General features: G+C 30.0%; 6 protein-coding genes across 9 annotated transcripts; 1 reads left to right on the top strand and 5 right to left on the bottom strand.

The window, feature by feature from the left end:
• Positions 1 to 19,719: 19,719 nt before the first annotated feature.
• Positions 19,720 to 24,719, bottom strand: LOC135958385 (uncharacterized). Its single transcript, XM_065509289.1, has 5 exons — positions 23,883 to 24,719; positions 23,769 to 23,809; positions 23,297 to 23,445; positions 20,855 to 22,772; positions 19,720 to 19,939 (listed from the first exon to the last, which is right to left on the bottom strand). The coding sequence occupies exons 1-5, from the start codon at positions 24,717 to 24,719 to the stop codon at positions 19,720 to 19,722; spliced, it is 3,165 nt and encodes a 1,054-aa protein (XP_065365361.1).
• Positions 24,720 to 40,832: 16,113 nt separating this feature from the next.
• Positions 40,833 to 45,777, top strand: LOC135958916 (chronophin). The gene is made up of 5 exons (XM_065509858.1): positions 40,833 to 40,946; positions 44,346 to 44,436; positions 44,714 to 44,874; positions 44,941 to 45,075; positions 45,138 to 45,777. The coding sequence occupies exons 1-5, from the start codon at positions 40,908 to 40,910 to the stop codon at positions 45,675 to 45,677; spliced, it is 966 nt and encodes a 321-aa protein (XP_065365930.1). The 5' UTR covers positions 40,833 to 40,907; the 3' UTR covers positions 45,678 to 45,777.
• On the bottom strand, positions 45,635 to 50,582 carry LOC135958917 (uncharacterized). The gene is made up of 4 exons (XM_065509859.1): positions 50,459 to 50,582; positions 50,237 to 50,400; positions 46,359 to 46,493; positions 45,635 to 46,274 (listed from the first exon to the last, which is right to left on the bottom strand). Exons 1-4 carry the CDS (start codon positions 50,559 to 50,561, stop codon positions 45,759 to 45,761), a joined length of 918 nt encoding a protein of 305 aa, XP_065365931.1. The 5' UTR covers positions 50,562 to 50,582; the 3' UTR covers positions 45,635 to 45,758.
• A 3,108-nt stretch (positions 50,583 to 53,690) lies between these two features.
• On the bottom strand, positions 53,691 to 63,416 carry LOC135957525 (uncharacterized). Its single transcript, XM_065508293.1, has 4 exons — positions 63,168 to 63,416; positions 54,563 to 54,726; positions 54,365 to 54,499; positions 53,691 to 54,297 (listed from the first exon to the last, which is right to left on the bottom strand). Exons 1-4 carry the CDS (start codon positions 63,268 to 63,270, stop codon positions 53,776 to 53,778), a joined length of 924 nt encoding a protein of 307 aa, XP_065364365.1. The 5' UTR covers positions 63,271 to 63,416; the 3' UTR covers positions 53,691 to 53,775.
• Positions 63,417 to 72,576: 9,160 nt separating this feature from the next.
• LOC135958384 (anoctamin-3-like) lies at positions 72,577 to 80,207 on the bottom strand. The gene is made up of 11 exons (XM_065509288.1): positions 80,160 to 80,207; positions 79,787 to 80,026; positions 79,354 to 79,559; positions 79,099 to 79,267; positions 78,981 to 79,036; positions 78,766 to 78,924; positions 78,555 to 78,715; positions 76,643 to 76,881; positions 73,390 to 73,990; positions 72,843 to 73,336; positions 72,577 to 72,784 (listed from the first exon to the last, which is right to left on the bottom strand). Exons 1-11 carry the CDS (start codon positions 80,205 to 80,207, stop codon positions 72,617 to 72,619), a joined length of 2,541 nt encoding a protein of 846 aa, XP_065365360.1. The 3' UTR covers positions 72,577 to 72,616.
• A 9,399-nt stretch (positions 80,208 to 89,606) lies between these two features.
• LOC135959249 (anoctamin-2) lies at positions 89,607 to 133,542 on the bottom strand. 4 transcript variants are annotated; one of them, XM_065510361.1, is made up of 12 exons: positions 133,395 to 133,542; positions 108,870 to 109,444; positions 100,309 to 100,548; positions 100,070 to 100,230; positions 94,687 to 94,855; positions 94,494 to 94,549; positions 94,269 to 94,427; positions 94,034 to 94,194; positions 91,554 to 91,798; positions 90,869 to 91,490; positions 90,320 to 90,807; positions 89,607 to 90,263 (listed from the first exon to the last, which is right to left on the bottom strand). In XM_065510361.1, the coding sequence occupies exons 2-12, from the start codon at positions 109,407 to 109,409 to the stop codon at positions 89,919 to 89,921; spliced, it is 3,186 nt and encodes a 1,061-aa protein (XP_065366433.1). In that variant the 5' UTR covers positions 109,410 to 109,444; positions 133,395 to 133,542; the 3' UTR covers positions 89,607 to 89,918. The 4 variants fall into 4 exon arrangements, with proteins under 4 accessions (XP_065366433.1, XP_065366432.1, XP_065366434.1 ...); XM_065510360.1 differs by lacking the exon at positions 133,395 to 133,542 and adding an exon at positions 118,380 to 118,579; XM_065510362.1 differs by lacking the exon at positions 133,395 to 133,542 and adding an exon at positions 118,380 to 118,573 and having other exon boundaries at positions 109,041 to 109,444.
• Positions 133,543 to 144,179: the final 10,637 nt, after the last annotated feature.

Below are 144,179 nucleotides of genomic sequence, written 5' to 3'. Positions count from 1 at the left end.
AAACCTCGCCAATCTAGCGTGTTATTCTAAAAAGGTGATAACTGTTAAATTTGTGAAGGCGATGAAGACGAAAGTCTCTAAAGCAATATTATTTTAAAGGCCTTGAAAATAAGACCTAATTCCTTGCTTAATAAAAATAAAGTAATAATAATCCTTCTCCTAAAGGACTTTTCATGCTTTTCCTCATTACAATAACTCTATATGTAGCATGTAGATATGTATGTGTTGCATATATGTTCAGATATTAGTAATATAAGCAATTTATACTTTAGTCTACTTAAAGTGTAGCAACAATATTTAGAAAGACTTGTATTGTTTTATGACTGCATGGTTATGTGAACGAGTGAATGAATGAACGAATGAATGAATGTATTGTGTGGGTGCAATGACTTTATTGTTTTGTATCCAATATTTTTCTTCTTCTATTTCCTCTATAATATTTGACTTGAATTGTATTTAAATATGGTTGTGTATTGTTGGTTTCCATGCGGGGGAAATTGATAGGTCTTCACATTTTAGGCCTTCTAAAAGACCTGTTTACACATTCTAAAATATTCCACATATGTACATTGCTCTGCCTTCTAGAAGCACTTTACTTTTCCTTCTAAAAACTTGCATACACATTCAAAATTACATTGCAAAATATGGTCTATGAAAACTTTACTTAAAATTTTAACATGATAATAGCAAACTATTATTCCTATATGCTGTCTATCTATAGATATAAAACTACTATGCTGAATTCATAAATTATAGTTTCCCGAAAGGCTGAAAGGCTAAATTCAATGCTGCATCAATGAAATTCAAACACATTTATATGTGCTACTACGCTAAAAATTCTTTATTAATAGAGGGGTTTTATAATAAACATTTTTATATCATATTAATGTATAAAAAGTACCAAAAACAGGGATCACTTTAACCCCTTATACGTTAACATTTCTAAAAAGTGACAAAATATATTTGAATTTTTTATAAAGATTACAATTCCATTTGAAATGAATTTCTTCGATATGGGATACAAAAAACTACTAAAACTTGGGTTTCTCCCATTTTATACCCTTAAAAGTACAAAAATCAAAGAGTACCACACACCTGTCCACTTTATTTTGGCATAAATTTAGATTAAGTTCGACTTTTATTGCTCGCTTTATTAGTTCCGGCGATATGACGGTTTTAAACATTTTTAGCCCTTTAAAATTCGGCTTCAGGAATGGTCCGAATGTACCTAATGTAGTATTTTGTCCAAAACCATATTCAGAATGTTTCCTTTCCAATGAAACCCGGTTTGGAGCTAATCGGTTGGATGGTTTCAGAGTCTACAAGGGACATAGGTAGAAATATTATTTGTGTTAAATATATATAGATGATCGTGGAAAATTTCGTGAAAAATTTTCTTCAGCAGACCTTCAATTAGGCTTTCAAAGGAAGACCTATGTATATGTATTCCTTATTAAGTAGGCCGTAGAATTTAGTGTAGAATTTAAACAATTTTTCAATGCGGCTGGTTTTCTGCAAATTAAAGCCTTTAGGAAGGCCTCTTTATTGCATCGTTTTTCCTGCTGGCTTGTGAATTGTTACGAATGTGTGTGCGTTTGTGTGTATGTGGTATAAAATTTACATATGTCATTATATGTATAATATTTATCACATAAACACAATTCATATACACTTATTATCATATACTTAGTAAAAACACACATAACAATACATACTTCTCACATACTTACATTCTTCAACATTTATACATTGACAATCTATTTTAATCCTATTTCACCCACTTACATTTTATGCATAAAATTACATTTTCCTATTTTGACATTCATTTGCCACAACTACACAAACACACATTTACTGTCTGTGTTTTTGTATCTCTTTATGTATGAGTGTAAATGTGTATCTATGTGTGTTTGTTTTTGAAGTTGTATTTAACAATTGAATGGCAGTCTTATTGCCAACATAAGGATTTTCTTTATTTCTAATCCCAGTCGACATTTTAAAACTCATGATACTTATGCTAATACCAATAATAATGCCAATATTAACGCCAACTTTTTTTTAACGTCTGCTTTTTATTTTAAATTACTTAGATGCAAGTTACAAAAATGTTCATTTAATGTTTTGCCTTCTAGAATACAGTAAATAAGTATTAAAGCGTTTTATTCTGTGCAATATGAAATTTTGTTAAAATTGTGCCAAAAATGTGGGCATTAGTTTTTGGTAGACTATAATGTTGGGGGAAGAAAATATGTATGTTCTGTTAATTTTGCATTTAGAGAACAGTGTTTTTTCTAACAAATAATATGGAAGTTTCGAAATTTTTATTGATTAGTGTTTCGCTATATAATTATTTCAACTAGCTACACGAGTAATGGAGGAACGATATCAAGGAAGATGGGACCACCAATATGATGGCAGCTTACTGCTGGAATCTTTGTCGGATTCTTAAGTAGGCTCTTTATTCATGACAATTCAATAAGAAAACATTTTGTACGTATTCACATTGAATCTGTTAAATAAAATTTGTAAAATTTTCTAAATATTTCAGTATCCTTGTAATAGATTTAACATTTTTTTACTAAAAATAGTCCTTCTGAATATCTAGTTTGAGCATACATTGAAAAATGTGTAAAAAAATTGGATTTTTCAAAGTTTTAAGGACTAACCTAAAAAAAACATAATTTTGAAAATCCTTGCAATACAAGTTAGATATCCTGACATACACACCAATATGACTATACTCAAATGAAACACATTTTTGTGATGATTAATAAACCAGAAAATATTTAAAGGTTTGGATTTTCATTCGTGAACTATTAAGCGAATAATACAAAAAGTTGTGTAAATATTAAATGTCACAGAGTTTAATTAAACCAAAAACAATGGAAAGAAGTCTGCAAAATTTTGGTGTGTTGACCTATGTAAGAAATTGAGATATTTACACAGGAAAATGCGTATACTAGGGTATTCATTCGACTAATAATCGTTCGATTAATCGAATAATTTCTTACGAATAATTATTCGAATAACTTAAAAATGGCCATTTGCGAATAACGAATAATTCGAACAATTTTATGTAGAATAATCGAATAAAACGATTAAATGTTCATATATATTTAAATTTATTAAATTGCTTAAAATTTTTCATAATTTCAAATTTAAATAAATAATAATGACTCACAAAAATTGTATTGTTTCTGAAATTCGACAAATAACTAAAGATAAAGGGACTTTCGATCACTTTAGATGAGTGTTCCGATAGTTCCTTCTATAAATATAAAAATATTACTGCAAGAAGTTACAATTCTAAAAACAAATCTTTAAAAATGTTTAACTTAGGACTTGAACCAATGAAAATAAATGAAAAGAAATCGCACTTAATAATCAAAATATTAAATGAGTCAATCATGCACTGCCTGACTTCAACTTAGCCACGTTCACTGACAATGATATCAAACTTTGGACAGATTCCCTTTATTGTATAATTCCCCAAGACCACTTTATCAACCAAAGATTCGGCAACGTTGATAGAGCTTGATGTATAATACAATTTGTTATAAATAATTTAGAAATAGTGAATAATTAATTTACTAAAAAATTAGTTACTCAATTTAAAACTGAATTAATGAACGACATAAAAACATTCTTAATATGTTTATATTGTATTTGAATTCAAGATTATGTCCAACTAGCTCAAATAGCATAGCTCCAAAACGGAAACATCGGGAGTTAATCTGATCAGAATATTTCTGTTGAAAATATAATGATGGACTTTGTTTTCGAATTTTTTTTAACATTATCAATACTTGAATTGTTAACTTTAACGTTATTTTTTGTTTTTCTTTAACAATAAAATATTAAAAAACCGACATCAAAACTTCATTCTTTACTTTTTTAAAAAAATTAAATTATTCGAATAATTCGATTAATTTTAAATGTGTGATCGAATTATTCGAACAAGTTAAAATGTCTTATTCGAATTATTCGTTTTATTCGAACAAGAGAAAAATCGAATAATTCGATTACCCTAGCGTATACGTAATGATAATTTTTACACCGGTCAAGGTCTGGACTATAGGCGGGTGAGACAAAATTTCTCAACCACTTCATTCTAAATAGTTTTTAGCAGGTATTGCAATATGTGGCCGAGTGTTGTCATGTTGAAATATTACGGTTTCTCGTGTGGCCGCATATTCTGGGCGTTTTTCGGTAAATGCCCGTTTCCACACGCAGAGAAAAAATATAATTGGGCATGGTTACTGTAACCATTTAAATAGTGTTACAAGATTTTTAACAATATTATAGTCACAGTAACCATTTACATGGTTGTGGTAACCATAATATGGTTAATTTACGATTCACATGATGGCATCAACCATATATATGGTTACAGTAAACAAGTATATGTTTGTGACAACCATAGTTATGATGATTAATTTTATCATAATATTTTCTTCTCAGATTATGATAAGCCTTAAGCCGAGAGCAACATAATATGATAAGTCCTTCATCATATGAATGGTTGTCACAAACATATTTGTTTACTGTAACCATATATATGGTTGATACAATCATGTGAATCGTAAATTAACCATATTATGGTTACCACAATCATGTAAATGGTTACTGTAACTATAATATAGTTAGAAAACTTGTAACAATATTGAAATGGTTACAGTAACCATGCCCAACTATATTTTTTCTCTGCGTGCATGTGATGGTCTTACCTTAGCGCCATGGATATTTGACTTTTTCGATTCGGCTGGTTGGCGGGGCACATACGATCTCTTAAGCTTCGGGATATCGTAATGGATCTTCACCGCTAGTAATGATTCGGTGTAAAAATGAACTTTATTTGCCAATGCGTTGCATTATTATCTCTCTCACTTTAAATACTTTGAATCTTATTTATTTGAGAATCCACTAAAGGTAGTTAAATTCATAAAATTTACAAAACTACGAAGGTGGGTCAATAAGTATGTAACTTTTTGAATTAAACAGGTTTTTGGATTAAAAAATAATTTATTTTTCAACACAGTCTGCAGCATACACTTTATCCAACATTTCTGCAATTTGTTTATCCCTTCCAAGGATTAAGATTTGTCGAATTCATCAAAATATGTATTTTTTTGAGAGATGATTTCATCGTTGGAGCCAAATATTTTTCCGTCTAGCCATTTCTTCAGGTTTAGAAATAAGAAAGTCGAGGCTAAATCCGAATAGTGTGGATGAGGGAGAAATTCGAAGCCTAATCTCATACCTTAGTAATCATTCAAAATTGAAACCACTGAGTCATGTGAGATACCTTTGGCTTCAATAATCTCTATCTATCTCCGATCTGCCAACACCATTTCGTGATTTTTTTAATTTCTGAAGAAAACTAGGTTTCTCCGATTTTGCTGATATTTTCAGCATTTGAATTTTATATGACGAAGAATAATTTTAGAACATGGGAGCATCGAAAATCGCAAAAGCATTAAATAAGATCAATCCTAATGCCCTGACAAGTGCTACCATAACCTAGATCTTCTATATATATGGGAAGTTTTATTAAAATCCGTAAATCCTTTCAAATACTACAGACTCCCCCATTGTGCGCCATATATGGGTTTCCTGGGGTTTTCATTCTATGGCTGCTTCCGTAGTGTCACCGTCGGTTTGCTTTCTGTATTTTCCCCTTAGAATCTCGATTTTAATTGATGTTTAGTTCGCTTGTACCCTTTCTCTCTATAGCCTTTAATTCGAGATCGTTTCTGACCGAAATATTCTTAAAATTCCTGGCAGAGAAAGAGTGTCATTGACTTGGAGTACGATTTTTTCCTAGTTGCAGCCACATCCGTACAAAAGTATCGATTTTACACATGAGATGATTTCAGTTTTGGTGCTCAATAATATGATTGTAGATCATCATATAGTTAAGGCCTCGAAAGATTGATTGGCAGCACCTATTATATTATTTACATCTTCATTTGAGCCACCAGATGATGTTTAAAAACTGTTAACAAAGTGAGGACACCTTTTCCATGCTCTGGTTGATAATGTAGAGGTCAGATGTATTTGTGGTGCTAGTTCGAATAACATTTGTTTTCTAAATATTGAATTTAAGGCTTAACTTGGCTGCCGCTTGACTGCACCGCGTTTAGTTTCTCTTGCATGTCCTCATATGATAGATGTCGTCTGTATAGTAAAAATCTTTCAGATACTTGTTTTGGTATACTTTTATGACTCTTATGATTGTAGTACTACATCCTTATTTTGCTCATTGATTGAATGACTGACGTGATCAAAACAAAAATTTGCATTCATACAGAGGTTTCTTACAACATCGATAAGTTTCTTAGATGTTCCGTTACAGACTAGTGCGTGCCATATTGTAGTGTGTGCTATGGTATTTTTCGAAACCGACGCTATCCGTGGACAGTTTATGTGGTCTATACTGGATCTCTGTGAGCGGAAACATTTTTTGTTATATTTATCAATGTAATACCCATCCAGATTTCTTCTTTCATCAGTGACACTACGGTGGCAAACTTTGGTAGTCCAAATCTTAAACACTACACTGTAATTTTTCACTGCTACCCACACCCAATATTTTCTGAGTTTTTTTTTCCTTTCTTTGGCTTTAAAGCATAAAAATCTAATAAAAATATGCCAGCCAAAAAAAAGTTATTTAGAATTTGGTTATTAACATATTTTAACAATGTATTTCTAAATAATTTCAAATAAAAAAATTATTTATTACTAACTAAACTAGAACATCATTATAATAAATAAGAAAAACATATTTTCTTATTTGGCATAGTTCAACTAATTTTTGGTTTCATATAAAATTATAATAACAAACTAACTAAATATTACTATTGGCAAATTTAACAACTTTATTACATAAGACTATGAGCATAATAATTAGAATTGTAATTTTAAACTTTTAAACCTGCAAAAGATCAACTGCAATCATGTTGCTGTTGTGTTTCAGTTCATACCTGACACTAGCGATGTCAGAAAAGAGATACAAGGTAAAATTTACTAGCTTGCGGTAACTTGCTAGAAATCCTATACTTGATTTGCTTTAGTGTTGACCCTTAAAGTCATGTTTTATATATTTTGTTGCAGAACAATGTACATATATTGTGTTAGATGATTGTACAGGTGCCAAAAGGTTATAATCATGTTGCATTAAATAGTAAAGCAAAAATGATACTGCACAGTTTCTAGAGATGCTTAGTTATTTTACGGAGTTTGTATTAGGACTTGTGTAAATGTGTGAAAATATAAAAGAACAAATTCAATTGCGTTAATCCTTGAAAATGGATCTTCACAAGAAAACCTATAATTTAAAATGGTAGCCTAAGACTTAGTCAACAATGTAGAAATAAGCCTAGGTTATTATAAAGCTCTAAATAATAACATTTTTAATTTAAACCAACTTTTACGTGCAATGAGTAAAATGAGAAACGCGAACAGTTTAAGAATCGGCGGCGGCATGCAATAAGTCCCCAAAAAAATATACAGAAAGCAACAACAATGTTTTTTGGGGATTTATTTAATGTTTTTGGGGACTTATTTCATTTTTGTTTTTGGGGACTTTCTATTTCATTTCTGTTTGAGACGTTATATCATTTCCTTGGAAATTTGTTTCAATTTCGAAATTGGGGATTTATTTCATACGAAATAAGAATATACATGGGCGATTTCATGTCAAGAGAACCAACTTTTGAAATCGATGTCTGCCGGTAATAAGTTACATTGATGAGAAAAAACAAATGTTTGGCCAAAATGTTTAATTTTGACCCCCTCTATCTCAGAGAGTTCTTGACCGATTTTATTGAAATATTGTCTCCAAATTACTATCTAATGAATATTCCCAGAATATTAGTACTGCCGATGGTGTTTCCACTCCACTTAGAAGTACCGCATTTGTGGTTCAGAATACCTATGATTGCCGAAAACAACCTGTCACTGTTTGGTACGGAGTTTGAGCCAAAGGCATCATTGGACACAATAAGGCTGGTCAAAATGTTGATTATCATGGCGTGATTTAATAACATTGGATTTCTTTGTGCAGGGTTGCTTGAAGTTCACGGTGTATGCCAACAAGCCCACAACTACCCATGCATTGAAGAAGGAAATTCAACGAAAATATGTCATATTTATACAAAATGGTCATATCGACAACAGAGTACGTCCAATGTTGTGGAGGACAAAAATCCTTCACACGTACCTAGTATAACACATTTTGTATACCTTTTTAGCATACCCTGATATATTTGAGATCTATTGTCCCTTTCTTTCCAAAGACTTTGTTCTCCTGTTCCATGAGATTAGATTCAAAAATAACACACTTTTAAATAACTCCAATTATTGGGTGTATTACTTAAAAGTGCGATTTTTTCAAAAAATGTTTAGCTTTTATTTTGCGACATTTGTACAATATAAATTTATACAAAGTATTGGCCATTGTTAGGGATGACCTTTTCCCATCTTTCTGGCAACATATGGATTCCGAGCCAAATGAACTGCTCATCTTTTGAGGCCAAGAACGAATCAAGCCAATTTCGGATACTCTACTCCAAAATGAATCGAGAGGGCGTTTCGCTTCGATCGAAACAAGTAGTTGTCGGACGGAGCACGGTCTGAACTACAAGGCGGGTGAGGCAAAAATTACCAACATCTTCATGCTCACTTCAAATGAATCCGTTGCATTCGGTACAGGTTCTCTGTAATGGTCTGGTCAGATTTCAGCAGCTCATAATAGAATAATTCGTTGTAAAAATTAGTTTCTTTCTCTCGCACGTTGAAACTGATGAAACAATTCACCATAAGCTTTGATGAGCAAAACTTCGAGCATATGCACTGTGGTTCCAAATAAAAATCTATGTGGACAAAATTATTTGGCGCTCTTTTTATATAAATTGGTATAAATGTTTAAATGATCAATATAAACATTTTTTCAAGTTGATAGATATGCATGTAAACTCATTAATAAAAAAATAAAAAAATACGTTTTCATGTGCTTCTGAAACTAAATTTTTAAAATGATTTACTATATTTCAAGTTACAGTAGGGTCTAGATATATAAAATTCAATAATATATAAAGAAATATTTCTAAAACTTCCATTCCGTAAAAATTAAAAAAAAGTATTTCGGCGGGTGCTGGCGGCAAAAATTTTTCTACAAAGACATTCCCCAGAAATTTCTATAAATGATGTATATAGTTCGACGGGCTTCGACGGTCTTTTTTTTTTGGCAAGCTTTATAACATTCTTAGAAAAAAATAGCAGTATATTTGAGACCCAAGTTTAAAGGACTATAACAGGAAAATGGAGAGGCCCATAAATATATGATATACACTTAATAAAAGCCTATATCAATGTTTATCTATGCTTTGAAGTATGAATTTCTACATGGTAAACCAATTGAGATATATATAATTTAGTAAAGCAGTAAAATATTAAAAAAAAATAACGAAAATATAATTAAACATTTTTGAACGTCTGGCGCTTCTGTCGAGAAAACGAAATGTCCAATTGAAAAACCCATTTGTATTGGAGGAGAGCAGATTGTCAGCTTCCAAAAAAACTTAGTTTTTCCAAATTCTGGAGATACCGATTTTTATAATTTTGTCCACCTAGATTTTGATTTGGAATCACAGTGATATGACGCTTTGTTGCTACAAAATTCGACATTTTCGAAGCAAAAATATCTTTGTTGTTTACACTACAATGTTGAATAAGTGAGAATAAATGACAGATGTGTACCTTTCAAAATTACATATAAGTTATTAAAAACAAAAACCCGCATTTTTAAGATACAATATTTGATCCCAAATTAGGTATCAAATAAAATCAGAATTTTAAAAAACGGTAGTATTTATTTTCCCCTGATTCGAAAATATGGAAGAAAACATTTGTGTTACAATTTGTATGAAAAACACTGAAATGATTTTCTTAAAAATTTTAAATATTTTTTCGTCTTTATTTTTGAATCAAGAATTTATTTGATACCCAAATCTTTGGAGAATTATTTATCTTTTGAAATTTTAAAGTTCATCTAAAAGTACTTGCAACACGATTAAGAAAAACTGAGATAACAGAGTTACTATTACTACGTTTATACGCACGGCTTATTCTATGTTACGTGAAAAAATATAGAATTTTTTAGTATTTTTAGGTGTTTTTCATAAAAAAATTTAAAAATATTTTTTTTCCTTAGTCTGCTTTTACACACAGCAAGTTTACTTGAAGCAAGTCTTTTCGATTCCCTTTTAAACATGCTCGCCTGTTTACACACAGCATGTCTGTGTTAAATTTTATATATCAGAATCTAATAGACGCCATATTGAAAATGAGAAAACGAAACAGAATTGGACAGACTTGCCAGTACATGGAAGTGTTTATAAACTCAGAATTGCGGCTAGAAAACTGGCTCTGTGTAAAAGCAGACTTAGCGTCTTTTGATAACCATGTTGTTATCAGTTATTTGCTTCGATTGATTTCGACCACTAAATAGTGTAATCTATATATATAAAAGAGTAACGTTACTGACTGACTGACTGATTCATCATCACACAGCCCAAACGGCTGAAGCTAGAATCACGAAATTTTAACTGTAGGTTGTTCCCTCCCCAAAACGATCCGATAAGAAGGGATTATTGGAAATTCGAACGTTTAGGGGGTAAAAAAGGGTAAAAACGGGTAAATTCGGTAACCTTATATCTTCAGAAGTAATAAAGATACAAAAAACTTAAAATTGCATGATACTCCATTCAAAACATAAGTTGACAGGTATTTCGAACTTTTTCGAAACTTTTAGTAAAAACTGTATTTTGGTACTTTTTTGGCACCCTATGTATCTTTTAAACCAATAAACATAGAATCAAATTTTAAATCGTATTCTTTACTTATCAAAAAATAAAAAATATAAGTTTGGTACTTTTTGGAAATTCGGACCTTTAAGGGATAAAAATTGTGTTTATTTTTGGTACTTTTTCATAAAATTTGTTTTTATATAATTTGACATAGACATACAAATATTTTATTATGAGCTCCCACAACGTTACAGAAATTTATTTGAATAAAATTTTACCACCTCAATGGGGATAAAAAAGGTACCAAAAAGGGGATAAAATCGGGAAAATACATTATATTTGAAATTATTAAGCCAATTTTGATAATTTGTTTAACGTTGGTTCCTGGATTCATACAAAAATTAACTAACAGGGTGTTATTTGGAACTCGAGTACCAAGGTGTATATTGGGCCAAATCCGGGTAAACAGTTTGGTACTTTTTTTAAAACATATTTATTCTTGGGCATATTAACACAGATTTTACTATTTTGAGACATGACTGTAGCATAAACCATTTTGGCAAAATGGAATATTTTTAAATTTCAAACTTGAGGGGTGTTCAAGGAAGAAAAGGGAAATTGGTACTTTTCTCCTAATGGTACTTTTTTAACATTTTAAATTATTTCAGTTGTCGACATTAAAGTTAGCTGATATGTATCTGAGTGAAGTTAGTGTTAGGAATAGGGTATAATATTTAGGTACCAAAATGTGAGAACTGAACTATAGATACTCTTTTATTCATCTAATGGTACTTTTTCAATTTTATATGACAATGGACTTAGAAACATGAAATTAAGCATGTATGGTTCTAAGTGAGTGAGAATTCTAAGGGGAGACTTTTTGTTACTTTTTCTTTATTCGAATGGTACTTTTTTGAAATTTCTTCACCAATGAACCTAAAAACATGAAATAAAGCTTACATGGGCCCGAGTGAGTGAGAAACCATAAGTGGGGGATTTTTGGTACTTTTTATATATTCTAATGGTACTTTTTTGAATTTCCTATAATAATGGACCTAGAGTTTCCAAAAAATCGAAGAATTTCAAAACCGCGGTTTCGGTTTTAAAAAATTAAAAACCGATCGGTTTCGGTTTTGTGATAATTTATTAAATATTAAATATTATGGAAACAAAATTAGTTGATAATATAGTAAATGATATACAAATCTAAAATTCAAACTTGACGGGTTATGGTTTAGTGAATGCGAATTTAAAAGTGATAATCAATGCTACTATTTCCTTATTGCAATGATACTTTTTGAATATTTTATAATAATAATAAACTTAAAAATTTAAAATTAGGAACACATTTTGAATTTTCTATAATAATGAGCTCAGAAATATGAAATTAGATATTTACAATTAGATTCACAAAGTGAGACTTGATAGTACTATTTCTGTCTTCTAATTGGGGTGGCGAACCTCACCGGGTCAGCTAGTAAAATAATAAAAGTGTTTGATATAGAGGAATTAAATAGATTTCGTTCCAGATCGAAGAACAGGCTAGGAACACAGCTTTTCCCTCACGTTTGAGATTGTGGATGAAATTACATTATTAAGCTAAATTTAATTTGATATTTAATAGTAATGATTAATCTATTCTATAATAAATTGACACTTTGCATTTAAATTATATTTCTAACTTCAATATTGCCTCCATGTGTAAATGACAATATTTTGATTTATTAAAAACATTTGCTATATTTGAATTATTTAAAATTGGTATTAATATTTAATACAAAAATAAATGTACAAAAAAAATCAAATCAAATCAAATAATAATTTTCAGAGGGGTGCGTATTCATTGCATTACATTTTTATTGCAAAATAAACACTTTATTTACTTTTGTTTGTTTTTAATTAAAAATTAAATTGAGTTTTTCCCTGGTGTTTTATTACACGAACGGTAAAGAGCAGAAATATAGCAGTGTCTAGATTTTAATACACATTATATTCTATAATAATTTGTTAATAACTAAATCCCATCAAGAACATCATAAAAATGTAAATTTTTCCATAACATTTTTAAAAATTGAAAATTCTTATACCGAAAATTATGTAATACTAAAAAAAATCATCCAAAATCTGATCACCGCTGCTCAATATTTATTCAAACACTTTTATTGTTTTAAGCTGCTAAAAAAACATAAAAATTAAAACCAAATCCTTTAAAAAAAAATCAGCAAAACATATGCAGTGTAACAGGAAAAAAATTTAAGAAAAATCACCAAATGTCAATTATTATTTTTAATCGAAAATTATTTATTATCAAATCAAATGTAAAATTGTTATAAATATTTGTTCGCATCATATTGTGGGCGATTTTTAAAATATGTTTGGTAGAGAGATTACAGGAAAAAAGCACGTCTGTTAAATATTTGCTGTATTATTTATTTGTTAATATTTACTTTGTTTAATATTTAATATTTTTTTTTGTTTTCAACTTAAACCTTCTGGCATTAATGACATTTGCTGAGTGACTCTGTTGCTGGGAATGGACTCTGACTGATGATTGATTGTTTTGCAATTGTGTGGGCGTTTGTTGTTTTATATTTGTATTTGTTTTTGTTTTTTTTTTTTGTATGATGGCGGTAGAGAGATTATGGAGATCTATTGCTGGCGGTGATTGTTATTAAAGTAGAGATTTCCGGTATTACGGTAATAAATTAAGCGGAAGTTGTCCTATTGGCAAATAAGGGGAAACAAATATGTTATACAATCATTTTAGCAGATTACAAACAAAAAAAAAAGAAAAAAACTTAACGTTAATACAAATTAAAAACATGATTGTTTTGTAATTTGTTAACAATGTATATAGAGATGTTATATAGAGATATTAAGTCAAACCGACCAATGGAGGCTGTATCTTGACGTTGAAATATATTTATATAAAAGTTATACAACAACTAACGCATTACTCAAATTGCAGGTTTTTTTTCTTCAGAATGTTATTTTTTTTACTGCACATAAGGCTTACATACGTATTATTTTGTCTAAATTTTCCATTTGGCATACTTACAGCAGAATTAGTTTATGCAGCATTGAATCTGCTCCTCTAATGAGTGGTTGGTAAACCTATTGACATAGACCTTTGACATCAAATAAACACATAAAAGGAAATCCAATGGTGTAAAATAACACGATCTGGGGGACCCATTGTAATCACAGTAACTAGTTTTCTATTTATTTAAATTGCTTCTCGCACGCAGATATAAAATATAATTGTGAATGTTTACTGTAACCATTTCAACATCTTGAAAAATTTTTAACGCAACTGATCTGGTTGATACAGGCAAACATTTTTTATTGTAAATTTTTTTAAACACCCTAAATTTTAAGCTATTTTTTGATAAAATAATATTTTTACTGCAATTTTTTTTGTATTACTCTTTTAAATACATTGCATTTAATATTGTTTTTATGTTTTCGAAATAAAAAGTGAAGAGATTATTTTGCGACTAGTCTCGATTGAAAATGATTGCGACTAACGGAGGGTTAACAATATTATAGTCACAGTAACTATTTATATAATTGTGGTAACCATAATATGGTTAATTTACGATTCACATAATTGTGTCAATCATATATATGGTTACAGTAAACAAGTTTATATTTGTGACAACCATTTTTATGATGAATGACTTACCATATTATGTTGCTCTCGGCCTTTGGATATCATGATCTGAGAACAACATATTATGATATAATGATTCATCACAAATATGGTTGTCACAAACATATACATACTATATTAAGATAACGATATTTCAAATACATGGTTCTACTTTAAAATGTCTTCTTTTAAGGCGAATGATTAATATTTACAATAATTGAATATTAAGTATACGCACCTGTTTACAGAATCTTGAATGTTAGCTGGTACGTATGATTATTATTTAATTATTTTTATTGGTATCAATCATACTAGCTTGCTATATACAAATTTATTTGAGATTTGTATTAAATAGAAAACATAGTGACCTTTTTATTATATTGTTATATTTTTATTGATAGGATAGATTTATTTATTAAATATGATATTACGTAAATGTTCTTCTCCATCAATGCACGGTTGACTTTAAAGATTTGGGGAGTTAAAATTATACCATATTCAAGGGCGTATTTCTAATATTTTTAATTATTTTTTTAGAATTGTTATACCTTGTTGCAAAGGCTATCTTGTCCAGATTATATCTTTGTAATGAGTTTTGTATATGTTGTTAGCAGATTTCAAATTTATTCATTTAAAATTTATAATGTTTTTTGGCTTACCTACGCAACTTTTACTAGGATTTTAACTATTGGCTCCGTTTGCCGCCGTTCCAGTTTTAACATAGAATTAAAGCTCAACCTATTGCCTAAAATATATGTCAAAAATTAGCTGCCTTTTGGTGCCTATAAACAAATGGCATGCAAAAATGTTGATCAACTCAGAAATTTAAGAAAAAAATTATCAACTTTTTTGATTTTAGTTGCTTTTATAGCTAATTTTGCTATGATAGGTTATAAAAATTTATAACTATATATAAAGTAAATTTAACAAAAAAGTTTTTAACTTTTTTAATCGGATAAAAATTGTAAAAGTTATTCAACTTTACATTAACACCTTTTATAGTTTTTCTCCCTCAGCGCATATGAATAAAAAAAAAACAAAACATTTTACATATATAGAAAAAATTTTTTATACAATTTTTAATTTCCGAGGTAAATATTTTAGAAAAAGTTTCATAAGTTTTGCAAATATAAAACGATTTAAAAAAGTAATGTCTAATTTTTGTCTATAAAATTATATTTAAAACACTGTAGGTTTTCATAGAAATAAATTAAAATAACTAATGTTGAATTTAGAAAATGACGAAAAAAATAAAAAAATGCAAAACTTTTTATTAAAACTTAATTTCATGAAATAATTTATGAAAGACTAATTCGATGTCTTTCCATAATTATATAAAATTTTGAAATCGGTCTAAAAATATATGAGTTGGAGGTACTATAACTATTACTTTTATACAAAAACTAAAAAAAAATTAAAAACAGTATTTTTAAACGTTCATAACTTTTTTTATAAAGATACTCCAATCCAATCAAAAGATTTTTTATCCGAAAATGACCAAAATTTTCCACTGTGTGCTGGTCCGATGGAAAATTATTATACAAACGAATTGTAAAAATTTTAATTTTAAAGTTTTTTCTCTTTTAAGATTTGAAAACTCATACAAAATGTCTGTTTATTATATATTATATATTCTAATAATTTTAGAAATTCAAAAAGATTGTTTTTAATGAAAAAATAATTTTATAAATTCAATTTTAGCGTAATATTTATGCAATTGAATATAATGTTACTGAAAATGTGACTGTTAGTATTGAGTGTATGACTTAAAAATTTCATCGGACCAAAATGGTCCAATCTATTATGAGCTGCTGAAACCATACCATCACGGGGAAACTGAACCGAATACCGAAAAATTCATTTGAAGTGATCCTTAGTCGAAAATGGGGCCAGATATTATACTGTAATATTCCGTCATGACAACGCTCGGCCACATGTTGGGATATCTGTCAAAAAGTATTTATAATGAAGTGATTGAGAAGATTTGACCTTCCTCAAGTTATTCGTGGTTCCAATGTCTTAATGTATGCAGACGACGTTAAAATATTTTTAAGCTATCGTCAAGTTCTTGATCAGCAACTTCTTCAAGATGATTTAAATTCGTTTTATTCATGGTGTAAAGAAAATCATATGGAATTAAACCTAAAAAAGTGCAAATATATGCGATTTGTTAGAAAGAATCCAATACCGGCACACTATGTTTTTGAACTACATCAGCTTGAAATGGTCGATAAATTTTTAGATCTGGGAATTTTACTGGATTTGTAATATACAGGGGTTTACGCGTATAAAATTGTAAAAGAACTAAGTCTCAAAAGTAAACAAGATAATATATTTAATGTGTATTTTCTAAAAAATAAAACTGTTTTGTTGGGAGATACGAGGAAGGACTAATGGGAGCCATTTAAGCCACTAGCAAGCAGTCGTTGGGGGGGTTCGTGTCCACCTGTCTTCCCTAAATCCACACCAAAATACCCTGAAACACAAATATTATTATAGACTCCCCTAGTTTTGTATTTAGTGTTGCTAATGGTCAACATTGCCGATAATTCTCCTTTATGTCTTCAAGATGTTACGAAGACAAACGTCTCATGACCCACCCTACCTTTGGTTTTAGCGACGTCAATGTTTACTAAAACCCCAAAACGGATAAAACTCCCTACTGCACTTATACCATCACACAAGAAAATGTATTTACTAGTTTAGAGATTCATTTTAAATTAGTATTTATTACTTCAAAAAATATCAAAATTCATAAAGAATAGAAAGTACAACTATCGAAAACTATAAACTATGTTGTATGACCAAAACATCAATTGAAATTCAAATATTCATTATAAATTTAAAATAAAATGGAATGTGCTTATATTAAGTAATATTATGAATCGATCAATTTATTCTTTATCTTTACATGCTATCAATTTAGTTAAGAATAGGAGCAATTAGTTACGGTATACATTTTTGTAGGACACTTTTAACATTGACTGTACATTAATGTAGGTCAGTGATAATTTGTTTTGTTTTACAATTTACTTTGATTCAAAAAAAAACAATTTGGTTTGCTCATATTCTTAAAAAAAACATGTAAAGTAAAGACAATAAGAAAATATGCAAATAAACAAATAATGATCAACAATGAAAAAAAACAATAATATAAAAAAATTAAACAGATTCTCTCACTCACCACTTACATTCTGCAGCAGCACGATGAGGCCTCTCGAACTTACTCCAGATGAAATGTGTAGGTAGCTAAATATAGGGTTTTTGTTTAATATTTGTTGTTTGCATAATATTGGGAATTAATGGGTATTATTGAATCGATCGCATAACACAGTATAAATATTTATAGGTAATTTGTAAATGTTTGTAATTGTAATTGGTAAATTTAATTAATCATCTTAGTTTCTAACCAATATGTTATATTAGCTCAATTAGGTATATTAAGATAATTTAAAAAGTATAAGTTTTAAGTTAAGGTTTTGTAGTTATAAATTTCATGTGCAATAAAATTTATATGAAAATATTACTTTTTAATTATTTTTATATAAATTTAATATTTTAACAATTTTAAAAGAATTTTAGGATAAATGTTGAATATTTAATTAAATTTAGTTTAGTGATTTTTTTATTGTTGGTTTAACGAATTTTGTTTGACTTTAGAAAATTTAGCAATCTTAATGATAATTGTCTGATATCTAAATCGGAGGCAAATGTAGCCTTTATACAATATAAAGTGTATGAATGTTGGAAAATATGTAATTTTTGGAGATTTTATGATTGATCATCAAATGTGTGTGAAACCCTAGATTAGTTTTACGAAACTGTGTATTTGAGGAGACAATAATTCCCAAATATAATACTACTTATACTGGCATCAGATATTCGAACGCCAGTAAATATTGCCGTAGTTGCCTCTGGATAGAAATTGTACAAAATATGGAATCCGGTAGCATATACTGGAGCATTAGCAGAGCTTACAGGGCGTATTGTTGTACTTCAAAGTCTCGTGTCCGGAAAGATCGGATCCGTAGGATGATTTACGGCCACTGACAGACCACTCTGCTTTAAATCGTCTGGGAAATGTGGTTTTCCTATTGATTTTTTTGTTGAAATTAGTAAATTACCTATGAGATAAATTTTGGAGAAATCTTACTTGAATTTGTCTGTATAAGGTAAAATTCGAATTTGGGAATAAATTTCCTGATGAATTCCAGGGAACCTCAGATAATTTTTAGTTTGGTGTCTCTAGGTTTTTAATATTGAAATTAACTTTACTGACAATGTGTTTAAGATTTAAGTTATGTAACAATTCAACCACAATTGATTTTAGGTTACTGTTTCACGAGGTTTTTTTGCTGTACTTTACGCTTTGATGATCACAAAAAGAAAGAAAGAATTTTGCTCTGAGTACTTTGAGTGTAAAAGATGGTAAAACTTTTACAAAACTTGAACAGTAATCACGATCTGTTATCGAATGTTCGATGGGTGGTGTTCATGACAACATCAGATCAAATACAGAGAAGCTATATTTCTCTAAGTGTTTATATATATCTACTACTCATTTAATTAATCAATTTTATTGTATTATTGCATAAAAATGACAATCAAAACGAAATGAAAAAAAATGATGTTAACTCAAATGTAAAATTAGCTAAGCTAAAGTTTTGCCCATACATTAAAATATTATCTGTATAACAGATATCAATGATGTTAATAAGCGCAGACATAAACCAATTTATTTTCAATGGGAAATTTATTTTTACTTGAAGTACCATACAAACACACACAACATCAATAAATATTTCTATGATTTATACTAAATATGTATATTGATAAAATATTTAAAGATTTTTTATGGCTTAAATTAAAGAAAAAAAATATATCAGAAATTTAAGTACTCATATGTTTGCAAAGCTAAATTTTAAAATTTGAACCTTACAAACCGGATAATTCTTAACCCTTGGTGTATAGAATTAGATGGAAATAAAGAATTAGATGTATCAAATGTATGTATCAAATTATTCAATGAAAGTAAAAATATTAATTAGTTGCAACATTTTGTAATGAATATTTATAAAAATTCCTTGATGAGTTCTAAACAAAACTTTCCGTAGACAAATTTATATAGGTAATTTCAAACAATTATTTTTTTACAAAATTTGGTGTAATGTACTTCTTATATGTAACTTTTAAAATCATTGTAATCAATTATTGTACATATGAAATCGAAATTTAAAAATGAAAGCTTAAACAACTGCATTACGGGCGAATATCTTTCGCATGAAAGGTACCTACAACTTTGCCATTCGTATCTTCAAGAACATAGTAATGATTGCCTACTTTTTCACGGATCTTTGCTTTAAGGAACACTGGAGCCAATTTGGCATTATATCGTTTTTCGAAGTTGCTTTGGGAGAAATTTCTTCGATAAACCTCTTGTCCCACACTGAAAGCAATTGGTCTGGTTCGTAAATCATATCTATGTTTGTTAGAATCATAAGCCTCTTTAATATTCTTTCTTATTTCTTTTCGTAAAATTGTCAGGTGGTCATCTCGGTTCAAAGGGTTAATAGGTTCGTTTAAAAGTCCAATTTTTGATAACAATTTGTATGAGGACCCGTGGGTAATCATATCCATTGCAAATATGGCGTGGTAAGGGGAACATTTTATAGTCTGATGGTATGAGTTCCTTAGAGCACAACTAATGGAGCTTATATTCTCATCCCACAACCTCTGATCACTTTTCAAAAAGGATCGAATTCCTGCAATTATTGATCTATTGACGCGTTCTGACGCGTTTGACTGAGGTGAATATAGGGCAGTAAAAATGTGAGAAATACCCAGTTTTGTCAAGAAAGCGTTGAAGTCATTAGAGCGAAATTGTGAGCCATTGTCGCTTACTATGGTCTCGGGAACACCATATATGTGAAATATCTGTGTTAGTAAAAAATTTTGAATTGAGGAGGATGTAAATTTTTTTAGGGGGCACAACCAATGGAATTTACTAAGGTGATCCAAGACTATTAGCAAACCTATATGTCCGTTTTTACTCCTTGGGTATGGACCCAAGATGTCAATATACAGACGCTGAAAAGGTCTACTTGAGATTGCCTGTTGTCCCATTTCTGGTGTTAGTGTAACGTTAGGGTATTTGGTTTGTTTACAGGTTTCACATTGCCTTACAAAGTTCCGGACGTCGGTCACCATTCCAGGCCAATAAAAGTTTCGACGAATTAGTTCAAGTGTTTTCTGCATTCCGCCATGAACGGTAACTGCTGAACTATGTGCTCGTTTTATTAACGTCTCTTTTAACTGGTTTGGTATCCACAATTTCCACGAATTTGTTTCCTGTTGAAGGTCTCCTGTAGTGTGTTCTGTTCTGATGTACACGTACTTTTCCACAATTTTTATATCTGGATATTGTGCTTCATTTTGTAAGATTTTGGTTTTCAAATCCTGATAATCTTTGTCTTCAAAATGTGGGGAATCCAGATCGATTTCTTCTTCAGCTAGTTCTATGGAAGCTACTTCATCAGTGTACATTCTACTTAGTGCATCTGGGACTATGTGGTCTTTTCCTTTTCGATGACTAATTGAGAATTTATAAGATTGGAGTTTAAAAACCCAGCGGGCCAATCTTCCACTTAAATTGGGTTGCTTCATAAGCCAGACTAAAGAAGAATGGTCCGTGATTACTTCGAATTCTTGTAATTCCAAGTAACAGCGGAACTTTTGTATCGCTTCAACCGCGGCTAAACATTCGCGTTCAGTGACGCTATAGTTCCTTTGTGCTGTGTTGAGTTTCTTAGACATGTACGCGATTGGTTTTTCACATCCTTCTTTATCTAGTTGAACCAAAACAGCACCAATGCCATAGTCGCTGGCATCACAGTGTAGGTAAAATTTCTGAGAGAAATCTGGATTGGACAAAACGGGAGCTGTTGTTAACATAGTCTTAATGGTGTCAAAGGCAGTCTGAGCACTTTCAGTCCATTGATATTTACGTTTCGTTGACAGTACTTCTGTGATTGGAAATACCACGGTGGAGAAGTTCTCAATGAATCGACGGTACCAGCCTGCGAGACCGAGGAAACCGCGAACCTGTTTGATATTCTTAGGGACAGGCCATTTAAGAATTGATTCAATTTTCTCCGGATCCGTTTTAATACCTCCACAACCGATAACATAACCTAAATACTTTACCTGAGTAACACAGAAAGAACTTTTCGTGACATTTAAAGTCAAATTAGCTTTACGAAACTGCTCAGCTATTCTTACTAAAGTGGACAAATGTGACGAGAAATCTTCTGATACTATTATCAGGTCATCAAGATAACCGAAAACGCAATATTTCAAATCAGGGGGAATTATTTGATCCATTAATCGACACATTGTCTGCGGAGCCGTGCAAAGACCAAATGGCATAACCCTGAACTGATACAGGGGACGTCCCGGTACAGTAAAGGCAGTTATAGGTTTTGCTTCATCGGCTAAGCCAATCTGCCAATAAGCGTCTTTAAGATCTAACTTTGATATCAGGTTTGCTTTTGGTAATCGTGAAAATATTCCATCAATATTGGGTAGCGGATAAGCATCTTTTTTAGTTAAGAAATTTACTTTTCTGGCATCCAAGCACAGTCTAACTTTATTGGGTTTCAAAACTAACCGCATTGGGGAACTCCACGGTGAAGAAGATTCTTCTATCACGCCTAAGGCCAACATCCTATCAATTTCTTTGAATATAAGTCTTTCCACAGCGGGTGAGACGGGGTAAAACTTTTGTTTGATGGGCTTAGCACATCCAACATCAATTTCGTGCTTTATTAAGCTAGTTTTCCCTAAACCATTCTTTTCAAAATTTGGAAATAAATTAATTATTGCAGTTAATTGCTGTTGTTGACTTGGAGTTAGTGGGTATTGATAATTGTCTATTATTTGAGACTTTTGATTATTTTCGGACAAATCGGACTTATTTTCAGACAAATCGGACATTTTTATAATCTCGGACAAAACAGACGAATTTTCGGACGTATCTGACACTATTGCAGATTCAAACATATCTGCCGCAAGTTTGAACGACTTCCAGAAATCTAAACCTAATATCAATCGTTGGGAAAGAGAGGGTACAATTAAAATCTTTAATTTATTAACTTGATCTTTAAAACGAATGTCGACATCTAAAGTGCCAAGAGTCCTTTGCACTGTACCATCGGCGGTTCTTACTATAGTCTTAATTGGTGAAAAATCGGAAAATTTTGAAAAATCATAGTTGGCAAGATCTGAACCAATGCACGAAACATTGGCCCCGGTGTCTAAGAGACCATATTCAATAAAATTAAGAAAACTAACTTTAGCGTAATATCTTTTATCTATGGGACTATGAACAATAGAAGAAATAATAAATTTCGAGGATTTTTTCCTATTTTTATAATAATTTCGGAGACGCAAAGTGGACCTTTTTGGTTGTTTAAGTTGACGTGTAGTCAGGCTACATATATTAAATATTTCATCACGCTTTCTCATATATTCATTCCATCTTTCATGAAACGGACGTATAGGGTATAAAACTTTATCAGAGGAAAAATTATTAGAACGTATTAGAATTTTTGGATGATATTTTACTTCATTTCGGTCTTTACTAGTAGATTTAGTTAGGGATTTTGTCAAGTCAGAATCAGTTTCGTTTAATTTAAGTTTTTTGAGCTAACAACTTTTCTCGTAGAGCAACGTAAACATTGCGGCTTATAAGTATTTTTTGCTCCGCATCCGTAGCAAAATACTTTTCTCTCCTTTAGGCAGTCTTCCCAATGGTGACCAATTTCTCCGCAATTCCAACAGTTTGTTGTGACGGGGACTGTTCTAATGGCATCTACAGTAGGCTCTACAGAGTTAGTGGTCTCAGTGGAATATTCCTCTGGAACTTCTAATTCGGCAATATTACGCCGTGGATAATATTGTTGTGGTTGTTTTTGTGGAAAGTTTTTTCTGAAATATTCATCTCCAAGCAAATTTTCCCTCATTTGAACAAGCTTTCTGAGGTGGGCTATGGAATATATCGGCACGTATAAGAGCTCGTGTCGAATATCCGAACGCAAATTTCTTGTCAAAATCTCAACTAGTTCTGTTTCCGGCATTGGAGTTTCTAAACGATCTAACATTATACAAACTGATTCATAAAACGTTTCAAACTTTTCTCCTGGCTTCATTTTCCTATTACGGATTTCTTCCTTAAAATCAAAATTTGAACGAAAGTCCTTATATTGATATCTTAAGGCTACACAAAATTCTTTCCAGTCGATGTTCTCTACCTGTTTATGGTACCTCCAGTACCAGTCGAGTGCTTTTCCAACTAGAAGAACATGTAAATTTTTACATATAATATTGAAATCGCCGTTAAAATTTTGGTTTGCCAATGTCCTCACTCTGTACAGAAATTCTTCTACATTCAAACCATTGGTAGAACCGTCAAATTTTAAATTCCAATTTTGGATTATGGACGTAACTTTTTCTGCTCTCATGGCAAAAGGTTCTTCTCTAGTTGGCTGATTTGTAGCAGAGTTTGGACGCAAATTATTTCCGTAAAAATTTTGGTAATGTTGCTGGGGAATTGGTTGAAAATTATTTTGAGAAAACGTTTGGTTATTATTGGGAATTATATTCAAATTGCCTAGAAGTCTAGTAATTGAGTTTTCTATCATCTGATTCAATTGTGACAAATCGACAGATGGTTGTATAGTCGGTCTATTTGGTAAAGTCTGAAAATTTTGTTGTATTGGTGTTTGGCTTTGTGGTACATACTGATTATTTCGAAAAGGACTATTTACTTCATAATTTCCTGTGTTCAAATGTAAATTTGATGGACCAGAGTTAGCTATAGGAGTTTGAGCAAATTCCTGATTTAAATTTTTACTAGCACCACGAGTGTTATATTTCTTTGCCATAGCACCTCTAGCCTTTGCACGAGTTTGAGCAACTTGTTTCGGTCTAGGGCTATTCCTTGGCAAATGAGTTTCAAATCTTTTTATAGTAAGATCTGCTAAGTCACAGCTTTTTCGACAACAAGGACATTCAGCAGATTGAGATAAGGATGTTTCGATACAAATTCGATGGAATTCATGATTGCATGTAGCAATAACTAAAATATCTTGAGTATCTGTCATGTCATCATTACAAATCAAACATTTAGTAACAGTTACAATTGGGGCAGCTTGAGCCAATTCTTGTGTTTGTGGTGGAGGTGGAGTATGTGCTAACGACATTTTGTTAGTTTACAATGAACTCAACAAGTTAAGAAAAAAGATAATCAATCTCGAATTTGTATATAAGAACGAAAAAAAATTCTAATATTTTTGAAAGTGTGAAATCAATGTTTAATTTAGCTTCAAGTGCTAAAAGTTTCGCTTTAAAAGATTACTATAAACTATAAAGTTATGGTAAAACCAAAGTAAATTAATAATCAAAAGAGGTTTTTGACTAATAAATTTAATATTGAAAGACACGTTTTGCACTTTATCAAAAATCAAAAATTTTCATAAAAATATAAAAGTTTATGTATTTAGATTATAATTGACAATTTTCTTGAATTTTGATTGGTATAAGGAGAAGGAGTTAAAATTTAATCGACAAAAAAAATATATCATCTATAGAGATTTGATGGATATTTTAAAATTTAAATTTTACTGAAAACCAACATACATTATTTAGCTACTGAAACTGATAAAGCCGGACATAGAAATGCTTACTGCAAAATCTATGTAAATCCTGGTATCATCAGGATGTTGATAACTCATCGGTAGAAAGTAAATGTTAAAATATATGTACATTAAAATCTAAAGAAAGTAAATTTATATACTATTATATTTTCATCCAATCAAAAGGAGTATAAGTTAAACTTTTGGTTAACAAGTTGGTCATAAGCCAAGATGTTAAAAATCCTAAAAGGACTTAAACTTATTTGACTGCGAAAAAAAACAAAAACTACAAAATTTAGCTTTCCATTTATAGAGATGTTTTTTAAAAAAAATTTTAGAGCCGAATGTTCAGTATCACCCATACTATCTAAATAGATGTATACAGTCAAATGTGAATATTTATAGTTTAAATCAGAACACTTCGTGCCCCACGTTGGGCGCCAATTTATGTAATATACTGGGGTTTACGCGTATAAAATTGTAAAAGAACTAAGTCTCAAAAGTAAACAAGATAATATATTTAATGTGTATTTTCTAAAAAATAAAACTGTTTTGTTGGGAGATACGAGGAAGGACTAATGGGAGCCATTTAAGCCACTAGCAAGCAGTCGTTGGGGGGGTTCGTGTCCACCTGTCTTCCCTAAATCCACACCAAAATACCCTGAAACACAAATATTATTATAGACTCCCCTAGTTTTGTATTTAGTGTTGCTAATGGTCAACATTGCCGATAATTCTCCTTTATGTCTTCAAGATGTTACGAAGACAAACGTCTCATGACCCACCCTACCTTTGGTTTTAGCGACGTCAATGTTTACTAAAACCCCAAAACGGATAAAACTCCCTACTGCACTTATACCATCACACAAGAAAATGTATTTACTAGTTTAGAGATTCATTTTAAATTAGTATTTATTACTTCAAAAAATATCAAAATTCATAAAGAATAGAAAGTACAACTATCGAAAACTATAAACTATGTTGTATGACCAAAACATCAATTGAAATTCAAATATTCATTATAAATTTAAAATAAAATGGAATGTGCTTATATTAAGTAATATTATGAATCGATCAATTTATTCTTTATCTTTACATGCTATCAATTTAGTTAAGAATAGGAGCAATTAGTTACGGTATACATTTTTGTAGGACACTTTTAACATTGACTGTACATTAATGTAGGTCAGTGATAATTTGTTTTGTTTTACAATTTACTTTGATTCAAAAAAAAACAATTTGGTTTGCTCATATTCTTAAAAAAAACATGTAAAGTAAAGACAATAAGAAAATATGCAAATAAACAAATAATGATCAACAATGAAAAAAAACAATAATATAAAAAAATTAAACAGATTCTCTCACTCACCACTTACATTCTGCAGCAGCACGATGAGGCCTCTCGAACTTACTCCAGATGAAATGTGTAGGTAGCTAAATATAGGGTTTTTGTTTAATATTTGTTGTTTGCATAATATTGGGAATTAATGGGTATTATTGAATCGATCGCATAACACAGTATAAATATTTATAGGTAATTTGTAAATGTTTGTAATTGTAATTGGTAAATTTAATTAATCATCTTAGTTTCTAACCAATATGTTATATTAGCTCAATTAGGTATATTAAGATAATTTAAAAAGTATAAGTTTTAAGTTAAGGTTTTGTAGTTATAAATTTCATGTGCAATAAAATTTATATGAAAATATTACTTTTTAATTATTTTTATATAAATTTAATATTTTAACAATTTTAAAAGAATTTTAGGATAAATGTTGAATATTTAATTAAATTTAGTTTAGTGATTTTTTTATTGTTGGTTTAACGAATTTTGTTTGACTTTAGAAAATTTAGCAATCTTAATGATAATTGTCTGATATCTAAATCGGAGGCAAATGTAGCCTTTATACAATATAAAGTGTATGAATGTTGGAAAATATGTAATTTTTGGAGATTTTATGATTGATCATCAAATGTGTGTGAAACCCTAGATTAGTTTTACGAAACTGTGTATTTGAGGAGACAATAATTCCCAAATATAATACTACTTATACTGGCATCAGATATTCGAACGCCAGTAAATATTGCCGTAGTTGCCTCTGGATAGAAATTGTACAAAATATGGAATCCGGTAGCATATACTGGAGCATTAGCAGAGCTTACAGGGCGTATTGTTGTACTTCAAAGTCTCGTGTCCGGAAAGATCGGATCCGTAGGATGATTTACGGCCACTGACAGACCACTCTGCTTTAAATCGTCTGGGAAATGTGGTTTTCCTATTGATTTTTTTGTTGAAATTAGTAAATTACCTATGAGATAAATTTTGGAGAAATCTTACTTGAATTTGTCTGTATAAGGTAAAATTCGAATTTGGGAATAAATTTCCTGATGAATTCCAGGGAACCTCAGATAATTTTTAGTTTGGTGTCTCTAGGTTTTTAATATTGAAATTAACTTTACTGACAATGTGTTTAAGATTTAAGTTATGTAACAATTCAACCACAATTGATTTTAGGTTACTGTTTCACGAGGTTTTTTTGCTGTACTTTACGCTTTGATGATCACAAAAAGAAAGAAAGAATTTTGCTCTGAGTACTTTGAGTGTAAAAGATGGTAAAACTTTTACAAAACTTGAACAGTAATCACGATCTGTTATCGAATGTTCGATGGGTGGTGTTCATGACAACATCAGATCAAATACAGAGAAGCTATATTTCTCTAAGTGTTTATATATATCTACTACTCATTTAATTAATCAATTTTATTGTATTATTGCATAAAAATGACAATCAAAACGAAATGAAAAAAAATGATGTTAACTCAAATGTAAAATTAGCTAAGCTAAAGTTTTGCCCATACATTAAAATATTATCTGTATAACAGATATCAATGATGTTAATAAGCGCAGACATAAACCAATTTATTTTCAATGGGAAATTTATTTTTACTTGAAGTACCATACAAACACACACAACATCAATAAATATTTCTATGATTTATACTAAATATGTATATTGATAAAATATTTAAAGATTTTTTATGGCTTAAATTAAAGAAAAAAAATATATCAGAAATTTAAGTACTCATATGTTTGCAAAGCTAAATTTTAAAATTTGAACCTTACAGATTCCAAGCTAAATTTTATTTCACATATAACAATGACAGCAAATAAAGCCAGAGGTGTACTAGGATTTATGAAACGTTGGGCTAGGGAGTTCAATGACCCTTATGCCACTAAATCTCTATACACATCCCTGGTAAGACCTATCCTGGAATACGGATCCGTAATATGGGACCCTATATATAAAAAGCATTCTGACGCTATTGAATCTGTACAAAAACAGTTCCTACTCTTTTGTCTTCGTGGATTAAATTTCAACCCAATAAATCTACCTTCATATTCTGCAAGATTGGCTTTAATTAAACTTCCAACCCTGAAGAGCCGAAGATCAATGTTAAACATTTCATTTATTTGCAACATAATCAATGGTAGTGTAAGTTCCGGTTTTTTAATCCAAAATATCTCATTTAATGTGCCTCAACGACCATCACGTCATTTTGTTCCATTATCAGTGAAATTTGTTAGAGCGAACTTTGCCAATGCTGATCCAATAAGGAGAATGTGTATGGAATTTAATAAATTTTACATGTTAATTGATTTTTCATTAAGTAACAATATAATTAAAAACAACATTATTGCTTATTTGAATTCATAATTTTTATAATAAGTTTTTTTAATTACATTTATACAAATAATTGTTAATTGCCTGTAAGGATAATTTTCCATAGGCTAATAAATAATAATAAATAAATAAATAATAAATAAAAATGAACTAACAATAAGTGGTTCAAATCTTATATCTAATACTATTATTTAATTAGTCCAGACAGTGCCGGACGAAAAAATTTTGTATTCATGGTTGTTTTGGTTAAATTGGCATTCTTCCTTCTAGATTAGGTCTGCTGTGTCCCTCCTTCTTAATCGAGTGTGGCCACGGTTATCTAATATGTTGCGGGCCAGCGGGTTTGGGTGAACTTCAAGTTTTTTTAAATATTTTTGTACATTTTTCGAGATTTCAATTTTTACAATGGGCACGTTTAGATCTTTGTGTATATTCGCGTTTTTGATATACCAGGGGGCAACTGTGATCATTCTTAGAAACTTGTTTTGGCGTCTTTGGATCTTTTTTACATTTGACGCTGAAGCCGTGCCCCATAACTGTATGCCATAACACCATATCGGTTTTATGATCATGTTATACAGTAGAAGTTTACAATCTAAACTAAGCGTGGAGTTTCTGCCAATAAGCCAATTAATTTGAATTGATTTCAATTTCATTTGAATCAACTTTGCATCTATATGACTTTTCCATGTAAGGCGACGATCGGGATGTATTCCGAGGTATTTCACTTCCGATTGTTGAATTATTGTTTGGTTATTGATATGAATAGGGGGGCATGATTCTCTACGCAATGTAAATGTTATGTGTGTACATTTTTGCTCGTTAATTTTAATTTTCCATTGTTTTAACCATTTTTCTAATTCAAATATGTGGTTTTGTAAGTAACGAGACGCTTCTTGAGGGTTTTCATGAATGCTTAGAATAGCAGTATCATCAGCAAATGTTGATGTATGAGTGCGATTGTTAGTTGGCATATCAGACGAATACATCAAATATAAAAAAGGTCCCAGGATACTGCCTTGGGGGACTCCAGCTTCAATGGGTTGTGCAGTACTTAAAAAGTTTCCCACTTTAACCTTAAATGTTCGACCAGTTAAATAGTTTTCCAACAGCTTATGTGTGTTTGCCGGTAAATTTTGACTCAATTTGTATATTAATCCAGCATGTCATACCTTATCAAACGCTTGAGAGATGTCGATGAGAGTGCAGAACAGTATTTCTTTTCTTCAAACGCTTTTCTCACCATATTTACAAGTCTATGGGTTTGTTCGATAGTACTGTGTTTTCTTCTAAATCCAAATTGATGATTCGGAATACAATTGTTTTCAGTTAACATCGGGTACAACTTGTTCATAAGTATCTTCTCAAATAGCTTTGATATATTAGACAAAAGGCTGATTCTTTATTTGTATGATTCTACTTTTTTGTGATCTTTTCCGGGCTTGGGTATCATGGTAACCAGTGAAACCTTGCATTCTGGAGGATAATATTCAAGTCGTAATATAGCATTAAAAATAAAAAGAATTATTTTTATTGCTATCCGGGGTAGCTCCATAAGCATCTTGTTGCTGATCTTGTCCATAGCAGGCGCTTTCTTGGGATTTAAATCAGCAATAGCATTTTCGATCTCTCGAATCTCAAAACGTAGGGGTACGGCTGCTCCAAAATAGGGTGCAACAGGTGGCAACTCAATTGCTTCGTTTGATGTGTTCGATGTAAATACTTTTTTTAAATGATTAACGAACAGATTCCCTTTTTCAGTATCATTTCTTGCCCAACCACCACTTGAATTTCGCAAGGAGGACTTACATATAACGGGTCTTTTAAGACTTTTTGTTGCTCGCCATAAATATTTATTCAATGATTCCATTTTTCGAAATTCCAAGAGCTTTTTAAGTCTTTTTATACAATCTTTAAGCTTCGATTTTAGTTGGGGGGATCTGTGCAATTGCCACTCTCTGCGAAATCTTCTTTTTTCATTTAAGAGCCGTTCGACATCTGCATAATTAATTCTATTGTATCTGATTTGTCGGGGGGTTTGGGTAGCATGTTGAGCAGCAAGTTTGAGATTTTTATCGAAATTGATAAGAGAGTGATCGATGTTTTCTGGTGTTCTTAGCAGTACGTTTGTCCTCAAAATATGAGCTGTTCTTTCGGCTCAGAACCCATAAGTCGCCAGAAATATGGGAAAATTTGATACTGAAAAATGGCCAATACTTTGAATAAATTCTGTGGTTATAAGCAATAACCACCTAAGTCGACTTAAGAAAGATTTGAGTTATATATGCTACATTATTCTGTTAATAGAACTCTATGTATACCTTCCTAAATTTCTTATATAAAAAGTTATTAATTAGAAACATTGGCTTCAGTCCTAAGAAAGACTATTGCATTTACAATAAGCGCCAAAATATACTTAAGAAAACATTCAATTATATTTTCTTTTGTTTTTCACGAAATAAATTTTCATAGGAGCCAAACTGAAGATAAGCGATTATTGCATATTGGCTTAATTACTTGACATGTCAATTTTTAAATATGTAATAACACTTTAACGCAACATACGCTAATCAGCTATCAAAACACTTATTTTCAACAAACGCCTAATCAGACATCAGCATTTTCAATTTAGTATTTCTCAGTTGCATTAAGCGATGATATTTGTTCTTATTAAATATTTCTCTAATAAATAAAGCTTTTGTTATAATTTTTCATTTTAGCATTGTGGGAGTAAGAATCTTTGATTCTGCATTATACTTTTTCTAATGCACTCTTTTATTTTTTCAGAAACGCTTTTATAAATAAAAATAGCTTTTTCTCAAAAACATTTTTTTTGAATTAGGCGGTTATTGCTTGTGACCACAGAATTTATATTGTACAAATGTTTCAAAATAAAAGCAAAAATTTTAAAAAATACCATTTTTAAATCCTACAAGCAGTATATTCAACATATTTATTGGAATTTGTATGCCATTTATTTCTTACCCGTCAGCTTAAAAACATATTTTTTTTTTTTAAATAGTAAAATTTTATTCGAAAATTATTAAGATACCTTAGACGGGTATTTTTTATGATCTTTCAAATCCAAAAAATATATGCATCCAATAGCGTACAAGCCACAAGCACAGGTGGTCAACTTTTTCACCCAGTATCTTACATTATGTTCCAGCAGGGTGGTAACAAATTTAGACACCAATTGGCTTGGTTTAAAAATTTGGAATTGGACTATCAGTTCAGAAGACACAGATATTTTTATTTCTTTATAAACTTTAAATCTAAAATTTTAGAAATTTTCCAACTATTATCTAAATAATCAGATTTACCATTTTTCAAAATTTCGTTGCAAATGTTTTAACAAAATAATATCACTTACCATTTAACGCATAGACAGTAACTATAATAAAAAAGTATTAATATCAACTGGTTGTTATGCAAACATTAAAATACATTGTACATTCCTACTTTTTTTTTTGGAATAAATGAGTTGCATGTAACTTTGTACCTCTATGCGTATGAGTATGTTGCTGCATGTTGACAATTTATATATTAATTATACGCTTAGTTATTGCATTTAACTATTGTATATATTTGTTGTATTTATTTGTTTTAATTATTATTTACCAACGGTCTGGTTTTCAATGCAAATAAATAAATAAATTTATATACATACATTTATTTGTTAATCCCCAGAGGACAAGTTTTTTTAAATTTTCAATTTTTTTTTTATTTTTTGTATAGAGATATACAAGTTTTATAGAGAGACGAAAAAATATTATACGTGCAAATCCTTTAAAGCTATTAAATACAAAATTAATGTTATATATATACATTAGGATGGCCCTTAATAAACGAAAGTTGGATTTTGGCCATTCTCACCCTCCAGTTTGGTGAACATTAGCAAAAAAATCATCATGAAAAAATTTTAGGTAAATCGGTTGGGGTTAAGACGTGCCGCAAGCCCTCTGAAGTTTTGAGATGCATTTACAAGGGGAAAAAATTCATTTTTTTCAGTTTTTGTAAAAATTTTGCCATTAAAAAATTACTTTTGTAATTCAGTTTAAAAGAATCGAAATGTGTACGTAATTGTCGTTCTAATGAGACATAAAAAACAGAAATCGGTTAAAAAATTTTAAAGTTATTAAAAATTCGCCAGGCCATTAACGTGTCTCAGGCCACTAGAACATGAAATGTAGGAACAAAATTAACATATTTTGAGAAATATTAAAATAAAAGCTCATTTTTACTTAAAATATGTCCATATTTACTTGTATATGAGTTTTTGTCTTCGTAGGATACCGTTAACCTATTCTTAGGTATGAACAAAAAAAATTAATTTTTTTAACGGCAGTTTCAAAACTCCATTTTCAAATTTTTAAAAATTTTGTTAAACAAATTTCAGAATTTTTTGATCATCTCATTGGGATTTATTAAGAGTATAATAAGGAATAAAAATGTGAAAAAATTATGAAAATATCTCTTATAGTTTTTCCGTACCTGCGATTTAAATTTTGAAATTTTCGAGAAAAACCAATTATTTGGCAATTTTTAGGCCAATGAGCTCTATTTCCTTACTCTTATGAATTTTAAGTAAAACCTATTCAGAATATTATAGTCCAGATAATTCAAAATATACTCTGAAACTTCTACTAAAATCGGAAGACGTTAACCCTTAAATCGTGAAGGTCAAAGGTAAAATTTTTCAATATTTGGAATTTCTCTTGGAAAGATTTCGAAATGATCGAAATGTTGTATATTTTTGGGCCGATTTTGATGAAATTTAACAAAAATATAACATAAACTCTAGGGTTTATAATAACAGCACAAGAATGGAAATTAACGCTTAATGGCACTTGGGGTTAAAATGACACCAAACTTTTAAAATCATAATTTTTTATGGTTTTAGAAGTTTGGGGTCATTTTAACACCAAGTGCTATATAGGGTTAATTTTAATTTTTCTGCTGCTTTTGTAAATACTAGGCTTTGTGTTATATTTTTGTTAAATTTCATCAAAATCGGCCCAAAAATGTACAACATTTCGAACATTTCAAAATCTTTCCAAGAGAAATTCCAAATATTGAAAAATTTGACCTTTGACCTTCACGATTTAAGGGTTAACGTTTTTTGATTTTAGTAAAAGTTTCAGAGTATATTTAGAATTATCTGGACTATAATATTCTAATTAAGTTTTGCTTAAAATTCATAAGAGTAAGAAAATAGAGCTCATTGGCCTAAAAATTGCCAAATAATTGTTTTTTCTCGAAAATTTCAAAATTTAAATCGCAGGTACGGAAAAACTATAAGAGATATTTTCATAATTTTTTCACGATTTAATTCCCTATTATACTCTTAATAAATCCCAATGAGATGATCAAAAAATTCTGAAATTTGTTTAACAAAATTTTTAAAAATTTGAAAATGGAGTTTTGAAACTGCCGTTAAAAAATTTAAATTTTTTTGTTCATACCTAAGAATAGGTTAACGGTATCCTACGAAGACAAAAACTCATATACAAGTAAATATGGACATATTTTAAGTAAAAATGAGCTTTTATTTTAATATTTCTCAAAATATGTTAATTTTGTTCCAACATTTCTTGTTCTAGTGGCCTGAGACACGTTAATGGCCTGGCGAATTTTTAATAACTTTAAAATTTTTTAACCGATTTCTGTTTTTTATGTCTCATTAGAACGAAAATTACGTACACATTTCGATTCTTTTAAATTGAATTACAAAAGTAATTTTTTAATGGCAAAATTTTTACAAAAACTGAAAAAAATGAATTTTTTCCCCTTGTAAATGCATCTCAAAACTTCAGAGGGCTTGCGGCACGTCTTAACCCCAACCGATTTACCTAAAATTTTTTCAGGATGATTTTTTTACTAATGTTCACCAAACTGGGGGGTGAGAATGGCCAAAATCCAACTTTCGTTTATTAAGGGCCACCCTAATATACATGTGTTGCAATTCTATTTGAATTTGAACTTAAGTTAAATTAGCAAACAAATTTAATAAAATTTAAATGTTTAAATAACAACTATCAGCAATTGCAATAAATACTAGAATATATAAAAGTGATACAACTAGATATAAAATGACAGCTGCTGATTATTTATGTGGCAATATTCAATCTGTAAGTACTTTATATTACAAACTGACCATTCAAATCTGGAGTTATAACCAACATTTATTTTTGTAATGATTTCCAATTCATAATTTTTGACTTATATACAACCTTTAATAAAGAGTCCTTTAAATTATTGTTTTTATAAAGGAAATTTGTTCTGTATTAAAATGTGAGGAATGCATTTTAAAATTTAACTTGTTTTATATTTATGTGCGCACAACTCTATTATTTTACAAAAAACACACAGAAATTTAAGCAAAAATGTTTGTACCACTGTATACAGTCAAAAAATTTATAAAGTAAAGCAACAAGTCGCAACATTTTATTACAAGATATAAATATTTTAGGAGACATTCTAAACCAAACCAAGGTTTGTTATGTGGGGGGGTAACAAACTCACCTTTTTCTGTGAGGCGCTTAATATACATAAATTCAAGTCCCACTTCAGGATATGAATAATCTTTTGACAATCTCTTCTATATTGGGAGTAAAAATATAGGATTTTTTCAAACTTTTAGCTTTTATGTTGAAACACTTGTACAATATAAATTTATTCAAAGTATAGGTCATTATTAGCTATGGCCTTTTGCCATCTTACTATCAACATATGGATTTCGAGCTAAAATAATTGCTCATCTTTAGTGGCCATGAACGAATCAAGCCAATATCGGATAATCTGTTCCAAAGTGAAGCGTATCACAGAGATAGCGTTTTACATCGATCGAAACAAAATACGGAAACATTTTTTTTCAATATTAATTTACTTTCCTAAACAATAGCAACTTGAAAAACAAAATTCGAAATTTTGCTAAAAAAAATTACATCTCTAAAACGACTACTCAGATTAAATAAAAGTTTCAGTCTCTCGTAAAGGAAATTTTACTTTATACCGTTATTTCGAAATAACGGTATATCTCGATAATAGAAGATATCCGAAAATAACGGTTGGCTACACTGGATTTAGCATACTCAAATTATGTTAACCCGCCTGGTGTCCCGCTTGACAGTTTTTCATCTTTTTTTCACTTTCAAGATTAATAATTTTATTTCAATGTGTTAAATATGTATGTGGTTTATCAAGTTTATAAAGTAACAAGAAGAAAGCTATATTTGTCTGTGCCGACTCTTATATACCCTTCACCCACGATCTAGAATATATTTTATAACATCGCTAATGAAAAATGTAGCTATTACAAACAATTTACCACTCGGACCAACATTTTTATTAGATTTATGCACGTTAAAGTGATTTTTGGAAGCGGGTCTAATATGGGTGCTATGACTAATTATGGACCGATAAAAATAAAAATTGGTGACATGAATTCTGTGTATATAAAACTTATTTGTATCGAAATTTTGTGTTGATACCTAAACATTTATAACCGTTAAAGTCCAATTTCGGGAGGAAATAATGGACCAGCAAGTTTCAATAGTCTTTGTCCTTGTGTCGAAAAAATTATATGTATCAATTCTATCGAAATATCTTAAAAATTACGACCTGTACTTGTACGGACGGACAGGCATCTTTCAATCGACTTAAAAAGTGATTCTGAGAAGGTCGGTATACTTTAAGGTGGACGACTAATATTTTTGGATGTTACAAATATTTGCACAAACACAATATACCCTCTCCACTATTGTGGTGTAGGTTATAATTAATATGTATTATATACTTTGGCTAAACGTTCCAAAAGATGTGTATTTAATTGGTTGCCAGTCCCTCTACCGGTAATTTTTAAAATGTATCTATGGTTTGAGTCTTTGCTATATATAAAAGTACCGTTATGTCGATAAAGCAGTTGTCAGTTGATAACAATGTGCATCACTTTGTACTACTTTTATAATTGAATGCCGACAAACCGAATATTAATTAGGCCATACACATTAGGTCGTAGATTCTCATCAGGGATGAAAATGTTTATAATTTACTTTTTGACACAATTTTATATTGAACAAATAAGAGAGCTATATTCGGCTGTACCGAATCTTATATACCCTTAACCAAATTACTTCAAAATAAAAATTTGAAATATTTTTAAGTAAACAAAAATTTTTTTTTCCAAAGTAGTTTTTTTTATAGTAAGAATTGTGCTAAATTTAACAATTATTGAGTAAAATTGTTTTATGTTAAATTTCCAATGGCTAATTTGATAAATTCTCTGACATTTATTGTTGTGGGATAAGCTAGTTCCTATGCGCATTTCACTGGTTGCTTAGGCCAGATCATCAGGAAATTTTTCCCAAAAAGGCTTTAGAAAAACTAAAGATATTATACAAATCAAGCTATAGAGTGAATGAGAATTACAGACACTCAAGCTTTATTTGTAAAAATATCAAAGCTTAAACGAAACTCTAACAATTTTTTTATTTTTTGGAAACAATTTTTTTTCGAATTGTTATTTTAATTTTTTTTTTTAATTTAAATTTTTTTTTTTAAATTTAAAAAAAAACATGTCTGATAGAATTATTGAATATTTGGATCCCGAAGATATCTGGGGTCTTCAGAAAATTGATTTCAACAAACAGACGGACATGGCTAAATCGACTTCGCTATCTATAAGGATCCAGAATATATATACTTTATAGGGTCGAAAAATTAAATCCGCAATATAACAATATTCTCTATAGAAAGACTTCAATATAACAGTTTTTTCTATAAACAAAACAGTATTCTCTATAGAAATATAACAGTATTTTTATAGATTATTTGCAGCACAAAATTACGCTAATATGAAAATTATTTAAAATTTTTAATACTCTGAGGTTGAAAAAAGAACCATTTGAATATTATTTTGTTATCGAACAACTTTTTTATTTTTCATCCCTAGTTCTCATTGTACCCACACAGTACATTTATTTGTATATGGAATAAAATTGTAAAAGTATTTGTCCTTCATTAACTCTAAACCATTTTATCCCTTTTTAATACCGAATTTTTAAAAAGTACCAAACAACTGCCTATTTTTAGAATACTTATCAGTTTCAGGCAAATCCATTAGAAAAATAATTGCATCATGGATGGCAAAGTTTTTAAAAAGTTTTGGTCCAAATTGACACTAGTCCAATAGTAACCACATTTCTGTATTAATTTTTCTTTAATTATAATCATTTGTCATCCATGATATGAACAGACAAATTAACAAACATCATCTTCAAATTTCATAATAAAAAAAAAAATTATGTTATGAGTAATATGATAACTATCACGATTTATTGTAAACACAATGACTGAATCAACTTCCTCCCGATTACATTTATCGGGAAATACTAAAAAAAAGTATTATAACACCCTCTTAATACGAATTGATTATTATAAATAAACACCCAAACACTTATATTAAATACTTTGGTGTAATTTGATAAGTTATAAAATATTTCTACAATTTTGATTTCATTTAATAAATATAAAAAAACTACAACAATTTATCGTTCATATGTATAAACAGAGTACTCTAAATGAAAATGTTCATTTAAATTAAAGGTAAATCGTTGTGACAATATTAACTTGTGTTCATACGTATGCATGTATATAGGTTTATATAAATTTAATCAGTAGAGTTAAAGCAAAATAATTAAAAAAATAATATAACTGCACTTAAACCACAAGCTCTAAATATAGACAGTGATATTGGTAATATTTATATTTACGTATAATAGAATCAGTAATACTAGGTAACAAATAATTTAATAAGAACAGCTATTGCATATTACTTTTAATATCAAGTTTAAATATGCACAACAAAAAAATAAGTATAAACAAGCAAAGAAGCTAAAAAAAAAGAAAATATGCTCAGATCTTGCTGACAAAATCATAGGAAAATATAAATTAACCTCCATATTCATAATCAATTCTAAAATTTATCAAATTATACTAAACTTGTTGTATAAATCTTTGATAAATATACAAATTATTTGTGTATTAAAGCTTTATATCATTACCTTAATATAAAACAGCCCTAACTCGTGTTTATTTAGGTCGAGATTTTTTGGCTAAATATCGAGATTTTTTGGCCATTTATCGAAATAAACAAATTTCTGGGCTTACAATAAAAACATGGGTTAAGGCCTTTCTATATTAAAATAATGACATTAATTTTATTGTAATAACAAATTTGGTTACAAATTTTTCCAGTTTTCAATATGAAATTATCTTTATTTGTACAAACATTTCATGGAAAAAATATTTTTGTAAAGTTTTATTTAAATAAATTATAATCAAAAAAGCAAAATATTTACGCAAGTTCAGCAAACATTTTTATTTTTTTTTTTTTCTAAAAAGTTGTGAAATATGCAAAAAATTACTTTTTAAGCATTAAGCTTGAAAAACTTGCACTGTTCATCATCATAGTATTTAATTTTATACTTTCAAATTATATAAAATGTTGTGAGGCAGAGAAAAAATATAGTTGTGCATGTTTACTGTAACCATTTCAACATTGTTACAAGTTCTTTAACAATATTATAGTCACAGTAACTATTTATGTGATTGTGATAACCATAATATGGTTAATTTACTATTCACAATGTTGAAATGGTCACAGTAAACATGCACAACTATATTTTTTCTCTACATGCAATAACACACCTAATTTCAATCTTAATTAAATAACGAAAACATATGTTGGATGCAAATTTTTGTCGCCCTGTGTACATGAATACAATTATTATTATAACTCGAATCTTAAGACCCCCAGCAAAAGATACGATCAAACTATAAGCAAAACAAATGTATGTAAATTGAGTACTTACGCTCTACTCGTATCTATACGTTGTGGAAACAATAACAAAAGCAACCAAAAAAATATAGTTGGTCATGCCCTACCACAATATATCCTACACTCAGTATAAAATTCTACACAGGTTTCTTTTATAATCTAATTTAGTTACTCATTTGCTGTAACAACGTCGTAATTAAAAAAACCCAAATTTCGAGTTAATAGCACCATTGCATATTAAAAAATTTGTTTTAATAAATGACAAATTCATGGTAACTAGATTTTAAAATTACACGCAGAATCGCCATAGAAGCATTTTGTCCTAATTTCATAATATTGTTACATCTTTACCTTTTAAAAACGGTGGTTTATTTTCTTTAAATAAACAGGATTCTTTAAATTGCAAGTAAAAGCGATCAGTAGTTTATAAGTTGTTACAACTGTTTATTTATTTTAAATAGTCACACTATTTTAGTAAACACACTTTATAATTTAGAAGAATGAAATGATATACTGACTCACTCACAACTCGCTGTTACTATTTATATACACAGTGCCATCGACTAGAAGTCTCATGAATAATCTAACGAAAAACTAGAATGTTCTATTTCCACAATGATCAATATTTCCACCATACTTATAAACAATGTTAATAACAGCGTGCTAGCAATATCGTTGATAAGTAGATGTTTCTACTGATGAATATGTTTATAAACATGATGAATATTGCAAGCAGCCATTGCAGACCATTAAACTTAAATTGATAATGCAATTTCATTACAATATATATTTGTTTAAATTAAGGACATTAGTCATTTAATTATCTTTGAAATTGCGACCTGTAGTTTGATTAGAAGGTTTACATGGACGGATATTGCTTAATCGAATCAGAAGAGTAATCCTGAGCAGATTGGTATACTTGAAGGTGGGTGTTGGTACAATATTTTTGCACGTTACAAACATTAGCACTAACTCAATATACTCTCCCCACTATGGTGGTGTAGGGGATAATAACACAAATACAAAAATCTATTATATACTGCAAGCGATAAGATTATGAATGGCAAACCATATATTAAATATTAAATTTCTTTGAATTCACAAAACAAATACCTCAAGGCACGCTTTCATATTTCAGTTGCACTTTTATTTTCAAACAGAACAGTTTAATAAAAATTCTTAACGCCAAATTAAAAATAGAGTATTAAAATAAAAGAAAAAAAGAATATTTATATGTTAACATTGTTTAAAACTTATTTGAAAATTAATAAAGTGAGTTTAAATGCACTAAATTGCTTAGAGTGCAAATAATTTTTAATAAAAGTGAAATTGTTTACTTCTACAACAAAGTTTCCATAATTCTTCTGCGTTTGCAATCTTTTGTGGCTACTATTTGTTTATTTGCTTGTTAAAATTCTTATCATATCTTGATAAGTTTTATGAGAATGGTGTTAAACTTAAACAAAATAATTTTGTAGATTTTGAAAACAAAACACAAATAAATTAATTGGCTTATCAAAAATGTATAAAAACATTTAAAATTCACGTGCATGACTTGCTAATATTTACAGTTTAAACGTGATAAAATCTCGTTTATTTTAAAGAAAAACAGAAAACAATGTTTAGAAATCATTAAGTTTTTTTTTAATAATAAGTAGTTTGTATGATTTTGAAGTATTATCAGTAATATCTATTAAGAAAAATAGAACCAACAAAAACATGAAATAATAAATATTCCAGACTTTGTTTCGTCTTTAGACAAAATGTTAATTTGTCTTTGCTCCTTAATGTTTAATCAGATATAAAGAAGAGCAAAATCCCTATGCTAAATATTGACAATAACAACTTTTATCTTTATTTGTGATTTAAATATTAACTTATTGTGAATGTGAGTTTGAATATGAATTTTTAAGTATTTGAAACTGGAGCGAAGATTTCTGTAATAAATAATATTAGTTGAGTATATTGTGTTGTTGTTCTCTTTTCTTCTCATATTTACTATAACTGCTCGATATTTATTTCCTATAAGATTCTAAGACGATCTAGCTATGTCCTTCCATCTATCTGTCTGTTAAATACACGATAGGGCTCAAACAGAGAAGCTAGCTGGCTGAAAATGGGCAATATCGGTCCACGCTTTCACCTAGCCTCCATACAAATGTCACCCCAAAATACTGTTGGAGCAGTTATAAATATGTTGACTATATGGCGGCAATCCTGATAAAATTTGCACAAATTTGTTCTAAGTACTCTAAAATTATATTGTAAAATATGGCGAAATCGGACAATAGTTCTTTCAAGTCCCCATATAAGGTCCCAACACAGAAAACAACTTAAACATTCATAATTGTCTTATAATAATTAACATCGTGATAAAATTGAACAGAATCAAGTTTTATCTTTCTATCAACTTTTGTTGGTACAAAGATTAATATTTTATTGAAAAATAGTTTATTGTCACATATTGGTGGTGGATATACAGTGGTGCATATTCCTATAAACGCACTTAATTTTCTGTATTTTTGTTATATCTTTGTTGTTCTCATCCAAAAGCAAAATTTAATTTTTTTTAATGAGAGACAACTTAACGTTACTTTTTGAAAGTAAACAAGTTTTTTTCTTATTCTTGTTGTTTGCCTTAATTATGAAATCAAATGTTCTTGGTGCTGTTTTAAGTGGAAGATTCGTATAAACGCAGACGTGAAATTTGTTTTTAAAAAAGTTACCAAAAATAAAATATTATCAATTTTATTTTTTTTTTTCAACCGAAGCACACTGTGGTAAATCACAAATCTAGCTGTACAAAATTAAAAAATAAATGTCTGGCAACATTCCTTCTGATCATTTAATGAGCTTCTCAATACAATAGGGAACTGTAATTCATGTTTTGTTTTTTTTGGTTTTTAGCTCCGATTAGGAAAAACTAAGCTTCAAAGTCAGTTGTTGTCAACAGGTACATTAAGATTTCAAAGAGAAGTGTATTTTTTGTGTGACTTTGGTTTATGATTAAAAAGGCTACGGTGATTTTATTGTCATAATTTTTTTATATTATTATTAAGCCCTATTTCAAGGAAATATGCAACAATTTTCATTTAATTATTTCCATTGTAACTATTAAAACAAAACTATTTTTTGTGAGAAGATCAGAAATTGGAAAAAATAAAATATTTCCTTTTTTCAAGTAGGGTTAAAACTGTTTATTCCGCTGTAAAACTATATTTGGGTTAATCTGTCAAGTGTTCACTTTAAGGTAAATCAAAAACATCTTGCGCATTTTTGCGACCGCCATACATTTTTTCACTTTTCCAGTATGACTTCTACTTTTTCACTAAAGAAAATTTTTGAAGAATGGGTAAAAACTCCCATTCTGTGCGAAGGTACGTTTCTAATAGTAACATCTCAATTTACTGCAACTTTTTCTATTTGAATCAATAAATTGCATCACTTTTAAAGATGCCCAAAGGAACTTTTTTGTCCGATCAAGAAAAGATTCAAATTAAATTTTTTCACGACCAAGGATGTTCCAATAGAGAAATTGGAACATCCTTGTGTGGTGCGAAATTTCTTGAAGAAAGGTCAAAATTATGGAGTTCATAAACCTAAAAAGGGAAATACAAAACTAATAAGAAGACAACTTAATCTAATGAAACAAGAAGCAACCCGCAACAAATTGAATTCCACACAAATAAAGAATAAATTGAATCTTCCAGTGACTTCCAAACACGTTGCACACATTTTACGACACGATAAAATGAAATAAAATGGAAAAAGCCGAAATTTAAACCAATGCTAAAAAGCATCATAAAGAAAATCGTCTAAAATTCGCAAGAAAATATATGAAATGGACAGATGAGTGGAAAAAAGTAATTTTCTCTGACGAAGAAAAAATATAATTTAGACGGTCCTGACTCATACTCATGCTATTGGCACGATTTGAGATTAAACGATGTTCGGATGTCAAAGCGTAATTTCAGTGGTGGCAGTGTTATGGTTTAGGCAGCGCTTTCTGCAGTTGGCAAGTCGAAAATATGTTTTGTTCCGACAAACGAACTGTTGGAAGATGCTCTTCTCTCATTTATGGATGAAAAAATGGATGACAAAAATTGTGTGTCAAAAATGAATAAAAAATTAATTTTTTCATTTAAGCAAAAATAGCGCGTCTCGGAAATAAAAGTGTCCTGCAAAGGTTCGCCAAATATTCTGTAGAAGTGTAATAAAGTGGTTCGTTATATATTTAGTCGGAAAATTTATTTTATAGAACCGAGTTTCAATTTTTGTTATTGAAAATAGAACAAAATTTAAATAAATTAAAATTTTAACATTTTTATAGAACTGTGTGTCTCGTGAAAATTAAAAATACACCAACGCATTTACATTTTAGTTACTAACACATGTTTAGAGTTAGGTACTGCTGTCAAAGAGTCGGTGTACTTGGTATACTTTGGCTGCAAAACATAGAGCGGAAACTAGAAAAAAAGACACACAAATTACATATACGAGAGTTATTTTTGTTTTGCCATACATTTTTTATCAAAACATTCTCACCACTTAAGTTTTTGACAACTGAGTTAGGTCTTTGTCAGAAGAGTTTCCAAGCTACATATGTGTATTTATCTATGGTTAATAATGTTTGCATTGTAATAAACAATTTTTTAATTTATTTTATTTTAGACAATGACACCCAAAAATATTTTGAAACTAACAAGTGATGAAAAACGAAAATTTTTGGATTCCTTTGACCATGTGTTCTCCGATATTGATGGTAAGTTTTTGACTTTAAATATACACACAGCCTCAAAAGTGAGCAAACTCCAGGTCATGAAAATCATTATAGTCTGACTTAAATATTTTTTTTTTACAATCGAATCTATTATTCAACCCAATCTCCAACAAACCGAAACTTTAAAATTTTAATCGATGGATAATATGTTGGATTTTCATTATCTTATAAAAAATCAAATAATTTTTGGTGTATACTGACTTTTGAGCCTCACTGGAAGTAATTAATAGTAATATTTCTAAATGAACTCTTATATCAGGTGTTGTTTGGAATATGTCACATAACATTGAAGGCTCGGCCGATGGATATAAAGAGCTTCGACAGGCAGGTAAACACTTAACATTCATTACAAACAACAGTGTCAGAGCAGAAGAGCTTTGCATACAAAAATTACGTAAAAATAATATTGAAATTGAAGCTGTAAGTTTTTAACAACAATTATGTATTTGTTATGTATTACATTTTAATGTTTTATTTTATTGTTAGGACAACGTCATGCATCCTGCCAAAAGTATAGTTGAATACTTGAATAGCATTAAGTTCGAGGGTCTAATTTATGTTTTAGCATCAGAAGAATTTAAAAATGTGTTAAGACGAGCTGGCTACAAAATATTGGATGGGGTAAGTACATAACTTAAAGCAAAAAATTCTTTAATATATTTATCTCACATTATTTGTTTTAGCCCAATGTAATTGTTAAGGAATCCTTTACCGAAGCCATGGCTCATGTTGTGGATCGTCAGCCTGTCAAAGCTGTTGTTATAGATTTCGATTTTAATTTGTCTTTTCTCAAAATCATGAAGGCCAATTTCTACTTACGCCAACCCGATTGTCTGCTTATAGGAGGAGCCACTGATTTTCTATTGCCAGTTAGTAAAGATTTATCGGTTATGGGCCCGGGACCATTTGTCAAGATGTTGGAGCAAATTAGTCGCAAGAAAATGTTGACATTTGGTAAACCCGGCAAAGCATTAGCTGAAGTGTTGATGCAACGTTGCCATATACCAACGCCAGATCGTGTGCTTATGATTGGTGATATGTTGGAACAAGATGTACGTTTTGCCACCTCCTGTGGTTTTCAGTCCATGTTAGTGCTCAGCGGTGGCTGTTCCTATGAAGAGTTAATGACTGAAACAGATACAAATCTCATACCTAACTATTATGCCCAAAGTGTGGCAGATTTTGTGGAATTTATGAAGGATCTGAATAAATGTAATGTTTAAGTTATGATTGTATTTTGTAGTATTTAATGCTTTTTATAAGTAATAGTAAATTATTTCGTTTTTTTTGTAAATAAATTTTAACTAAATTAAATCATTTAAATCTGCCAGTTTTTCGAGTATGTAATCAGGTTTATTTTCTTCGGTAATTACATCAACCAAATCTTCAGGTTTAGTTCCACCCGTTAGCACCAATAACGTTTGAAAACCACACATTTTACCAAACTCTATGTCACTCCTCATGCTGTCACCCAACATTAGCACCCTTTGTGGATCTTCTATATTGAATGTTTTGAGCAAAAGTTCACCCAATTCCACACCAGGTTTACCAAATATTTTCGCTTTACATTGATTGGCCTCCTCTACGATTTTTATGTAAGCACCTGGTCCAATTAGTTCATTGCCTCCAAATGGTATTTTAGGATCTGCAGCACCGGCTATAAATAAACATTGGGGATTTTTCAAATGCACTTGTGCTCTCATCAACTTCCAGGCTGTCAAGTTGAAATCTACATCGATTATGACGGCATGTACTGGTTCCTTGCTATAAATGGCCTGATGTAGGTCGGACAATGAGCCGTTTATTATAAAGCGTTCATCCTTGGTGAGGTGAAGATTAATTTGAATTGAGATATATGTTTGTTATATAAATAAATCCAAGTATTATTATAAATATAGTCATACCTCTTCTACAATTTGAAATCCATTCTCACGCAAATGATCTTTAAAAACTCTGGAGGCGAAGCATAAAATAAGACCTTCAAAATTTTCTATTTTTAAATAATCACAGATAGTTTTGGCGGGATGTATTAAATCGTTCTGTAATAAAACAAGTAAGAATTTAATCACCAATATAGCTAATATTTTAAAAATAAATTTCTTATGCCCTCCGTAGGCCCACCATATCTAAAAAACCATAAAATGAGCAGAATTAAAAAATATAAATAAATAAATCTAAATATCTCTTCAACTAATGAAGGTAACCTACATATGTAAGGGCATTTTGTAGCTCTTCTCAAGGACATTTATACCTTAGCTCATTTCGATTATAAATGGATTTTTGGCGATTTTTTTAAAAATGTTAGTCCTGTAGTTATCAACTTTGAGGAACTGGCTCCCATTAGCTCAAGGAAGCTAAACGTAAATAAAAACGAAAACACCTCATCTCCAACCAATAGTATGGTTCGTAACATTATCTCCAATAGTTGCCGAGATACCGAATAATTAAAAAAAAACGTTTCTAAACCACTGAGCATAGTTTCCATTGAGCTCTAAGCTCTTTGTCCAACGCTTCTCTAATTTGTATATCCCTTCCAAAAAATAAGATTTGTTGAGGTCATCAAAATAGATATTTATGTGAGATGATTTCATCATTTGAGTCAAATCTCTTTACACCGAGATATTTATTCAAGTTTGGAAACATGAGTAACATGAGAGGGACCATTTAGTAGATTAGTTAATGAATTATTGCCATTAAAACTGCGCATGTGTGCGCAGTTCTTTCCATGTCGGAAAGCTTTCTCATACTTAGGTGTTCATTGAAAATTTAAACCACTGAGCCATGTAAGATGCCTATGGCTTCCACAATCTCCCACACTTTCAATCTCCGATCGGCCAACGATATGGTGGTTATTCTCAATTGTTTCGGGTGTAGTGACCTCAACTGGGCGTTAGGCATCATTCGTGCTTGTGCGGCCACAACGAATTTACTTAAACCAATTTTTATACCCTACACCATCATAGTGGGGAGGGTATAATGCGTTTGTGCAGATGTTTGTGACCAATATTTGACGCAAATGACGTAACCACTAAATAAAACTGATTTGAATTCTTTTATTTATTTCAAAAACTTATTTTACTTAGGATGTTTCAAAACAAAAAATTTAGTGTTATTTTATTTGATGCTGTTTGGTCTTACAAAACACTTGTAAGAGTAAACTCGTCAAACAAATTTGTGCTAAAAAAAGTCGTTACGCTTTTTTGATCAAATATTTGCCATGTGTAACCCTACCTTAGCACTTAACTTAAAGTATACCGATCGAATTAGAATCACTTTCTGAGTCGATTAAACTATGTCCGTCCGTCTGGCTGGCTGGTCGGCTGGCTGGCTGTCCATGTAAACCTTGTGCGCAGAATACAGGTCGCACTTTTGAAGACATTTCGATCAAATTAGGTACATATTATTTTTTCGGCCCAATGACCAAGCCTATTGAAACTGGCTGAAATCGGTCCATTATTTCACCTAGCCCCCATACAAATGTCCTCCCGAAATTGGACTTTATCGGTCATAAATGTTTAATTTATATATGTATCTCCACAAATTCCGCTCCAAATAAGTTTTATATATACAAAATTCATGTCACCAAATTTTATTATGATCGGTCCATAATTAGTCATAGCTCCCATATAGACCCGCTTCCGAAAATCACTTTAACGTGCATAAATCGCTTAAAAATTTTGGTATGCACACAAAATTCAACATATTTAACATTCATACGGACATAAATCACACGGCTTAATTTCATGGCGATAGGTCCATAATTGCTCATTGCTCTTATATAAGTCCCACTTCCGAAAATCACTCAAAAATATAAATTATTGAAATTTTAAAAGAAAAATGTTTTTGCTCTTTTACTTAGTGTAGGGTATTATATGGTCGGGCTTGACCGACCATACTTTCTTACTTGTTTACCATTGAAATTGATGGTGCAAAGTTCCCATAGTATTTATCAAACTTAGCCTTTATTTGAGTGGTGGTTTATTTTTTCGCAAAAAATAATGAGAAATTTCTTCTAAAGCCAAGAGGTAATCTGATAGCAGATGTCTGTCAAATACAAACTATTTATTCAAAATTTGACAGGAGCCAACTAACAGATGCCTGTTGACAAGAGCAGTGTTGCTCTTTCAGTTAAGAGCAGGGAAATTCAAAAAATCGCAGACTTATTGACTCCTCCTCGTATGAGTGAAAACAATTTTATGTTAACAATTTTTTTTGGTGAAAAAACATGGGTTTAAAAATATTTTTCCCAATTTTGACGCATTATCGGTTCGAATTAATATGTCGTTACAGAAGGCTTTGAAATGTACATCCGATCTTAATGAAATTTCCACCAAGGTTAGATCTTGGCCGATCTTGTTGGATAGTAATTCAACAAGATCGTTCAAGAACTCTTGGAGTTAGAGGGGGTTTAAATTTGACATTTTGGACAAACTTGTGATTTTTCTCATCCATGTAACTTATTACCTATTGTTCTTAGCAAAGTATGTCCCAAATAGTTTAAATAAATATTTCTTCAATCTTTCGAAAAAAAATATTTAAAAAAAAATAAAAAAAAAAATTAATATTTTTTTCCGAAATCAAAAACTTTTTTGACTTTTTTTTTCAAAATGGGCCCTTTTTTTCTTAAAATAAAGCTTAGATATATTCCTTGAGGACCTATTTGGTCGCTTAGTTTGATATCTATCTATCGAGTTCGATATCTATCAAAACAATGTTTTGTAACTCAAAACATGTAATTTTTGAATTTTTTTGCAAAATCAAAAACTTTGTTAATTTTTTTTCGAAATGGGCCCTCTTTTAAATTTTTTTTTGTGCTCATCAGAAAGCTCAGATATTTTCCTTGAAGACCTATTTATTCGCTTAGTGGGATGCGAGTGGGATATCTATCAAAATAAATGTTTTGTAACTCAAGATATACAATTTTTAATTTTTTCCAAATTTATTTTTTTTTTGTTAATATTTTTTTTGAAAGGTTGAATAAATAGCTACCTAAACTATTTGGGACACATTTTGCTAAGAACAATAGGTAATAAGTTACATGGATGAGAAAAATCACATGTTTGGCCAAACCCCCTCTAACTCCGAGAGTTCTTGACCAATCTTGTTGACAAATTGTGTCTGAATTACTATCCAATAGGTCTAACCTTGGTGCAAATTTCATCCCGATCGGAAGATGATTTTAAAAGTTGGTTCACTTGAAGTGAAATCCCCCATATATTAATGTCTCAGCAATCCAGATATAGACAAAAATTTGAGGTAGTCCTGATTTTTTGCTTATATTTCAGCCTTTTGGGGCCTCCGCTATCTATAACGATCCTGAATGTATTCTTTGTGGAAAATTACAAACGGAATGACACACTTACATATACCATTACCACTCATGGTGAAAGGTATAAAAATCATGTTTTCTATAATGGAAAGGGTAATCAATTTTGGGGAAGCTAGAGAGCAAATTAGCGCTTATCCTATTCCTTACAGAAGATTTGTTCTATTTTAATTTTTTGAAGTAAATTTAAAAAATACTTCAAAGAAGCTAAATATTAACAGTTTTGTTTTATTGTTATGATGTGGCATGTAAAAATTCCAAGTAAATTGTTTCTAAATATTACGTGCTTCTAAGTATTATAATTTAAAATAATTTTTTTATAACAAAATTATAACATTATTATTGTTATAATTTAAGTAAATCCTACAATTGTTTACAAACAGCACTTGTAATACCGCCTTTTTTTCAAAAACACTTTCGGTATTTTACAATTTAATTACACGACCTAAAACCTACCTCTTCAATATCCAAACCGCAGCCAGCAAATTTGCTCAATTGATCTTTCGTTGAGATAATACTATTATTTGTAACGAAAGCCACTTGCTTGCCAATATTACGTAAATATTTGACAGCATCTGAGGAGCCAGGTATTTCATCATAAAAATTTTGCCAAATAACACCTGCAATTAATTATAATTAAATCATCTGAAAATATGGAATTGAAAAACACAGACACACCATCACAATCACAAAATACCAAATCGAAAGAATCGAGAAAATCTTGTTTTTCTTCCAGCGTTAAATTATTTAGAAATTGTGTTGTGGGAATTTCACAAGACATTTTGATGTGTTGATTGTTTCGCTCGAATTATTAACACATGAATTATTAAATTAAAAAATAATGTAAATCGTTTTTGTTTTCACTCTACTTTTGATGTTTGGAGGTTTTATGAGCTGTAGCTCTCTATGGATGGGCGTCTAAAATGCAACTAAATTATTATAGAGTTTTGAGATTGTGTGTATTTTACATCATTGTATATATCAATTACTGCGAACGTTTTTTTTGTTTTTGTTCTCATAAATATCTATACATACGCTGCAAAAAATTTATATTATTCATACATATATGTTTGTATGCAGATTTGTATTTGTAAGTATGCTTTTAAAACAATTGATATTTGTTTTCAAGCAGTTTCAATAACAGAGCAATAGAACAAAAAATAACATCTAAATTTATTTAGATTTTCTTGATGATATTAAGTTGCCTCAAGCATTTTAATTAATTGGTAGCATATTGATCATCATCATTATTTCAATTAGATAGTTAATTTTGATATATTAGTATGCAACATATCGGCTGTAATAATTTCAACACGTGCTAGTATTTTATTTTCTTTATTCTATATGTAAGACTGGTCAGCTTATAATTAACCCATGACAAGGTACTTTTTCGCATTTTTTTTTATGTTTTTACTAAGTAAATAGCTTCTTAAATTATATTTCAGAATTTTCCAATTGTATTTCAGAAATTTATATTTGTATTTCAAAATTCATAATTTATACTTAAAAAGTTTGTAATTGTATTTCAGAAATTTCAATTGGTATTGCTATTAAAATTTTCAGAAATACAAATGGAAATTTCTGAAATACAATTAGAAAATTCTTAAATACATTTTGAAAATTCTGAAATACAATTGGAAATTTCTGAAATACAATTAGGAATTTCAGAAATACAATTGGAAATTTCTGAAATATAATTGGAAAATTCTGAAATATAAATGGAAAATTCTGATATATAATTGGAAATTTCTGAAATTCAATTGAAATTTTCTGAAATATAAACGGAAACTTCTGAAATATAATTAGAATATTCTGAAATACAATTAGAAATTTCTGAAATATAATTGGAAATTTTTTAAATATAATTGGAACATTTTGAAATATAAATGGAAAATTCTGATATATAATTGGAAATTTCTGAAATTCAATTGGAAATGCTGTAGTTCAATTGTCGACAACTTTCCTTTAATGCGAGAGTAGAGATTTTTTAGACAACAGTTCTAATGTATTTCTGTGCAGTCAATAGGTAGAGATTTTTTTTGACAGTTGTTTGTTTTTATTGCATTTTATGCACAGTGATATAGAAAAAACAAGTAAAGTATGGTCGGTCTAGCCCGACCATATAATACCCTACACTAAGTAAAAGAGCAAAATCATTTTTCATTAAAAATTTCAATAATTTATATTTTTGAGTGATTTTTGGAAGAGGGCCTTATATGGGAGCTATGACTAATTATGGAACGATTTATGCACGTTAAAGTGATTTTCGGAAGCGGGTCTATATGGGAGCTATGACTAATTAAGAACCAATCGTTACAAAATTTGGTGACATGAATTTTGTATATATAAAACTTATTTGGAGCTGAATTTCTGAAGATACATATATAAATTAAATATTTATGACCGATAAAGTCCAATTTCGGAAGGACATTTGTATGGGAGCTAGGTGAAATAATGGACCGATTTCAGCCAGTTTCAATAGGCTTGGGCCTTGGGCCGAAAAAATAATATGTACCAAATTTGATAGAAATGTCTTCAAAATTGCGACCTGTACTCTCCGCACAAGGTTTACATGGACAGCCAGCCAGCCAACCAGACGGACGGACGGACATCGTGGGTGGGTTTTAGACTAACATTTTTGGGCGGTTAAAACATCTGCACAAACGCACAATACCCTCCCCACTATGGTGGTGTAGGGTATAAATATATGTGTCAAAAATAATGACTGAGTCCAAAGTAATATGCATTTGAATTTAAAAAAATACAATTAAAAATTTTCAATTAAAAAAATTTAAAATTTTTTAAACCCAGGGGACCAGGAAAATTCAATTTTAGGTCAAAAATTCACAAATCGCATAGTCGGCAGTACCTAACCCATTTTAGATACATTTTTAGTTATTTTGCAAGGGGTTCGGATAACCCCGACCCTGTTATGAATATTATAGCCAAAAAACTAAAAAATCTCATTTTTGGGATTTTTCAAAACTTTTTTTGGGAATTGCTGGATTCCTGATAACTAAGAAATATCTATATACAAGTGTAAATTTCATTAAAAAATATTCATAAATATGAATTTAATTTCAATTTGAAAAATTTGTATCTATGCAAAAACTCAATAAAAAGCATTTTTTGGCCTGCTTCCGAAAATCTCTTAAAAATGTTGGTGTACAAATACAATTTAGCAGAAATAAATTTCACATAGACATAAATCATACAATCTAATTTCAGGGCGATCGGTCCAGCTTGCATGTAAGGCACTCTTCCGAAAATAATTCACAAAAATAATTTATTGAAATTTTTATAGAAAAATTTTGGCTTGACCGACCAACTTTCTTACTTGTTTTTAAATTACAATTGTTTTTCCAAATTTCCAAATTTGGTTTCATTACAATTAATCAATGATATAGTTAAATTAAATCAGAACCCCAATTCACAATCTTGTATAAATGATCTCGTATCATTATAAATGCATTGCATTTTTACTCTACTCTAACAAAATATATAGATATATACCGCTTTGTCTCATAAAATTATAATTAACCACAATGATATCCATGATATAAAATCGATTATGAAATAGCTACACTATGATTCGTTAATACCGACATATTTTTGTATAATTACAGCCTCTACACATTTTGTTTCTCAATGGGTTAAAATTGGTTATTACACTTACCCCCAGTAACACGAAGTCTAGTTATGTATTAACTAATAGTTAAACTGACAGTTTTCATACAAAAATATTTTTAACCGACAGTATAACTATTAGTTAGGCCATAACCAGGCTTCGTGTTAATGGGGGTTAAAATACAAAATCCAATACTAATTTACAAATACACATAATTATATTTATTCCTTTTGAATTTACCGTCCTTAAACAATTACATTTTTTTTCAACTACGACTCACTGACATTGACAATAACATATTTATTTTTCTCTTAATTATTTACACTTAAACACACACAAAAATATATTTTTAAACACATAAACACATTTACTTTAAATCATTGAAAAATTCCAGAAAATCTCCCATACTATCAGCATAATAATCTGGCTGCGACTCCAAAGGTTTCCCCAACATATCCTCCATGGAATGAGCACCACTCAATACAAATAGGGTTTGAAAACCCAACTTGAGACCAAATTTAATATCCATATCCAAATTATCACCAACAAATACAACACGTTTCGGCTGGGAAATTTGGAAATGTTGCAAAAGATATTGACCCAATAAATCACCAGGTTTGCCAAATAATTGAATTTCTTTGTGACAAGTTTTTGCCAATATATTGATGACGCCCGCTGGTCCTAATGTAGAGAAATTCTTTGACATGGGTATACTGTCATCGTAGGCACCCACAATAAGCTGGCAGTTTTTATTCATTAAATATTGTTGAGCTAAAGCCAGTTCTATGAAAGTCATATTGACATGAATGTCAAAAATGACAGCAGCTACTTGATCTGTGGGTTTAATCAGGGCGGGTAGATCCTCTAGCTCAATGTCGGGGGGAGTGATCTGAAAAGTATATTTAAAAATAATCTTTAATATTTAGAAGATATAGTAAATTGTGTTTTTTACATACCACTGTTTTAACATTCACCCCATTTTCTTTAAGTGTAGCCTTAAATGATTTTGAACCCAAAACCAAACAGGGCTGTTGAGAAAAGTTTTGATTTATATGCTTAATAATGGCTTTAACAGGATACACTAAGTCTTCCTAGAAATTATAATTTACAATTGATTATTCTTTAATAATTTTAAACCATTTTTCTTTACTTACCTTGTTTACATTTTGTACTCCGGTTTCTTTAAATTTCTGTAAATACTGTTCGTCTGTGCGCATACTATTGTTTGAGATAAATTTGTAATGTTTGCCTTCATCTTTAATTAAATTAATTGCTTGTCCTGCATTGGGTATACCCTCAAGTAATAGCCAAACAACTCCTGAAAATATATAAATCAAAATTTAAAAAATATTAAAAAAAATAAAGCATAGTTAAATGTTATATAAGAAGGACATTTTGAAGATCAAACGGATTTCTTTCACAACCATTGATTCATTAACTTTTTATCGAATTGTTGGGGTTTGAAATTAGAAAAAACCAAACCTTTTCTTAATTATGTAGTCTAAAATCGATATAATTATCTTTCAAATGCATCTTAAATCAATCCAATTCGACATCAGCTTTGTAAGATACGAATACTGATAGTTACAGTCCAAGTAAATTTTCATGATTAAAAATAAAAATCGTGAATACAATTGTTTTTTCAAAACTAAGAAAAATAAAAGTGGAAATGTATTTACCGAATATTACCCAAAGTGAAAGACCCAAGGTCAATAACTGGTTTATTTTCTATGTTCTTGGAATTCAAGGTATATGAAAACTATTTGTTTTAAATTTAATTTGTATTGCAACATTTTCAAAAGATTTATGGTCACTAAAGAGATTTATATGGGGGAAGTGGTCCACAAAATATAAATATTATCGAACTATCTCAACAATTTTATCGGAATATTAAAAAATAGCTTTTTGTACTTTATATGGACAGCCAGCAAATCCGTCAGCATGTAATATCTTGTTATATTTTTACCTTTCGAAAACGGTAGTTTATTATAAATGGGGATTCCCATTTATCTACACAGTACATACTGAAATAAATTCATCAAGTAGAAAGACTACTCAATATTGTGTTGTGAGCGTATGAGTAATATTTTCAATATAATTTGTATGGAGTTACACGGGTACTCTGTCACCTTGTTAAGGGGGGGTAAAATATAAAATGATTTATCACTCCCTTCCAAGTCGATATACAGTATCCATTATAAAAAATAAATATAAACAAAAGTTATGAGTTCTTAGAATGTTTCAAGGGCCCAGGAATTCTGCATACAGAGAAAACTGCAATTAAATTTCAAAAAGTTACCCAGGTAGCCTGTCACACACATAAGAGTTAAGAAATCTATATTCGTTAAAATTAATTTCGGAAGTCGGTCTTATATGGGAGCTATGACTAATTATGGACTAATCGTTATAAAATTTAGTGACATGCCTTTTTTATAAGGGGCATTTCATGTCATGTGAACCAACTTTTGAAATCGATGTCTTCCGATTAAAAACAGGGCCCATTTAAAAAAAAAAGTCAAAAAAGTTTTTGATTTCGAAAAAAAAAAATATTAAAATTTTTTTAATATTTTTTCGAAAGAGTGAAGAAAGAGCTATCTAAACTATTTGGGACACATTTTGCTAAGAACAATAGGTAATAAGATTTAGAGAACATGTTTCTGGACATATTTTCAGTATAATGGGCTCAGATTTTGAAAGTTTTATTAAATTACGATTGATAATGCAATTTTATAAAATTGTTAAGTATTGTAAACCTCCATATCTGCATGAGAAATTCAACTTTGGCAGATCTTCTAGGACGAACACACTTATATTCCCAAATCACTCATCTCTGTATATGACTAGATCTTTTCTGGTCCGAGTTACAAGGTTATGGAACAACTGTATTCCCAATGAAGAGCGAAATTTTAACAAATCTATTAGAGAGTTCAAGAATATTTCAAAGAAATACATTTGAGTCCTATATTTGCTGTTACTAACAAAACAAAGATCTAAGCGTTTATCATCAATATTCTAATTTTTTTTTAACTTCGATATTTTGTGCAAAATTGGGGTGGGTTTTTTTATAATTTTTTTTATATATAAAATTTAATTAAAATTAGATTTATCTTATTTATAAGGATACTAAAATTTGTTATTATGAATTTGTTTAATATATAGTCATATTTATCTCCTAGATGTATTGGCCTTAAAGGCTTGTAATCTATTGAATTATTAAATAAATAAAATAAAATAAATTACATGGATAAGAAAAAACACCTTCTTCTTCCCGATTTATCTAAATACAAATATTTTTAAGAGATTTAAGTGATTTTCGGATGTGGTCCTTATATGGGAGCTATGACAACTTACGGCCCGCTCGTCACAAAATTTGGTAATGCGAGTTCGCCTTATATAAAACATATTTGTGTTGAATTTAGTTTGGATCAGGGATGGCAAATGGAATTTAAAAATTGTACCAATCAGCATCAGAAATTGTACTTTTTCGACTGTAATTGTACCCTAGTTCTCCACGGAAAATTTTTTTTTTTCCTGAGAATATTTTTTTTTGAAATTCCAGTGAAATTTCGGGATTGTTTTTAAAGTTACAATGAAGAAATGAACAGTTGAAATGAATAAATTTGGATCGATTCCATTACATCCATTCATTATTTTGGTTTTATTAACAGATATTCAGTTGATAATGAAGCATCGTAGTGTAAATTATCGAATTTTTGTCACCCATCTAACATTTTTTAGCCACAGCATAATAATTCTGTCACTAAGAATTACAAATTCTATAGATATTCATATTCAACAGAAAATAAGGGCAATAATAATGGCTTAAATTTGTTTATATACTTTTTGGTTTGTGACAAGCCTAGTTAAATGCCACTATTTCTTCTTTATTTCAAAAACTCATAAGTATAATTTTAAAAATTTGATTGTTAATATTTTGGTATAATTGATAGAGAACATAAATTCGTAAAATGGTATAAATACATATATTAACTGTGAGATAAATTTTCAAATTGTACCAAGTGAGTCATTGGTGTATCATTGTACTTTTTAAGATCAAGTTGTACCAAAAAAAGTACAATTGTACCAATTTTGCCATCCCTGGTTTGGATATCTACATAAATAAGGTATTTATGAGAGCTTAACTATTTTCATCGTATATAATGGACCGATTCTAACTAAATTCAATACGGGACAATAGAAAAGTTTGTACCAAAATTGCTGCCTGTAGTTTGTGATTCAAAGTACTAAAAGTATCCCTAAATATCTCTTCAGCTAAAAGAGGTAAGCGCAGACCTTTTCAAGATTTTCTCGAAAAAAGGGTCAAATTTACTCCTAAAGAGAAGGGCTAGACATCGAAAAAACCGGTTAACCGTTATATATGTGTAAAAAACATAAAATGTTCAATAAAGTATATACTGCTTTAAAATTTGAAGTTTTTAGTAGTCAGGAATGGTTAATATTATATAACTATAAATATACAAAAGTGCTAAGTTTCATTTTTTCATTTTGTAAACATTTCAAAATTATTATCTCAGTAAAATGGAATTGAGTATAAATATGTTACTTGTTTTACTTATTGGTTTATTCATTAAATTTCAACCAAAAAATGTAAATCAATTTTTAATTAAATATTTGATAATTTTGAAATGTATTATCACCTCGACTTTCTGATATGAAACAGAAAATGTTACAAGTCCCAAAAAAGCACCTATAAGATGCAAACGCACTTCTTCGTAGCTGTAATTATTTTTCATTATAAATCATAACAAATAATTAATAAAACTCCATTATCAGATTTCAAAAATATTTCAAATCATGGATTTTAGAACGTTTTATGTCTATCCTGTAATATTTCTGAAAAGCTAACGAAATGATTAATAAATTTAAATTTTAAGATCGAAACACACTAATGAAGTCAAATTTATTGAAAGAAGTAATGTACATCGAATTCAATTCAACATTTGCTAAAATCATCACTAAGTTTTTAATGAATCATTAGTAAGATTTAGCATAAACTTATAGAATTATGCGAAATTTAATTTTAATTTTTAATAGCTCCACTATGTTCAATTTATTCTGAAATAGTTTTTAAGTAAACGCATCGTCCTCTACTATTTAGAATCATTGTAATTCTTAAAAATATTAATATAAAGAGGTTTGTATTGTAAATCAGCAGTTTAGGTTTCAAATCAGACCAATAATGTGTATACAATGAATATTAAAAAAGCACAAAAACATGAAATTTATTAATTTTAGTCCCAAATTTTAAAAACCGGTTCACCGAGTGATAAAACCGGATAAACCGGTTAACCGAAAATCAACATTTTAAATTAACCGGTTCGCAAAAAACCGAGATTTCGAAGAAAACCCGGTTTTTCGGTTAACCGGTAAACCGGTTTATAAACACTAGTCGCTATTCTGTTCCAATCAAAAAGTATTAGTTTGTTGGACAGTGTAGTTAAGAATTTCTATTTTAATTTCCATTTATTTTGTCATACATGGATGTGTATACAGTAATGAATATGTGACCAACTATTTAATGAGCCATACAAATTATGACGAACTAAGTATATTTCCTACATATGATATTATTTTTTTTAAATAATTAATGACAACACAAAATATAAAACAAGTCAGAGCGCTATATTCGGCTGTGTCTTCACTAATATGTATATTAGAGTGACGGCCGATTTTTTTTTTAGATTTCAAAGAGTGCCGGGTGGAATATTGTGACACTAGGCCTAAATGTTAAGTGCTGAAAATTTGAGCCAAATCGGGCAACGATTTCTGGACGCGCATCGAGGTCAAAGTTCAGATATATGCAAAATTGTACTGTTAATATGGAATAAATAGGTGAAACTCGTTAGCTTTCTGCATTGTTTTCTAGAAATATGTAGATTTATTTATATTAATGAATATTACATTCAAAAAAAAGTTTTGGAAAGTAACCCTGTATCTCCTTTGGTTCAAAATGACCCAAAAACTGTATTATCGCCAAAATTAGAGAAAAATGCAAATTTTTCAGTTTTTGAAAAAAATTTGCTACTAAATAAATACTTTTGCAATTGAATGCAAAAGAATCGAAATATGTACGTAATTATCGTTGTAATGAGATATAAATGACAAAATTTGATTAAAAAATGTTAAAGTTATTACAAATTCGCCAGACCATTACCGTGTTTCAGACCACTTGAACAAAAAATTTAGAAAAAAAATTTAGATATTTCGAGAAAAATTAAAATAAAAGCTAATTTTTACTTAAAATATGTCCATATTTACTTGTATATGAGTTTTTGTCTTCGTAGGATACCGTTAACCTATTCGCAGGTATGGCCAAAAAAAATAATTTTTTTTAACGGCTGTTTCAAAACTCTATTTTCAAATTTTTTAAAATTTTGTTAAACAAATTTCAGATTTTTTCGATCATCACATTGGGGTTTATTGAGATCAAAATAGGGAATAAAAATATGAAAAAATTATGTCAATACCTCTTAAAGTTTTTCCGTACCTGCGATTTAAATTTTGCGTTTTTCAAGAAAAACTATTTTTTTGTCCATATTTAGGCGAATGAGTCCAATTTCCTTACTGTTATAAATTTTAAGTAAAACCTATTCACAATATTATAGTCCTTGTAATTTTAAATATGTTCTGAAAGTTTTACTAAAATCGGAAAACGCTAACCTTTGAATCGTGAAGGTCAAAGGTCAAATTTTTCAATATTTGGAATTTCTAATGAAAAGATAGCGAAATGTTACATATTTTTGGGCCGATTTTCATGAAACTTGAGGAAAATATAACATAAAGTCCAGAATTTAAAATAACAGCACAAAAATGGAAATTAACCCTTAGCAGCACTTGGGGTCCAAATTATTCTCAACTTTTAAAATCAAGAAAAACACAACCATTTTGACCCCAAGTCCTCTTAAAGGTTAAAATTCATTTTTGCACTGTTGTTGTAAATGCTAGACCCCAATATATATTTTCCTCAAGTTTCATGAAAATCGGCCCAAAAATATGTAACATTTCGCTATCTTTTCATTAGAAATTCCAAATATTGAAAAATTTGGCATTTGACCTTCACGATTCAAAGGTTATCGTTTTCCGATTTTAGTAAAACTTTCAGAACATATTTAAAATTACAAGGACTATAATATTATGAATAGGTTTTACTTAAAATTTATAACAGTAAGGAAATTGGACTCATTCGCCTAAATATGGACAAAAAAATAGTTTTTCTTGAAAAACGCAAAATTTAAATCGCAGGTACGGAAAAACTTTAAGAGGTATTGACATAATTTTTTCATATTTTTATGGACTTTATTGGACTCATTCGCCTAAATATGGACAAAAAATTAGATTTTCTTGAAAAACGCAAAATTTCAATCGCAGGTACGGAAAAACTGTAAGAGGTATTGACACAATTTTTTCATATTTTTATTCCCTATTTTGATTTCAATAAACCCCAATGTGATGATCGAAAAAAACTGAAATTTGTTTAACAAAATTTTTAAAAATTTTGAAATGGAGTTTTGAAACAGCCGTTAAAAAAAATTATTTTTTTTGGCCATACCTGCGAATAGGTTAACGGTATCCTACGAAGACAAAAACTCATATACAAGTAAATATGGACATATTTTAAGTAAAAATGAGCTATTATTTTAATTTTTCTCGAAATATCTAAATTTTGTTTCTAAATTTTTTGTTCAAGTGGTCTGAAACACGGTAATGGTCTGGCGAATTTGTAATAACTTTAACATTTTTTAATCAAATTTTGTCATTTATATCTCATTACAACGATAATTACGTACATATTTCGATTCTTTTGCATTCAATTGCAAAAGTATTTATTTAGTAGCAAATTTTTTTCAAAAACTGAAAAATTTGCATTTTTCTCTAATTTTGGCGATAATACAGTTTTTGGGTCATTTTGAACCAAAGGAGATACAGGGTTAATTTCCAAAACTTTTTTTAATGTAATATTCATTAATATAAATAAATCTACATATTTCTAGAAAACAATGCAGAAAGTTAACGAGTTTCACCTATTTATTCCATATTAACAATAAAATTTTGCATATGTCTGAACTTTGACCTCGATGCGCGTCCAGAAATCGTTGCCCGATTTGGCTCAAATTTTCAGCACTTAACATTTAGGCCTAGTGTCACAATATTCCACACGGCACTCTTCAAAATTTTAACAAAAATTTTTTTCCATACAACTGATTGCCACTCTAATGTATATACTTTAAGATAAAGACTGAAAAAATTGTATGTTAAAAATGTTTGGTGAAAATTATTTTTCTCGTTTTTGACCCGAACGTATATTACCTAAAAAAATTTAAATATTTTTAGGTGACAACATTTTTTTTAATATATTAGCGAAATTTTTTTTTATAAATTTTATAAAAAAAAATTTTTTTGGTGAAAAAAAAATGGGGTAAATAATATTTTTCTTGATTTGGTCAATTGTAGGTCGGACTTGCTATCTATAACGATTCAGAATAACTATTTATACTTTGTGGGGTCGCAAATGAAAACTGTAGAAATTACAAACGTAATGACAAACTTATATATACCCTTGCCTCACACTGTGAATGGTATACAAAATTTAGTAGACATTTTTTGGTTTAAAATTATTTCCCAAAAAAAATTTAAAAAACATTTTTTTTGATCAATAAAAATATCGGTGAAAAATTAAATTATTCCAATTTGGCCCATTGGCCGTCCGAATTATTTATGGTGTTATATATGTACGACCTTGTAGATAACTTAGTAATAGTAATATAGGTAACCAAATCGAAGACCGATTTTCCCCATTATTTGGGGCCTTCGGAAGGTTGATTCCAAGAGATATTCGGATTGAAATTATGGAGCCGAAAAAAACGAAAATTACAAACAGTATAACAAACTTAACACATATGGTGAAGGGTATAATAAGCATTTAGAAAATTTATTTAAACTTTTTTTAAAATTTAAAAAATAAAACTGTTTTTATTCCATAAGTTTACTTAAATAAATTTCAAAGTTTTCTGAGTATCTAAATGTAAACACTTTGTAATTGTGTACTTACACATGTTACAAATTGTAGGAATGATGTAGGTAGATATCATCCGTAAATAAAAAAATACACTTCCTCAAAGTCATATTCTATAAATCTGAGCTGAAAGGACGAAAGGACACTAAGAGAAAATCAATAAATTTCCCGCCAACCGCTAAAATCTGTTTACGACCTTTAAACGTCTTTCGGTAAAGGTTACGAGTGAGTGACTGTTTTCAAGGGTCTTCTGAAATACACTGTGCACAAGTGGCTGACTGAAACAGAGTGTGGAAATATTACTTAATAATACAGCCATATAGATTTCAACATATTGAGTGTAATTATTAGAATTGTTTAGTATTTATTAATTAGAATTTGTGTATTTTTAACATTATTGATTGATGAAATAAATTATTTGATTGCTTTTTTTTGGCAAAGAACAAATTGTATTATGTTGACCATATACATATATGAATATATTAATTTGTGTGATGACTAGACACTTTTTGTTTAGTTTTAATTAACTAGTCGGTATTCTTATTTGGAGAAGATTCTAAAAATAATTTATTCCAATAAATGGTACGTGCTTTTTTTATGAGGTTTGTTTTTTACATAACAGTAATTTTCCATTTATTATTTACATTTTTGTTTATTATTTTTTGCCGTTTTTTTTTATTAAAAAACATTTAGAAATTTAACCAGACACCAAATCAAACACTCACCATCACAATCTGATAAGACCGTATCGAATGAATCTAAAAATTTTTGTTTTTCCTGTGCAGTTAATTCCAGAATATGTTTGGGTTTTGTTGATTTAAAAGACATTTTTTTAATAATAGTTTGTGTTTTCTGTTTCTTTGATAAAAATTTAAACAATTTTGTTAACTATTAATGTGCGAATAATATTTGTTTGTGCCTGGGTGTGTGTTATATTTTTTAATTTTAGTTTTCGGCAGAGAACAACCGGCACGTTGAATGAATTAATTTGAACTAAATGTTTGTGTAGACAAAATATAAGATTTAAATGTAGAGTTTTGTAGGGTCAGCTACCATTAAAGGGGTGGTGTGTTAGGTTTAATAATGGATTTGACACTATAAAATAAAGCTAAGTATATAGAAGATTATTATCAGAAAATATTGTTATTCTGAAGTTCTACTATAGAAAAATACTATTAAACTGAAGATTATTTTATATAAAACTATTATACTAATAATTTTCTATATATAAGAGCGTTATATTGAAGATTTCATATATAAAATACTGTTATTCTGAAGAAAATTCTGTTATACTAACGATCTACTGAAACAAACTGTTATACACAGAAAAAACTATTCCCTAAAACGTTTCAATTCAAATATTTTTCACATATTGAACTGGTTTCCATTATTTCACAATTGAATCAAGTATTCATGTGCTAAAAAACTAAATTTTCTGAAACTGAATCACAGTTTTGTTATTTTTTATGTTTTTAATTACGAAAATTATCTATTGAATAATTTTTGTATTTAAAGAAAATTCAGTTGTACTGAAGATTTTCTACAGGAAATAGTGTTATACTGAAGATTTCATGTAGAAAATACTGTTATAATGAAGTCTCTCTATATAAACATTATATTAGTGTCAACAACAAAGTTTATTTTTGCTTCGAAAATTTCGAATTTTATGCCAACAAGAGTCATATGAGCGAAGTTAGCTTTACTTCTTTAATTTGAAAAAAGTGCCGGTGAAGCACAGTGATTGCACACCAAAGCTTAAGGTGAATGTCTTTCATCGGTTTCAACGAGCGAGAGTTGGTTTGTTCGAAAGACAAAGATCGTCCAGGCCAGCCAACAAAGTTTGAAGACCACCACTTGGAGGTATTACTCCATGAAGATTGTTGTAAAACTCAACAAGAGCTAGCAAAATCATTGGGAGCTACTCAAGCAGCAAATTAAAAATGTTTGAGAGCTCCATGATTTATATAAAAGCAGGGAAATTGGCTACCAATCGAATTAAAGTCGAGAGACTTTGAAAGACGATTTTGCATGTTCAAAATGGTACGTAAACGCTATAAAAGAAAATCAGTTTTGCACCGAATCATAAGTTTTGATGTAAAATGGATCCATTACGATAACCCGAAGCGTAAGAATCGACACCAAAGACAAATATTTAAGGCACTAAGGTAATTCTGTGCGTGGAAAATTTGAAAATGTTTCAAATCAAAATGGAATTTTTTGTTTAGAATATCTGATTTAACTTACTTGAAGTATTGTCCAAATTGTATATAAGAATTTCATTATCATTGCTTATACACCCACACCTAAAACCTTTTGAACAAGAAATTTTCCAAACTCTTATCTATTGCGCAGGTGTGGTTTTGTAGGGTATAACTCATTCGACCTCTAAAATGCCACCATTCCTACATCCAACTTGTTGTTGTTTGAACAGCAACACAGTTTTGTTTAGTTCGGTTTATCTTTAGTGTATACAGTGGAGTATGGTTAGGGACAACTGAACTGTAAAAATTTAACTGAATTGTTATTTTTCACACAATAACCCTTCTGAATATGTAGGTATGTATATTTTCTATGCTCTACCCTTTGTACGTCAATGGGAGAATATAAAATGAGTTATTTCCTTGTTTTTATTTAAATAAGAGAGTAAATTTTCTGAAAATCACTAATACTATAGAGAAAATATACATAGAGCGGAAACTAGAAAAAACTCACACAAAAAAATTACACATACGAGTGTTGTTTTTATTTTCATATAGTTTTTTTTTACTAATACATTCTCACCATTTAGGTTTTTGACAACTGAGTTAGGTCTTTGACAGGAGAGTTTCCGCTCTATGTGTATCCTCTATGGTTTGAAAAGCTAGACAAACGTTCAAATGAGTTTCCTATCTATGTGTATTGATCTATGACTAACACATTAATGGTTTGTGACAAGCTATATGAACGAATAGAGCTTTTAAAAAAATACTTACAAACATAAAGAAACATAGAGGGGAAACTAGAAAAAATTACTCAAAGAAATCACACATACAAGTGTTGTTTTTGTTTTCACATAGTTTTTTCTACTAATACATTCTCACCACTTAGGTTTTCGACAACTGAGTTAGGTCTTTGACAGGAGAGTTTCCGCTCTATGTCTACTCTATGCTTACAAATATCTATTTCATATGCACTGATTATACTTTGCATAACATTTCCCTTATATACATATTTTAACAAAAGTGTAAGCAAAAGTAATACAAATGATTTTTTTAAAGAAATATGTATATACATTTATATATTTTTTCTGGATGATGAAATTTCTTTGAATGATTAATGCTACTCGACAATGTATATTTTGCACAGTTTAGAAACATTTATTTATTTTAAATTTACTGGTATCGAAACGAAATTTCAATTCATATTAAATCATAATGAATTTAATTTCTCTTAATTAAGTTTATCACAGTTAGCATGTTCCCACATAATGCCAATATTTTTTTCTCAAATCATTTGGAAAATATTTCCTTAAATCTTATCTTTCACGTGGCCGACATCACTGTTCATATATGTATGTTCTTGGTAGTAAATTAAAAACAAATGACTAAATTTAACAAAAATAAAAACAATGAGCAATTAAAGAAAATGAACATTTTAGCTTGAGTGTTTCACGTGCTCAAATAATGAACTTATTGATGTTCATATATACAATGGACAATAATTGTTTGATTTTCAATATCATGGTCAAGGTTAGTTCAACGAAACTTGTCAATGCACAAAAACTCAAATGATGGGTGTTTGTTAGCAAAAATTAAGAAGAATGATGAATGATGATTAGCTAACATTAAGAAGAGTATGAATGTAAAATACTAAAACATTCATCAGGTTCAACGCTTTAAGGTTGATAAAATTACACTTGGTTTGTTATTACACTCTATACCTTTTCAACCCAAAATGAATTCCAAGTACACAAATGTTATCTATGTGGCTGTAGATAAATTTTCTCAATGAAAAATTACCCAAAAAAAATCACTTCAGAAACACGCCTGGAAAACACTGAGTGATTTTTATACAACAATGGAAATGCACTGTGATCAAATGTTTATCGTTAAAACAAGAATAGGCAGTGTAGAAATTGCACTTCAATCTGCCATTTATCTAAATTACTTTAAACAATTGAGCTTGAGCCACAATAAATTTTCTTTTAAATTACAAAATTTAAGTTCGAATTATAGATAAATAGATATAGATCGGAAACTCACCTCTCAAAGACCTAACTCAGTTGTCAAAAACCTAAGTGGTAAGAATGTATAATCATATATGGCCCTATGGGCTCGATTAAATAAATAAACAATAAAAAAAGTAATTTTGAATATGTTAGTAAATAAAATTATGTGAAAAAACCATATAGGTAGAATAGACATAGAGCGGAAACTCTCAGTTGTCAGAAACCTAAGTGGTGAGAATGTATTAGTAGAAAAAACTATGTGAAACCAAAAACAACACTCGTATGTGTGATTAATTTGAGTTTTTTTTTTTGTTTGTTTGATTTTTTTTCTAGTTTCCGCTCTATGTTTCTCTATGACAAAAACAGTACTCGTAGTGTGATTTTTTGAGTAATATTTTGGATTGAGTTTTTTTATAGTTTCCGCTCTATGTGTATATCTCTATAGTTCGAATAATTTTTAACAATCTCAAAAACGGGACTATATTTCTAAGCATAGTGAAATTCCAAGTATATATTGAGTTCTAACATATACAAAAAATAATAATTGCAAAAACAAACAAACAAACAATCATTGTGCACTTCAGCGAAAATTAATGGATTTTTTATTACAAAACGAAAATAGAATATATGGTTGGTTAAGATTTGTTCACATTTATGGCTCGTTGTTTAGAAAAATTAAATTGCAATCAACCACATTGAATATTTAGATACTTAAAATAGTTTTTGTTCCACTTATTGAATATAAACTAAGTATTTTCTAATGAATCTACTTAGAAATAATTTAGCACCATTGTGAAGAACAACTTTTGAATACATATCATGGCAGAACAAACCAGGTACAATTATTAGAAAGTATGTTCCCAATTATAATTTCCCTAAATGTATATAACTAAAGAAAACTGGAAAAACAATTTTCAATTTGAACAATATTAAAATTTCATTCAATTTGTTCATATCACAAAATGTATGAAAAAGTAAAAACAGGCAGTATGATAATTTTTTTTAAATTTTAAATACGCGTCTGCATGCTTTGTCTTGATAAAGATATGACTGCATTGCATACATACATTTTGGAATTCACCCAAACTGGTGCCATACAAAGCAAATATTTATTTTCGAATATCTGGAGAACTAATGTTGTGGAAGTAAATTCTTAATTTCGAATATCTGAATACGGATTTGATCTGAAAATGGGCGAATTGTATTAGTGGGGGTGGCTCCTCTAATACAAAGTATCCAGTTATTTCTTAATATCTTGAGAACTATTGTTTAATTACGAAAGTTTCCAATAATTTTGGATAGATATTGTATATTATAAGATATTAGAATAAGTATTAATTTAAAATGAAAACGATAGATGTTAGTTACTAAATAAATTGTATTTGTTAACTCTAAAGCACACCTGGTGTTAGCTAATAAAACATGCATATAATAAAACAATTGAGATTTTTTAAAACGAAATTTGTAATATATTCGTTTAATGACGAATCGTTTGCTTAGAAATTTAAAATTAAAAAAATTGTGATAAATTTATCAAAGGTTTATAAAACAAATTTTGTATGGAAATTTTGTTTTATAAACCTTTTATTAATTTAAACATTTTCGCAACAAAGAATAACAAGAAGTGAAACTGATTCATGGATTAAATTTAGCTTTCTAACCATTTTATTTAACCCTGCTGTTAAGCCTATTTGGTCCAAAATTTTATTTATTTCCTTTGTAATTTTTGAACGGTGATATATACTGACTGAGTTTTTTACCTCAGGTGGTCTTTTTATAAACCAATGCTACATACAAAAATTCAAGGATGTGACTTAAAACAGGACTGAGAAAAATAAAAAATTACGAATCTTAGGTTAGCACTGTGGTTCCAAATCAAAATCTAGATGGACAAAATTATGAAAATCGGTATCTTCAGAATTTGGAAAACTAAGTTTTTTCGGAAGCTGATTATCTGCTCTCCTCTAATACAAATGGGTTTTTCAATTGGACATTTCGTTTTCTCGACAGAAGCGCCAGTAGTTCAACAAATTTTGAATCATAGTTTCGTTAATTTTTATACCCTTCACCTTCGTGAGAAGGGTATATTTAAGTTTGTCATTCCGTTTGTAATTTCTACATTTTTCATTTCCGACCCTATAAAGTATATATATTCTGGATCCTTATAGATAGCGGAGTCGATTAAGCCATGTCCGTCTGTCTGTTGAAATCAATTTTCTGAAGACCCCAGATATCTTCGGGATCCAAATCTTCAATAATTCTGTCAGACATGCTTTCGAGAATTTTTCTATTTAAAATCAGCAAAATCGGTCCACAAATGGCTGAGATATGAGAAAAAAACCAAGCCAACCTCGATTTTTGTCCTAAATCTGGATTACTAAGACATTAATATAGACAATATGGATATCTAATGATAGATATTTCAAAGACATTTGCAACGACGTATATAAGACCATAGTAAGTTGGACCTACAATAGGTCAAAATCGGAAAAAAATGTTTAACCCGAATTTTTTGTTTTCAAAAAAAAAAATTAAAAAAACAAAAAAAAATTTTTTAAATTTAAAATAATCGAAAAATTTTTTTTTACAAAAAATTAAAAAAACAACTGCAAAAAAATTAGATTTTGTTTACCTAAAAATATTTCAAATTTTGAAGTATAATTTGGTGAAGGGGTATATAAGATTCGGCACAGCCGAATATAGCACTCTTACTTGTTTTTAATATTTTACTGCCTTACAAAATTAGATATATCTCAATTATTTTACCATATAGAAATTCATACTTCAAAACATAGATAAACATTGATATAGGCTTTCATCAAGTGTATATCTTATATTTTTGGGCCTCTCCATTTTCCAGTTATAGTCCTTTAAACTTGGTTCTCAAATATACTGATATTTTTTTTTCTATGAATATTATATAACTTGCCAAAAAAAAAGACCGTCGAAGCCCATCCAATGCCTACATACATCATTTAAAGAAACTTCTTAGGAATGACTTTGTAAAAAAATTGTGGCCGCCAGCACCCGACGAAATACTTTTTTTTAATTCTTACGGAATGGAATTTTTAGAAATATTTCTTTATTTATTATTGATTATTATATATCTATTATATACCCTACTGTAACTTGAAATATAGTAAATACAGATCTTTTTAAAAATTTAGTTTCAGAAACACATGAAACGTATGGCTGACTTCATAAACGCATTTTGCAAAGCAACACTGCAATGTATAGTGTTCATAAACGCAATAGATTTTGTTTTGGCAATGTCGCAAGTTCTTTATTGTGCGCATCATCTGTCAAATTTGTGAACTGTTTTCATTTATGATTCTTTACAAAACATTTATGCGTTCATGAATGTCATAAAGTATTGCTTTGCCTTGTAATTGCTTTGTATTACTGCATTTATGAAGTCTATTTTTTTAATTTTTTATTACTGTTTTTTATATGTATATCTAGACCCTACTGTAACTTGAAAAAAAGTTTATATTGATCTTTTAAAATTTTTTTTGGAATCGGAGATATCAATTCTATATAAAAAGAGCGCCAAATAATTTTGTCCTCCTAGATTTTGATTTGGAACCACAGTGGTTAGGGGACCATTTGGTCAATAGAATATTTTCCTCGGTTTTCTTTGATTGTTTTATATGTTTTCTGAAATATAATCAACTTCCGAATTTGAAATATCAGAGTCACTTTCTGCATGGAGCAGTTCTTGTACTTCATCTTTTTTCAAGTCTGCCATGTCGTAAGTAAAACACGTCTATTTTATTAAAAAAAATGCACACAAAGTGAACTAAGCATTTGCAAAAATTTGTGATTCTTTAGAACAAAAATCAAAAAAGTGGAATCCCACAAGTATCTATTATATATTTAATCTATGTTGATTAATAAAAATTAAAAAAATATAATCCCACACTAGATTTTTACATTAGCAATTTATATGGACCAAATTTAACCTAACAGCAGGGTTAAATTACATATCATGCTTTCACAAAGGAAAATGTCCTTTATCCTTGGATATCCTGAAAATATATTTTTTTCTTAATTTCTTTGCAAAAAATAGACAACTGAATGGAAGATTTTGTGAGAAAATTAAATCTATATATATTTTTGGGTAGGTAAAATTTTGAATGAATCAAAAACACAAATTTCCGTTTTTATTCCCATGAAATTTATTTGCCATACCTTTTTATACCCTACACCACCATAGTGGGGAGGGTATTATGCGTTTGTGCAGATGTTTGTAACGCCCAAAAATATTAGTCTGACCCACCTTAAAGTATACCTATCGACTTAGAATCACTTTCTGAGTCGATTAAACGATGTCCGTCCGTCCGTCCGTCCGTCTGGTTGGCTGGTTGGCTGGCTGGCTGTCCATGTAAACCTTGTGCGCAGAGTACAGGTCGCAATTTTTAAGATATTTCCATCAAATTTGGTACATATTATTTTTCGGCCCAAAGACCAAGCCTATTGAAACTGGCTGAAATCGGTCCATTATTTCACCTAGCCCCCATACAAATGTCCTCTCGAAATTGGACTTTATCGGTCATAAATGTTTAATTTATCTATCGCTCCAAATAAGTTTTATATATACAAAATTCATGTCACCAAATTTTGTTACGATCGTCCATAATTAGTCATAGCTCCCATATAGACCCGCTTCCGAAAATCACTTTAACGTGCATAAATCACTTAAAAATGTTGGTATACACACAAAATTCAACATAAATAACTTTCATATAGACATAAATCACACGACCTAATTTTCGGTCCATAATTGATCATAGCTCCCATATAAGGCCCCTTCGAAAAATCACTCAAAAATATAAATTATTGATATTTTAAAAGAAAAATATTTTTACTCATTTACTTGGTGTAGGGTATTATATGGTCGGGCTTGACCGACCATACTTTCTTGCTTGTTTTCAATTTTATTAGGACCAAACTTTTAATAATATTTTCCTGCTTATCGTCCAAACTTTGATTGAAATCTAAGCAAATCTAAAAGAGTATCAACTCCCTTCTGCCTAACTTTTTCTTAGTTACAGCTATAACTGGATTTCTATTAAGTATAAACACATAAAATTTACTTAACATACATGCTAAATCCCTTTAATTTGTTTTCAGTTAACTGTATCTATACAACACTAAATTACCCAGCTTCTATTCCAAGGCTTTTTTCTTTGATAATGATTAAACATGATTTAAGTTTATATCACTATCTTACCTAGCAACTTGGTAATTATTTTATCAAAATTTATAATATGTCAAACCACTGTGTGTTTGAGGCGAAATAAACAAAGCAAACAATTATTATATGATTCAGCTGACAAGAAGAAAACACTACTACATATCATTATTAGACCAAACAAATAAACAAAATCTTGACAATGATCTTGTTAAATGGTATTAAGTACAAAAATAAATATAAATACAATACATAACATAATTCACAATACAAACTACAAAAATTATGTCTAAAGAAATTTGATATTAAAAAGAAATTAAATTAAATTAAATAAAAAAACAAATTATATTTATAGTGATAAAACATGTTTAATTTGCATTCAGTAGTAATTTTGATTTTGTTTCTATTTTTTTTAACATGCAGCTTAAGTAATTTGAAAACTGATATAAAGATTTTATTTATTATTGACTTTTACTTACAGACATGCACGAGTATGTAGCAAACTGAGTGTAAATTTATTTTTACATTAGCAAATAAATGTTAATATATTTTAGATAAGAACACATAGATTACGTGCTATAAAAGGGTGTATTTTTATGGGAATCGCTTTTCGTATAGATAACATTTTTATATGGATTTTGACTTTTTTGAATTCAACTAAATAAATGTTATTTAAATAAAAATAAATGGAAATAATGAAGTATACAAGTTCATTAATCCCCGTGTTAATAAATAATATATTTAAATATAGTAAAAATAATAAGCATTGCAAATTACACCGATGATTCCAATTCATATTTCTGCTCCAAGGCCAATAACTTTTCATACTCTATAATGAATTCACGCAGCAAATAGTTTTCGCGATCAATACGTTTTTGTAAATCGCGTGGTACATCTGGAATCGACCAGGCGATAATGGATTGCATTAAACCAATAAAATTCTTAAATAAAAGAAATTTAAAATACTCAACTGCCAGTAAAATAATTACGAAATTTTACCTGATACAACACAATAAACACCAACTTCGCCACCAATATCTGACAATACACCATGGGCCTTTCAAAAGCCTTGTCCGTCCAAGGAGGATTACGAAAATCCCAATATCTGCAAATTTCCACATTTGAATACTCCGATTCGTTGGTAAACAAAGGTTGTTTTTCAAAATCTTTAGTATTAAAATGAGACAACACAAAATCGGTATAACCCCTTAAACTGCCCTCTTTACTAATGCTCGATATGTAGAAAAGTTTGGTTATAAAGTTGGTGGAAAAGGCTATTAGAACCGCACAGGAAGCCACCGCTAGTTTGGTTATCATATTTAGAAAACCCAGCCATACCCCAATGTCACAAGCTCTCTGAGCCACAGGTCTTTGTATGAACTTAAGCATTTTGTAGGCATCCAAGCGCAACTCAAGAAGATTATTTATTAAGGCCAAAAGAGGAGCCAAAGGAAAAGCCAAACCAAATAAGGTAACAAAACCATATTGTATAACTGTTGTATTAAAAAAATCAGTAAATTAAATTTGATATCTTTACATATCTTACCCATTTCCAAATACTCCAAATACATCATATTGTTAGACCAGTTCAATAAATAATAATCCTTTGCCCATTGATTATTCTTTTGCAATTGCTCTCCTTTCCTCCAGCTAACCAATCCCATAAGAATTTTCAAGGGCGGCATTAACATTTCCATTAAACCAAAAAACACCTGTTTACCCAACATTATTATAACCAGCTGTATGCTTAGCTCCAGCAAACAACCACCATGATGACATTCCTCGCGGCGCCAACCAAAAAATCTATTATATTTACCCGGATAACCCACCAGCTTGCCTTTGATGAAGGCTATATAGCAGAGGGAGGAATAGTAGTTTACAAAATGGAATATAAAGTTTTTAGTGGTTACACTTTCATCGAATTCTTTTTGTGTGCGACAGTACTCCCAGTTGGTTAGGACAACGGCCAGCGAATTGTATATATTGGCTAAGGCCGTTATTATGATAAGTTCGATAACTGTTGAGGCCATGGGAAAGTAGAATACGGTATAGACAACTGGTGTTTCACTGCCCACAATATTTTGGGCTGCTCGTTGGGCCATACGATAAACTATCATGGAGGTGGTTACCATTAGGGTTATGCAAATCTGAAAGGAACACCAAATTATAACTTAAAATACAAATTTTAAATATTTTTAGGTAAACAAAATAAACTTTTTTTTAAATTTTTTTTAAAAAATTGTTTTTATTCCAAATTTTTTTTAAATTTTGTTTTCCAAATTTTTTAAATTTATTAGTGAAAAAAAAACATGATAAACAAATTTTTTTGGTGGAAAAAATATTCGGGTTAAAAAATATTTTTCCCGATTTTGATAATAATAGTGAGTCACTTTTTGAAATCATTGATGGTTTTTCATAATATAAGTAAACAGGACCTGAGGGAATCGCACCACGGATGCTGCAAGGGTATCTACCATTCCCCGTTTGTATATAATATATAAACTCTGCCACTTTTCAACTAAATTAAGTTTGGTTTTAGATCGAAAAAAATTACTTTACTCCCAAATTCGGAAAATTGGTAACCAAACTGCAAAGGACTTCCGCCCAATATCTTACCGGTTGAAAACCATATACTAATATCTAATCGATTCATGTATAAGGCACAATTTGAAGGGATCATCTCAACTCTCGAGTGATCAACATAACTACCACAGGGTCGTTCAACGGAGACAGTGCTGGATAAAGTTGTAAGGATCTTCGACAGATCACTTTAATTTAAATACAATGACAGCTTTCCTAAAAACAAAAGAGCCTTCAACAACATAAGTACTATCGTAATTCAATGGGTTCTAGAGGACTAAGGTGTTGAAAAATACATCAGCAGCTGGATAGTGACCATACTATAATTGAGAGTTATCACTGCATGAACAGCGAGCACTCAAATAAAGTTGGGTGTGGTACTTTTATTTCGAATTGGAAAATAAAGAAATTTGAACTATAGCTTATGTGGGCGATATGGTATTGTTAAATCCATGTATTTTTCTGGCTGTTATAAGCATTATGATTACCATAATGAAACGTTCAGCAGCTGTACACATTGGGTGACTCATAACACCAAGGTAGAAATCTTCAGACTACCACTATTACGGCACTGTGAACTTTCTCTATCAGACTATCAGTGTGAAATATCTACGTATTATTCTGGGCTCGAAATAATCATGAAAAACTTGAATGTTTTCCATCATTTTCAACATGTAAGAGATAGTTTGTGCGGTTCAGAAGTGGTGATTTTGACACGGAAGACAAAGATCGACCAGGCCAGCCGAAAAAGATTGAAGACCAAGAATTGAAGGCATTACTCCATTGCCAAACTCAACAAGAGCTAGCAAACTCATTGGGAGCTACACAAGCTGTAATTTCAGGGAAATTGGGTGCCATACGAATTGAAGCCAAGAGACCTTGAAAACGATTTTGCATGCCCCAAATGATGGTTGAACGCTATAAAGATCATTTCGTGTGACTAAAAATGGATCCAATATGATAACCCGAAGCGTAAGTGATCGTACATGAAGTTCGACCAACGAATCAAATCGACACCAAAGCCAAATATCCGTGGTGCCAAGGGAATGATCTGTATTTGGTGGGTTTTACCTATTATGAGCTACTAAAATCTGACCAGACCATTACAGAGAACCCGGACCGAACGCAACTGATTCGCGCAAAACGAGAATTTGCCGAAAAACGACCGGAAGTGGAAAGGAATGAAACCGTAATATTCCATCTTGACAACGCTTGGCCACATGTTGCTATACCTATTAAAAAGTATTTAGAATGATGAGTTAGGGAAAGTTTGCCTCAACCGCTTTATAGTCCAGACCATGCTCCGTTCGACTACTATTTATATTGATCGATGCAGGACGCTCTCTCTGGGATACGTTTCACTTTGGAACAGAGTATCCGATATTGACTTGATTCCTTCAATAATACGCGGTTAGCCTATTTGCCTCATGATCCTTGGACACGGAAGTATCATTAATTTGCTAAACTAAACCTGTTATTGTATAAGGCCCCTCACGGCCTTTTAAAGTTAATGTTCCTTTCAAAAGGAAACGAATACGAACTTCAGTGTATACAATGAAGTATAAACGGATCTGTATTTTCTTTGACGAACTCTGGTTAAGATTCTCAATACTACTTTCAGAAAACGCTTGTGTCTTTCAGTCTGAAATATTGTAGATGTCTGACAGATATCCTAGCTTAGTTTAGAGTTCTGGACATAGAGTCAATAATAAGTAAGCAGATAAACTGGCCAGAAATGGATTCACTTTAAAAGTCTCAGATACCGATTGGAACTATTAAAAGCGAACACTTCGGCTATGATCTTTAGAAGGCTGACAATAAATATCCCAAAATACCACATATCACAATACATTGGTCAACTCACAAGATCTCTTATAAGTCATATTGTCATAATGTCTAATACACCACAACTCGGCGGCTCGGCTTAACCGACTCTTAGGCATTCGGATCTCTGCTGGTTGGATACGATAACACAATAAACATAGCATACAAAGAAGTATTATTTTAGGACATTTTTTGCTTGAAAAACAATAAAACCGTTGTAAAATATTAGGACATTATGACAATATGTGATCTGTGATCTTGACAAAACGGAATCATATACATTCTACTTGATTGCTTGTATGCAGTCAGATACCATGTCAACCAACCAACAGTATTATTAATTTCTTTTAATAAATAGGGCTGTTTAAATTCTAAAACAAAATAATTATACTTACAAATAACAACAATATACTGTAACTAGTGACACTTGGAAAACACTTTGTAAACCAGAAGGGTACATCCGGTTCAAAGAAACAATTCGGTTGATTCAATTTTGCTGACAATTTTTTACTCTTTTTCAATTTGGCCAAATATTGTGGTCGAGCATGTTCTAATTCTTGAGTGTAGCCCGTGAGACCCCACTTATGAACTATTTTGGCGGCATAACGTTTCCACAGTTCTAGAAATAAAACAGCTAAGGAAAAAAATGTACTCACAATTAAAGTCTTAGAAAAAAAGTGTATTTTCTTCAAATTTGTATACAAACAAGGCAAAAAATTTCTATTCAAATTAACATGAGAAAACAAGGAGAAAATAAGAGTTTACTATGTGACGTGAATATGGTAACTGTAATTTTAAAATTTTTCAGGAGAGCATAAAAAATGTTAATTTGATCGATGATTATTTTAATATTTGTCCTTAATGAATTTCGAAAGCTTTTTATAATTCCTTGAGACAAATAATAAAGCGCTTCGAGGAAAAAAAATATTTACACAGGGTAACAAAATCGAAAAAATTAGAGAGTCTTTTTAAACCAATAAACAATTTGGATGTATTGTGGTTAAAGTAACACAAATATGGTCCAAATTTTAAATTCTAAGGAGAGGTGTTTTTTTTAAATGTTTGTTAGGCGTTTCTCCACATAATTAATGATGTTATTTAAATTAACTTAAAAAAGTTGAGATTTACACAACCTTTAATCCGTTTATATATTACGTTTTAATCGGCTCAGTAATTTCGGAGTTATAATAATAAATTGAAGCAAAAAATATACTTTTTACATGAAAATAGCAATTTCAAAAATTTATTGTTTTAAAAAACTCATGAAAAATCGAAAGTAGCAACAAAATGAAATATCGATCATAAAAATCGATGGATTCTTTTCGAATTTATTCACAATTAAAAGAATTCTCTCAAAAACTTAAAATAAATATTTTTTTTTAATGTAAAAAGCTTTATTCAACAACAAAATTTAATTCAATATTAAGTATACGCTTTAATATGTAGGATATTTTTGTTTACAGGAACGTATGATTATTATTTAATTTATTTTATTGACAGTAATCATACGGTCTTAACCCCCTGTCTATACCTGATACATTTTTATCATGATAAACTTCAAAATAGTTGTCAAGATAACAAATTATATGGTATAGTCTCCATTTATTAGTATTATTGCTTCGTTATGACAAAATTGTTTGTGCTTTAGCTCAGACAATTTTGTCTTGACAATAAACGTCATCAATTGTTACGATAAATATTTGTCAAGTATAGACATTGGTTTACTCTCTCTTCTGTTGTGTTTATAAAAGAAATTTCTTGGAATAAAGATATTTCATGAAAAAACTATGAGGGTATTCATTTCAAAAAAGTGGAAAATTACACTCTGATTTTTTTAAAGTTTTACACAACAAGAAAAAAATTCCAAAAAAAAGTTGTATTTTTTTGTTGATTTTTGTTCATGTTTTTGTTGTGTAAAAGTTTAAAAAAATCAGAGTGTAATTTTCCACTTTTTTGAAATGAATAACCTTTATATGTATATAAATTAGAGTGAATTTTATGATTTTCAGAAAATGGAAAATAATTGAATGTCTAATAGTTTTAAACACGCTTTACTTTGACCCCTTTCACACTAGGCAATTTAGTTGCGCAAGTCTCTTGCTCAACAACAAAATAGCATACAAAATTTTCGTCTCCTTAACCCGACATTACCTCTGGCATCAACAAACACAAAAGACTTGCGCAACTAAATTGCCTAGAGTGAAAGGGGTCTTTGTTTTACAAAGGACCATTAGTTTAGTAGTTTATAACCACCCTATCTGCCATTTCAAAATAACAAATTTGAAAATATTATTTTAATCCACCTACCCCATATGGATGTCACGAAAGCATAAACCACCGTACCATAATTATCAATCAAGTGATTGACTTTTGATGCTATACAGATCTCCTTAAGCTCCCAGTAATCACACTGGCGATCACATGAAGGACACATTATTATCGATGATTTGTGATCACAAATCTCTTTACTGAAATACATGCAATTCATTTAAATATACAACAATTACAAGACACTTACCTAACTGTATCCCAAGTCCTGGTTAAGAAACCAAACAATAAATATAATAAACCAAAAATACTAAGAGGCATCAGCATATTAGTGTAGAAACCTAGCCAGGCAAAATAAATGGCTACTTTGGCACCAAAATACTCTTTAATATGGTCCAAAGGTTGAGTGCTATAATAAGAATGACTAGCCTAAATTATTTTAAAATTATACGATCAGAAACTTACTGCAACAAACGCTTCATGGTAGCCCATTCAGTTAATAATAAGTGACGATGAGTTTCCTTTATATAAAGTAAAATATACAGCTAATACTACTTTTTAACTAAATAAACTAAAAACTTACTTCATGTAATGTATAGGCACACACATAGGCTCCCTCTGAAAGCAATTTTTCGATGCCCACATTATCCGGTGTATCTTCATCATCACTAAAATGCAAACGTTCCAATATGAAATAGACAATACTGTTTCTTGTCCCAGCATCAAAGAAACTCGATTGATGGTTGTCATATCTATATTATATTAAATATTGTATATGGCCAATTCACAGTGATCTAAATTAAAAATATTTTTAATTTTTCATCAAATCATAACTTACAAACTCTTATGGTTGACTTGAAATTCCGAATAAATACGCTTTTCTTTAATTGGAAACTTTTCTGAACTTAATTTAATACATCTATGTAATGGTTTACATATTCTTCCAAAGCAGTTGGGCATTTTGTCATCTTTTTGCATATGAATTTGTTCAAAACTTATGGACTTTTCATAAGGATCATCGTAAAGATGTTCTTGGCCAGGAAGCTATAAATCAATTTCATAAAAATGTTAAGAGAAAGGAAATTTTAAATAAAAATAGGAATTTCAAAAATTTGATGATTTAACTTAAAATCAAACCATAACTGATTTATTCACTATTATTGTTTTTGTAAAGAGAGATTCGTTCATATCAATTAATTGGCTAATTTTTTTAAGTTCTTTAAACAATTTAAATGTTTTAATAAAAAGCTTGTTATAAATTTTACTTATACCTTTTTCATTGGCATTTTAATCTTAAGTATTTCTGCATAACGATACAAAACCTCTATGGGAGCATGAATTTTTATAAAGTGGATACATTGACTAAAATCCAGTTCCATTTGCAAGCCCTCTTTAACTAGATTTCTTTCAAATATGTGACGTTTCTTAACATGATCAAATTGAATATCAAAATGATTAAAACCTATAACAAAATCCACTTCTCGTATGCCATCCTCAAAGTGTCGTTTTGTCTGGAATTAACAAGCAATTTAAAATTTTTGCGAATTTTTGATTAAAAATATACTTTACCATTAGTGAAATCTTTTATGTACAATACAGTTTTTTATTTATTTATGTATCTTTCTTTAACATAGAAGAACTCACCTTTCTGCGATTATCCGATGGAATTGAACTTTTGCAACAATTTCCCATTAGAATATTTTCACAGATTTCTTTGAATCATTACCATTCGTAAACAGCAAACTATTTTGTAAAAGTAACTAGGAAATAAATAATTTTCTTAGGGAAAATTTCATAAATTTCATAAATTTCTTTAGTTTTCCTTATTTTTGAAATTTCTTTTAGAGTTTTTTGAAATATTTACAAATGTGAAATTTTTCAGGAATGCCAACATTTTTTTCAAATCAGTCACAATAAAAAACGTTTCTTAATAAATTTCAATATTTTTTATTTTATTCTCCACAAAATGCCATTATTTAAGGCGAATGTTTGATATTTAATTCAATATTAAGTATACGCTCCAATGTATAGGATGTTAAGGATTTACGGGTGCGTATGATTGTTTTTAATTAGCTTTATTGATATTTATCATACATTAACAAAAGTAAATAATTAAAAATTATAAAACGTAATGCTGAGAAGATGGATGTTTATGAACAAATTTATATACAAGCTGCGTTAATTATATTGTTGTATCATATAAATTGCGATATTTACCGAAATACAGAGACAATAATATTGGTTCCAAACATGCAAAAACCTACGTATGTAGATTAAAATAAACATTTAACTTACAAAAAAAATAGTAACAAACAAGCCGCTTTCTGAGACAATTCGGTTAATATCTCCGAAGTTTGAGTACATTCAATATAATACCAGAACATCAGCTATTAATGGACTAATTTATATGATTTACAATCGAAATGATTTGAGGGAAGCTAATGATTTTAAGTAGAATTATCCACTATTATCTTGGCATAAAATTACCTTACAGATTGTACCTTTGAAATTCTTCATAAGGACTTAATTCTTGATTTTATAGAGCTTATCATTAATGAAAAATCAACTGTGTATCGGAAGGAACACCTAAGCCTTCAACTTAAGATTATTTTTATAGAATCTGTTCCCCTGACCACTTTTTTGAGCGGGCAGGTAACAATTACAAAACTATATGTGAAATTTTGTACGATAATCTTAGAATATTTTTTAAAAAAAATCATTATTTTTGACCATTTCCTGAAGTAGGGTGCATGTCTATATCGACTTAAAAATTTTTTATTAGTAATTACCATGGTAGAACCAACCAGGTACAATTATTAGGGAGAGTTTTCAATATTTACCCCTACAACGTCAAACAACGCATTTACTCTCATCACTTTTTATTTTGTTTTCGCAATATTTTGCACGTTATATTAAAACTAACACATATTTATTTGGAAAAAATTTAATTTGAATTGAATATTTCAAGAAAAAAATTAAATACACAATAATTTGTTTAATTAATTTATTTTTGTCTTAGACATTTCTTTTTGTTTTTTTCTAATTTTCTTTTGTTCGACGTTATAGGGAATGTATAATTGAGAACGTACTTTTTAATAATTGTACCTTGCTTGTTCTGCCATGAGTAATTACTAAAGCCAGTTCTTGTCAAGTATGAAAAAATATTAAAATTTTTTTTTAAATATCTTTGAGAAATATGTCATTAGGGTGGGTCGATTTTTCATGAAAAATCGAATAAACCATAGGTCTAAAATCATATCCTATCTAGCGCATTTCGTCTTTTATCCAATGATATTTCAGTATTTTTTATTGGATAAAAGACGAAATGCGCAAGATAGGATTTTATTTTAGACCTATGGTTTCTTGAGGAAAATTTCTTAGAATTTTCCGTAGATTGCGTTTCTGCTATATGATTTTTTACTTTTTGATCGTTTGTACAAATCAACCCAGCCTAATGTACATATCGACCCCTTAGCGCCAAATTATCGTAAGCGACATTTTCTAAATTTTTTTTTTTATTGCAAAAATTAAAATTTTATGGACCCACTGAATATCAAAATTGTTAATAACTTCAAAATTATAGGCGGTAAGATTTTATCATAAGTCAATGTTTACCTTTTACATTAAACGAATTTTATCGTAAGCGACTAACCACTATGTGTTAGAAAAAAAAGAAGGAAATAAATCTGAAACTTCTAAATCGTTAGATTGCTGTTGAGTTTAGGTTCTGAATCTGGACCTCATGGGCCCACCAGCGCCGCGACTAATGGCCCTCAAAGTAGGACACCTCGGGTATGTTACATTTTTAAAACGATCCTATTTCTTCGTTTGTGTTCCGATTTCAAAAAAAAATTACACATATAAAATCTTCTCATCGAAAATTAAATTTTCAATATTTTTACCCAACCTACTCCAGTTTTTTGATAACAGCGTATTCAAATATTTTCCGATTTTCTCCAGTTTTCCTTCATTAGACTAACAACATATGTATGTGTCAAATAGAAAAAGAACTGTTTAAAAATAATGACTAAGTCCAAAGTCATATACATTTGAATTTGAAAAAATTTAAAAAGCCGATTTTTCGCTAATTTTTTGGAAAAAAAGAACTGTTTTTCTTTTTAAGTTATCACAAAAAATTTCTAAGAGGATATATAAGGAATTTATACTTTCTGAAAGCTAGGTTTTTACAAAATATTTTAAATGAAAAAAAAAATTAAAATTGTTGTTACCGAAGGGACCAGGTCCAATCAAAAACACCTATTTTTTTTTAATTAAACTTTAGGACAAGAATTCTCAAATCGCATATTCGATATCAAAATATAGTAACCGATTTTAGATGGCCCAATATGCTTTTAATTATTTTGTAAAGGATTCCGATAACTCCGACCCTGGTATGGATATTATAGCCAAAAAACTAAAAAATTTCCATTTTTGGGATTTTTCAACACTTTTTTGGGAATTTTGGGATTGCTGATAATAATTTTCAAAATTCATTTTTATTTTTCCATTTTGAATAGAAAATTTTACATAACTGTGAAATTTCATTAAAAACTATTTTTAAATAACAATTTTATTTCAAGTCGAAAAATTTGTATCTATGCAAAAATTCAATAAAAAACATTTTTTGTCATATTTTTCAATAAAGTATTCCATGAATTTTTAATTGTCAATAGTTATACATATTTTTGAAAAATAGACAAATAGCTACAACGAAATCATATTATATCGCATCATAACATTTTTAATTCAATGTATAAATTTCAAAATAATCGAAAAAACCTTCTCCTGTAAAATTTGTGTTTTGTCGCTTACGATAATTTGGCGCTAAGGGCTCGATATCTAAAAAATTAGGCTCAATTTTTGAAAATTTTTTTTAATTTTTCATAATTAACTACTTCATAGTTTTGAATTTGCCTATTTTTCAGGACCAGGCTGGCTGAGATATTGCCAAATAATGTTTTACATATTGTTTTGGAATTTATGAATGCGAGATTTTTTCAAATGATTATCTTGCATCAAAAATTCCCAACTAGTTCTTTCTAAATACATTTTAAAAGGTATAGCAAGTAAAGATTCGGTGGAAAACTGATTTTCTTTTATAGCGTTCAAGAAACATTTCGAACATGTAAAATCGTTTTTCAAGGTATCTCGGCTTCAATTCGAATGGTACCCAAATTCACTACTGTTGGATGAATCCTGCTGCTCTCAAACGTTTTGAAATTGCTGCTTGATTAACTACCAATTGTTTGGCTAGCTTTTGTTGAGTTTGGCAACAATCTTCATGGACTAATGCCTCCAACTCTTAGTTATCAAAATGTTTGGGATGGTCTGGGCGATTTTTATCTTTTAGAACACTGTTTTAGAATAGGTCGTAGTACTTTAGAACCTCTAACTCCCACATTTTTACAACGATTTTCGAAAATGTTAAACAATAATGGATAGATAAAGAATTAAACTTTCATATTTTAAGTAAGTTTTTATTTTTTTTTACTTTTTATTTTTTTTTCGTAATTTTTCAAATTTTTTTATTATGAGAACCTATTTTTTTTCACAGTATTTTAAAGATGAAATGATAAAATGAGACATTACTTGTTAAAATCGGTTTATATTTGCAAAAGTTATTAAACATTTTCGAAAAAATTTACCTTGTAAATTACAAATTTTTCAAATTATTTTTTTTTAGTTTTTTGTTTTTTTTTTTATTCATATGCGCTTGGGGAGAAAATACTAAAAAAACAGTTAATGAAAATTTTTTGAATAATTATTACCACGTTTTGTTAAGAACTAAATTTCCTTTATTAGTATAAATTTTTATAAGCTTTCATATCAAAATATATCAAACAATGCACTCAATTTTAAAGTAGTTTTCTTTCCAAACACGTTAGAAAATTTAAAGTCGGACAAAAACTGACTGAGTTACAGGTCGATAAGTTGACAAACATCAATGAAAACCTTTTTTTAGAATAACTTCTAAATTTGAGGGTGTTTCTGAAATTTTTAAGCCCAATTTGTAATTTCCAAATTTTTTTCCGTCGCTGCACCGTGTAATTTAGATTGTTTGTTACCATCACACAATTGTGTTGTAAAATATGATAGTGTAAAGGCAGCTTAAGAGGAATGATTGAGGAAGTAGTGTTTATGGACATTTGACAATTTTAAATAAAACCACTTTATTAAATTTTTGATAACAATTTCCTCTGTTTATTATAACTATTATTATAATTATTATTTTGTGTTTTTTTTATTTTCTTTGTATTATCCTATTAAATTTTTTTATACTACTTATAAAAAATATATCAATGTTTTGTTGTGTTAATGTTGAACAGTTTTCTATAGTTATATTCTTTTGTTTTAAATTTCTTTTTTTAATTACAAAACTTTAACAACACATTTTTTAAATGCAAATTATAGCAAAATTATTATTTAGTTTTATAATTTTTCTTAAAACAATATTTTATTTATAATTACAGTTATTTTTTTGTTTTGTTTTACTTAATTAAATTATTATTTTGGTTTTTAGAAAAGCATTTATTTAACAATTTTCTTAGTTTAAATTATTTATTACACACTATTTTTTTATTCAGTTTTTTAAAAAAAGTTGTTTTTAAGGTACTTAAAAGATTGTATTTATTGTGTTATTTTGTTCAGTGTTAGTTTTTTTAATAATTAATTAGGTAGTAAATAGTTTGATTTGAGTGATGTGTATTTATTTAAGTATTTTATATTGAAATTATTATTGTAGTTATAAGTTAAAAAGTCAGTTTTTTAGGTTACATTTCACAATCTTACTTTCAGTTGTTTTACACAGATTTAACTTGAAACTATTTTGTTGTTTGTTTAGCTTAACAAAAATTAGAACTTAGATTGTGAAAAATTTTAGAATAATTTTTGATGGCATTTGAAAATAAGCTTTTTTATTGTATTTACAGTAATGCTATTTAGAACTGAAGGGAATTGGCAACTATGATGACTGAAATTACTTTAAAAACGTCTGTGCTGAAGATTAGAATAATAGTCAGAAATAAAACATCGGTTTGTATTTGTTTAATAGCATGTTTGAATGCGTTCTACTATGAGATATGATAGGATGCAATTCAATAGAGAGTCTGTAATATAACTAAAGTTCCATAAAGATAATGGAAATAAAACTTTGTCCAGTCTTCTAATCGTCCTTGTTCCGTAAATTGAGTAGTTTCAAAAACAAGAAATGTTCAGAAACGAAAAATTGTAGCGGATATGTCTACTCGAAAGTAAAACTAGTAAATTATGTGGTTTCAATTTACAAATCACCAAAAAAATATGAACTTAAAAAGAGTATATCTTTCAAGCAATATCACATACAGTTATTCATTAAATGCCTAAAAGTAGGCAATATTTTTGTGCTTGAAATGTCTGCATTGTTTTATATTCAATGAATAGGTGGTAGTTATATATACAATAGGAAAATAAAATATTGGAATATTCTCCAAAACATAGTAGAATGTGAAATATTGTTACATTATTCAAAACATTTTAAAATTTGTTTAAGGTTTTTTCGTTTTTTTAAAAAACCGCGAATACCTCGATTTTTTCACCAAATTTTTTTTTGCCAAAATTTGTTTTCCCCAAAATGTTTTTTCCAACAACGATGATTTTCTCATCATCAAATTTTTTTTATACCGAAAAAGTTTTTTCACCAATTTTATTATAGCCAAAAACAGTTTTGAATATTTATCTTATGTTCATACCCATTTAGTTGGTTTAACCGTGTTCTAACCATGGTTTAGGGTAGGTTCAGGCCTCTCTTAAAAATTTGTAATTTCTAAATTTTTTATTTGCGACTCAATAAAGTACACATATATATATTCTGGATCGTTATATGTATATAGCGGAGTAGATACAGCCGTCCGTCTTTATGTTGAAATCAACTTTCCGCAGCCCCCATTACTTACATACGTAATTCATACATCAATATATCCGCTATAGACCCGGTTCGATTTCACTTTAAGATATAGAAAATCGGTTCACAAATGGCTGAGATATAAGGAAAAAACTAGGAAAACCTTAATTTTTGGCCAATTTGTGACTTACATATATATGGATCACTAAGTCATTAATATAGACAATATGGATATCTAATGATATTATTTTTGGAACCATCTTTGTTCAAAATTTTACCTCTACCTTTAAAAAAAAATTTTCTTGAAAAAAAATGTTTACCTCTAGCAAAAAATGGGGCAAGAATATAGCTGAAAATGTTTGCATTAGGTAAAGGAGTAATCAAAGAAGTTATTTTGAAAATATGCCAAATATAGAAATTTATAGTTTTTTATTTTCCATCAAAGTTGAGAAATATGGAAAAATTGGATAGTTGGTAAATATCGATTTACTTGGACAAATACAAGGCAAACAATATATTTTTGTTTTATTATTTTCTTAATAAATAGAATTAAAAGAAATGACGATCCGTTAAATAGTTTTCGAGATACTGAATCTGAAAGCGAACCAAATTACTTAAAAATGGTTTTTTGAACACTGAAAATCAGTCAACTTTGAAGGGCTATATCTTCTAAACCAAAAATCTTATTGTAATACGAGTAGCATATATGAAATTGCTGTAAAATAGGTTTATTCAATATTTTTTAGAGACACATGAGATTTTTAAATTATGCAACAGGCGCACCGTGAGAAAAATATAAAACGCCATAGTAAGTCGGACCTACAATGGGTCAAAATCGGGAAAAATATTTTTATATCCGAATTTTTTTCAACAAAATTTTTTTGTCATGAATATTTTTTTCAGTAATAAATTAAAAATAAGTTTTTAAAAAATTTAAAAAAAAAAAATTTAATTTTTCCCATAGAATTTTTTTGAATAATAAATTATTAAAAAGAAAAATTTGAAAAATTAAAAAAAAAATTTTTTTGGTTTATTTAAAAATATTTAAAGATTTTATTTTAACGAACAATTTGGTGAAGGATATATAAGATTCAGCTCTGCTGAATGCAGCTCTCTTACTTATATTTCATTTGACATCGCTATTAAGTCTGCAAGTTTTCTTGCCGCAAGTCTGAGTTTATAGGAGAGAGAGGCAAGAAGAAAGAAGATGGGTACACACTTGCTTGTATTGGCAAGTCTCTTCAATTCTCTTTTGTTTTCTCATTTTCACTAGCGTCTATTAGGTTTTGACATAGAAAATTGAACACAGACTTGCTGTGTGTAAACAGACGAGCAAGTTTAAAAAGGAATCGAAGAGACTTGATTCAAGTAAACTTATTGTGTGAAAAAGCAGACTAACACTCGAAGCTAATAAAACAATTTTTTTAGTAACCAAAAATCAAATCCAACAAATGTACGAAAGTTCCCTCTGGCGACTCAAAAATAAAACCACAACATACACATTTGGCTGGAGGAAATAAAATTTGATTTTCCCTCGATTCTTGAATATATTGCGTCATATTTCTTAGCCGTAAGGAGACTCCATTTTAAACCCCAGCGATTTGATAAACCCTTTGAAAATATAATTAGGCATGTCATACATTTCGTTCGGAATGGTTTCAATTTCGTAGATATTATACCGATCGATTTAATTTAAGCTTCTTCAGATTCCATTTGATCCCAAAATATCTAATACTTATGTTTTTCAGTGTTTAAAAAGCTACGATAACCAACAAATTTTTAACTATTGCCACAACTACTGCTTCAAAAAAGTGTATGTAGCTATTGCATGTAAAACTACTGCTACCTTCAAAATATTGAACTCTAAACAGAGCAGTAGTAATAAAACATGAATTGTAAATGTAGTAGTAGCATAAAAATACAAATCATTGCTACTACTCTATATCGATTTTTATTATTTAGAAGTAGCAGTAAGTTAGCAGTTAAGTAACAGTTGAAGCAGCAGTTAAGGTAGCAATAGAAGTAGCAATAGAAGTAGTCAAAAAAGAAAATCTTCAGTCATAACAAAAATTTACAGAATTAGGCACTGTATTGTTTTTGTTTTGAGAGTGTTTCAAAGAATTTTTCGTTTTTATTCATCTCATATGTTCGTGTTACAGAAAGGTCGTGTTTTCTGTGTGTATAACAAAAAAGCCGAACTTTTGATTACAACACGACCAACTTACACAATTATACATTCACAACAACACACAATATACTTTTTTGGCTGAAGATTTTTATTTTTGACTTCTTTTATTGCTACCTCAACTGGTACTTAACTGCTAGTTCTTCTACTACCTCAACTGCTACTTCAATTACTACTAAATTTTAAAAGTAGCAGAATTAATAAAAAACAAATTACTCTGCTAAATCAAAATTACTCTGCTAATTTTAAATTTTTCTTTTATTGGTACTACTACAACTACTGCTACCGAAATATTAAGGTAGTAGCAGTAGTAGTAATTGATTGACTCCGAGTTTTTTTTTAATTTTTTAACTAGACTACTTCTGTTTTTTCGTTGCTACTGCTACTTGTAGTCTAGTTTTTTAAACACTGATGTTTTTCCGATTTTATTTAATTTGACAACGTTTTGTGTATTAAAACAAAAGTAATGTTTTTTCACTTGGAAAACTGAATTTGGTTTCATTCCGAAAAAACTTTTGGTTTTACTTTTTTTGAAGAAGCATAATGCGAAATTAATTACACATTTCATCGGAATGGAATTCTGTATATTGTATATTGTTTGAAAACGAATATGACAAATATGAAAATAGCTACACATAAAAAAAAATTTGGTATGGATTCTGCCAACGAAACTATTCGATGTCAGTACATAATTTAATTTCTAGTTAGCAGGTAATAAATTTATAAATCTTATTAAAAAGTTAACTCGCAAATTATCTCAATCTCCCTCAGTTTCAATATCATTTAAATTAAATGTACATATTTTCTTGTGTTTAAATTTATGTAAAATATTTGAAATTTATATAAACTATTGCACTAAAACTAATTTAAAATGGACTGTTTTTGTTGTTGTTGTTCTTTAGTTTTCATTTGTTATTAACTATTACATATTAATTAGTTAATTATGTTTTAATACATAAATAAGGCAAATTGTGTGTGTGTACAAACTGTCGTACTGTATTTCAAGGCAAATTAAAATTAATATGTATTCATGTATTTATGTGTATTTAACATTTTCTTTTAATATTTTTAAAATAACAATTTGTGTTATAATTTCGTTAGCTTTTAGTACTTTAAGTACATACTTAAAATTATATACAAAATAAATATTTAATTAAACTGTAAAAACTTAGATATTAAACAAATTAAAATAAAAAAATAAACATTTAGAATATGTTACGCTTACAACACTTTTAGTTGGCTTTACAAAATAAATTACGTTAAATTATTTAAATGAAATAATATGAAATTAAAATTAACTGATTTTGTGACTTAACAACTATAGCATCTAAAACTAAAACTACACTGGTGTTATGTGATCATGATCTAGATCATGCTCACTTGCATTGGGATTGGCATTGGCATTACGTTTACGTAACTGAACTCCCTCGTCCTCCTCTTCCTCGATGGGATCCGAAAATCCATTATTATTCAAAGCATTATTGACACCTTTTATTATATTGGAAGCCACTGTATGTGCTTTATCTACAAGTTTTTTGGCAGCTGCTTTCTGGGCCATCACCTTTTCGTACTCAATGATATGCTCACGCAATAGGAAGTTCTCACGCTTAATACGTTTCAAGAGTTTACCCGAGACATCGGGTATGGCCCAGGCTATGACAGTTTGTAAAACACCAATTATATTCTGGAAATAGAAAAATTTTAGAAAAAATCTCGTTAGTTAAATAAAACAAAACATACCTGAAATACCACAATAAAAGCCAATCTGGCTGTTAAAATTTTCCAATAGATCATGGGCCTTTTATAGGGATTATCATCCCAGGGTGGATTTCTGAACTCTGTATAACGACACGAGGTCACATTCGTATAGGGTGAACCCACCAATATCGGTTGTATTTGAAAGTCTTTGGTATTGAAGTAGGCCAAGGTAAAGTTCAGATAGCCCTCTAGCGTTTCATCATGTGTGGCAGTTTTGTAGACTAGTTTTGGTATAAGATTTGTTGAGAAGGCAATAATCATGGCACATGATGCTACGGCAATTTTTGTTACCACCGTCATAATACCCATCCAAACACCGATATCATTTGCCCTTTGAGCTATGGGTCTTCGTATAAATTTCAACATTTTTATGGCATCCAAACGTACTTCAAAGATGTTATTGATTAGGGCTAGCAGAGGGGCCAGTGGGAAGGCTAAACCAAATAGGGTGATGAAGCCGAACTGCAGGACTAAAAAATTTAAAAATAGATATTGAAAAACAAACATTTCATCTACATTCCCTTTACTCACCCATTTCCAAATACTCTGAAAACATTGAGTTATTCGTCCACGGTATCAAATGATAATCTTCCGTCCATTGATTGCACGATACCAATTTCTCTTCACTGGTCTTTTTGCGCATACCACAACGAGCACCGAATTTCCTAATAGTCTTGGTCAAATATGGAATCAACATTTCCACAATTGCATTCACAGCCTGTTTACCCACCATAATAATGACCAATTGCATGCACAGCTCCATCAGGCAACCCCCAGGGTTGCACTCCTCCTGACGGAAACCCAAAATACGATTATATTTAGCAGGATAACCCACAAACTTGCCCTTCAGAAAAGCAATATAGAAGAGTGACGAATAGTAATTTACAAATTGAAAGACATAGTTTTTAATGGTTAAACTTTCATCGTATTCGGTTTTAGTGCGACAATACTCCCAATTGGTGAGCGTTACCGCCAAGGAACCATAAACATAGTCGAGTATGGAAATGAGTATGAGATCTATAACACCAGCCGTCATGGGTAAGAACATAATTTTATAGGTCATGGAATCCTCATTGCCAAAGATGCTGTGTGAGGCACGCTGGGCCATGCGATAGACCACCATGGAAAAGATGCCAATTATTGATATGCATATCTGTAACGGATTTAAAATAAATTTTATAATTTCTTCACCATATAATAGATATTTCTAACTTACAAATAAAACCATGATGCTGTAGCTGGTGAAACTGGGCAGGAACTTTGTGGTCCAAAAAGGCACATCTGGCTCAAACACATTATTCTCATTGGCATGCTCCAGTTTCTCGGCCAATTTTTTATTTCTACGTATTTTTGCTAAATATTGTGGTCTTGGATGCTCTACATCTTGAGTGTAGCCGGTAAGACCCCATTTGTGTATCAGTCTAGCAGAATAACGTTTCCACAGTTCGAGATATAAAACAGCTAAATAAAGTAAAAAAGAAATAAAATAAAAATTGATTTAAAATGTAAAGAACTTGTTCTAAAATAACTAGTTCTAGAACTAGTGTAATCAGAACCACTTCAGATTCTTTAATGACAACCTTGGAACTAGTGATGTCGTAATTACTTCAGGAACCAGTTCTATGGAACACTCTTGTGATTATAAAATACTTCTATGTAACTATTTAAGTATTATACATTGGGAATTGTACAATTCCTTCTTAAAGCTGAAGGTGACAATTTCAAACAAAAATCATTGGTTAAAAAGCTGGTTCCAGAGCCGTTCCAAATAACATGAGCTAGCTCCGAAAATTTTGAATTTACAAGGTAAATTTTTTCGAAAAGTTTAATAACTTTTGCAAATATAAACCGATTTTAACAACTAATGTCTCGTTTTTTTCTATATAAAATTGTCTTTAAAAGACTGTAAAAACAAAATTTGGTTTTCATAGAAAAAATTTAAAATAACTATTGTTGAATTTGAAAAAATTACGAAGAAAATAAAAAAAAATTAAACTTTTTATAAAAACTTAAACAATTTCTTGGAATATACATGAAAAAAGCTTAATTCTTTGTCTATTCATAATTGTTTAAAATTTTGAAATCAGTCTAAAAATGTGTGAGTTAGCGCAAAAGTAATCCTCCTATCAGAAAATGCTATAAATTTTGCGATTGGCCCCTAATGTCTGTTCTGTTTTGACATTTGTATAGTAAACACATGCGAAATACACGTTAATAAACAATGTTACGCTACACTGCTCCAGAACGCGGAATATTGCTGACTATTTATTTGACCAATAATCGGTCGGTGACTTTGGCACAACGTGAATTTCGTCGCAGATTTCCTGGCCGTCCAACGCCTACTGGTGAAACACTGCGACGTTTAGCCGCTCGCCTCGAAGAGACTGGTACAATACGAGATGCTGCCAGGCGTGGCAGACCCCGGAGTAGCCATTCTGCAGAGAATATTGCTGCTGTAGCCGAGGATGTCATAGAAGTGCCGTCGACATCGACCAGACGACGTGCAACGCAAATGGGTATCAGTCGACGGTCTTTACAGCAAATTTTGGTACAAGATTTGAAGATGTTTCCGTACAAAGTCCAGACGGTGCATCAGCTGTTAGCTGCTGACCGCCAATCGCGTCTAACATACGCTCAAACTATCCTTAATCACCACCAAAAGGAAGATGATTTTTCATCAAAAATAATCACGAGTGATGAGACCCATTTCCATCTTAGCGGGTATGTAAATAAGCAAAATTTACGCTTCTGTGGCACTGAAAATCCGCGTGTAACCCACGAAGAGCCATTACACCCGCTCAAAGTCACTGTATGGTGTACTGTTTTCTCTGGAGCAGTCATCGGACCTTTTTTCTTCGAAGACGTCGCGGGCCAAACGGTTACTGTGAATGGTGAGCGCTACAGAGCACTGATCAACTAGTTCTTTTTGCCGCAACTTGATGAATTGGGATTGGAAAACATGTGGTTCCAACAGGAACCTAATCTCCCGTTTTGGCGATTTTCACTGGCCAGCAAGATCGCCTGATTTGACCGCTCCAGACTTTTTTTTTGTGGGGCTTTTTTAAGTCGCGGGTTTATGTCAACAAGCTACAGACTCTTGCAGCTCTTAAAGACAATATCCGTCAAGAATGTGAGGACCTATCGCCGGAAGTTTTGACCAAAGTGATGGAAAATGCCATAAAAATGGCTCAAATGATAATCAACTGTGGCGGCGGACATTTACATGACATCATATTCTCGATTTGATGTAAAAAAAATTAAAAGACCAAATAAAAATAATCCACAAGAATAATCAAAGTTTTTAATTTTTTTTTTAATTACAGCCAAAAAACATCGGAAGTTTACTTTTGCGCCACTTTGTATAATACAATAAATACTAAATATTTTGTTATAAATTTCATATGCAAATTCGAAAAAAAAAAAAATTCTTACTTAAATTATGGCTATTAATTCTTAAGAAAATAACTATAAATTTTCTAGACATCATAACTACATTCCGCCACAACCTAATATACAAATTAATATACCAAAAAGCCTATCAAACAAAAAAAAACGGCATTAAAAAATTCCGCCTGCGTCAAAAATTATATAGTTTTTAAATTTGCCAAACTATGAGCCCTTCCAAATAACGTGAGCTAGCTTCGCAATTTTTTTTTATTTTTTAACCAATTTTGTTTAAACAGTCTTTAAACTTACCCCATATCGACATGATAAAAGCAAATACCACTGTTACATTGTTGTCTATTAAATAATTCATTTTGGATGAATTGCAGGTGGCCTGCAACTGCCAATAATCACATCGACGATCACATTGAGGACACATTAAGGTTGCATTGTTGTCATTACAAATTTCTCGACTAAAAAGTATACAAAATTCAAATATTATTAAATGAACATTAAAAGTCATTAAATAAATTCCAACAAAACCCACCTTATAGGATCTGAGTTCCATGTTACAAAACCGTATATAAAAAATAATATTCCAATTACACTAACCGGTATCAGCATGTGTGTATAAAAACCCAACCAGGCAAAATATAATGCCACCTTCGCACCAAAATACTCTTTTATACTATCCAAAGGTTGTAAACTGCAAAAAAAAATTAATTGTTAGAACTGCACTCAAGAGAGAAAATTTTAGATAGGTTTTACTCACTGTTTCCATTTCTTTAAATTGGCCCACTCGCTTAACAATAAATCACGATCGGTATCCTGTTTATACACAAAAAAATTAATTTTAATTTTAGTTAATATTAACATCACCTCACTTTGAGAGCCATTTTTACAACAAATTTCTCAAAGTGATTTAGAAAATATACCCTCCTTATTTTTATAGTTGTTATACTTACATCATGTAATGTGTATGCAGACTCATAAACACCATCGGCTAATAATTTCTCTATGCCTAAATTATCGGGTGTCTCTTCGCCTTCTACGAAATTTTGCCGCTCCAATATAAAATTAATAATATAATTTCGGGTACCCGCATCAAAGAAATTTGGTTGTTCGAAATCGAATCTGTAAGAATTGATGTAAAATATATAGAATATTAGTTAATTTTCATATAAATTCTGAAATAAATAAGAATATATTAGTGCAACCAAAAAAATATATAATAAATTCCACCAAAGATTGCAGAAAATACACAAGTTTTTCAATCTTGGTTCTTCCGATTTTTTCGATTAAGCGATGTCCGTCAGTCTGTCCATGTAAACCTAGTTATAAAACTACAGATCGCAATTTCAAAGTTGATTCGATTAAATTTTACAAAACTATTTTATTATCCAAGGACGAAGCTGATTGAATTTAGTTGGAATCGGTTTATTATTCGGAATTTCGGTTGAAGCAGCCAAACTTTTGTTACCACTTCTAAGATTTTGTAGCTACAACTGTACAATTCGGTCACTAAGGCTGAATCATTCGATTGGCAACAAACTCGGTTGCTACTACGAATCTGTTTTCTCTGTGTACAAATCAAGGTGTCTTATTTTATCTCATATTTTATTTAAATTTTTTTTCGAATATACAACAGATATTTTAAAAAAAAATTTGCTACCCCATACAATATGGTTCCAAATCAAAATCTAGGTGGACAAAATTATAAAAATCGGTATTTTCAGAATTTGAAAAAACGAAGTTTTTTCTAAAGTTAACAATCGGGTCTCCTCCAATACAAATTGGTTTTTCAATTGAACATTTCGTTTTCTCGACAGAAGGCCAGAAGTTCAAAAAATTTTTAATCACATTTTCGTTAATTTTTTTAATATTTTACTGCTTTGCTAAATTACATATATCTCAATTGTTTTACCATATAGAAATTCATACTTCAAACCATAGACTAACATTGATATAGGCTTTTATTAAGTGTATATCTTATATTTATGGGCATCTCCATTTTCCTTTTATAGTCCTTTAAACTTGGATCTGAAACATACTGATATGACCAATGACTTTATAAATCATTTAAAGAAACTTCTGGGGATTGTCTTTGTAAAAAAATTGTAGCCGCCAGCACCCGCCGAAATACTTTTTTTTTAATTTTTATGGAATGGAATTTTTAGAAATATTTTTTTTTATTATTGATTTTTATATATCTAGACCCTAATGTAGTAAATACAGATCTTTTAAAAAATTTAGTTTCAGAAACACATGAACACATGTATTTTTTTAATATGTATTTATTAATGATTTTCTGAAAAAAAGTTTATATTGACCACTTTTTTTTGGAATCGGAGACACCAATTCTATATAAAAAGAGCGCCAAATAAGTTTGTCCACCTAGATTTTGATTTGGAACCACAGTGCCCATGTAGATCCGTCACATCAAAAAATACAAAACATATTCGACAAAAAAAATGTATTAGATATCCCACAATTGATACCATCAGCGCATAACCACATTTTTTTTTTGATTGTAGTTCTGGTGTTATATACAGTCCTTGCATTACCAATATCAATACAAAAGTGGGGTAAGCTTATTTTTTTTGAAATATATTTTGCACAGGGCATAATATAACAAATTACTGTAGCAAAAGTGGTGTAAGTTGAATATACCAAAGGGTTACAACACTTTGTCACTGACAGCCTCAATGCGCATTTTTTGTAAATATTTTCAAGTTCTATAAGAACTGAATTTTTGGTGACTTTTGTTTAAATTTTGTAGGCCCGAGATGAGCAACTTTGTGTACTGGTCACTACCCCACCTACCAGCCCATGTTAGTACAAATCCACTCAAAATATATCAGCACTGACTATGTGGAATTTCATTAAGGTATCTCCAATCGTTTACAAGCTACTGAATTATTTCAAAATTTTTGTAAAAATTATTGATCATTTAAATTACTGTTACCGCTAAAATACCGTTACCCAAATAAGCCAAAATACTCTTCCGGCTATATAACCGTTACTGAAAATATCCCATATAGCGGTACCGTTACGTTCTAACCGTTTCGAATCGGTAGCTAAGCTTGTTTGTACCCAAGATTTATGAATCAAATACCCAATGACATTCGAATGTCATTAACTCAAGTATTAACACAGAAATTGTTTTATCAAATATAGGCAAAATCGGTTTATAGTTGGTCCTAACTCCCATGTAACATTACAGATTTTCAAAGGCATCACTTTAGGATATCATAACATTTTTATCTTCTATATTCTATCTTCTTCTTCTATATATATAAAATACAAAAAAATGTTCTACATATGTCCGTTATAGACTCTGAGACCCTCCAACCGATTAGCTCCAAACTTGTATCATTGGAAAGGAAATTTTCTGAATATGGTTTTAGACACCTAAAATACTACATTAGGTCCATTCGTAAAGAAGATTTTCAAAGTTTCTCATACAAACATTTTTCATCTATATGTATAAAAATTGATGTATGATCCGAATGAACTCAAAAACGGCTAGACCGATTTTAATGAAATTTTCAGGAAATTTTCAGAATAGCCTAGCGGGTAACACCCTGAAGTTTATTTTCGGTCTGTGGGCGGAGGGGTGTGGCAAAATCAAATTTCTACATTATACCGCTAATGCCACCTATATATATAAAATCCGCTGGACCGATTTTGATGAAATTCTCAGGAAATCTTCAGAATAGCCCAGCGGGTAACACTGTATAGCCAGATTTTTGATATTCGGTCTGTGGGCGGAGGGGCATGTAAAAATCCAATTTTTACATTTTACCGCTAATGCCATAAAAATATTTCATAAAAATGGATGTGTGTATGTATGTTCCGTATGGACTCAAAAATGGCTGGACCGATTTTGATGAAATTTTCACGGAATCTTCAGAAAAAAAAAACAGTGTAATGTCAGATTTTTGATTTTCGGTCTGTGATAAACAATTTTGTTTACTCTTGCATATTAGGTGCATTGCTATATGAAATCTACTTTTAATAAAAAAATTATGATGTTAACAAGCTCGATGACAAAATACAATTGAAAGTGCCTGGCGAAACAATAAAATACAAATCGTTTGACACAGTAATGAACGAAGAACAAGTCGTAAATTATCCTACTGAATTATTGAATTCATTGGAACCAGCCGAAATGCCACCACATGTATTAACATTGAATGTTGGATTACCGACTTTTTCCGACACTGTATATTAAAATCGAGACCGAGATGCAATATAAAACAGATGTTTTCTAAAGGCCAGCAACGCGGACCGGGTTCAGTAAGTAGTTTATATTTCTGAATTTTTGGGTTCTGATTTGTGACATTAGTGGCGTTAACTCTAGATTGCAATTGGTATTTGTTAATATAAATTAAGTAAAATCCTGTATAATACATGAAATCGTGTGCAATGAATAATGGGAATGTATATTTTTCTTACAAAAATAATCCAAAGAAATAGTATTGTATGTTTTATTTAATTTTTAACAAATATATAAAAAAAAAATTTCGAATAACCGTTTCTCGCAGTCTGAAAATAGCGTGAGGGCAATTTTACATGACCAACTATATACAAATACTTATTATAATAAGTTTAGCATTACATATTTCTACAATATATGTATACCACAACAATTTATGTGTTAATTTAAATATTACAAATATGAATTCATTTTCTTATCGCTTATAAGAAAATTATTTTCGTAAACATTTTGCTGTACCACACTCATAATAATAAGCTTCTTATTAAATGTAATAATTTATTTATTACATACAAACTAATAATTTAATGAAAAATTAAACAGATCTGGCGCACTTATTTATATAATTCTGAGCTGTTCCAGTTGTCACTTTCCTTGCTTTCTCATGTTTGGGCAATATCGGTAAATGATTTCACATAACCACCATAGAAATGTTCCCCCGGAATACAATTTGAGCAGTCATAAATATGTTGATTTTGCGACAATCCTGATAAAATTTGCACAAATTAGTTCTAAGTACTCTGAAATTATATTGTTAAGTATGACGGAAATTGGGCATCATTTTTCCCAAGTCCCCATACAAGGTCCCCCTCTGAAAATTACTTGAACATGCATAATTGTATTATAATAATTAAATTAGACATAAAAATGTTCTATATGAACCTTAATCTTTCTACCAACTTTTGTGAGGATCGGTCCATAATTGACCCTACATGGGGGGTACCCCTATATCAGAAAAATATTGTATTATCACATATTTATGGTGGGTATAGAAGATTCGGCACTGCCAAATAAAACACTCTTACTTATTTCGATTGAATTCCCTTTGAACCCTGTTGAAGTGACAGTGCGTGTTTTCTTGAATAAGGCTGATTATTGTGCTTTATTTGTCGTTGAAATTCTGGTGGTATAAACAGTTGCTTTAAAAACGTATAGCAATTTATTTAAAAGAAAGGGATTATCAAAAGATAATGGAAGTGAATACAATACTGTAATTAAATGCCTTATAGAAAATAGAACAATTAAATTTAAAAAATACATTTGCATGCACGTTTTAAAGAAAAAACAAGTAAGAAAGTATGGTCGGTCAATCCTGACCATATAATACCCTACACTAAGTAAAAGATCAAAAACATTTTTCTTTTAAAATTTCAATAATTTATATTTTTGAGTGATTTTCGGAAGTGGGCCTTATATGGGAGCTATGACCAATTAATGACCGATCACCATGAAATTAGGTCGTGTGATTTATGTCTATATTAAAGTTAACTATGTTGAATTTTGTGTGTATACCAGCATTTTTAAGCGATTTATGCACGTTAAAGTGATTTTCGGAAGCGGTTCTATATGGGAGCTATGACTAATTATGGACCGATAGTAACAAAATTTGGCGACATGAATTTTGTGTATATAAAACATATTTGGAGCCAAATTTGTGGAGATACATGTATAAATTAAACATTTATGACCGATAAAGTCCAATTTCGGAAGGACATTTGTATGGGGGCTAGGTGAAATAATAAGTACCATCGAAATATCTTCAAAATTGCGACCTGTGCTCTGCGCACAAGGTTTACATGGACAGCCAGCCGACCAGCCAGACGGACGGACGGACATCGTTTAATCGACTCAGAAAGTGATTCTAAGTCGATCGGTATACTTTAAGGTGGGTGTTAGACTAATATTTTTGGGCGTTACAAATATCTGCACAAACGCATTATACCCTCGCCACTATGGTGGTGTAGGGTATAAAAAACCCAATAATGTGACCCACAATTATATTTCTGTCATCATAAAGTCAATATTATTCATATTAAATTGAATTTATTAAATTAAATGTGTTTACTTACAAATGCTCATAGTTACGTTGAAATTCAAAATAAATACGTTTTGGTTTAGGTGGAAATTTCTCAGGATTCAATTGGACAGATTTAAATATTCTAGCACAGCAGGATCTTATACTATCACTCACTTCAAATTCATCATCATAGATTTGATCTTGACCGGGTATCTATATGAAAACAAAACACACAAATTAAACAATAAATTTATTAAATTATTCCAAACAATGTAATGTCACTGTACTCACCTTTTTCATGGGCAATTTAATTCTAAGAATTTCAGCATAACGACACAACACTTCATGGGGGGCATGTATCTTAATGAAATGTATACGTTGAGTATTATCACGTTCCAGGTGAAGACCTTCTCTTTCTAAATTTGCCTCGAATATCTCACGTTTCTTAATATTATCCAGCTTGTGATCGGAACCACTAAAGGCCAAAACAAAATCAACAATACGTTGGCCATCTTGGAAGCGTCGTCTTGTCTAAGATTAAGCAATAAATTTTTATAGAGATTTATTATGTTTAAGATAAATATTTTTTAAACTAAATATTATTTTAAAAAAGCTAAATAAAAATCTAAAAATAATTTAATAATGTGTAATATAGTTTTATAAAAACAAAATAATATAATATGTAGGTATACTTGTATGTCTATTTCTATTAATTCTGCATCGAAAAATCTCTCTATACAATTTCCCATATTTTGAGATTTTAAATTTATTTATTTATTTTTTTTCTAGCTAAAGTTTTGTTCCGTAGCAATCATATTTAAAAAATTAAATTATTAACTAAAACGCAAACATTTCCATATGATTCACTTTTTTATTGTATTTATTTGTTATTGATGGTGTTTAACAACAAAAAAAAAATTCACAGATCAGCAAAACAAAAAAAGCAAACAAAAAATGACTTAAAGAAAAACTCCACAAAATTTTTGAATGTGCTACTTGTTTAATGCTTCATTCACTTCTGAAATTCCTAGTTATTTTGAGCAAATTTCTTTCTCCCTACAATGTCAATTCATCTGTCACCTTACTCTACTCTGTATACAAATCTTGATCGTCTCTACTGTCCCATTTGACTCTGTACATATTTCTCCCTACAATGTCACACATAAACACAGTCACCCTTTGCGTTTAATACTTTAAAGCAGGGATGGAAAATTGACATTATGAAATTGTAATGATCTCAAACCACAGTGTTACTTTTTATACCCAACATCAAAAAAGATGGCGGTATATGAATTTTGTCCTTCCGTTTGTAACATATCAAAATATTGCTCGTAGACCCAAAAAGTTTATATATTCTGGGTCCTCATAAGATTCGAAGACGATCTAGCTGTGTCCGTACATCTGTTTTTCTGTAGAAAATACGATGGGACACAAAAGAAAGAAGTTGGCTTTTTGAAATTGGTATTGAAAAAGGGAAATATCGGTCCACGATTTCATCTAGCCCCCATACAAAATTTTCCCCGGAATACTGTTTGAGCTGCCATAAATATGTTGATTATAAGGCAATACTGTATATAGCGAAAATCGGGGAGCATTTGTTCCTAGTCCCCACACAAGGTCCCCCTCAGAAAATTATTGGACATTTATAATCTGTTGCATATAAATCTGTTGGCCGTATTTGCTTTGAAGGCTTTCACAATTATAGTTTTCGAGATATTCGAAAATAACTATTTACTTTGTCTGATAGTTACCACGCCCAATAATACAATCCCGCCCATTTTCATTCAAAAATGTTATAAGAAATTAATTCGTACAAAGTTTAAATACTTTTACGATTTTAGTTTTTGAGATATTCGAAATTAAGGATTTTCATTGTATTGGATGTACCACGCCCACTAATACAATACCACCCATTTTCAGCCAAAATATGTACAGTAATAAGGTAGAATTATAGTTCTCAGATACAATTATAGTTCTCCAGATGTTCCAAACTAACTATTTACTTGATATGGTTGGTGCCACGCCCATTTTTCCAATTCCATCCATTTTCAGCCAAGAAGCGCACAGTGGTACCGAAGTAAATTCCGCGAAGTTTTGCGGCTTTCTCAATTATAGTTCACCCGATTTACCAGATATTCCATAATAACTATCACGCCCACGCCCACTTTAAATTTCAAAATAAAAATCATCCTGTTGTTCCTTCCAGATATATAGGATAGATATACCACTAAGCAAACAAAAAGCTATTAATTGAATGGATCTATGTTTTCTTTTGAGCAAAACTATAAAAAAGGGTTCATTTTGAAAAAAAAAGTCAACAAAGTTTTTGATATTGCAAAAAAAAAAGTGAAAAATTGTATGTTTTGAGTTACAAAACATTTATTTTGATAGATATCCAACTCGCATCCCACTAAGCGACCAAATAAGTCTTCAAGGAAAATATCTATGCTTTCTTTTGAGAAGAAAATGGTCCATTTTGGAAAAAAAAGTCAAACAAGTTTTTGATTTACGAAAAAAAATTTCCAAATTTTTTATATTTTTTTTTTTTAATTTTTTTTTAGAAATGTTGACGAAATAGCTATCTAAGCTATTTGGGACACATTTTGCTCAAAACAATAGATAAGTAAAAACCCGCTTGCTCAAAATGTTAAATTTTTACCCCGTCCAACTCAGAGAGTTCTCGACCGATCTTGTTGAAAAATTGTGTCTGAATAGAACGATCGGAAGAAATCGATTTCAAAAGTATATGTATTAGTTTGTTTAATAATAAAAGATTTCGGTTTTTAAAAATGTTTGTATCCACATAAAATTTAACACAAATAAATTTCATATAGAGATAAATGAGGTGACCTAATTTCATGGCAATCGGTCAATAATTGTTCATAACGCCCACTTCCAAAAATCACTAACGAAAAGAAAATTCTTGAAATTTTAATAGAACCATGATTTGCTCATACTCTCTGTAGGGTATTATGTGGCCGGGCTTGACCGAATATATTTTCTTACTTGTTTTAATTGCAATTAATTTGAACAGTATTTATAAATGCTTTTTTTAATCGCGTGTATTTTTACTCAACAATTTTCAATATCACTAAATTTTCCATCCCTGTTTTAAACAACTCGTGGTCGCTCTCTGCCGGCTACTCAAAATTAGTGTGTGGATCGTATCTGAAAATATGAGTGCCTCTAATAACCCACAAGTAGCATTAAAATAAAATTATGGACACAAGTAGTTTATTTTATAAATACATACTCAGTTCATATTCTGAGATTTTTTCTTTCTTGTTGTTCTGTTCTTGTTTATGAATAAGCATTTAGATTTACTTCCTAAATATTTTGTTATTCTGGGGTGTGTTGTTAACAGGTTTCAATGACTTTGTTTATAAACAAATATTATCTTTGCAAACTGATTGATGTTCTTTTGTTTATGTTTGCATTATTTAAAACAATTTTTAATTATTGTTTATTATTTATTTAAGCAAAAATTTTATTTTTAGACATTTATTTAAAATTTGCATATAACAAAACAAGTAGGAAGACATAATGCATTAAGCCCTAGCATATTAGACACTACACTTGTTGATAGCGAACTGTAGTTTATCATTACACTAGTAGGGACGACAATGTCGATCAATAAAATGAAGTTTTGAACCGTAAAATGTATCTAAAGAAAAACTGTTAATAACTTTAGATCTATTAGTCAGATTTTAACGATTTAGATCTCATATGGATTAGAGGATATTAAACATTTTTCTAGAAATCAGTTTCTCATTAAAACAGGATATAGTAATCAAAATCATCCTTAAACAAATGATGTAACAAAAAAGCAATCTTCCATTGTACCAAAGATTTCTTTAAATATGAACATTACACGTTTAAAAACATATCTAAAGAGATAATTGAAGTTTTGGTAAATTTTTTAGTAAAAATATATTTACGTTTTTGTGTATAATTGTATAATTGTCCAATTTTTATAAACTTAGCCCTATATATTAATCCATGAATCTACGAGTGTCCAATCATGCACAATATTTTTTTTTATATATGGCGGATTTCATGTCAAATGAACCAAGGTTAGACCTATTGGATAGTAATTCAAATACAATTTTTCAACAAGATCGGTCAAGAACTCTCAGAGTTATAGGGGAAGGGGGTCAAAATTTGACACTTTGGCCAAATAGGTGTTTTTTCTCATCCATGTAACTTATTACCTATTGTTCTTAGCAAAATGTGTCCCAAATAGTTTAGATAGCTATTTCTTCAATCTTTCGAAAAAAAAATATTAAAAAAAAAAAATAAAAAAGTTTTCATATTTTCTTCCCAAAATCAAAAACTTTTTTGACTTTTTTTTCAAAATGAGCCATTTTTTTCTTAAAAGAAAGCCTATTTGAAGAACTATTTGGTCGCTTAGTAGGATGCGAGTTCGATATCTATCAAAATAAATGTTTTGTAACTCAAAACAAGCTATTTATGACTTTTATTGCAAAATCAAAAACTTTGTTGACATTTTTTTTTCAAAATGGGCCCTTTTTTATTTTTTTTTTTGCTCAAAAGAAAGCTTAGGTCTTTTCCTTGACGACCTTTTTAGTCGCTTAGTGGGATGCGAGTTGGATATCTATCAAAATAAATATTTTGTAACTCAAAATATAAAATTTTTTAAATTTTTTTGCAAAATCTAACTTTTTTTTTCCAAAATTGGCCTTTTTTAAATTTTGTTTTCGCTCAAAAGAAAGCTTAGGTCCATTCCTTTAAGAGGGTTTTAGTCGCTAAGAGGGATGCGAGTGGGATATATATCAAAATAAATGTATTGTAATTCAAGATATACAATTTTTGATTTTTTTTTTTGCCAAAATCAAAAACTTTTTTGACTTATTTTCCAAAATGGGCCCTTTTTTTTGCTCTATGCTCAAAACCATTTTCGAAAAGATCGGCCAAGAACTGTCTGAGTTAAAGGGGTAAAAATTTTACATTTTGGCCAAACAGATGTTTTTTCTCATGCAAATTTTTAAAATTATTTTCCAAAATCAAAAGCATTTTGATCTTTTTCTCAAAAGAAAACTTTTTGATCGATTAGTGGGATACATTTTTTTATTTTTTTCAAAATGGGCTCTTTTTGCGGGATTTACAATAGATGCTGTATCTTTTGAACGCAGTTTTTTTAACTTATATGTAGTTTTGAAGGCCAAATATCTGTCCTTTATTCTCACTTAGTTATTGAACAACAAAGTTATTTTTTGTTTGCTTCGAAAAAACAAAGTGTCATATGTGGGAAGTTTTTCTTCACTTCCTGCATATGACTCACCAAAGTCTATGGTGAATCGGTTTCAACGACCAAGAGATGGTTTGTTCAGTTCAGAAGTGAAGATTTTGACAAGGAAGATAAAGATCGCCCAGGCCAGTCAACAATGTTTGAAGATCAAGAATTGGAGGCATTATTCGATGAAGATTGTAGTCAAACTCAACAAGAGCTTGCAAAATCATTGGGAGCAACTCAAGCAGCAGTTTAAAAACGCTTGCAGGATTCATCCGAATGCAGGGAAATTGTGTACCATACAAATTGAAGCCGAGAGAGCTTGAAAGACGATTTTGCATGTCCGAAATGCTGTTTGAACGCTATAAAAGAAAATCGTTTTTGCACCGTATTATTACTTGCGATGAAAAATGGATCCATCATGATAACCCGAAGAGTAAGAGATCGTATGTGAAGCCCAGACAAACCAGACAAACACCAAATCCAAATATCAATGGCTCTAAGGCAGTGGTGCCCAAAATCACAATTCCCTAGCACGCGTAATAGGGCAAGAAAATTCTGTCGACGTTACTTTGATACACATACACTATAAGCTTACTTGTGTGTTTTCTTATAATGATCAAGTGTTTGTTGCTTTGATTTCATCTCAGAGAACAAAATCAAATTCTCCGCTGCTTTATCAACACAATCACAGCTTTGATGGTATGTGTTTGGGTACCACTGCTCTAAGGCAATACTCTGTATTTTGTTTGACTAAAAGGGTCATATATATTATTAGCTGCTGAAATTTGGCGAGACCATCACAGGGAACCTGAACCGAATGCAATTGATTTGTTTGATGCGAGCATTGGCCCAGATTATGCGAACATTTTGGTTCGAATATCTATGAAGTTATATATGTCGGTTTAAAGATCTTTCAAATGACGTTCATTTGATATTTCATATTTTCCATGTACATGACTTCAAAATAAAGGTCAAAAATGAAGAAAGTCGTGATATTTGATTATATCTCAGCCATTTTTGGGTCGATTTTCCAGATTTGAAATAGCAACTGAACTAGGACCATACCCGATATATTTAAATATCAAAATAGTTTGTAGGTTATTTAAGGACATCGGAAAGTTGATTGCAACATACAGCGAAGTCGATGCTCTGTCAGTTGACTCCTGTCAAAAATTTAACAAGTTGTATCATTTAGTTTGTGTTTGACAGCCATTGATAACAGACAAACTCGTGACTTGAGGAGAAATTGTGAAAAAAGAGAATTACGTCTGCTTATTAAATCCATTACTAAAATAAAGCGTAATCTTGAAAAATACTATACAGTTTCCATTGCAAAAATCAATGATCCCTCTTCCACAAAGTTTGAAAAGAAATTTTAACAAGCTGCATCGGTTAGTTTGTGTTTGACAGCCATTGGTATCAAATAACCTCGTGACTTGAGGAGAAATTGGTAAAAAGAGAATTTCGTCTACTCATTAAGCGGAAAAATTCATTACTAAAATAAAGCCTAATCTTGATAAATACTATACAGTTTCCATGGCAGAAATCAATGATCCCTCTTCCACACTTTTTAGCCCGGAGTGACTATTTCTTGTTTTCTAATCTGCAGAAATGTTTTGGCGGAGAGATTTGACTCTAACGATGAAATCATCTCACTTGATGCTCTCGACAAATCTAGTTTTTTGAAAGGGAACTAGATTTGGGGAACTGTTTGACCAAGTGCACAGAGCTCAAAGGAGACTACGTTGAAAAATAAAATAATTTTTTATACGAAATGTGAAAATTACAAACGAAATCAAAAACATAGATATGTATACAATATTTTTCACAAAAATATAAAGAATTCTAAGAAACTTTGCCCTAGGAACGTTGGGTCTAAAATGGATTTTGACCTTGCTGAAATTCAAAAATAGATTGTAAGTAAGTACTTCATGGGTTTGAATATTTTACGTATACACTATAGTAAGAGCGAATCCAGGTTAACATTTGGGGGTGAGGATATTTAAATTTGTTTTACTTTTTTATATGAAAACTTTGCTGTTTTGGGGGGGAGGGAATTCCTATTTCCCGCCTCTCTTGCCAATTACTTTTAAACTAGTTAACCTACATGAGGAGCCGCAGAACAAAAGGTACTTTTTCGAATTTTTTTACAAATAGATTTTTTGGTATTTTTATAATATTTGTGTTAAAATCTTCTAGAAAAAATTAATTTCCCAAAATTTTTAAATTTTCAAAAAAGTACCTTTTGTTCTGCGGGTCCTCACATCTAAATATTTGTATTCAAAACCAATTGTTTAAACTTTAAATAAATTACAAAATGTTGTATGTTGTATATAAATAAAAATAAAATATAGTTTTTAAATAATTTCTCTACTCTTGCATTATTTTAAGTAATTTAATATAAAACTATTACCTACACCATTTCCAATTGTATTTCAGTATTTTCTAACTAAACTTCAGCAATTTCCAAATTTATTTCAGAAAATTCTTATAGCAATACTAATGAAAATTTCTGAAATACAATTGGAAAATTCTGTAACATATGTAATTGGAAATGGCGTAGACTGACTATAGTTTAAATTAAAAAAATAATTCTATTTGATAGTATTTATTGCGATTTGATCTATTTAGCAATTAGGGCCTGTCAAAAAAGGGTCTTCCTGCTTTTATTACAGTATGATTGTCACAGCAGAACATGATAATGTAATACTACCCTTTCCCAACATAATCAATTACAACAAATCAAAACTGTCATTAAAACACTGCACAGTAAATACAAAATGTCAATAGTTTCCGGTAACATGATCTATTGTGTGAAATAATAAAATAATAATACTAAAATTGTTGTTTAACTTTAGAATATAAACCCACATGCAGTCAAGCGGTAAATATCAAAATCAATCTAATAAAATAACTTTTTAAAGCCATACAAAATTATTATCATTAAGCTAAATTATATAAAAAACTAAAGTTATGTCATAAATATAAAAATAAGCTAAACTAATTATAGGGGGAAAAAATTGCCATTACCCGTTCCCGCAAGCAGTTTTTAATTATTATTTTTGGTATTTTTTTTTAAACAACACAATTCATTTCAGAGAACAAGAAAAAAATAAAATAAGAGATTTCATAAATAAATACAAAAAAGAAATATTTAAATAATCAAGGCGGTTAATAAAAGATAAAGATTACAAGTTAAACCAGTAATATTAACAAAAATAGCACATGATTAACATTACAATATTTATGTTAAAAATAAAATTTGATTTAAATAAATTTCACGATATGTGGTGCTATTTAGTGCTATTTTTATTAACTGTAGTGTTTATATAGTAATTTAAAAAAAGTGCAATTATATAGGTGAGTTAGAGGTGTAGAAAAGTTTCCAATAATCCAATTAATTAAAGTGATAATTTCGTTTGTGTTTAAAAGAGTTTCTGTGTGTGTTTCGAAAAAAAAGAGTAGATAATAAAGCCAAAAAAGCAATAAAATAAAATTTATTTTTGTTTTGTGAATTTTTAAGAGAAGCTCAATAGAATTTATAAGAAGATAAAATTAAATTGTATCAGAAAAATTTAGTTTTGTAGATAATCTTTACCCTAAATTTCCACTGGGAGTACGTAATTGGCAATTTCTTATCTTTACTAGTTTGTGTACTATTCTGTAAGAGACGCCTAGAGACCTCCATATCATTGGCCATTTGTAGTGATGTTTCACCGGCACCATTACCAGCACTATAATTAGCACGACCATTCTGTAGAGCCATTACCTGTGCAGCCAAAACAGCATCTGTGTAGTCACCAACCATACCTCCTCCTCCACCACCACCAACACCACCACCACCTAGACCCCCACCAGCTACCCCACCAACCATGCCATTCATGTTAGGTGGCAAATATTGATCTAAGGGAGTTGAGTGTCTGTAATTTGGATTCCATGATGATCTTGCTTTATGGCCATTTTCACGCATGCTACCCGTTCTGCGCGAGGGTGTCTCATCGCCCGCCAAATCAACGGCCGAATGATAAATTGTATTGCGGGATTGTGATAAAGATTTGCGATGGGCTGCAGCAGCTGCTGCCGCCTCAGAGTCGGCTAATGATATTGTATCAAAATATAAACTTTCGCGATCATCCATTTCGGATTCGGGATACTCGTAATCGTGTGTTCGTACTGTAATAAAAGGAAAAAAGGAAAATTTATAGAATTTTTTGCAATTTGTTTTCATTTGTTAGTGGACTTTCAAAATAAATTTGTTAGTGACATTATAGAAACATAAAATATCAAATATTATGATTACTTAATAATACGTAACATAATAAAAAAAAAAAAAATTATAAGTATTAAACACACATTCTACTGACAATGCTATGATAACTTTTACTATATAATAGTATGAGACCAAAGCCAACTAAATCTTCTCTAAAAGCAGTATGAAATAATACATGATAATAAATGGTTCTATTACATGTTAGGATAAACATATAAAAAGAATACAATATATTATGAAATTCAATAAATGATCTTTAAACTTTAGGTTCTAACTAGTTTAAAATCAATGGAAACATAATCGTACGACTGATACAAATTTTCTTTAACTTTAGGACCGTTTCATTCATCAATATACCCATATGATACCCTACACCAATATAATTATGGACCAATCGCAATAAAAATAGGTGGCATGACTTCTGCATATTTTTAAGAAATCTATACTCATTAAAATGATTTTCGGAAGTGGGCATTATATAGGAGCTATGACTAATTATGCACCGATCGTTATAAAATTTAATGACATGACTTTTGTATATATATAAATTATTTGTGCTGAGTTTTGTTAGGATACCAATATTTTTAAGAGATTTATGTTAGTTAAAGTGATTTTCAGAAGTTTGCTTATATGGTAGCTATGACTAATTGTGGACCGATCGTCACAAAATTTGGTGAGGCGAGTTTGACTTATATAATTTTAGTTTGGATATCTATATAATTAAGGTATTTATGATTGCTTAACTATTTTCAGATAGGGCAATCGTATGGGGGCAAGGAGAAATAATGGACCGATTCTAACCAAATTCAATAGGCTTCGTCCTTGAGGCATTGATGAAGATTGTATCAAATTTTATCGAATTATCTTTGAAATTGCGGCATGTAGTTTGATTAAAAGGTTTACATGGACTGATAGACAGACGGACATCGCTAAATCGACTCAGAAAGTGATCCTGAGTAGATTGCTATACTTAGGGGCCAATCGCAAATTTATAGCATTTTCTGATAGAAGGATTACTTTTGCGCCACCTTGTATTTTATCATACAGTTTTATATAAGATTTATTCTTCAATTAATATCACACATATCTCAGAAAATACTGGTCATTGCCAGAGCAAGCAAAACAGTTTAAATATGCAAACATGAGTCCCCAAAGTTGGATACCTCGTGTATGTTACATTTTTAAAACGATCTTATTTCTTCGTTTAAGTTAGGAAAAACTTAACATTAAAAAACATAAGGTAGACATGTTACACATCAATGGACAGGGGATTTTGCCTACTTTTCAAAAATGTATATAACTTTTGGCAATTAATAAATTCATGGAATACTTTTTTGCAAAATATGACAAAGAAAATGCTTTTTATTGAGTTTTTACATAGAATCAAATTTTTCAAATTGAAATTAACTTCATATTTATGAAAATTTTTTTATGAAATTTTACAATTATGTAGAGTTTTCTATTGAAAATGGAAAAATGGAAACTAATTTTCAAATTTGTTATCAGTAATCTCGAAATTCCCAAAGTTTTGAAAAAATACCAAAAATGGGATTTACAAAATAATTAAAACCATATTGGGACATCTAAAATGGGTTACTATATTTTCATATCGACTATAAAAAATGACGATGGATCTAATCGCCTCAGTACCAAAAATTTTCAAAGGTTTTTTTCGTTTAAAATATTTGATGTAAAGTTAGCTTTTCAAAAAGTATAAATTCCTTATAGATCTTCTTAAAAATTTTTGGAGAAAACTTAAAAATAAAAAAGGTACTTTTTCTACAAAAAATTAGCGAAAAATTGCCTTTTTAATTTTTTTTTAAATTGAAATGTATTTAACTTTGGACTCAGTCATTGTTTATTTGACACATTTGTTGTTAGTATAATAAAAAAAATGGAGAAAATCGGGAATATTTGGATCCACTGTTATCAACATGTTTTAAGGACTTTTATCTACATACTAAACTTATTTCAGGTGGTCACCTCTGTGGTGAGGCTTTTGGTCTGGTAAGGATTCTGGACACTCTGACTACTACATACTGACATCATTCTATTCCATGCAATTTTCTACTCTTGTCCCGAATAGGGATAAGCCGACTTCACCGAGTACTGGCATAATGAGGTGAATCGATATCTCCAAAACTAGGGATAGTGGATTCTAGTGGATTCTTCATTGAGAATCATGCGATAAAATCCTCTTTTAGGCCTCTCGATTGCTTTTACCCGCAGACGGGAATTTCTTTTATAAAGAGTGTAGCTAACTGGCTTAGGTATTATCGAATATCTGGTGATTTTTACATGTTTTTATAACATAGCCGAAGCACAGAGGAAGTCTATGAATGAGATGCCGCGATAGACTAAATCGCGAGTATGATTTATTCATACTCCATACTGATAGTCCAGAACACAGTATAGGACTATCAGTATGGAGTATGAATTAATCACAATAGGTGCAAAGGTGGACCCGTTTTCTGATATTCCTCTTTTAATCTGTTAAATTCTTTTTTCACTTCAGAACCTCTTATAATGAAAAAGAGAAAGAGACGACTGTCTCTTATTCTGGCAAAGTCCGATCTTGGTTACTATGTAGGGGCTAATATTTGGTGTCCTCTTCATGTCGTGCTTGGAGGAGCTGTCGACTATTAATCTTAGATACATCTATTCTTTCTTCAGAAAATCTGGTTGATTGTTTATGGAAACAAAACGTTTCGATTGAAGGATCTGTTTGGGTATGAAACTGAGAGCAGTTTTAGATCCACCCAGGCGGGGTGCTTTGAAGAGTAGCAGTCCACGAAACTTAACCAAAGCTAGTGAATACATAAATCATAACTAGCGTTCATTTGTCCAAGAAACGTTTTTTTTAAATTAACAAATTGTTTAGTTTTATCGCTTTAATGCCTTTTTAAGTTAAATTTTGTATTACTGGTGAAAATTTATTATTATACCCATCATTCCGTTTGTAATTTCCACAATATAATGTTCCGACCCTATAAAGTATATATATTCTGGATCCATATAGATAGCGGAGTCGATTAAGCCATGTCCGTCCGTCTGTCTGTCTGTCTGTTGAAATCAATTTTCTGAAGACCCCAGATATCTTCGGGATCCAAATATTCAATAATTCTACTACTGTTTTAAAAATCAGACATACTTTCGAGATTACTAAGACATTAATATAGACAATATGGATATCTAATGAAAGACCTTTGCAACAACGTATATAAGACCATAGTAAGTTGGACCTGCAAATCGGGTCAAATATTTGGGTCAAAATCGGAAAAAATATTTTTTAACCAGAATTTTTTTATTCACCAAAAAAAAATTGAAAAAACAAAAATAAATTTTTTAAAATATAAAAAAAAGTTTTTTATTTAACTTTACTTTATTAACATGTTGGTCCCTTTTTTATTACTCTTGAAGATATGGAAAAGTACTAAAAAAGACAACTCTTCGAATTTCAAAAAAGTACCAAATACGAGGTTTTGAAGATACAAATGGTATTAAGAGTTACGGAACCAATATGTTACTTATAAAAATTAGGGCTGATTACAACATAAACAAAACCTAATACATTTCGTTTCTTAAGTATTTACTGATTCAATTCAAATATAGTGATACTGACGATAGGCCAGTCTTTCAGAAGAAATTCATTTTATAAGGTTTGCCGCATAATCAATATATTTATGAATACTCAAACTGTATTCCGGGTGACATTTGTGGATATGTGAAATCATGGACCGATATTACCACACAAACCTTGTCACTAGCTAGCTCCTTTCGTTTGGGACCTACCGTGTTTTCAACAGACAAACAGACTGATAAATCTTCTTAGAATCTTATGACGCCACAGAATTCATATACTTTTGTGGATCTGAAGTGTTACACTCAGAATGACGAAATCAAAATACCGAAAATACCGCCAATTTTTTTGATGGTGGGTATAAAAAGTAAGTGTGTTGTTAACTGTTCTTATTAAAATCTATCTTCTATATTTATTTATCAATTGAATAAGTAAATAGTAAACCTTACAACCATAATTTTAATTGACTACTGTTTTAAAAAGATTTTTTTTATTATTTAACCGACTGGTATTTATTATTGTTAATAAATAATTATTGATAATTTACTTATTTATTGTTTATCAATGTCTACGGGGATTGTAATAGAAGTAAATACTATAAAATAATTGTTGTAAATATATGGTCTGGTGTTAATGACATAATTATCAGTTGTCAAATGTATTTGGCCATAGTTAAAAAAGCTCAACACAAACAATGTGAATTGGTTTTAAATGCCATAAAATATATAAGTAATTGTATAACTAATTTAAGAATCAAGCAAATCAGATCAGTTTTAAAAATTACTTGTTGACCCAGAGCTAAAGTACAAAATAAGCTACATTTAGAATAGTTACTAAAAAGTAATTTTTGTTTAAATATTAGTTTTTAAAGAAACCCATTAATTAAAAATGAATCTAATAACCTGGCGGCAAATCTCACATACAAAATATTATTAAACATTTTATGCAGCTGATAATGAATTTAGTTTAAATTTAATTAATTTAATGAAATGAAACTTATTTTTAACTAATAAAGTGAAACATTTGTGATAAGAGACTTTTAGAATACATTTCTGCAAACAAACATACAAAATATTTATAAATTTAATACACATAAAAATAAATAAATGAAAATTTAAAACAAATTGTTGTTGTTCTGAATTAAAAGTACAAAGTTCTTTTCACAGTAGAATCTTGCCAAAAGCAACTCATAGGATTTTGTAAATCACTTTATTAAAATTAAGATCAAACAAAAGTAAATAAGTTTTAACTAAATTAAAATTTTAGCGAATGTTGTTTTTATTTTAGAGATTTCACTGTATGTGCTAATGTGTAAATTATATACATATGTATATGGTAATAGGTTTTTGTTTTAGAATATAAATTACGTTTGCTAATCTTTTGATTAAAATTAAATAAAAAACAAAAGTGTAATAAATACGCAATCGAATTAGAAATAAAAAAATTTAATTAAAATATTGCAATAACGTATGGGGTGACGTGATTTATAGAATTTAAAGCTTAATTTCTAAATTGGTTGGATACAGTTGTGTTGCTAAAAGTAGCAGTTTTAAAGGGAGTTACCTAAAATCATCTTTATGATGTGATATAATCAGAGACAAAAATATAGTTGTACATGTTTACTGTAACCATTTCAACATTTTTACAAGTTTTTTAACACTATTATAGTCATAGTAATTAATTATATGTTTGTGGTAACCATAATGTGGTAAATTTAAGTTCGAAATGATTGTCCCAATCATATTTATGTTTGTAGTAAATAAATATATGCTTATGTCAATCATGTTTGTTCTCAGACTATGATATCCATCATTAAAATGGTTGTCACAAACATATACTTGTTTACTGCAATCATATATATGTTTTCTACAATCAAATGAGTTGTAACTTAACCATATTATGGTTACCGCAATCGTCTACATAATTAGAGTGATTTTTTTTAAAAATTTGTAAACATCTAGAATTGGTTACAATAACCATGTACAACTATATTATTTTTCTGTGTGTTGCATTGCTTATACGTGTTGATGATTTCTAAAGAAATCGTCAATAGTGCTAAGACCACAAATCAATCCCATTTTTGGGATTTTTCAAAATTTTTTGGAGAATTGCAGGATTCTTAATATGAATTCTTAAATAGAAAAATCTATATAATTGTAATTACAAAGTATTCATAAATAAAAATTTTATTTAATTTGAAAAAATTAAATCTTCGCAAATATAGGTGATATATAAAAATATTTGATATATAACTTTTGAAACAAACAAATTTCATGGAATACTTTTTTGAAAAATATGACAAAAAAAGCTTTTTATTGAGATTTGGGATTTTTTAGTTTTTTTTGGCTTAATATCCGTGCTAGGGGCGGGGTTATTGGAACCCTTTACAGAATAATTAAGAACATGTTGGGCCATCTAAAATGGGTCACTACATTTTTATATCGACTATGCGATTTGAGAATTTTTGCCCTAAATTTTAATTTTATGTAAAAAATAGTCGTTTTTTGGATGGACCTGCTCCCCTCTGTATCAAAAATTATCAAATTTTTTTTAATTAAAATATTTGACGTATCAAAATGTATAAACTCCTTATACATCTTTTTAGAAGTTTTTCAAATAACTTAAAAAGAAAAAAAAAGGATTTTTTCAAAAAAAAACTACCGAAAAGTCGCCTTTTTAAAATGTTAAATTAAACTTTGGTGTCATGATTTTTAAACAATTATTTTTTTGACATATACATTTATTGTTAGTGCAATAAAATTTGGATCCGCTGTCATTAAAAAATAAGATTAGGGTATGTAAAAATTTTGAAAATTAATTTTCCAATGCGAAATATCAAATCTGAAAATAAAATTTCACAGAAGTAAATTGAGGGAAAAAACGAAATAACACTTATGTGATTTTTTAAGTTCGAAATATATTAAACAATCCAAATATTTCTTTCAGTGGTCATGAAAAAAAGTGGCAATATGCATTCGTCCCTGTCTTAGTGATGACTAAACAAAAGAGACTATGAATATGTGTGTGGTTAGCGTGCACAACTGAGCTGTGAAATGGACATTCATGTTCTACATTGAGCTCATATCCAGATATTTGAGGATGCGGTATATTAAATACATCAACTTCATCACTTGAGAAGCAAAAACTTTACACGTTAGATACTCATGTGGAAAGCATTACCGATAGTCGGTGTAATCTCAAAGGTGCAATATCATTGGACAAAATGTTCTAGTTAGAGTTTGTACTCCAGTCGTCTGCGATGCGATTATAGGGGATGTCTTCATCTATACTCCGAATGATGCTTACAATGCCAATATGATTTCAATGTGGTACACATAAAATGGAGTCTCAAAATTTACGCAAAATTTTAATTAAATAGAAATTTGTTTAACATTGATATTTTTTATTGAATCATAAAGTATATTGGATGGAACAGCACATTGGGCAATGTCCTTCAATTTCGCAGATGCGGAAATTTGTGGACTTGTTAGTATAGATAATTTACCTCAAACAACTATATAAAATGAAATTGTGTTAAATGTCAAGATCTTGGGGATAAATTCTGATCACGTAACACGAGAATAAGGGACCATGATATTAAGCTTCATAACATTTAAGCTTTATCTATCGAACTGGCTGTCATATATTCAGTCTGTTTTGCCAAATCACCATGGACAAATATATCGTTCAACAACAGGAGCAAATGATCAAATTTTTTTTTTATCAAAATGGGGGTTCTTTTTACGACGAGGCCAATTTCTGGCCCTTAATAAACAAAAGTTTGATTTTGGTCAGTCTCACCCCCAATTTGGTGAACATTGGTAAAAAATCATCCTAAAAACATTTTATGTAAATCTGTTGGGGTTAAGACAAGCCCTACGAAATTTTGAGATACATTTACAAGGGGAAAAAATTCAATTTTTTTAGTTTTTGTAAAAATTTTGCCATTAAAAAATTACTTTTGCAACTTAATTTAAAAGAATAGAAAGGTGTACGTAATTGTAGTTCTAATGAAATTTAAAAAACGGAATTGGTTAAAAAAATTTAAAGTAATTAAAAATTTCTCAGGTCACTAGAACAAGAAATGTAAGAACATTATTAACATATTTTGAGAAATATTACAATAAAAGCTCATTTTTACTTAAAATAAATTTTGGCTTCGTAGTATACCGTTTACCTAATCGCAGCTGCTATGACCATCCATTTTAAAATTTTTAAAAATTTTGTTAAACAAATTTCAGAATTTGTTGATCATCTCATTTGTGATATATTGAGAATATAGTAAGGAATAAAAATATGAAAATATCTCCTACAGTTTTAAATAGAACCTAATACCAAAGAATATAAATCCATATTCTTTGCTAATACAGTTCTAAATAGAACCTATTCAGACTATTATAGCCCAGATAATTCCAAATATACTCTGAAAGTTTTATTAAAATTGGATAACGTTAAATCTTAAATCGTGAAGGTCAAAAGTCAAATTTTTCAATATTTGGAGTTTTTAGTGTTAAGATAGCGAACTTTTATCTATTTTTTGGCCTATTTTTATGAAACTTAAGAAAAATATAACATGAAGTCTAGTATTTATAATAACAGCACAAAAATGGAAATTTTCTCTTCACTTGGGGTTAAATGACCCCAAACTATAAAAATCATAAAAAAAAACTTTGTAAAAATTTTCAATGTCAACTAATTTGGAATAAAATTATAAACTAATGGGTCTGGTTTCATTGAGATGTTTAGGTCCAACATTTTTTAATTTTAACTTGAAATAAATTTATTCGATTAATCGACAATTATTAATCGAATAATTATTTATTATAAATTGATAAATGTTCTTCATTTGAATAAAAATTATACTTTTTCCACCACTAATCGAATAATTTTTAATCGAATGACAACTCTTGACCTGGACAAGGAATACTATGGATCAAAATTGCTACCATTGCCAACACAACTGTAAGTAACGCCGCAAAATATATTCTTACATATTTGTAGATAGAAGCTACAGCAAAAAAATACAATTGATTATTAAGAGTCATAAATAATAATAATAATACAACGAAAAAATGCAAAAAATAAAATGATTTGGTGCCAGACAGAAACAAATTTGAACATCTAAAGTGTTTAATATACTCGTACACAAACACACACTTCTCGTACAAATATTAAATTTAGTATTAGAATGAATAGAACAATAGACAAAATAAATAAAAGAAATAATAATAAAATATATATATTTATGCATTAATTACCGGCTGAATACATGTTTGATTTTATTGTTTTTTATTTCGGCTGTTTAAAATTAATTTATTTCTATTTTTTTGATTTTTTGGTAGTAGATTTGTTTTTTTATTTTTAAAGAAGTGATGATGTAGTCAAGTATTTGAAAAAAGTAATACAAAAAAGCAGTGGTTTTCTTTTGGTGGTAGAATTTTGTTAGAAAAGAAATTAAGGAAAAAAACGTTAAACTAAAACTGGAACTTAAATACTGTGAAACTTTACTATTATTTTTTTTTATTACTATTTTACAGTTTTTTTCTTCTTTTTTTATATAAAACGTGCTGTTGTATATAAGAGAAAATAAACGAAAGAAGATAAATACAATGTTGTATATAAAAATTATTTTGAAATTTTTTTTTTTTTATAAAAAAATACTAAAATTCGTTGTTACTGCTCTAGGTTATTTAGGTTGATTGTTGTTTGATGTAGTTAGATTTTTCTTTTTTTTTATTATTTTATTTTTCGTTTGATATTAGTTATGTACAATAAACACCACTAAGTGTCAGTAATTTTGTAATCATCATGCAACACAAAAAAAATATGTTGCTGCTGCTCTCTTTTTTCTTCTTTTTTCTGGTTTCTAATGTCAGATGCTTAATAGTTGAAACACTTGCAACGGAAATAAAATTTAAACGTTCAATTTACAGCTGTAGGTTGATTTCAGCAGTATCTGTAGCTGTGTATGGGCAGTACATCTGTGTATATTTTCTGAAATTTATGACGCTATTTAATCATAAATATGTAACAGATATTGTTGCTGGTGTTTGGGGGTCAGTAACTTTGAAGCATACAAAATTCGTGACCCAATAAACTTATTTTTAGATTATTTAAATAAACAATTTCTTTTTTGGTTCTTTTATGCAAACAATTTTATTATTAACAAGTTGTTATTAGCACTTTTTCATATTTGCTCATTGAATCATTTTATATTATTTATTTAATCACTAAACACTGGACTTTTGGCTCTCCCACGTTATCAAATCTAAATTATTCTTGATATTTTTTTTTGTCTGACGTATGCATACAAGTTTAGACTTGTTTATTTGTTAATAATTTGTTTTAAATATTTTTTTTTATATTGTTTGTATGAATATATTTATTCGCTTTGAATTAACCATATCGTTTATTTTTTTTAAATCGTTTACAAAGTGCGTTCTTACGTTCACGTTTAGAATTCGACTAAATTATTGAAAACAAACAAACAAAAACACCTAAAATGTTTCAATTCCCTCCCATATTTCAATACCACAAAACTAAACATCTACTCAACTGCTCTTCTCATGGAGAATTGTGTTTATTACACCTCTTTGGCCGTTTATGGTTTCTATAGCCGTTTGTTTGTGGTTTTTTTCGTTTTCATTTGAAATTTGTTGTTTTATTAGAAACAAAAAAATATGCAGCCAAAAATGAGTATGAATTTTTACCGGCCTTCACTGAATCGTAACTCTTAATGATCCATACATGTTTATCATTTTATTATGCTTCTCTCTCTCTTGTGCTCTGTATGTTTCTGGGGAGCACCTAAAAGCTTTATCAAATTGTTAATGATAACGTCATCAGAGCGTTCTATGAGCGCCGGCGATTAGTTTGGTTTTGTTAGAGTGTGTATACCCTACAACCTGTTGGTAAAATAATAAGTCAACTACTAAAATATAAGACACATCAGAGACTCTACTTATATTTACAGCTGGACCTATTCAAAATACGCAATGCATCTTGACTTTCGATATCACATAATTGAATTTGATCAATTCTACACTGCAGAAACAATAGAGTGCCAATGGTAGTGATATAGGGACAATGATTTCATAATGACTTGAAAAAATAAGTTATCATGAAATCATCAAGTTCCCCGATATTGGTAGTGTCGTATCCTAACCGTCTAGGCAATGGGTGATTCGATATTATGTTTGAAAGGGAATGTGAATATCGTAAATCCGATACGTGAATTAGGTTAAGATATTATTGGGTGTATGACTTAAAAATGCGGCATTTTTCCATTGGCCATTGTTAGCTATGACCTTTTCCCATCTTTCTAGTAACATATGGATTTCGCGCCAAAAGAACTGCTCATCTTTTGAGGCCAAGAACGAATCAAGCCAATATCGGATGCTCTATTCCAAAGTGAAGCGTATCCCAGAGAGAGCGTTCTGCATCGATCGAAACAAATAGTAGTCGGACGGGGCACGGTCTAGACCATTGGTAGGCAAATAGAGGCATTTAATTTGTGTGCTTTTTGGGAAAAAAATAAAATATCCACAACAACATCAAGCAACTGAATGAAATGTGTGTATTTTTACGCTCTTTTGTTCACATTCGGGTTGTTTGACGAAAATAATCGTAACCTGGACAATATGAACGCCTACCATGGGTCTAGACTATAAAGCGGGAGAGGCAAAACTTCCCAACCAATTAATTCTAAATACTTTATAACAGGTATTGCAACATGTGGTCGAGCGTTGTATTGATGGAATATTACAGTTTCTTGTCCAGTCGTATACTTTAGACCTTTTTCGGCCAATGCTCGCTTCAAACGAATCAGTCGTGTTCGGTACAGGTTCAATATGATGGTCTGACCAGACATCAGCAGCTCATAATAGATAGGAGCCTTTTGGTCCCAACAAACACAGCATTACCATAGCGCCATGGATATTTGGCTTTGGTGTCGATTCGGCTGATTGACCTGCCTTCACGTACGATATCTTACGCTTCGGGTTATCATAATAGATCCATTCTCCATCACAAGTAATGATTCGATGTAAAACTGATTTTCTTTCATAGCGTTCAAACATCATTTCGGACTTGCAAAATTGTCTTTCAAGGTCTCTCGGCTTCAATTGATATCAGGCGCGGATCCTGGTCAACCATTTGGGGGGGGGGAATTAAAATATGTTGTACATTTTCCTTTTTATTCCTTTTCTTATATGAAAACTTTTCGGTTTTGAGTGGAGAAATTTCCTATTTCACCCCCTCTGGATCCGCGCATGATTGGTATGGTACCCATTCTCCCTGCTTCTGAATGAATCCTGCTGCTCTTAAACATTTTGAAATTACTGACTGAGTAGCTACCAATGATTTTGCAACTCTTGTTGAGTTTGACAACAATTGACAACATGGAGTAAAGCCTCCAATTCATGGTCTTCAAACTTTTTTGGCTGGTCTGGGCGATCATTGTTTTCCATGTCAAAATCACCACTTCTGAAAATCACACACCATCTCTCTCACGTTAAAACTGATGAAATTCATTCACCATAATCTTTAATGAGGAAACGATGTGCTTCAGCGGCACTTTTCTGTATCAAATTAAAGAACTAAAGCAAAACATCCCGCATATGAGGCTTTGTTGGCACAAAATTCGAAGCAAACAAAAACGTTGTTGTTCACATTATAATGTTTAGCAACTAAGAAACGTCGTATACATCCAGTATATATTCTGGGTCCTCATAAAATTCTAAGACTATCTAGCTATGTCCGTCCGTATGTCTGTCTGTCTGTCTGCTGAAAACACTATAGGGTCCAAGCGAAAGCAGCTATCTAAGACTATCTATCTATGTCCGTCCGTATGTCTGTCTGTCTGCTGAAAACACTATAGGGCACAAGCGAAAGGAGCTAGCTGGCTGAAATTTTCCACAAATACTCTCGGTTGGATTGAACATTCATAATTGTCTTATAATAATTAATATCGTGATGAAATTGGACATAAACTTTTTTCATATGAACCTAAATCTTTCTAACAACTTTTGCGAGGATCGGTTCATAATTGAAATATTTTAGTGTCACATACTGATGGTGGGTATACAAGATTCGACACAGCCGATTATAACACTATTTCTTGTTTTTAATTAAGTAGTCATAATTATCTTTCAAATAAATTCCCAAGTTTTTTGAAATTGAAAACGTCCAAATGACTCAAAAGAATATGAGTTTACCGAATATGATCAATATCTGAAGATCCAAGGTCAATTTGTTTGAGAATATTTATGGCATTCTTGTTATCTTATGTTTGAAATAGTGGTCATAACACTATTGAATCTTAAAATATTGTAGGGTCTAACAAATTCATTATGCACCTGCTACAATTATCATTTCTAGTTCTTTTTGTGTGAGCGTGTGCTCATGTATCTACAGTTTGATCATTAGCTTTTGTTTTCACTTTTATTGTTGGAGTCAAGTGTTTGTTTGTTCCATATAATTCTCTTTATTAATACACACTATCGCTCATTCATATTAACTTTATACGTGTGTATGTCTGTATTTTGAGTTTTGTGGTAAGATCAAGATCAAACAGTTGTTGTTTTTTTTATACAAAGAAAACCAGCTATAGCTTTTTATAGTTATCATAGACTCATTATGGGTATCAAGAGGCCTAATAAGAATTTATTTTTATTAATTTACATGTCTATAAATTATATGCAAATAAAAGTTAATTGATTTTTGGAGTGGATTTCTTTTAAAATGTATGCAATTTATTATGGCAATTTAAAAACCTTTGGTCCGATAGTATGGTCCGATCTTTAGATATAATATGAGGATCGGCACAACAAAAGGTACTTTATCGAATTTTTTTACAAATTGATTTTTTGGTATTTGAGTTTGAGTTCAAATCTTCTAGAAAAAATCAATTTCCCAAAATTTTTAAATTTTCAAAAAAAGTAACTTTTGTTGTGCGGCTCCTCATATGTACATATAAATGTATATAAATATACCTTAAGATCTTTTCTAAATATCGAAGTTAAGTCTTAAGCTATTCAATTGGTACTGATCTGGGCATTCTGAATCAAATTATAAATTGGCTTATGTCAATATTCAAACCTAAAAAACTTTGGCAACGATAATTTATTGTTGGTCGAAAGAAATTTTGGACACTTCTTTCTACCATTTCTAACATACATAACATACACCGATTAATTTTGTGCATAGGCAATGTAATATTTCAATGTATTACAACCAGTAAGAAAATCTGTCGAATTTAAATCCTGAAGGGAGATCATCAGTGCCAACATTTTGTATTTTATATATAAAAATCTTCCTGTCTAAAGTTAAAATTCAAAGTAATTCTTTATGCAACATAAACCTCATTAAAGCAAATGTCATTCAATTTAAATGTTAACCAAAAGACCTTTGTAGGAAATGTAAATCACAAGGAAATATTATAAATACAATATTATTTTTTGTCTTCATAATTACTTTAGATATAATAATAAAAAAAAATACATTTTCTCACAAGACAAACAATATACATTTAATAATGAAAGGCACAACAATAACAACTCTAACAATGTAAATTACTATGACTGCAACAACTAAAACAAAGTCAACAACTACAGCAACATAAAAAGTACCACAAACTAACCGCAAAAACCGAAGTGAACCGAGAAACATTTTAAAAATAAAACCTTTAACATGCTTTTGAAAAAAAAAAGTCAAAGAACACATTAAAATCAAGAATTCCCAAATGGTCTTGTACCGACACATATTTACTTACACACTCATGTAAATAGTTCCTAAACACACACAGCCATACACGGTGTGTATGTGAGTTCATACCATGGATGTGCGTATGTGAGTACCCTGCAGTTCATAGAACTAGTTCTGCATTGATAAATCTTGGTTACAAAGGCTTTGTACTGGCGAGTATATTTTCAACCTAATTCTGGATTGTTATAGATAGCGGAGTCAATATAGCCATGTCCGTCTGTATGTTGATATCAACTTTCCGTAGTCCCCAAATAACTTAGATACATGATTCATACATGAATATATCGGGACAAGGACAACCTCGATTTGTTATCTATTTTTTATCAATGTCTCGATTACTAAGTCATTAATATGTATATACTAGGATCACCTGGTGGTCAAAATTCGACCACTAATAACAAAATTATACAGTTACTTTGAGTAACGCAAAAATATTTTTCAAGTTTGTGTACAAAAATATACGTGTATTTAGATGTGCATAAACATGTTGTTGTTGTTTTTCAAGCAAATTTAAAACGCTTTTTAACACTTTTATGGAAAGAATTTAAAAAAAAAATTATATTGTGCACATCTAGAGAAAATAATCTTTTAAACCATATAGGTTTCATCAATATTGGTGGACAATAACATACTGAAAAGTGTACCACAAAAAAACGTGTGGCCTATTTATATATAAGATTAATGACAATATGGATATCCTCTAATAGATATTTCAAAGACCTTTGCGTATATAAGGCCAAAGTAAATCGGACCTACAATGGGTCAAAATCGGAAAAAAATATTTGTAACCATGATATTTTTTTCAGCCAAAAAATTGTTTTTGTTATAAAATTTGTTTCACTATTAAATATAAAAACATTTTTGCTTTTAAAATTAAAAATAAATAAAAACAAGTAAGAAAGTATGGTCGGTCAAGACCGACCGTCTAATACCCTACACTAAGTAAAAGAGCAAAAACATTTTTCTTTTAAAATTTCAATAATTTATATTTTTGAGTGATTTTCGGAAGTGGGCCTTATATGGGAGCTATGACCAATTATGGACCGATCACCTTAAAATTAGGTCGTGTGATTTATGTCTCTCTGAAAGTTTACTATGTTGAATTTTGTGTGTTTACCAACATTTTTAAGCGATTTATGCACGTTAAAGTGATTTTCGGAAGCGGGTCTATATGGGAGCTATGACTAATTATGGACCGATCGTAACAAAATTTGGTTACATGAATTTTGTATATATAAAACTTATTTGGAGCGGAATTTGTGGAGATACATATATAAATTAAACATTTATGACCGATAAAGTCCAATTTCGAGAGGACATTTGTATTGGGGCTAGGTGAAATAATGGACCGATTTCAGCCAGTTTCAATTGGCTTCGTCCTTGGGCCTAAAAAATAATATGTACCAAATTTGATCGAAATATCTTCAAAATTGCGGCCTGTACTCTGCGCACAAGGTTTACATGGACAGCCAGACGGACGGACGAACATCGTTTAATCGACTCAGAAAGTGATTCTAAGTCGATCGGTATACTTTAAGGTAGGTGTTAGACTAATATTTTTGGGAGTTACAAACATCTGCACAAACGCATTATACCCTCCCCACTATGGTGGTGTAGGGTATAAAAATTTTTGTCATAACATTTTTTCGCTAATAACACTGTCCAGCGGCATTTTTGAAACAGAATAACAAAAATGTTTTAAGTTGATATCTGAGAGAATTCTTATTGTCAGAGTTATATTGTGGAATTTTATGGGGATAATTTTTTTGGAAGATCTTAACCTTCTATCTCCTCTCTTTAGGGGTCAAAGCTTTTCGAGAAAATCAAAAAAAGTCCTTTGAAAAATGACATTTAAGGATTAAAATATTTTACGAAAATTTTTGTCAGAAAATTTTTAAATAAAGCTTTTTACGCTTACTCATCAAAATTACAAGCCACCTCGGGTCTTACATTTTTTAAAAAATCGCCAAAAAAACCAAGTAACATCCGAATGAGCAGAAATTTAACACATAAATAGTCCTTAAGAATTTCTACATAAATTTGCACACATATTTATTTATATTTTATTTGTTATTTCTTTTAGTTGAATATATATTTAGGTATATTTATTTATTTAATTCTGCTCGATCTTTTTTTGGTCTTTTAGATATGTCGGGCCAACGGAGGTTCGAATTTTTTTTTAAATATCATCAATATTTTCGATAAAATTTTTAATACTGTTACTTGTCCTTATAAAAAGTTACACTCACCCAAAGTTGAAACATGTAAAAATGGTTGTATTTTTTAAGTTTTTTCCCAAAAATTTCCTTCTTTTTTTAGAATTTTTTTTTTTTGGGACTGTATAAAATTTGTATATGATCTGAAAAGAAAACCTAATGCAAAAGCATGTAAAATAAAACTTGGCTCACTTAAGCGGACCTAGTCGCCAGACCTATCAAAACTTTACCTATTTAAAAATTCTTAAAAGGCAAAGCACCGATCCTCGGAAAAGCTCCACGTTTATATAGCCTTATATCTTATTTAAGTACGTACAAAGTTATGTTATTATCACATGGTAAATAACGTCACAGTAGGCACTTTTCTAAGTGTTTCTGGAACAGATTTTCACCATTTTAGGAATTTTGGTATTAAAAAATAAAATTTTGCTGATTTTAAATAGCAAAATTCTCGAAAGCATGTCTGACAGAATTATTGAAGATTTGGATAACGAAGATATCTGGGGTCTTCAGAAAATTGATTTCAACAGACAGACAGACGGACAGACAGACGGACATGGCTTAATCGACTCCGCTATCTATAAGGATCCAGAATATATATACTTTATAGGGTCGGAAATGAAAAATGTAGAAATTATAAACGGAATGACAAACTTATATATACCCTTCTCACGAAGGTGAAGGGTATAAAAAGATGTTTTGTACAAGGAGACCTTCTCAAAAGTTGTATTTTTTTATAAAAGTGTAATTAGTGTGCCACTTTTAAAACCGCAGGGTATGTATGTTAACGCAAGTAGCTGTACATGTAAAGGTTGTGCATCAAAAGCCACAACAAGTGCCACCAGATTTTTTAAACGTGACAAATGACAATTTCAAATGAAAGAAAGTTTGAATCAAAACTACAAAAAAAAACATACGAATATATGAAGCTTAGAAATGGTTTATAAAAACGTCAAATACCAGTCAGTGGCAGCAGAAGAAGGCAACAGCAGTCTTGTGGAACATTAGTTCTTTTATTGTGGCACATTTTCAATATTTATTACGTTTCATTGATAAAAAGAACAATAAAAAAAAGAACGTGAAAGAAACCAACTGGCAAACGGAAGTATGAATTGGTTTATTTTGACTTCATTAAAGACAAATTGAATTGTTTCTGGGTTTTCTTTGTTGACAACTGCCGCACCTCTTCAAAAGGATTGAATTAAGGTTCTTGATAGTAAAACAAAGAGTTTTATTTTCTTTTTTCTTAGGAAAAGGATAATCATAAATTTGAATTTATGTTTGTCTCAACTTTACAGCTACGGAAATGAAGACACTAAATGTAAACTAACAATGCAAATAACCTAGGATAATAATGTGGAAATATAAAATAAAACTTTCTATTAAAGTTACCTTGACATTATATGATTGAGTGCTCATCTGAGTTAAAAAACTGATATCAATTCAGCGAATAACGATCAGGCACGGATCCAGGTCAATCATTTGGGGGGGAATCAAAATTTTTTCTACATTTTTCTATTTTTTCTTCTTTTTTTATATGAAAACATTTCGGTTTTGGGGAGGAAAAATTCCTATTTCACTCCCTCTGGATCCGCTCCTTATTAACACAGATGGTGTAGAAGTAAATTAAGAAGTTTACTGATCTGTTGTATGTACTTGGAGAATGTTCTTCTTTATTTGTTTAAATAATCTTTATTACCTGACAAACTGTGAAATTCCTAAATAAACTTTTCTGATACTGCCATGATTTAACAATATTACTGTCTGGTGTTTACTATTTGATAATACTACTTGTACTCCTATCATGTTTTATGGCAGTGGTGGGTGTTCCACATAAATATTTGCCAAAGTGAGAGTGTCTTAAGCTGTAGATTTGTGTGTTTTGATAAGTACGAGTATCAGCAGCAGTGGGTTAGTATGTTACCAAAAGTAAACGAAGCAAAGAAAAGAGACATTAATTTAATAAGTCATCAGACATGTAATTAAAGAATAAAAAAATTACATTTTGTTGCATGAAATTGAAAAATAAAAACATTTGCTAAGGAACTGCATTACAGAGAACAATAGTTAATTAATTTGTAAATATTTGTATGGATTTACAAACAAACCAGCAGCTTACATATGATTAAATATTTGAAAAATACTTAAAAGGTATTAAGTATGAAGAGATAAATGGTGCAACGATTCAAAAAGAGTATTAGATTGCTAAGGATGTCTTAACAGATCCAAGTAATATGGAGCCCAAGAGAAACTTATGCTAGATCCACCATTTATGCCATCTAATATATCGGCTCCTAAAATGCAAAAGTGCCTATCAACAGTTTGTTAAATTTTACAGGAGAGACAAAAACATAATAAAATTTAAAGTGTTGTAATTACAAATATGATTTTCTTTCTCCAATAAAGTCGTTATTTTTAAAAATAGAAAGCTAAAAATTTTGTGTGCCTTGTACAGATATCCATTAAAAACTCAATTTAATAAATTGATAATCCCATGAGACAAATCTTTGGCTGTCGGTCAGTTAAAGACTTGTTGTGAATTACATGTTATGGATGCAATCCAATAAGTTAATTCATCAGCTCTCAATCAGCAAACTGCACTTAATAATTCTAGCAATAAATTAACTACAATCCGATGGTAAAGGGTTTTTTTACGAAAGGGTTAATTGTTAAACGGACTGTCATACAGCACTCACTTTCTGAAACTTATGATCACTATACTCTGCCCAATCATCATAAATAGATTGACGCTTGAACAATCAGTAATCGATTAGCGAAACGTATAGACGACTGTTTTATTGCAAAATTGTGTTAATAAACAAAATTTCCTCATATGGAGTGAGACCAATCTACAACTGACCCTGCAGACTCCATTACATCCATTCCGTTTACTTGATGGTGGCATAAGCGGACCTTTTTTCTTCAAAAATGAAGCCGGATCTCGCGTTACAGTCAGTGTAGTTTGTTACGCCCTTTTGCATTTCAGGTGACGATATGTACATTGAAAATCCTAACCCATATCAGCTAGAATAAGAATCTTATGACCTCTATTGAATGTATGCGGGATTTTCAACTCAAGCACTCTAGGTAAGACAGGAAATACATACAGAAAATATTCGAGTGTCTCGTCCTCCTCAAAGCATGTCATAGAAATCACAGTATCGGAAAGTTTCATACAACAGTTGTTCTTTGTCAATATTAATACAACCATTTTATTAGCATTGGGTGTGAAACTTTTTAACGTTGAAAAGAGGCATATAATCTAATCTAGGAGCTTCATACATTTCTAAAGTTGGTATTTCGTTTATACGTCTTGTGGCTGTGACGGCAATGGGAAATATTACTTATCTAATATCAAAGGTTTTTGGAATCTGCCTGCGGCTAGTTGTTCAAATAGTTGCAGGAATATAAATTAGATATCAACCAATCCAAAACAGAATCGGTATCTTTCACCCAATGCCATATTTTTCCTCAAGTGTTTATTTCATGATCAAATGGAGTAAACATACACAGACAAAATTATATTTCAATTCAAACATTTATCCCATATTGAACTGGTTTCTATTATTTCATAATTAAATTAAGTAATCATGTGCTCAAAAACAAAATTTTCTGATATTTTCTATTGAATTTTGAGTTTTGAATTTGATAATTTTGACAATTGAATATACAATTTTCGTTATTGGTCGAACTTTAAATACAAATATTATTGAATAGATAATTTTCGTAATTGAAAACACAAAAAATAACAAAAATGTGTTTTCAGTTACGAAAATTATCTATTCAATAATTTTTGTATTTAAAATTCAACCAATAACGAAAATTGTGTATTCAATTGTCAAAATTATCAAATTCAAATCTCAAAATTCAATAGAAAATATCAGAAAATTTTATTTTTGAGCACATGATTACTTCATTTAATTATGAAATAATTGAAACCAGTTCAATAAGGGATAAATGTTTGAATTGAAACGGTTTAATAAATAGTTTTTTCTGTGTACAATCCAGAATTGTTAAGGGGGCAGACGCAATGTATTACCATTTTGGGTCTATAAACGTAACTGATTTTTCCTTCTAGGAATTTATTTCAGTGATCTAAATATAGCTACTCCTAGTATTGGGTATTTATATCCCGAATATACTGAGGTATCTATCCTAATGGATGTAGAAGAGTCGCTACTGGCATCAAGGCCTCTACATTTTCCAATGCCGCATTTTTCAAAAGCAGCAGTTCAGAAATGCAAATGACAGACCAAAGCTATTCAACCCCCAGTAACACGAAGTCTGGTTATATGTTAACTAATAGTTAAACTGACAGTTTTCATACAAAAATAATTTTAACCGACCGTATAACTATTAGTTAACACCTAACCAGGCTTCGTGTTACTGGAGGTAAGTGGCATACCCCGATTAAAGAGGTTCGCAATGAAATCTATGACAATAAACTCTCAAGGAAGAAATGAAAATCAGATGAATCAACTACAGAAAAACCTAATCCTACTTAACGAACAGAAGATGCAGAAGCAGCTGGCTTATGAAAAACTAAAAGAGCATGCACTATAGAAACTTATCTGGTGTTCCGCCACCATATGACCTGATGACAAGCTGGAGCAGATTTAAACACCAGGCTCTATAAAACAATAATTTTCTTGTTGGTTGGCTTTTCTTGTCGGTTGGCTTGTTTACAAATGAAAATACAGTTATTCGAATTAGGTTCCCACATTGAAACCATGGAAAAATGCCGAACTCATACATAAGTTGAGGAACTGAGCACATCAGTCCCATGAATCGTCAACTCAGAGCTACAAATATCCCAACCGAAATCCAAAAATAATTGACAAAAGGACTGAATAAGTCTACCATACATACATATATTATTTATCCTAAAACTTCTTATTCTGAAGCAATTAGCAATCTTGATATGCCAAAATAAAAGATCTCCCTCAGCTGGTAGAGTAAGCGGAGATTAAGTGGTCACTAAAGACAAATAGTTTCATAAACTCAAAATTATCGACTAACACAATCTGGAAGAATAATAACAATCCATCAGCAAAAAGGCCTCCTTCCGACAAAGATGACAGACCTACATTTGCCATCACGCCACCTAAGGGGCTGTTGTTTTAAGATGGATGTACTAATGTCCTCTCCCGCTGTGGATATAAAAATTTCCTATACTACAGTTTTGTCTTTAGTGACTTCAGATTGAGTCTCTCAGGTTGACGAAAGCTCTCCAATAATGTTCTTCATGATAATTCTTCATGATATCATCATGAAAGGAAATGTGCCTTTTCAATGAATTGTTTTCATGTAATTTGGTGAAATTTTTGATGATACGTTAACCCAGATATTTTGCTCTTAATCCGGGAACGAGAGAAAACTGTTTTATGAGAAAACCCGGCGAATTGCAATGCCTCTCGCCCTACTAAATGCAGATAATTAGTAACGATAATCAAATATAAACATTCCGATAAGATGAATTCCTCATCTCCTAATCGACGAACTACGTCTTATAATATATTCCGACGATATTAACAGCGATGAGATAAATTATTTGTCACTAAATTGGTAAACTACGGTTTATTGTGTAAGATCTGTTAATAAATACAATCATATGAGACAAATCTTTCGGATCTCGGTTGGTTAAAGTCTTTTTGTGAATAACATCCAAACTGTACTTAAGAATTATTGCAATAAATTGGCATTCTTAGCTATGAACTTTTCCCATCTTTCTGACAACATGTGGTTTCTGTTTCAAAGTGAAGCGTATCCCAGAGAGAACATTCTGCATCGATCGAAAAAATAGTTGTCGAACGGGGCAAGGTCTGGACTATAAAGCGGGTGAGACAAAACATCCTAACCACTTCATCTAAATACTTTTCAACAGGTATTGCAAAATGTGGCCGAGCATTGTCACGATGGAATATTACAGTTTCATGTCCGACCGCATATTCTGGACATTTTTCGGACAATGCTCGCCTCAAACTCAGTTGAATCAGGTTCACTGCGGTTTCAGCAGATCATAATAGATAGAACACTTTTGCTACCACCAAATACAGAGAGTTGCCTATGCGCCATGGATATTTGGCTTTGGTGTCCGGGTTGGCTGGGCGTTGCATACGATCTCTTACGATCTCTTACGTAATGGATCCGATTTTTATCGCAAGTAATGATTCATTCATGGAGCTTTTCAGACATGCAAAATCGTATTTCCAGTTCCAATTTCCCTGCTTTTGGATGAATACTTCTGCTTGCAAATGTTTTGAATTGCTATTGAGTAACTCCGAATAATTTAGCATTCTCTTGTTGAGTTTTATAACAATCTTCATGGTATAATGCCTTCAATTCTTGGTCTTAAAACTTGTTTGGCTGGCCTGTGAGATCTTTGTCTTCCGTGTCAAAATCACCACTTCTAAACCGTACAAACCATCACTCGCACGTTGAAACCGATGGAACACATTCACCATAAGATTGTGTGAGAACTCTTTTTCAAAAATAAGTAAAGCAAAACTTCCCGAATAAGACGCTTTGTTGGTACGAAACTGCACATTTTCGAAGCACAAAAAACTTTGTTGTTTACACTATAATGTTCAATAACTAAGTGAGAATAAATGACAGATATGTTCCTTTCAAAATGACACATAAAAACAAAAATCAAGTTCAGAAGATACGCCATATATTGTATTATTTAAATTTGTTCAATTTCCTTTGCTAACACATGGTTTAAACTACTATTACCTTTATCGTATCTAAAGTACCACTATCCTAAAAGTTTGTTAATATAACACTCAGATATTTTTTAACTTTCCACTCATGCAAGGTATAGGTAGATTAATAAAACTATAACAAACATTATATAGATGTATTAAAGGCTCTTATTGTCTGAACTGAAAATTTGATTTAAAACTTTCAAATAAGTAACGTTAATTTCACTTCATTCACTTCAAACGATTGGCAACGCTTTCTCAATTCTGACATTGAATAACATTATTTGCACATGTTTAATTTGTTTTTTGAATTAAAATTTATGCATATGCACATTTCAAAACCAAATATTTGCCATGACTTGTTCATTTTATAAGTATTGTTAATAAATTTTGTTAATAATTGATGGTTAAATAGGATGAATCAGTTGAAATGTTATTTGCTTTTTTGTTAATTAGAAAAACCCACATGCAGTTAAGTAGACATTTTTTATTAGTTTGTTAATCACTTATATTTAATTATTTGCTTTAAATATTAGAAAATTTTGGTGTTTAAAATAAAATTATAAAATAAAATAAACAAAAAACTTACGATTTCAGAATAATAAAATGAAAATTTTAAATTAAAAATTGTAAAATCCTGAGGCCAATTTTATTAAAGATTTCTTTCTTTTTAAGTTTTGTGATTATTATTTGTTGTTATTATTAATTTGTTAAAAACACTTTATTATTAAATTATATTTATTTTTTTGGTTTGTTGTTTATATTAATGCGATTTGGTTTGCTTAGGGAAGTTTTTGAATTTATACAGTTGGATTTTTAATTAAATTTTGTTATTTTTAGAGCATTTTGTTTTTGCTAAATATTTATTTATTTATTTTCCTTATGTTTTAACGATTTCAATTATTTTTAATTTATTTATTTATTGCTGTTGCTTGCAAAACACTTTACACAATTTCAAACAATGCGTAACCCACCAACTACGTAGCATGAACAATGTATGTACATTGTACAATAATTGGAATGGGCTCCTCCCTTTGTAACGTAGTTGACTTTCAACTATTTTCAATTGCAACAACAGCAGCAGCAACAAAAGACAATTATTTTCAATTCTGAAAGGTCGATGAAGTAGAAAGAATTCTAAAACTAGTGGTGCAGATGCTTGATGCTGTTGACGGTCTGCTATAGCCCGGAGGAGAGACACTTCAATTTAATCTTGACGTACAAGACACTCTTAACATACACAGATACTCCGAAACACACAGCTACACAAACACTCAACAAATGAATTCACAGATGTGTTGGATTCGGCTGCTGTTGTTTTTTTCTCAAAAGACTTTCACTATAGAATTTTTATTTTTATGGTTTTTTTTTTTCTTCTTACATATAAACAATTTTTTGTTATTATAGTAGCTTGTTTAGATCCAGAATAATATTTTTCATAATTTTTATTTTATATTTTCACTACATCATTCATACAACAAACAAACAAATGACATCATTTTACAAAAATTCACAATTTCATGAGAATTTTATTATTTCTTTTCATACAATACAATACGAGTATATTTTTTTCATTTTTTTGTTTAATAATTAATTACTTAATGTGTGGGGCAAAATGCACTGAGTATTATTAGGAAACAACAACACCAAAATTAAAACTATTTACAAAATATACATTTTTATAGTTTTATATAAAAAAAAATGTCTTGTTTTTAAATACAACTAAATAATAAATTTATTTTCATTTTCCAAAAATCGCGTTACTCAATTTGTAGTTAGAAAAAATAAAAAGGACGAAAGGATAAAACACACACACACTCGATCGCTCGCTTTCAATTCAAAGGAAACAACACGAAGAAGTAAGAAGAAAACTAAAAAAAAAACGAAACAATCGCATTCGAAATGTATACAAAAAAAAGGAAATTTTGGTTTCGGTAAAGTATTTTATGAATGAACCTTAAGGTAACGTAGAAAATGTTAAACTGTCAAATTGTTGTTATAGAAATCTACTCTAAACTCTAGCAACATAAAAACAAAAACACAACAACGTGTGTTAATAATGTTTGTGTTTGGTTTGAACTGTGTCAAATACGTGATGAATGAGTGAGGAAAAGAAACAAAGAAAAAGATACAAACAGTAGACAGCTGTTTGTACAGAGTGTTTCGTATTTGGTAAAATAAATATTGCTGGAATTAACGGGAACTGCTGGCATTTTAAATTTAGTGAAGACAACAACCAATGTTATTTTAAGCGGATATGAGGTTGTATGGTAAATTTATAAACTCAAAATTTATATGAGGGAAATCAAAAATTTTACATTTAGAATTTTAGTAAAAATAGTAGAAGTAGAAATTTTATGACTAAAAACTTTTTTTTGTTTTAGAAACTTTTTGGATATAATTCAGTTGCTCGTGAATGATTAGAGATACGGGAGCGTCTCAATAAGTTCGTGACTTTTTTAATGAAACACAGGTTTTTGGATTAAAAAATCATTATATTTTTCAACATAGTCTCCATTGAGCTCTATGCACTTTGTCCAACGTTTCTCCAATTTTTTTTTGTCCCTTCCAAAAAAAAGATTTGTCGAGGTCATCAAAATAGGTATTTGTTTGTGAGATGATTTTTTCGAAGGAGTCAAATCTCTTTCTGTCATAGAGGTTTGGAAACAAGAAATAGTCAATTGAGCATAAAGAAGGAATTCGTAGCCTAATTCACACATTTTTTCCATAGAAACAGCACATCTTGCAGAAAGCTGTCTCATACCCAAGTGATCATTAAAAAGTAAAACCACTGAGCCATGTGAGATTCCAATGGCAGCTGTCGCTCTCACACTTTCAATCTCCGGTCGGCCAACACCATATCGTGAATTTTTTTCCAATTGTTTTGGGTGTAGAGACCTCAACTAGGCGTCCAGATCGTTCGACATCTTCCGTGCTAATACGAAATTCAATAAACCAACGAAACCTCAACGAAATTCAATAAACCAAATTTTTACCATCGAAATTGATGGTGCAAAGTTCCCATAGGGAGAATCCATATCAAAAAAGTCAGAAAACTTCTATTTTCGGATTTGTTATCTTCGATGTTAATAAAATTTACCACACATGTGACGGTTGCTAAGGGTTCCTCAAATCAATGACTTTTTCATCGGAGAAACTTTCCATTTCAATATCGCGATTTGAAAATTGAAAAATTTGTTAAAAGTTTCTAAAATTATATACACATAATTGCCCATAACTTTGAACCTACTCAAAGTCCAATATAATTTTTGATTCCATGTTTAAGGCAAAGATATTGTCCTTAAAATGGTGTGAATAAAATTGTATACTTCCAAAAGGTTAAAGGTCAATTTGCAGAGTATATATTTCAATATAAAAAATATCAAAGATCGCGGTGTTAAAAATTCAAAAAGAAAATGATATGAGTTCACCTAAAAAAATTTCGATGGAGACTCAATTATGTCAGGAGTTATATAGAAAAACGTTATTAAAAGTATGTTTTTATATCCTACACCACCATAGTGGGGAAGGTATTATGCGTTTGTGCAGATGTTTGTAACGCCCAAAAATATTAGTCTAACACCCAACTTAAAGTATACCGATCGACTTAGAATCATTTTCTGAGTACAGGTCGCAATTTTGAAGATATTTCGATCATACATATTATCGGTACATATTATTTTTTCGGCCCAACGACCAAGCCTATTGAAACTGGCTTAAATCGGTCCATTATTTCACCTAGCCCCGATACAAATGTCCTTCCAAAATTGGACTTTATCGGTCATAAATGTTTAATTTATAAATGTATCTCCACAAATTGCGCTCCAAATAAGTTTTATATATACAAAATTCATGTCACCAAACTTTGTTACGATCGGTCCATAATTAGTCATAGCTCCCATATAGACCCGCTTCCGAAAATCACTTTAACGTGCATAAATCGCTTAAAAATGTTGGTATACTCACAAAATTCAACATAGTAAACTTTCATAAAGACATAAATCACACGACTTAATTTCATGCTGATCGGTCCGTAATTGGTCATAGCCCCCTTATAAGGCCCACTTCCGAAAATCACTCAAAAATATAAATTATTGAAATTTTAATAGAAAAATGTTTTTGCTCTTTTACTTAGTGTAGGGTATTATATGGTCGGGCTTGACCGACCATACTTTCTTACTTGTTTAATATAAATTCATATAAAAACGGCCAATCAGCTGATTCGACACCATGCTCTGTATTTGGTGGAAGCAAAAGGGTACTATCTATTATTAGCCGCTGACATGGAAACTGTACCGAACGCAAGTGATTCGTTTGAAGAGTGAATTTGATTAGAAACGGCCAGAATAAGCGACCAGAAAAGAAACCGTAATATTCCATTATGGCAAGAATTGGCCACATGTTGCAATACCTGTTAAAAACTATTTATATTGAAGCGGCTGGTAAGTTTCGCCTCTCCCGCCTTATAGTCCAGACCTTGCATCATCCGACTACTATTTGTTTCGATCGATGCAGAACGCTCTTCCTGGGAATATGTTTAAGTCATTTACCAATATTTTGGTTGTTTATTTCGTAGTTTAACATTATTAATGGTGTAATTAATATACAAATAACTTTAAAAACTGAAAATTTGTGCAAATTTTCCCTACAGAATAAATTTTCTCTATAGAAAATTTGTATAAATTTTTGTTATAGAAAATTTGTATAAATTTTTGTTATAGAAAATTTGTGTAAATTTTCTCTATAGAAAATTTGTTTAAATTTTCTCTATAGAAAATTTGTTTAAATTTTCTCTATAGAAAATTTGTGTAAATTTTCTCTATAGAAAATTTGTGTAAATTTTCTCTATAGAAAATTTGTGTAAATTTTCTCTATAGAAAATTTGTGTAAATTTTCTCTATAGAAAATTTGTGTAAATTTTCTCTATAGAAAATTTGTGTAAATTTTCTCTATAGAAAATTTGTGTAAATTTTCTCTATAGAAAATTTGTGTAAATTTTCTCTATAGAAAATTTGTGTAAATTTTCTCTATAGAAAATTTGTGTAAATTTTCTCTATAGAAAATTTGTGTAAATTTTCTCTATAGAAAATTTGTGTAAATTTTCTCTATAGAAAATTTGTGTAAATTTTCTCTATAGAAAATTTGTGTAAATTTTCTCTATAGAAAACTCTCAAACTCTTAATTTTTCGAAATTCCATAAATTCAAATCGGCCTATAACGCTAAATTTCAATTTGTATACCCTTGTATGATATTGGATCAGCCTAAATTGATAATAATATTAAGGGCAATCGTTACCTAAAACATATAATAAACGCATAGAACGGAAGAAGAGAGTAAAAAATTACTCTCTTTTCACACATACGGGTGATACAAAAACAAAATACATGCAATACATTATTTTCATGAGTTATTGTCTATGACCTAAAACGCAAAACTCCCTAACTAACAAAAATTTCAAAACCAACTTTTTTACATCGGAATTTGTAAAAAAAATCATCAAATTTTTTTGTTAGTTGGTGCATCTTTTTCACCAAAAAAATTTTTTTTCGCTAATAAATTTAAAAAAAAAAAGTTGAAAAAAATTTCAAAAAAAAAAAATTCAATAAAATTTTTCTCACTAATAAATTAAAAAAAAAATATTGAGATTTTTTTTTTCGAAATATTTAAAATTTTTATTTTAGCTCCCTTATTTGTTAATCCTCATTAAGATTTTATTAGAATCAAAAATAAATGTTTTAAATATTAAAATCTATACAATATGAAAACTTAAACTGAATAACTACTTTCGCTGTCATCTTTTGCACAAACTCATTTTCTAACTCCTACACTATTCACTATATTACTTAAACTCCCACGGAGTAACTTATAAACTTTTTCATTAATTTGTACGAAAACCATAAAGCACCCACTGTATAAATTGTAGATCAAAGTAACGTATTTTTATTTATATCTTTGTATATTTCTGTTTTGATTTTGTTTCGTTTCGTGATAAATTACTTGTGAATTAAAATTTTAACAGCCTATAAAAATCTTTCAAAAACGTTTTTAATTAAAATTCATTTTTGCCATTCAAAAACAACATTAAATTTGAATGTTTTTGTTTTAGACATGTTCCAATTTAAGCCTAAATTCGTAATAATATTAAGGCGGCTATTTGGCTATTGCGACAATTTTTCCCAGCCAACGTATTCAGTTTAAAAACAAATTAACATAAAAAACGCTGTTGATGTTTGAAAGATCAAAAGCAAAACAAAATAAAAAAAATAAAAATCAGAAAAAAAAATACGCTAAATAAAATAACAGCTAAATAAATCAAAACAAAATTACTGTCGGAAATAATGTAGAGATGAATAACGACATAAAAGTTTACTACGGTTACTAATAGTAAGTTACTAAAAAAATACGATAGAAGTAAAAGATATATATCTGAGAATTATACAATTAGGAATGGTTAAAAAAAACTTCCAAATAAATGAGAATTCCCACGACAGCTAGTTCTGCGCACCGGAATGACCCGATTTCACTCGGATAAGAGCTTTCAACTCAGCAACTACTGCTGCTACAACAACAACTAAATGAATGGGGTCTATTGCCTTAAACATTCTTCGTTGTCATATATGACATTAAATAAAGGGAAACAATTGACCAGTGGTTGCTGAGTTGAAAGCCCCTGTCCGACTGAAATCGGGTCATTTCGGTGTGTAGAACAGGCTATTTGGCAGTCAATTTTTATTCTCTACTACACAAACTCTTCAATAAACTAAAGATATCTGCTTTTATCATTCAACATTTTAAAACCTCAAGTCATGCCTAACAATGTTAAAAAAAATTCAGTCACTTAAGCCACACTCGGTTTAATTATGTATTTCAAACGCTAGTTACAATCAAATAAAAGTTATTTACCAAAAAAAAAAAGAATTGAAAAATAAAACAGAAACACAAAATAATCATCAAAGTCATCTTAAAATCATGTTAAAAATATTAAACTTCCAATCATTGCAATGATGCATGATTAAGCCATCATTCATCATCATTTAAGGTGTTTTTTTTTTTTGTTTTTTTGCCAAAAATCAATGAAGCTAAAAGAAAAATCCCATTTCCTTTCGCTGGTGAATAAATATGAACTATTAAAGTTTATTTTTTCAATATTTTAGAGTAGTACATACCGGAAAATATTACATACATATAAATATTCCTTTAATACAAATTAAAATTGTATAAGATTTAACATTTTTGACAACTTGGGATTGTATGGAATGAAATAAGTTGAAAGTACCGGAAAGCAGATTAATGCTTGAGTACATGTCATAAGTTATTAGTTTTAACATCTTTCTTTTTATTTAATATTTTGCTGTTTTTTTTGCAAATATGATTTTTTTGTTATGTTGTATTTTAAGTTGGTTGGTCCACAGGTAATGAATGTTGCTATGGCACAACAAATTAAATTAATACTATTTTGACATGCTTGCATAATCGTCTTTAACATTGCATTTCACATTCACACATACAGTTACACCCAATTTCAAACATATAATTTATAATTAACCCTTTAAGGAACTGTTGGAAGAGGTGAAAGAAAATATTATTGGTTTTCTTAGATTTGAGCAAAAATTGCGATTTTAGGGAGCAACCAAATATGGTCGACAATACATCGGACCTTACCTGTTCCAAATATGCAAAATTTTGATACACAGGTTCTTTATGGTCATACAAAATTTGAAGATGCTTTTATCGAGCTTTAAAGATCAAATTTAATGTACGAGTTTTTAACCGTTTTTCCTATTTTCACAATATTGGCATATAAATAATCATCGACCAATTCAACAGTTTGTTCGCTCTCCTGAAAAATTCCACTTAAGTTGTTTTATCAAAAGTCCACAGAATTTTTATTTGGTAACAACACATACAAAATTCATAGTTGGACCATGAGGAGATTAGGAGATAATAAACATTTAGTAAAAATTACCTAATATTTCGAAGAATAATCAAAAAATTTCAAATATATTTTTATACCCTACACCACCATAGTGGAGAGGGTATATTGGGTTAGTGCTGATGTTTGTAACATACCAAAATATTGTCCTAACACCCAACTTAAAGTATACCAATCTGCTCAGGATCACTTTCTGAGTCGATTTAGCGATGTCCGTCCGTCCATGTAAACCTTGTAATCAAACTACAGGTCGCAATTTCAAAGATAATTCGATAAAATTTGGTACAATCTTCTTTAGTGCCTCAAGGACGAAGCCTATTGAATTTGGTTATAATCGGTCCATTATTTCTCCTAGCCCCATACGATTGCCCTATCTGAAAATAGTTAAGCTCTCATAAATAAATTAGTTATATGGATATCTAAACCAAATTCTGCTAAAATAAGTCTTATGCAAGTCAGACTCGCCTCACCAAATTTTGTGATGATCAGTCCACAATTAGTTATAGCTTCCATACAGGCCCACTTCCGAAAATCAATAAAACTCAGCATGAATAATTTATATACTATATACAAAAGTCATGTCACTAAATTTTATAACGATCGGTGCATAATTAGTCATAGCTCCCATATAATGCCCACTTCCAAAAATCATTGTAGATTTCTTTAAAATTTTGGTATTCAAATAAAATGCAACACAAATAGTTTTCATATATTCAGAAGTCATGGCACCTAATTTTATTGCGATTGGTCCATAATTGTATTGGTGTAGGGTATCATATGATCGGGCTTGACCGACTATACTTTATTACTTGTTAGGTATAGCTTTGTAAGTAGTTGTCCGAACTTCATAATTTTCTGATTATGATAAATTTAAAATATATCCTTTCAATTATGGTGTCAAAGCTTATTTTTAAATTTGCAACTTTTAAATGACCACAACCTTAAGAGGCTATAGACAAGTATCCTAGGATTTCGAATTCACAGGTTTTTATACCTTACACCACCACAGTGCGAAGGGTATATTGGTTTAGTACTGATATTTGTAACGTACAAAGATATTGTCCTAACACCTTAAAGTATACCAATCTGCTCAGGATCGCTTTCTGAGTCAATTAAGCGATGTCCGTTCGTCCGTCCTCAAATATAAACCTTGTAACCAAACTACAGGTCGAAGTTTTAATAATAATTCGTCAAAATTTGGCACAAATTGTCACAAGAACTAACCTTTTGTATGAATTATTTTCAAATAATTCGAACTTACCGGAAAGCAATCATCCACTACCCGAGCTCGAAAGTGTATCAGTTACTATTCCGGATATATTCATTCGCGCTCGCGCAGTTAAAAGGGTTTTAGCGGATCTCAACATAAATAAGTCTTCTGGGCCTGATGGTATACCAGCACTGGTCTTGAAGCAGTGTTTTTCGACGCTAGCTCGTCCATTAGCTAACCTTTTCAGCACTTTATATCGTGATGACAAATTTCCAGTATGTTGGAAGGTTACTAATGTAACGCCAATTCCAAAACAGGGAGAGGCTAACAACCCTGAAAATTATCGCCCAATAGCAATTTGTTCTGCACTTTCCAAAGTTATGGAGAGTACGGTTAACTACCATCTTGTGAAATAGTTACAGTCCAACAACTTACTCATGGACCGTCATTATGGCTTTCGTAGAGGACGCTCTGTGGGAGGCTAGCCTTCCTATCGGAAAAATGGTGTCGTTCCATACACCGTTTTGGCAAAAGTATAGTGGTGGCTCTAGATATTTCTAAAGCGTTTGATAGAGTATGGAATGATGCGCTTTTAGCAAAAGTTATTGCTTTTGGTGTCGGTAATCTTCTGTCGATTTATATCGAGCTTTCTAAGAGATCGCACTATACGAGTTGTTATAAATGGAATTTCATCAAACGAGTTCAAGATCAACTCAGGGGTACCGTAAGGCTCCGTCCTTTCTCCTACTCTATTTCTTATCTTTATAAACGACCTTCTACGTCAAACTTCCAACCCTATCTACTCTTTTGCGGATGACAGCAACATTTGCCAATTATAGGCCTGTCGGAGATTGGGGCAATGAGGCAAAATATGAATGATACGCCCAACAAGATCTTGTGACAACCTCTGAATGGGGCACGCAAGACTCAATGTTGTATGTTAACTCACAAACGCACAACAAATCATGTTGCTCCATCAGTTTTTATGGGTATTGTAAATATTAAGGAATCAGAAGCTCTGATGTTTCGTTTCGTGATAAATTACTTGTGAATTAAAATTTTAACAGCCTATAAAAATCTTTCAAAAACGTTTTTAATTAAAATTCATTTTTGCCATTCAAAAACAACATTAAATTTGAATGTTTTTGTTTTAGACATGTTCCAATTTAAGCCTAAATTCGTAATAATATTAAGGCGGCTATTTGGCTATTGCGACAATTTTTCCCAGCCAACGTATTCAGTTTAAAAACAAATTAACATAAAAAACGCTGTTGATGTTTGAAAGATCAAAAGCAAAACAAAATAAAAAAAATAAAAATCAGAAAAAAAAATACGCTAAATAAAATAACAGCTAAATAAATCAAAACAAAATTACTGTCGGAAATAATGTAGAGATGAATAACGACATAAAAGTTTACTACGGTTACTAATAGTAAGTTACTAAAAAAATACGATAGAAGTAAAAGATATATATCTGAGAATTATACAATTAGGAATGGTTAAAAAAAACTTCCAAATAAATGAGAATTCCCACGACAGCTAGTTCTGCGCACCGGAATGACCCGATTTCACTCGGATAAGAGCTTTCAACTCAGCAACTACTGCTGCTACAACAACAACTAAATGAATGGGGTCTATTGCCTTAAACATTCTTCGTTGTCATATATGACATTAAATAAAGGGAAACAATTGACCAGTGGTTGCTGAGTTGAAAGCCCCTGTCCGACTGAAATCGGGTCATTTCGGTGTGTAGAACAGGCTATTTGGCAGTCAATTTTTATTCTCTACTACACAAACTCTTCAATAAACTAAAGATATCTGCTTTTATCATTCAACATTTTAAAACCTCAAGTCATGCCTAACAATGTTAAAAAAAATTCAGTCACTTAAGCCACACTCGGTTTAATTATGTATTTCAAACGCTAGTTACAATCAAATAAAAGTTATTTACCAAAAAAAAAAAGAATTGAAAAATAAAACAGAAACACAAAATAATCATCAAAGTCATCTTAAAATCATGTTAAAAATATTAAACTTCCAATCATTGCAATGATGCATGATTAAGCCATCATTCATCATCATTTAAGGTGTTTTTTTTTTTTGTTTTTTTGCCAAAAATCAATGAAGCTAAAAGAAAAATCCCATTTCCTTTCGCTGGTGAATAAATATGAACTATTAAAGTTTATTTTTTCAATATTTTAGAGTAGTACATACCGGAAAATATTACATA

This window comes from Calliphora vicina, chromosome 4 (genome assembly GCF_958450345.1).
Source record: "Calliphora vicina chromosome 4, idCalVici1.1, whole genome shotgun sequence".
NCBI classification, from domain to species: Eukaryota; Metazoa; Arthropoda; class Insecta; order Diptera; family Calliphoridae; genus Calliphora; species Calliphora vicina.
This window is presented reverse-complemented; position numbering and strand designations above follow the sequence as displayed.

What these genes read in the sequence shown, in the direction of transcription:
- LOC135957525 (XM_065508293.1), bottom strand. Translation starts at nt 63,270, where the DNA reads ATGTCTTTTAAATCAACAAAACCCAAACATATTCTGGAATTAACTGCA. An exon ending in GGTCTTATCAGATTGTGATG is followed by an intron (nt 54,727 to 63,167) that starts GTGAGTGTTTGA and finishes ATATATTTTCAG; the next exon opens with GAGTTGTTTGGCTATTACTT. An exon ending in GAGTACAAAATGTAAACAAG is followed by an intron (nt 54,500 to 54,562) that starts GTAAGTAAAGAA and finishes TATAATTTCTAG; the next exon opens with GAAGACTTAGTGTATCCTGT.
- LOC135958385 (XM_065509289.1), bottom strand. Translation starts at nt 24,719, where the DNA reads ATGTCGTTAGCACATACTCCACCTCCACCACAAACACAAGAATTGGCT. An exon ending in ACTGGAGGTACCATAAACAG is followed by an intron (nt 23,446 to 23,768) that starts GTAGAGAACATC and finishes TGAATATTTCAG; the next exon opens with AAAAAACTTTCCACAAAAAC. An exon ending in GATATAAAAATTGTGGAAAA is followed by an intron (nt 19,940 to 20,854) that starts GTACGTGTACAT and finishes TAACAAACATAG; the next exon opens with ATATGATTTACGAACCAGAC.
- LOC135958917 (XM_065509859.1), bottom strand. Translation starts at nt 50,561, where the DNA reads ATGTCTTGTGAAATTCCCACAACACAATTTCTAAATAATTTAACGCTG. An exon ending in GGTATTTTGTGATTGTGATG is followed by an intron (nt 50,401 to 50,458) that starts GTGTGTCTGTGT and finishes AATTAATTGCAG; the next exon opens with GTGTTATTTGGCAAAATTTT. An exon ending in GCGGTTTGGATATTGAAGAG is followed by an intron (nt 46,494 to 50,236) that starts GTAGGTTTTAGG and finishes GTTTTATTACAG; the next exon opens with AACGATTTAATACATCCCGC.
- LOC135958384 (XM_065509288.1), bottom strand. Translation starts at nt 80,207, where the DNA reads ATGGGAAATTGTTGCAAAAGTTCAATTCCATCGGATAATCGCAGAAAG. An exon ending in TTAAAATGCCAATGAAAAAG is followed by an intron (nt 79,560 to 79,786) that starts GTATAAGTAAAA and finishes ATTGATTTATAG; the next exon opens with CTTCCTGGCCAAGAACATCT. An exon ending in TTTCGTGACATCCATATGGG is followed by an intron (nt 76,882 to 78,554) that starts GTAGGTGGATTA and finishes TTTTTTCCTTAG; the next exon opens with CTGTTTTATTTCTAGAACTG.
- LOC135958916 (XM_065509858.1), top strand. Translation starts at nt 40,908, where the DNA reads ATGTTAACATTGTTTAAAACTTATTTGAAAATTAATAAA. An exon ending in TGTGTTCTCCGATATTGATG is followed by an intron (nt 44,437 to 44,713) that starts GTAAGTTTTTGA and finishes CTCTTATATCAG; the next exon opens with GTGTTGTTTGGAATATGTCA. An exon ending in GCTACAAAATATTGGATGGG is followed by an intron (nt 45,076 to 45,137) that starts GTAAGTACATAA and finishes TATTTGTTTTAG; the next exon opens with CCCAATGTAATTGTTAAGGA.
- LOC135959249 (XM_065510360.1), bottom strand. An exon ending in CTGCATACACATTACATGAT is followed by an intron (nt 94,550 to 94,686) that starts GTAAGTATAACA and finishes GTGTATAAACAG; the next exon opens with GATACCGATCGTGATTTATT. An exon ending in ACAGCATCATGGTTTTATTT is followed by an intron (nt 91,491 to 91,553) that starts GTAAGTTAGAAA and finishes AATCCGTTACAG; the next exon opens with ATATGCATATCAATAATTGG.